At 39.1% G+C, this 144,179-nt stretch overlaps 1 protein-coding gene across 1 annotated transcript; it reads right to left on the minus strand.

Annotated features, from left to right (window-relative positions):
- Positions 1-32,474: 32,474 nt before the first annotated feature.
- Positions 32,475-105,705, minus strand: LOC127660067 (GDNF family receptor alpha-4-like). Its single transcript, XM_052150131.1, has 8 exons — positions 105,325-105,705; positions 58,491-58,766; positions 57,836-57,916; positions 50,304-50,649; positions 49,033-49,146; positions 36,502-36,632; positions 35,248-35,411; positions 32,475-34,820 (listed from the first exon to the last, which is right to left on the minus strand). Exons 1-8 carry the CDS (start codon positions 105,365-105,367, stop codon positions 34,686-34,688), a joined length of 1,290 nt encoding a protein of 429 aa, XP_052006091.1. The 5' UTR covers positions 105,368-105,705; the 3' UTR covers positions 32,475-34,685.
- Between the last annotated feature and the right edge of the window lie 38,474 nt (positions 105,706-144,179).

Below are 144,179 nucleotides of genomic sequence, written 5' to 3' on the forward strand. Positions count from 1 at the left end.
TCTTTTCCCATCCTGGAAACACCTCCAGAACATTTAGCTGGGTTTGATCCTTCCAGCTGGAATGCCCAGCACCAAAGATCTGACATCAGTTTTTGAACTGATTTTAATGACTACCAGACCACTCATTATTTTTTGTGAACTGAGCCAAAAAGACCTGGATAAGACTTTAGCTGAGAAATGCTTGGCAATTCAGACTGAACCAGACCAACACAAATGCAACATCCTTTTCCTTTACCTTGGTTACTACAGGCTGTTTGTAAGGGACTAGGAAAATACTGCAGACAGCTTTCAAAATGCCAGCAAATTTCCTCTCTGCTCAGCTTTTTCCACGTGGCCTCAGCAATTCTTGTGGTCCTGGAACCACGGCCATGGAGGCTGGCCTCTCCAGGTTCAGCCATACAGGGGCTTTGGTTTTTACACAACAGGGAAAGTGAAATATCACCCTCCAGTGCCATCAAGATCTAGATCTCCATGGTGTTTTAACTAAAGAAAAGTGCAATCAGCCAGAGAATCCTCATTCGAACCATGTTTTCTTCACCTACAATGGTAGCAAATTCACTGAGCATCTCCATATCTGAGTCTGGAGTCTACAAGTTGGGCCTCTATGGAAATACTTCCTTCAAGCAAGAATTCAGGTTGCAGTGTGATTATATCTTAAAGAATACATCAGTGAATAAGTGGCCTCCATTTCCAAACACATACAAAGCCTGGAAGCATTCTGTTTGAACTTGCACTGGGCTGCTCGAGACATTTTCCTGGGTGAGATTTCATATGCGTGTCCCAGGTGCAAAAGTGAGTGTGCAAGGAGAGCAGAGAACAGATCTTCATCTAAGTTAGAGCAGGGTGTGGGAAGGTGAGGTTTTTCCAAGTAGAGGGCCACAGCTCAAGCTCGCTGCCCGCTAAAGTGAGACCTCCAATGAGATGGACGTCCTGATGTCCTTTAGTGTGCTGGAGCCCAAAACTTTATGTGGGATATCCACATATGACTTTGAGTGCAACACAGCATAATTGTGTGAGTGGTTTCTCTCTAAAATGTCCTATTTGTTCGTAGAACATCTGGTTTGGATTTATGAGAAAAACATTGCTTGAAAAGACATTCACCTTTTGTTCTACAACATAACTTACACACAGAAAAAAACGAAATACCTCAAACATGAATTTTGAAGCTGCTGTGTTTTTAAGTTGCTACATAAGGGCTACAACAGTTGTCTGATTCGTCAAGCATGCAGACTCATTTGATTTGTGGGAGCTGTAGTCCTCATTTAGCAACATGTTAGCAACATAGAATTTTAAACACAATGTCTTCAAAATGCACTATTGAAGTAAGATATGTAATTTATGTTGGAGAACGAAACATGAACGTCTCGTCAATTAATGTTAACCACAACCCTTATTTCCTCATAAATTGAAAAACATAGTTAAAAAAAAAACATTGAAAACTCTAGAGGGAACCCACGTCTGGAAAATGCTAAATATCTTATCTATTCCCATGGGAGAGGGGATAGATAATAAGATATATTATAGATATATCTTATCTATAAATTTTAGGATCACCAACTGTACAGTCTAGGCTCTATACTGAAAGAATCAAAGGCTTTTGTGACTTCATTTTGTGGGACATTGTGTTTTCTTCATTGACAATCTCTCATCATTTATTCACCCTCATGCCATCCAAGATGTGTATGACTTTCTTTCTTTTGCTGAACACAAACAGATTTTTTAAAGAATATCTCAGCTCTGTAGGTCCTCAACATTGTGAATGGGTACCAAAACTTTAAAGCTCCAAAAGGACATAAAAGCAATCCATTAATCAGACTCCAGTAGTTAAAGCTATGTCTTCACAATCGATTTGATAGGTGTGGGTGAGAAACAGATCAATATTTAAGTCCTTTTTACTATCAGTCTACACTTTCACATTTGCTTTCACATTCTTCATTCATATTGCCACAAACTGGCAGGGAGGATAATTTATAGCAAAATAATAATTTAAATATTGATCTTCAATTCTAAAGATATGGATTAACACTTTAAGTAAGTATGGATTACTTTAATGCTGTCTTTATGTGCTTTTTGGAGCTTCAAAATGTTGGTACCAATTGACCTGCATGGTGACCTATAGAGCTGAAATATTCTTCTAAAAATCTTAATTTGTGTTCAGCAGATGAAAGAAAGTTTTTACACATCTGGAATGGCATTTGGGTCCTAAATGATGAGTGAATTGTTCTTTTGGTGTGAATTATACCTTTAATTGAGCACATGAACTTGAATGCACCTCGTGAACTTCTCTGCCTATGGTGTGATAAAAAGATCATGGCTTGAGCCTGTGCATAGTATCCTCTGTGAAGCTCTATGTTAAGCTTTTGCATAATTAGCCTGATTTAGACAGTCTCACACACTCTCTGGACAAGCTTATTTGCAAAATTCCTATCCAGGACGTCTAGGTTACTGTTGTAACCTCCGTTCCCTGATGGAGGGAACGAGACATTGTGTCGAGTGAAGCAACACTAGGGGACTGTCTTGAAGGCCTCGATTACCTCTGAACTTGAGAATAGGCCAATGAGAATTTGGTAGACAGAATTTGCATGTTCCTCCCACGGACATACGGTATAAAGGGAGGGAATCATGCCTCTGTTCATTCAGGTTTTGCAATGAGGAGCTGAGGATAAGGTTCGGCCATTGCAGTGGCTCGGTTCAGAGTTGTGGCCAGGGGGACACAACGTCTTCTTCCCTGCATCAGAGAACGGAGGTTACAACATCAACATAGATGTTCCCCGTCTGTTGCTCAATTTGACGTTGTGTCGAGTGAAGCGACACTAGGGGTCCCTATTCAGTCACGCCATGTGCTGAACCATGTACATGCACTGCTGATGCAGGTGTGGCAGGCAGTTGCGTGCCAAAGCAACAGACTGCATCAGACTGCTCGTACCCTTCCCTAACACCCCATAAAATTGGCATAAACTATTTAGGTTCCTGGTATCCCGAAGGGGGGAACAAACGACGTGCCGAGCATGGGAGCAGGCCGTGCCTTTTCTCTCTCTATGTTCTCACATAGAGCTAAAGCGACTGGGGCCATCTTAACACAATCACACGCATCAGGGAAGGCGTTCTTTTCCAACTCCTATTCTTTCAGGGGGAAAAGACCCCACGGAGACACCACCTGCCCAGGCTGGGGGGAGGTGAAGAGTGGCGAAATACGTCACATGTGTTTTCAGGCCACATGTGGAAATGGCGCGGTGGTAGATCGTACCTGCTGAGAGGGAGGAGTTGCTACAAGGGAAACGTGGGTCCTGAATCTCATAAAGGTATTGGATGTTGCCCAGCCCGCTGCTCTGCAGATGACTGCTAGGGACTTCTCGTCGAGTCTGCTCAAACCCGCAAGGGGACGTGCACGGCCTGGGTGTGATAGGCCAAAGCGATGGCATTAACAATCCAGTGGGAAAGCCTCTGTTTGGAGACAGCGTTCCCTTTCCGCTGTCCGATCGAGTCATAAAACATGAATAATATTGATCGCAGCATCCCTTACAAGAAGGAAATTGAAAAGTAGAAACCCAAGGGGTAATTTATTTCCCTTTACACCCCTGTGATCAGGACTATAAAATTATGAGTGTTCTGTAATACATGCTAATTTAATTGAAGCAAATAACCTCATCTTATTTAGTATATATACATATAAGCATATTCTGAGCTTGTCATTTTCTGGCATCACAAAATAAAATTAAAATACATAGTAACACATTTTCAGGAAAGGTCACTGTATATATAGAGGCATTTTCACAATATCAGTTCTAACACCATCCCACTTTTAACACAACTTTAGCTACCTTCTCAGATCTTCATAATCAGTGTTTAAGGAAGTTATGAAACCGCCCAAAGCATGAATATTAAACCTAATAGCTATTGGAACTTTAATATTTAAACATTCAAAGTTTCTGCTGATTTCAATTAATGGTAGAGCAAGCTATGAAATCTGGTAGGACAGTGTCAGAAATTTAATTTTTAAGTACTGCAGAAATAAATCCTTTTCCTGAGTTAGAATATGAGATTACAGATTAAGTCCTACATTTAATCTATTAGATTTAGGTAGATTACTATTAGGTGACTGTGCTGATTGTGTTCTGTCCTTGTTTAGAACCTCTCAGGGAGTGGACATTCAACTCCAGAGTTGGGTAGAGTATCAAGTAGAAGTTAAAGTACTGACATAAATAATTACTTGAGTAAGAGTAAGAAATGATCCAATTAAAGGAGTCCTATAGTAGTGAGTTCCTCGTTACTTTCACAAATTACTTAATGGACGTTAACTCCCTGTGGTGATGTGGGCATGGTCGTGTGTCTGTCTGCGGGAGAGAAGGAGTGGTGTGGCTCCTCAAGCTGGTTGACATGATTTCTAACAGCTGTATCTCATTACAGTGATAGTGGAGAGATGCCTTAAAACAACTGAACACACCAGAAGGGAGGGAGAGAAAAATGTGCAGCATTGCCATCTATGTATATTACGCATTGAAGCTATTGAGTTTTTGTGCCAAAGTTTATGTTTATGTTTATTTTTGAGAGTGAATTAATTAACTGAATGAAAAACCTGAAAAGGTGTGCATCTGCTGCACACGAAGACACAAGAATAAAAGCCTTACCTGAAGCTTGTCACTGCTCCCTGTCTCCTCCTTTTCCATATCCGAACCTGAAGGTTTGTTACACTCCCCTATATTCCATTACATAATACACATTTAACTTGAATAACATAATTATTATTGTTAGTAATGGAAATTTGGTCATCATTCACCATCATGTTGTTCCAAACCTATATTACTTTTTTTCTTCCATGCAACACAATAAGGAGATATTAGACAGAATGTGTAAACAGTCACTATTTACTTTCATTTAATTTTTTTTCTCCATATTTTGAAAGTGAATGGTGACCGAAACTGTCAGTCTCTAACATTCTGTCTAACATTTTTTGTGTTCCACAGATTACAGATTTTTTGAAGAATACTTCCTCTCTGTAGGTGAGTACAATGCAAGTGAATGGGTGCCAACATTTTGATGCTCCAAAAAGCACTAAGGCAGCATAAAAATAATCCATAAAACTCCAGAAGTTTAATCCATGTCTTCAGAAGATATATGATAGGTGTGGGTGAAAAACAGATCAATATTCTTCTCCCTGCCCAGCAACATTGTGAATCAACTAAAACACAAGAAGAAGAATGTGGAATTGGTCTGTTTCTCTGTTTCTCATCCACACTTATCACACTGCTTCTGATGTTATTGATTTAACCACTGGAGTCTTATGGATTACTTTTATGCTGCCTTATTTGATTATTTTTATTTATTTATTTTTTTAGCTTTAAAATGTTGGCACACATTCACTTCTAAAAGTGAAAGTCACACACATCTGTGATGGCATGCGGGTGAGTAAATGATGAGAGAATTTTCATTTTTGGGTGAACCATCTCTTTAAGGGCTCTTGTCAGATCTGGATGAATTTGTCCATAAGAAGAGAGGTTTGGAAACCTTTCTAGTCATTATTATGGTGAAAACATGAAATTGTCCCACAGGGACATTACATATAATGCTGAAAAACAAATCAAAGCAAGAGCATGCTTTATTAATGCCTACTTTCACCATTTCATAGCTTTTAAAGTCCTGTGTGTATTCTTTTAGATCATTAGTTCTGAACCAAACTACTGAACGGCACTCTCTATATGCAGAGTCTGCAGCCTGCGTAGGGTACCAACCCCAGTTGTGGAACAACCCCTTTCCACTATATAGTGCACTATTTCGGGTGTCTGCCATTTTGTAGGAGTGTCTGAATTCAGAGTGAGCCATTCGTTCCCTACTTTTGTTCACTCATTCTTACCCACAGTGCACTCTAATTTTGAGTGTATATTTGATGTACACTCGACGATGGTTAATTGCCCATAATCCACCACGGGGAAGACAGCCGAGCTGGGAGTTTACTGCTTCCTTCACTCCTGCAATGTTTTATTTCATGCTGAATGTATTAAATCACTTTTTGTCAAATCATTACTTGATTAAAATAACAAAATAACATATAGAGAGGCAAAACATATAGATACATTTTAAAATGTACTCTATTTATATTTATACAGAAGTTTGCCATTAAACTGAAGAATTCTTTACTAAATAATTCACTGAGCTGATATTCTTTTATTCTCCGCACAGTGGAAATCATAATTCTGTGGATGATTTAAATATTCGGTTATAACGTGTACAGGGTTGGGAGGGTTACTTTTGAAATGTATTCCACTACAGATTACAGAATACAGGCTGAAAAATATCATTTGTAATGTATTCTGTTAGATTACTCAAGGTCAGTAACGTATTCTAAATACTTTGGATTACTTCTTTGGCACTGGTAGATTTTTTTCACTTGTTTTGGCTATAAAAATCTGCCAGTACAGTAAGACAAAATTCATTCTCTGAAAAACCTTAATGCAGTGTTGTTTCTAAAACAAGAGGATTTTTAGATATTTATACAGGAAAACAATAAAAAATATTATCAAGAATATTATTTTTGCCCTAATATCAAAGGTCTTAATAGAAAAAAAGAAATTATGATCCAATGTGTATTTTCTTGATAAAAAATATGATCGTGCCTGGTAACATGTGCATGTAAAATGGATAGAAATAGCATTTTAGCTTAGCGTAAAGCTAACAATTTACACAAGGTTTATTTCTGTTTCTTCTGCTCCAAACTTACTTCAAACGTACTTCTCCGTCTGCTCATATGAATGTAACACATCATAAGAAAGTGTTTCTCTGCTGGTCAAATGCACTTTGTATCTTTATTATTTATATGTATAAATGTTTTCCATCTGAAAGGCCTAAATATTAAATGAAACAAATGACAATAATATGCAAAGTAATCTCTTCAGTAAATAGCAATTATTTAAAATGTTACTGTTGTGGAATACAGTTTGCTTTGGAGCACATTTATGTAACAGTATGTGCTTACTAGGGTTGTCTGGATGGTTGCTAGTGCATGTTATTCTGTTGTCAAGATGATCAGCTGTGTGTTTTAGCACATTGCTGCAGTATGTGGTTGCCAGGTTGTTACTGTGCTGTTGCTAAGTTGTTTTCTGTGTTTTTAGTAGGGTGGTGGGTCAAAACAGTGTTACTGTGAATGCAATTTTTAATACAGTGAAAAAGACACTCTATTAGCATAACATAAATATATATATAGTACATAAACATTTCCAACATTCTTTTGAATGTCCATGTTAGAAAATAAAATATTTGATGCCATGAGTGTACCTTCATTTACTATTACTATTATTTTGAATGGCCATGGAAAATGAAGCAATGTGATAACTATTTTACCTGGTAGCAAAAAGTAGTCCGAAATGATGATCTTTCACCTTTTGTTGACACTTCAAGCTTCACAGAGCTAATGTGTGCTTCAAAATCACTTGCACCTTTATTAGCAACTGACACATAAGTGCAGATTTACATGTCATACATTCTGCTTCCCACTGATCACGACCTGGACGAAAGCATGGGAATTTTTTGAGCAAATCTTCTGTAAATTTGCACTTTCGTTTGGACATTGTTTCCACTCATCTGTCATTTGCTGCTACTGTCAAGCAACTGTTTGATGCCGAACACAACAGCACTTTGTGTGTTTGCGGAGAGATTGACAGGAAGGAATTTAGCCAATAGTTGCTGCAAGCCTCTTATAATCAACCAATTGGTGTGCAAGAAGGCGGGACTTACAAAGAGGGGTTAAAGCAATGCAAATATGCGTGCACACACAATGAAGTATTAGGCCAGATGCACATCATAATGCAACTAAAGCCGAATCCCGGACATTTCTGATGGACAAATTTAGAGAGGACATGTCCGGGAAAGGACGTATGGTCACCCTATTTTTAGCACATTGCTGTGCAGTTGCCAGGGTGTTCTAGGTGGTTGTCAGGTTGTTGCCATGCTGTTGTTAAGTTGTTTGAACTCTGTTTTTAGCACATTGCTCTGCAGTTGCCAGGGTGTTCTAGGTGGTTGTCAGGTTGTTGCCATGCTGTTGTTAAGTTGTTTGAACTCTGTTTTTAGCACATTGCTCTGCAGTTGCCAGGGTGTTCTGGGTGGTTGTCAGGTTGTTGCCATGCTGTTGTTAAGTTGTTTGAACTCTGTTTTTAGCACATTGCTCTGCAGTTGCCAGGGTGTTCTGGGTGGTTGCTTATTGGCCCAAATGAAAAGAGCACATATCTGTTCTGGTAACTAATATGACTCAACTCTATTCTTCAGTGTTCCAATTTTTATGGACTGTGGTGTTCATTTACACTCTCATAAATATGATTATTCTGATGTAACTTGAATGTGCCATTAAAAGGATAGTTATTTTAAAAATGTTTTAATAATTCCCTTATAATTTACTCAACCTCATTTGATCCTAGATGTGTATAACTTTTTTTTTCTTCTGCAGAACACAAACAAAAAAAGATTTTCAGTAGAACATTGCTGTCTCCTTGGCGAACAGCATTTCAAGATCTATTACACTTCCTATAGTGCCACCAAGGGCTCTGCACATGCATCAAGCACTAGAAAGTGAAATCGAGCTTGAAATCTTGATCGTGCCTAGAGATTGCAATGGCAAGATAAACAGTGAAATTTTGTTACAATTTGGTTTGTTCCTACATAAAACTGACTGAATCACTTCAGAAGACATGGATTTAACCACTGTAGCAGTATGGATAACTTTATTCTCTCTTAATGTTTTGTAGCTTGAAATATCTGGCCAACATTTACTTGTATTGAATTGAACTATAGAGCTGAAATGTTCCTCTAAAATCTTTGTTTGAGTTCTGCAGATGAAAGAAAGTCATACACATCTGGGATGGCATGAGGGTGAGTAAATGATGAGCACCACTAATCAAATAATTTTCCATGAGTTTAATGAACTGTTCTGTAATTTATGCAGTTTACTTGCACTTTTGATACTTAGGTACATTTAAAATCAGTTATTTTAATACTTTTACTTAAAGTCATTTTTTCATGAGCTAATTTAACTTTTACTCGAGTCAGATTCCATGAAGGTATCTTTACTTTTACTCAAGTATGACAAATGGATACTTTATCCTGTTGATACGCAATCGCTCGCACTCTGGCGTGACGTCACTCTGTTTACATTTAATATATAATTTACTGTCTAAATATGTAATTAATGTTAACAAATGATACATCTTTTCAAAGGTCTAAGGATTCAACATTGATATCCAATCTCTGTTTCACGATAGCAATGCTCCAGAAACAGCAATTTAGTTATTTGTGCCAGGAGTACAAATGAAAACATGCAATATCAAAACGGGACTTCATACCTTTGTTATGAAGACGCGATCGCCATCCAGTTTGCCACACTTGGGTCAATTGTCCATGTCAAGCATTCATTTAAAAACATCCAATAGCACTTCTTGTCCAGAAAAGTGTTTTATTCAGAATAGCCGAGCAGTGTAGTTCAATTTTGTGTCGTTTTGAAAGGCAGAGCCTTGATTTTACTCTGTACACCGGCAGCAATTTTACAGAGAACAAAAGCTTGCAGTAACCTCATTTTTTGTTAGATCATCTTCAAATTTGAAATGTAACTTCTTTAGACTTGTGGCTTTGAGAATATTGTATTTCTGGGTTGTTTTGGCACTTTTATTATTGTTTTTTTAGATTATAAATACATGTTCAGCACAAAATATTTCAAAAACTATAAACTTCAGCTTCTCTAACTTTTAAAAATAGCAACATATATTCATTCTGAAATATTCTGGGAAATAAAGCCCAAAGTGTCTTCTTTCAAAAGATACTACAACTGTGTCCATACTCCAAAGGGTCCAGTAAATACAACCATTTAAGCTCAGGTATGTCATTTTCATGGTTTGTGCTCAAAAAGGGGGTGCGTATCAACAGGTTATTCAACATTGGATTTAGTGTATGAAATTCCCACAGACACATATACATATAATAAATTGGAGTGTCTTTTGTCACGTTTTTTCCTTCGTGAAACATACATATAACATAGACAATGACATAATTGTAACTTACAGCAGACTATCCAGATTCAAACAAGCCCAAACAAAACATAATATGATGAGTAGATCTTGAAATATTCCTCAAAGAGTGTACATGGAGTGTACAAAAACGATCCACAAAAGGGCGCTCAACACACGTGTGTGTGTGTGTGTGTGTGTGTGTGTGTGTGTGTGTGTGTGTGTGTGTGTATCACTTTTTGTAATTTATCACCAAATGTCCCCATAAGGATAGTAAAACCTGAAATCTTTGACCTTATGGGGACATTTTGTCTGTCCCCATGAGGAAAACAGCTTATAAATCATACTAAATTATGTTTTTTGAAAATGTAAAAAGTTTTCTGTGAGGGTTAGGTTTAGGGGGTAGGGTTAGGGGGTAGAATATATAGTTTGTACAGTATAAAAACCATTATGTCTATGGAAAGTCCGAATAAAACATGGAAACACAACGCGCGTGTGTGTGTGCGTGCGTGTGTGTGCGTGCGTGCACGTGCGCGTGTGTTTTCAGATACCATATGTCAACAAAGTCAAGGAATTTTTATTCCGATTGGATTAAGTAAAAAAAAAAAAAAAACTTTAGAAAATCAGGTCAAAATGACCGGAACACCACATATGGGTTAAATAGGATCAAATTAAATTTGATAATTCAAATCTGCATGTCCTAATTAATCATGATTACATTTTAATAGGTTATATGGAACTGTAAAAAATCAACCTATATTTTGCTTTAAGTGCAGTTACAATGTCTTTCTGTCCCTAATATGAGATGTTAGGCAAAGTGTTAATCTCAGTCACCATTCACTTTCATTGTATGGAAAAAAAATTTAATGAAAGTGAAAAGGGACTGAGGCTAATATTCTAATATCATCCTTTATGTTCCATGGAAGAAAGTTATACTGGTTTTTAACAACATAAGGCTGAGTAAATGATGCCAGAATTTTAATTTTGATCAAAATCACTTTATTTCACTATCGATGTGAGCTGAAGAGACTGGAGTGGTCTCGAATCTGAATATATGCAATTGTAGGAGCTACAAATTTGATTTACAAAACTCTCAGTTCCACCAAGCAGCAGTTGATACCAAAAAAGGACAAATTTATGTGAAAGATAAGTGCAATGTGTCTAATGGGCAGTAGGGGGCAGTATATGAATAGGACAGTAGAAGCTGGTTTTCCTGCACATAAACATCTTACATGCTTATAATATTCTCACAGACAAAACACACATATAGAGAATAGTGACATTGAACACATGTAACCGCATCCCTCACTGATAGATATTAAACAATGCTCACCAAAAGCACTTCACTTTCATTGTTATTTACATAAGTCATCACAGGAGAACCCCATCTTCAACCCCCATCACCTTGTACATTTGGTCTAAGAAAAATGTACATTTGCACTAGCTAGAAATAATATGCCACTTTATAGTGCTTCTGAAAATAATTGCATGGACAGTTTCTTAGATTGCACTACAATGGCTTGAGAATAATCTATAGTGTTACCTACGGTGTTCTTAAAAGACATAAGAATACTTATTAGCACCTTAATGACTAACATTGATTGAATTGATTCATTGAGCCTGATTGTGTCTGAAGCACTTGTCTGATTGCTTTTGCTCAGGGTCTGATTGCAGCCAACTGCAAAAGGTATGCAATAAGTTCACTATTACTTTCGTCTTTGATATCAAGCACCTGCGGAAATATTTAATAAAGCACGTCAATATCCGCATCAGAGGGGTTGTGTTGCATTTCACCATGTAAGTTTTGTGCCGGTTGAATAAACTAACAAAACCGTGATGTTTCAGAAAAATGTCAGCAGAGAAGGATCTGCAGTTTGCATTGCTCATTATTTGCTACTGACAGATGTGGCTCTTGCTGTAGTCTGAGCAAAGATTGGAGGGAGACGTGCACTTGAAATCCATCACGCAAAGCCAGGCCTCTCTTAAATGTGTGCCAGGGGCCTGGCTGGCTAGCCTGGGTCACCCATGATGGACAGCTGTTGACAGACATATGGCCGGACCACATGCACTGGATGATGATGATGATAATAGTTATGAATGGTGTAGTGAAGGAGAGAATGGGGAATTGAGTTCCTGAGATGATAGACTGAAATAAAGGGAGTGGCAGAGAATCAGAGTGAAAGAAATCAACCAGGGGAACCAGGAAGTTTCGATTGTATGGCAGCCTAGAACAGATATCAACATGTTCTGGAGTCCCTGTGCACTTTATTTAACACAGATTCCAGACATATGACATGACAAGTCCAACACCATGCTGAAAACATTGCATGGCTGGTCAACGGCATACAAGGGCATAGACTGGGCTTGAACATTGGGGGGTTGCAGCATGAAGCATTTAACTTTCCATTGAACGTGGTATAAATAAAGATGGTTGTTGGTTGTTTTACTTGCTTGTTTTGATTATCGAAGGTGTAACACCGGTATTACCCTATTCAAATAGATAGGAGCTGCGCTTGTAAGCCGCTTGTTTACATAGAAAAATAGTTGCCCGGTATGTTGAGTTATGATTCAGCTAGCGTTGCATTCAAAAGAAAAGAGTGGACGATAGAGATAAGACATCTTTAGCCCTTCTTGGCATATTTATTCTTTTAGCTGCAGACACATCAGTCTCACGGTCAGACAGATTTTTATTATTATTTTCGCCTACGGCGAAACAACAGGGACAAAGATAATGACGCAAACGCGTCCTCTATAGCTTGTACTTTAGTGCCCTCTTGTGACATAAACATGTGCATAACACAGAACAGTACAGCATTACACTACACAACATACAACTGAGGACATAGTGAACATACTTTAACACCCCCACTTGTACTCAGGTTGCTATACTTTAAGCAAAAAAAAAAAAACAAAAAAAAACAGAATGAATGTGGACCTTTGTCATACACATATCAAACTCCAAAAAGAGCACCTGCAAACCTCTTCAGTTTCAACTTATTCACAGGTTTGGTCATTACATCAGCAATCATGTTATCAGTAGAACAATACATCAAAGTCACTCTTCCCTCATTCACAGTAGACCTGATAAAGTGGTACTTTATGTCTATATGTTTACATTTCCGTCTGTTTACGGGGTTTTTGGCGAGAGCGATTGTTCCCTGATTGTCCTCATGTATTATAGTTTGTTTGTACTTGTAGTTATCTATACCTCCCAATAACTGCTCTAGGTATAGACACTCCTGTATGGTTGAAGCCAGTGCCATATATTCTGCCTCGCATGTTGACAACGCAACAGTAGGCTGCTTCCTAGTCTTCCACGAGACCAGGGAGCTGTCCTGACTAAGGCTCACACAGTATCCCGTGGTACTGCGTCTGCCACTGGTATCAGCCGCCCAGTCGGCATCACTGTAGGCCTGTATGCCTAGCTTTTCATTGTCGTTTCTCCTAAAACTTAACCCTTTCTCTGCTGTACCTTTGAGATACCGAAGTACGTGCTTCACAGTGACCCACTGCTCCTCTGTAGGCTCGGCAAAATACTGTGATAACCTGCTCACTACAAAGCTCAAATCTGGTCTGGTGCAAGTAGTCAGGTATATAAGACTTCCCACAGCCTCCCTGTACACCCTGTCATCCTCCATCTTTACTGCATCCTCAGTATACTCTAGCTTTTGCTCACAGGGTGTTTCTCTGGTCCTACAGTCTTGCATATTAAAACGCTGTAGTATCTTGTTAGTGTATCTTTCCTGTGACATCTTTACACATCCATCTGACTGACTGAAATCGATACCCAGAAAATGCTTGAGTTTGCCCAGATCCTTCATTTTAAACTTTTCTTCCAGCATCTCTTTCACCTTTTTCAGTCTCTCTTTATTGCTTGCTGCAATGATCAAGTCATCGACCCATATGATCATGATCACCTTCCCTTCTTTTGACTCTTTGGCATAAACACAGTGATCGGCTTGGTTTTGTGTGACCCCGTCCTCAGTTAGACAATCGTGCAAAACCCTATTCCAATTTCGCCCAGATTGCTTAAGGCCATAAAGTGATTTCTCTAACTTATAAACTATACCCTCTTTCTCTTGATAACCCTCTGGTGGATTGATGTAGATCTCACAGTCTATGGGTGCGTGCAAGTACGCTGTTTTCACGTCCATTTGGTGCAGGAGTAAACTCTCCTGTGCTGCTTTCTGTAACACCACCCTTACACTTGTCAAATCTGCCGTGGGTGAAAACGTCTCCCCATAGTCTACTCCCATTCTCTGGCTGTAACCCTTGGCCACAAACCGCGCTTTGTATTTGTCTTTTCCATCTACATCAGTCTTGATAGAATAAACCCATCTACCCCCCACTGTTTTCTTGCCTATTGGCAGTGTTGTCGGGGTAAAGGTTTTGTTCTCGTTTAAGGACTGAATTTCCTCATCCATGGCTTTTATCCATTCTTTTGAGTTAGCTGACCCCACTGCTCCCTCAAAAGTCTGTGGAATGCCACACACCGCTCTGCAGCAGTAGTCTACCGTGATATGAACCTCATCACTATCACTATCTTCAGTTACGAAATCATCTAAGTAGCTTGGTGTTTTTCTTTCTCTATTCGGATACCTCTTACTCTCGAGTTCATCACGTCACACTCGGTTGTGTTTGATTATGGTCACTAAACCTCGTTACTGCACTTGGACTACCACTATGTACACTTCTACTCCGTACACTTGGCTCTGAAGCATTTTCCGTACACCTACTCTCTGTGGTCTCACTAGTCCTGGGTCTCACACTGTCATAGTCATCGCTTGGATCAGGCTCACCTGTCTGTGTCTGTTTTTCCACAGCTGCCTTGCGCACAAACTTCACTAGCCTGTGTTTCTGTACTTTATTTGTATCTGGATGATACACCAGATACGCCGGGCTGTTCTTGTCGTAACCTACGAAACGCCCCATGTCACATCTGGAATCAAGTTTTCCCTTGTCTTGTTTGTACGTGTAGCATACAGACCCAAACTTGTGCATCCTAGATACATTAGGCTTCTTGTCAGATAGCAACTCATAAGGAGTTCGCCCTGTACGCCTGTTAAAGCACCTGTTGCGTACCATTGCTGCTGTTTGTACTGCGTACTGCCATAGCTGCTTTGGTAGTACACTTTCAACTATCATGCATCTACCCATCTCAAAAAGAGTACGCCAACCCCTCTCTGCAGTTCCGTTTTGGTGTGGGGAATACGGAGCTGACGTCTCGTGTCTGATTTTGTTTTTCCTTAATAGTGTTTGGAAATCACTGCACGTAAACTCTGTTCCGTTGTCGGATCTGATGCACCTCACTTTCCCGTAAGGGGATACATCTGCTAGGAACTTTTCCGTAGCCTGTACTGTGTCACTTTTCTTCTTTAGAAAATATACAAATACTGCGCTCGAGTGATCGTCAGTAAATGACTGCACATACTTGTAACCATCTATCGACTCTGTAGCTACTGGACCTGCTAGGTCTGTGTGTACCATCTGTAAGGGAGCCTTTGCTCTGGCGTCAGGGTCCCTATTTCTGGTTTGGGCAAACTTTCCCTGAATACACACCTCACACTCTTGTTCGGGTCTGCCTGTTTTGCCCTTGATCTGCATACCTTCAACAACATTCTGCAACTTAAGAACATCGTCATAGTTACAGTGGCCCAGTATCTCGTGCCATGTCTGTATGTCGTGACATGCATTACACTTATCATTAGACTCAGCTTCAGTATGCAAATAATACAGCCTACCATATACGTGAATGTTAAATCTAGTACCGTCTCTGGTTATCAGGGCGTCTTTATCTTCTTTAAAGACAACCGTAGCCCCACTTGTGGTCGCTGCCTTCACTGAGAAGATGCTCTGGGGGTACGACGGTACGAACAAAGCGTCTTTCAGCTCCGCCTTGCGTCGCTGTCCTCTGCTGTCGATGAGGGAAACTTCAGCATTTCCCCTTCGCTGAGCGATCCCGCTGCATCGGGTGCCGTCTGCCAGCTCAACACTGTGCGTTTCTGGCCTGAACGCGCTGTCGAAGCTCTTGAACATGGTTATGTCCGTGATGATATGAGAGGTAGCCCCCGTGTCCACCATCAGGCCCCTCTCCTGGATGCTACATGCCAGCTGCCGCTGGATACTGGTCTCTCCGTCTCTCATCTTGAACACGTAGTCCTCTGCTTCTTCTGAGGCTTTATTCGCACCATCCTTTTTGCCCTTATGCCTACATGTGGCGTCTTTGTGTGTGTCACTTCTGCAGAGACTACACCATGTTTTCTGTCGACATCCTTTCGCTCTGTGGCCTTTGGTGCCACACTTGAAGCACACCATCTCTGTGTCGTCCTTGATCCAGCCACGTGCGTTTGTCTTGGCGGGCCTCTGTCCGGCTTTCCATTGAGTCTTCATCACCCTGTCGCTCGACTCAGCTGCTTTTATCTTCTCTGTCTCTTCAAAATTACGTAGCTTAGTCTTGAATTCTGCAAAAGTGATTTTATCGTCTGTGTGAGCCACATGTATTGCGAATGGCTTAAAACTCTCAGGCAATCCCTTTAAGACCATAGCCACTAGCAGTCCATCTCCTAACGTTTCACCCGCGTTCCGCAGTGCTGTGATGGCGGTTTCTGCTCTGATTATATAGTCCATTACACTTTCATCGTTTGCCTTCAGAAGCGATGTCAGCGTGGTGTACAAGTTGATTATACAGGGCTTTCCCCTCCCTGCATAATACTCTCTCAATATTCCCAAAGCTTTTCTTCCATCGTTGGGCGCATCCCTCATAACTAACGAGAGGCTTTTGTCATCTAGTAGTAAAATTAATTCTGCATATGCGTCAGCGTTTTTCTCCGCATCTGCTGCTATCTCAGCTTCTGACTCCGGTTCTTTAAGCACCGTGTTCTTTAGCCCTGATAAATGAAAATGTCCCAACATTTTGGTCTCCCAAAGCTCATACTTAGTCTCATCTCCGTCGAACGTCAATCGAGGCAACCTGCCCATCCTTCGTTGTTCCGTCATGTTAGCTTACTATTTTTCTTAACCAGCAGTTCGTTAGCACGCAGTCCGTTGCGACTTTCTAAACGGTGGAAAATGACAAACTTATCTTCCGAACGACTCCTGGGCCCATAACCTGTTGAGTTATGATTCAGCTAGCGTTGCATTCAAAAGAAAAGAGTGGACGATAGAGATAAGACATCTTTAGCCCTTCTTGGCATATTTATTCTTTTAGCTGCAGACACATCAGTCTCAGGGTCAGACAGATTTTTATTATTATTTTCGCCTACGGCGAAACAACAGGGACAAAGATAATGACGCAAACGCGTCCTCTATAGCTTGTACTTTAGTGCCCTCTTGTGACATAAACATATGCATAACACAGAACAGTACAGCATTACACTACACAACATACAACTGAGGACATAGTGAACATACTTTAACACGGTAGAGTGCTAAACTGGCCGCTGAGTGAAATTACTTGCCAAAAAGATTTTGGTATTAACAAGCTCAGAAATTCATGTAGGTCAAAGCAGGCATGTTCAGCAGCTGCTATCACAATGTTTTTTTTCCCCACAATTTAATCTGGTATCCAGACACATTCAAATCAATTAGCCACATGACACAAAATGAGATATTAAATTGCTTGCACAGAAGAGAAAATGTTTTTAGACAACAGAGTATCGTCTGTATGCAGAGAAACTAAATAAACCCTTGCATTAATCATCTGACACAACTTAAAACAAGAGTCTCAATTTTCTGTGAGCAATCTGAATAGTTTTGCTCATCTTGAGTCTCAATCCAATTTTCCCTGCATTTACAGGCTACATGGCCCTTTTTCAGTTATCACGAGTGCTGTTGACATCTCTCAGACCTGTTTGTCTGTTCAAGTCGGTACCAGAGTGCATTCCAATTAGCAGTTATATAAAAAAAGAGAAAGGCACTACATGAAACACAATCATGAAATAAAGCACTTCTCGCAAAGGTGAGCAAAAACTATCTGCACATTCTATGCATTTGGGTGCTGAAATATTATTTGTCCAAATTCTGTTCCTATTTGTTCCATTTTTACCTGTGTTACCTCATATCTGCAGTTATTGAGCACAACGGCACATCTGACCTTGAGCTTACTAAACCCAACAGGTATTGCGGTGGAGTAAGTTGGCACAATCACTCCGTCTGCGATGTTTGTGAATGCCTTCGGAGCTTTCATTCACACTCAGGTATGGTTTAATTGAGCAGTACAGGCAGGGGCATGGATTCCAGGGGGGATGGGGGCTTGATTACAAACCACCCATAACAAAGAGATAGTTTATTCAAACGAAAATACTGCATTTTCAGCAAACCACTGTGGGAATAAATAGCCAGCATATATGGCAATATTATTATTATAGATATCATTCCCAAGGGCAGTAAAGAGTGTTAAAATATTTTCAAGGACTATCTTGTGCAAACAAAATTGCTGCTGGACAATATATCTCCTACTACATCAACATGTTACCTCAAAATTAAACAAAAATGAATAGAAATTGCTGTCCTCATTATTGTACAATGCTGATGTACATAGAAAACAAAAGATTATTCTAAAGCTGCAGCCAAAGTACAATCTTATAATGTAACCAATACCGTTTGATGCATAGTTAAATGTATAGTTCACCTAAACTATCGTTTTCTGGTCTCCGCTGCTTTCACTCTCATCAGCGTATATTTTTTGTGGATAATGTAATGTTTAGCATATAACATTTTTAATGTGATGTGGCTTCATAGTGAAAAGTAAATAAAAAAAAAAAAAAAGACACATTTAAATGTATTTATTTAATTAATGTTTAAAAATGTCATATATATATATATATATATATAACAATACAATTGTGCGTTATTAAATCTGATTTATTTAATGATTAAATTGTCATTAAACGTAGCAATAAATGAGTACATTAATGAGTCTTTTAAATGCACTTTGTAATGCACTTTAAAAGCACCTTTTAAATTGCATTTATAAAGGGTATTTGGCTATTTCTTTTCCTCACCTATTTGCCAATGACTTTTCTTTTTCATTTTGCTTTTCCTTTAACCAATTGAGAATCAAGTAAAAAAAATGGCATTGGACTGTTGACTTGTGAGAGAAACCAATTTACTTTCGACTCAGTTATAAGACACACCCCCTCCCGGTCAGGGTATATTCTGGCAAACCGTTTGCCAATCACGTCTAGCAATTGGCAAAGCAAAGTGTGGCACACGCCATTTACCAACAAGCGATGGGTAACTCGCAAAGCACGACCGTTTTCCCAGCACGATACCATAGAACGGCATAAAGTAAGAGGGGTGAGAAGTAAGAGGCGGGGCACCAGTTAAAACTTTTCAAAGTTAAAGTTCACGCAAACAGGTATTAATAGACAAGTTTTAGTCAATAAATATTGAACACTAACACAATAAATTCAATACCCAGATTAGGAGTGCTTCTGCAAAATTCTAAAAACTCATCATCTTCTCTCAGTTATTTTGACAGCTCCAGGTAATCGCAGCGCCGGGTGTAGCTACTTAAGCCCCCTGAACGAATACGTGGAAGTGACCGTACACTTTGGATGTATAATGTTCCAAATATAGCCAGCAGATTATTTGTGTTCTACTTTAACACTGGATTTAGCTATAAACAATCAATATTTATTGACTAAAACTTGTCTATTAATACCTGTTTGCGTGAACTTTAACTTTGAAATGTTTTAACTGGTGCCCCGCCTCTTACTTCTCACCCCTCTTACTTTATGCCGTTCTATGGTATCGTGCTTGGAAAACGGTCGTGCTTTGCGAGTTACCCATCGCTTGTTGGTAAATGGCGTGTGCCACATTTTGCTTTGCCGATTGCTAGACGTGATTGGCAAACGGTTTGCCAGAATATACCCTGACCCCTCTCCCACGTGCCACTCGAAGAGGATGTAAGATGGCCTGTCATTGGACGATGGTATGAGCAGTTTAAGTGATATTATTGGATCTGTGAATCCCGCGCACAAAAAATGGATGCAAAACATATCAGAAGTTATTGGCTGCTTGTTCATTGTTGCTGTGAAATACTGAGCATGGCACTACCTGTGCGTGCACAGTGATATGTGTCCAGGATGGGAGCTGGTAATCGTGATGCTGTGAACATAACCAGAATCCCGACCCGCGTCCCGAACTGAAACACATGATGGAGGTGAGCAAGGGCAACTGTCGAGTCGCAGGCGAAAGCCGAAAGACTTTCCAGAACTTGAAGAAAATGCACATACCCTTTCAGTGATGTCATATTCATTACAAAAAACACCGTATGATCATCTTTAAATATTTAGTTTTTATTAAAATAATTGCCTTTGATCGAGAAAAGGCGAATGCCGGTCAGCTGATACAGAGAAGGTAAGCGAGCACAAATTTGTGGAACAGATGGCAGTGTTTAAACTAATGTTGTGTATTACCTGTATATCATGTACGTGTCTTTTTCAAAAGAAAAAAAAAACCTGCTGTGTATATCTGTTTATAACGTCGCAAATAAAGTTTGTGCATAAGCTTTTGTTGTGCTCATCTTCATAAAGATATTATTGACTGACAGTAGCTATACAAACAGTAAATACACAATGTACGCATTCTTTTATCACATTCTTCTTTTACAATCGTACTCTGCGTCTTATGGATTTTGAATGAATTTACATTTTAATTGTACCTGAATCGATTTGACACAGATAATGGCAATTAACATGTCAAAGAGGTTTGAGGTAAAATGTCCAAGATTTAGGCCAGACATTTTCTGAGAGCAAAAAAAAGATAAATAAATTTTACTGGAAGAAGAAAAAAGACCTTCTGGTTGTTTAAAAGAAATATAACACTTATTTATTAAGCATTTATAACAGAAACAGTTTAGCAAAGTTTCATTGTATCCCAGTATTTATGATTGATGATCAACTGGAGCAAATGGATGAAGAAAAGTAATTGCTTTTTAAAACGCAATTTAAAAGGTGCATTTAAATATGATTTATTAATGCACAATTTTATTGTTAAATTTAATTACATTTTAAAACATGAAATAAATTAATTGGTTAATTTATTCACATTTAAATGTGTCTATTTATTTGTCCATTTTATAAATTGGTTTATTCACATTTATATTTTCAAATGAATAGATTGATAATTTATTCCTTCATTCTTTTGTACATTGAACGCCTAAACAAATGTGTACTCCAGCTAACACTTAAGGTGTGTTCACACTTCTTGTTCAGTTCTCTTGGTCCACTTGGTCTGGACCAAAAAAATCGCTTGGCGTTCACACTGGCATTTTTAACACCGAACCTAAAGATACGAAACAAAAGGCAACAAAAATAAAAAGTCAACATGATTGGACAGCTTTTATGATGTATATTTTGTGAATGAACTTGCCGAACATCCAAAACAATGCTGTCTGCCTGGCTAAATTTGCTCGTTGGATTTATATGTATACATGGTGGTATTTTTACCAGCTGAGAAAAACAAAGAGCTAATAAAATTGTGCACACAAACCTTATATATACTAAAAAGGATGGCTGACGGCAGTTCCGATGCCTGTACTCCTCGGATCTCTGGACGATTCCTCCCTAGCCCTCGTGGGTCCGCAGTTCAGCAGAGGAACTCGCTGATCCAATCCACTGCGGGTACTCAATCTACCCTGTATTGGAATAGGTGCTCCACAGGGTGAGGACTCCTACGCGGACTCCCCCGTGTGTATTTTCCGCGATACGGCCCCCTTACAGAAGTGGACCCGCATTTATCTTAGGCAGTCCCCGGCTGCCCTCCGGTCGCCGTGCTGTAGCAACTCCCCCTCCCTGAGGCTGGATCTACTACACTCCCACGTGTCGCCTAAAAACACGTGATATATTCACCACTTTTACCTCCCCTCCGGGCAGGTGTGGTCTCCGCAGGGTCTTTTCCCCCTGAAAGAATAGGAAATTGGGTAAGACCCCCTTCCCTCAATGCATGTAAGGGCCCTGGCCATCTATTGCTCTATGCAAGAAACATAGAGAGAAAAGAGGCACAGCCAGGCTTGGCCCGTTCCCAGATTGGCAAGCTTTGCCTTGTTCCCCTGTCTAGGTTAACCAGAAGGACTCCGACTTTTTTGGGGCATTGGGGAAGGGTACGTGCAGTCTGACACAGCTGGTCGTCTTGGCACGTAATATACCTGCCCGCTCCTGTGTCAGCAGAACACGTACACGGCTCAACGCGTGGCGTGATTTAAATTGGACCCCTAGTGTCGCTTCTCCGACACAACGTCTAAGAGAGCGACAGGCGGGGAACGTCTAGGTTATGTTATGTTCCCTGATGGAGGGAACGAGACATTGTGTCCTCCCGGCCACGTCGCTGAGCCGAGCCGCTGTAGTGGCTGGACCATTTCCGGCTCCTCAGAAAAATCATGAATGAACTCATAGTAGTTCCTCACCTTTATACCCGTATGTCCGGAGTGGGGTAATGCAAATACTGTCTACCAACTTCTCATTGGCCTTTTTTCATAGATCAGAGGTATATTTGGTGCTCAAGAGAGACCCCTAGTGTCGCTTCTCCGACACACCGTCTCGTTCCCTCCATCAGACGTTTTGGTTTTATGATGTCTTGAATTATAAATAAGCTTTTTATTTTTAAAGACATCGCATGAGCTATTTTTGTCTTCTTTGCAGTAAGTAGGCTATAAGGGCCATATAGTAAACACACTGATGCTCAGAGGTTGTTTTCCTTGTTTTCTTCTCCAGATTTGAAATAGGGTTAAATGGGGTCACTGTGTTTTTCTTTTCAAGTGGATTGGCAGAAGGATGTTTGCCTAGATGAGTCTGAGGTCTCAGGTGGAAGGGCTGATGACTAGCAGGACAGGGCTCTCAGGAGGACTGCAAGACAAAGGGGGACAGGCCCAATCCAGCAATCCAGTTAATCTCCTTTACTATTTAGAGTTAAGCTGAGTGGAAATTCATACAAACATTCTTAATCACTGGCATGAAAGTGCACAGACACACACACACACACACACACACACACACACACACACACACACACACACACACACACACACACACCAAAATTGTTTTGCTCTTGTTTGTACACATGAAATGTCTAAGAAATTAAGCATATATTTAGAACATTTGGTTCTAAAGGTTTGTTTCAGTCTGGTACACCTATTGGTTTTAATATTCGTAAGCCTTGCTGTGTCCAATAACACTGATTATTTACACTGCTGGGTGGTGAAATATAAAAGTCTGCAAACTCAGATGTGGTCACATTACATAAGAAGTCATCATCAGTATGTGCTAAGAGCCCTTTTAAAGATCCATCAATATTAATGTAGTGTGTAATTGCACATGTCTTTCTGTTTTTTTTCCCAGCCAGTGGTGTTTGAAAGCAGCATCCCTTTTATATGTGTTTGAGATTTGTGTGGCTTTAATCAGCAGCTCTAAAACGTACACAAACACCAGGTAATATCATAAATACTTCAAATATATTAGGGTGGACAGTTATGGGAAAGTGGGGTGAGATGAACCTTTGGGTAAGTTTACCCACCCCCTGTATCTAGGCAACCGTACCTATTTTTTGTTATGTGACCTTGTTAGCAAGAAGTATCCAACATTTCTAAATGGCTGTGAAGAGAAGCAAATGGGGAAGAGGTACGAATGTTTTTACCCCCAAATTTTTATAAATATTGATTTTTATAAAAAAAAAAGAATTGTTCATCTTACCCCTAGATGGATCATCTTACCCACTGAACTTGAGCTACTTACCCCTTACCTGGGGCAAGTTGAGCCAAGATCACTTTTTTTAAAGGCCATATGTTTGTGGCTTTCAAAAGATAGTTCTATTAATTTCTCTATTCATCTCCACTCTACTTTTTTCTTGGTTAGATTTAATTTGTCCCCATGGCATTTCATCACAACAAACAGAGTCATCAATAGACATTCATATAGACATACCATTACCGTGCACCTTGCAAAAGCTTAAGATAGGATTGCCAGACCAGCAAAATAGGATGGACATTTGCATTACCCATTTAAAAACTTAATGACTTAGGGAATATCCATTCATCCATCCATCTTCAACCGCTTATCCGAAGTCGGGTCGCGGGGGCAGCTGCTCCAGCAGGGGGCCCCAAACTTCCCTATCCCAAGCCACATTAACCAGCTCTGACTGGGGGACCCCGAGGCGTTCCCAGGCCAGTGTGGAGATGTAATCTCTCCACCTAGTCCTGGGTCTTCCCCGAGGCCTCCTCCCAGCTGGACGTGCCTGAAACACCTCCCTAGGGAGGCGGCCAGGGGGCATCCTTACCAGATGCCCAAACCACCTCAACTGGCTCCTTTTGATGCAAAGGAGCAGCGGCTCTACTCCGAGCTCCTCACCCTATCTCTAAGGGAGAAGCCCGCCACCCTTCTGAGGAAGCCCATTTCGGCCGCTTGTGCTTAGGGAACAAATTATACATATTTTTTGTAAATCAGGGTGGGCAGTACCATCGACCAGATGGCAACTGTTCAAACGAATAGGCAAGGGGATGCCATTTGTTACCCACAAGAAGATTTGACTTCTCACACCAATTTAGGAAGAGGTCAAGAACTGGCCTATGCTCATCCTCCCCATCATGTAAAAGGCTCACCAAGGCAGTATCATCTGCATGCTTAATAAAATGCCTATTTGTGAAGTATAAAATGAACAAAAATGGTGATAAAAATATCCCTGGGGGAGCCTATACAAGTGATAATTTTGTCAGAAAGTGACATACCAATTTTTACCTGCTGGATTCTACATCTAAGAAAATCAACCATATATATTGAATAGGAGACATCGTACATATAAAATTGGCTCATCTTACCCCACTCTTCCCTATTTGGCATATCCAGTTGAGCTTTAGAGCATGAACTGTTGTTTACCCTTAAAAAAAACAAGGAACATTACATGCAGCATGACATTGCTCTCTGTTTTGTCACAATGTTTACATCAGTGAGAAGAAAATCGATCATAATTCCTTCTTTGCCGAAGCTGGCTTTGGAAATAATGGAAGTTGTGTATTTGAGTTGCTCCACTGAATACAAACACGCCACTGGGCAAAAGATAGACAACATTCTTGGTAGACAGACAGCTATTCAGTATGCTGTGCTTATGGTAAAAGGTTTCAGAACCCTAGCAGCACACTGCTCAGTTGATTTTATTGATTGTGTGGGGATTTATAATCATAGTTTGGGATGGACTTTGAACAGAATGAGGGTGCTGCAGAGAGCATGCCATTTTGAACTTCAGGGGGGTTTGTTAGAGAAAAATGCAGCAGTATAAGTATTGAATTTCTAAATTTGAGAAAGAATAGGACATTGGAGTGTTGAGAGTAGAGCTGACATTTTTGAAAAAGTTATGAATATTGTTATATGTTTTTCATCCATCAGAACAATCTCTCCAAATGCGTAAGGCAGCATCTGGTCATCAAAATTAAATGTCAAATGTAAAGCCATGTGACTTACAAACACACAATAATACAGCTGCTTTCAAGTCCTCTTGGGATGCCTGCCGATTTATGAGCCTAGAAGTCATCCAAGTGATTTCGATAGAAAAACATGGACTCATTGGATAATTTTAAGCGATATCAACACCAAAATGTTTTAATTTGAAAAGGAATTTAGCTACGTTTACACCTCTCATCAGCACTAGAAGGGTGTTTTCCGTCACCAAAAATAGAGACTTTCAAAAACGCTCTTTATTACCACATGCTTTGGGAAATGATGACGTTAGGAAACTACAAACATTTTCAACACGTTTTCAAATTAAAAGGGATTAGTGTTCACTCCCTGTCTAAAGCCACGTCCACAGTAATCCATTAAAGTTTGAAAATTTTGGAGAGTTTCCATTGTCTGGATGAAAAGGCTGGCTGGCGGTTAGGTCGCTAGTGGTGTGTATGGAGAGACTAAACAGGACTGTTTCTTTACAATTAATATTATTATTAAAATATTAGGATTACTTGAGCTCTACCATCTTCTCTCTTATTGGCTGTTGTCCCGAATGTTGCTCTTCATTTGCATAAAGTTAAACATTTCTCAACTTTGTCGTGTTGATGGACAAGCCCACATCTGGTCGTCAAAGGTCACCTTCGCTCATGTTGCCAGAAGTCGCCAGCTCTCATTGAAAATTAATGAGATGAGGTTGATTTGTCACTGAGTGTTGCTGGCAGTGTGAACGCAGCTTAAGTGATGCTTCAGCTATGTTTCTTTACCCTTCTTGTGCACCAAAAGGGAATGATGGAAAATGTAGTTTTGTCACATGAGCAAAACTATATTAACATATAAAAACTTCCACAATTCAATTTAAAGTCTATGTATCCACCTCTGTTTTACTTCAGTGAAAACTAAATTTTCCAGGCTATTATAAGAATACCCAAGAATCTACACACAGTAGTAACAATTTTGAAAGTTAAAGGTATAGTTCACCCAAACATTTAAATGATCTCATCTTTTACTCACCCTCATGCCATCCCAGATGTGTATGACTTTCTTTCTTCTGCAGAACACAAGCAAAGATGAATATGTCAGCTCTGTGGGTCCATACAATGTGAATTGTGACCAAAATTTTCAAGCTCCAATAACCACATGAAGGTGGTTAAATCTATGTCTTTAGAAGTGATATGATTGGTTTGGGACAGACAGGAGATGTAAGAGCTTTGTAAGGACATCTTTAAGCTTTGGAAAACATTAGTTTTAAAACTCATATTTTGACATTATTTCTTTGAGATGAACATAACAGGTGCAGCCAATCTGCACAAGTACCCATATTCCACAATGTTAAGTAATATATGGAATTTAACAATAAAGGGTACAGGGATTTACACAATATTTAAAAGAATAAATGTCAGCTATATAACTTGTTACCCTGTGTCTCTGCTGAGCATATTTCGATCTAAAGGAGAGCATTAAGGGTAAAACTGTGCTGCATATATATGCATTTATAATACACACATATTACTGTATATAAGTGCAGACCATTTACTGTAAATTAAACCATGCATACTTCCTATTGTTTTCAAAATAGTAAGTAGGCATAAGCAGCGAGCATTACTCCACAATAAACGTTTTAAACAGTGGTATGGTACATTGTTGTCACATGACTTCATGTTGCATGTGAGTGGCATCCAATTAACATTTTAAAAATAAAATTATTTTGTATTTTAATTAAATCTTGTTCAGATATTGTGTGTTAAAATATTAGACTGAAAAGAGAGGTTTTCTTTTACTCCGTAAACTTGTAAATACTGTCCACAGCATGCCTAATATATATAGAAGAATTAATTAAAATAACATGTTATTGTGCTGTTCATTGCCTGGTTCACTTACACCCAGTGCTCATCTGGAACCTTCTTAAATACTTAATTTCAATTTGTATTCAGATAAATGTACTCCACAGTTACTTTTGTTGAAGATGTCAGTGGCATATTGAGATGGATCTTTGCATGATGCTGTGGGTCTACACACAGGCAGATCAATGAATGGCCTGGGGTGGAAAATGGAAGGATGAGTGCTGGAGAGGCTCTCGGCTGTATTATAGCACTGTGCCCTTTTGGGATAGGCCCTCTGGCTCTTTTTTTAATGAACCCCTTTTAACACGGCCCAGCAAATAGATTTAATTGATTTTTTCCCCTGCATCGTGATTATATGGGCTTTGTGTAAATATTTTGCAACCAGCCTAAATTGCGATGCAGCGAGCGGCATTGCAGCCATTTTTCAAATGTCAAAGAACCAAAATAGATCCTTGAGTGTACATTCAGCAGCACAGGCATGTGTGCCTTTAGTGTGAAAATAAAATTGTATTTAAAATATAAATATTTTTCAAAGAACATATTTTTTATATTTAAAAAGTAACACTAATTTCTAATTAACAGAGGCAATGAAGAGCAAAAGAAAAATAAATATCTTTGGATATATGCCTTTTTCCATTTATGAAATCCCTATTTGTGTCTGGGACCTAATCAATAAATATTGTTAAAAAGGACTGGAATGGCAAAGCTGCAATATAACTGTAAACATGTGCGCCCTGAAGATCTCAATATCCTGTGTAATTGAGTAACAAACCATGATTATAGTGGCTGACTAACACTTCTAAGAGACTTGAGTGTGACTGCTGTGTGCATTTTCATTTTCTTTTTGATTTGTAACTAGTAGCACCTAATAAACAAGCAAAAAAAATTATAAAATTGATGTCCACATATGTGGACAGTGGAAATAAATTGTGACATTTTAAATAATACTATGAAAAAAAGTCTGATTTTTATCAAATGTTCATATCATTATTTTTTCAGGAGTGTTGGTTATTGATGTTTTTGAGAAGTTACAAACATTACATCAGAAATTATCATAATTAATTCTTATTCAAAGTAATGGCCTACATTATCCAATCACTGCCACCCATGCATGTTAAAATAAAATTATACATTATAAATTCTGAATCTATGGACTTCCCATGTCTGCAATCATGATGAGTGGTCCAAACATCATCTGCAGCTGGAAACCGAACTTCTGATAGGAAGTTTGGATTGAATGCACTTCAATGTGCTGCATTGAGAGAAACAGGATGCCCCCTTGCTCCTTATTTAGTGAATGACTGAACTTCCAGTGTGCTGTCTGTCTGCACTGATCTCAGATCAGTTTGAAATGCAGCTTATTTTCATTCTAACTCCATATAAAGCCTCTGAAAACAAACATTTTCGGCTTTTGGATTAAACTCTTTGATGTTGTGATGTGTTCTCAATGTGAAAATGCACAATAAATATAGGAATACATTTACTTATGTTAATGAATAGAACCAAACTGATATTAAAATGAAGCAAAATGACCCACAAATGTGTAAATGTTGAAAGTTATTCAAGATAACTATCATGTCTTTTTCAACTTTTGAGGGAATAATGTCCACAAATCCACGTATGTGAAAAATCATGTTTAACAGCATGCTATCGAGCAAAAAATGTATGATTTTTTTTAGAAGCAGCATATAAAAAAAATTAGAGCTGATACTCTTTAAACCAAACCGGTTTCAATGAAAAACTTTTAGGTTTCTTACAGCTCTGCAGCCATAGAAGTGCTTCATGGAAGTCGACGTCATATTGTTGTGTCACGTGACTCAGAGAGCCAGAAGTTTAACCCTTAAATGAGAGTCTAAAGTCTTGTAAACAGTATTCAGTCTGTTTAAATTAATTTAAATGATGCTTTGCATATAATGAAGACAAAATACAACATCCATGTATGTGGACGTGGGGTTGCACAAGCTTATGTCCTTTTTTACTATAAATCTTATCATATTTTGAAAGTGAAAATGGATATTTATGGTAAAAAAGGACTTAAATATTGGTGAGGGTGAGTAAATGATGAGAGAATATTTTTTGGGGAGGGGCACATATCTAGCAGTGGTAATTTCTCAGGGCCATCCTCAATCACCTTTTTGCCTATGTATTTTTAATCGCTTTCCACTCCTAATTCATCTTTAAACATATAGAGAAAAACTAAAAGTTTATCCAGTCAGAATTTATTCATTGATGCTTACAAGCAAAGTGTGATAACTGTTTCACAAATCGCATGACCAAATCCGAAGTAGCACTTGAGTCAGAATTGAGTCAGTTCCACCCCCTCAGGCCTTCAAAATTTTCACAGAATCCCTCAACACTGCAAATGAATGAGCAACTAAAGTAATATTGTCAGATTAATCAGATTGATTTATTTGTTCTTGGTGGGTATGATCTTTAGGATATGTCCCAGTCGAGGCCTTCTAGCTGACCTTGAGTGACTCAATCACGCTTTAAGTGATGTACATAATTCAAGAGCGAAAATCGTAAGATCAAGCTGTTTGACAAGTCGACTATCATCACTGCTGGTATTGCCGTTGAGAAAGAGATCCTTATGGATTTAAAAACCTGAGATGTTCTGCATGACCGTGTGATTGCTTAATTTATCAATAAAGAAAAGGAGGACTAATTTTGACTTCAAGTAAATTGGTAAGGGCTTTTTGCATTGTTATAGCAACATCAGGTTGTTTTCAGGATGCAGGACGACCACAAAGTGTAAATTAGGCTGCTGGAGCATTCAGTGTCGGATCAAGTTTTGAAAAGTAGTGCTGCGTTCCATTCAACTCGGAAATTCGGATTTTACAACTTCCTACTAGAAAAAGTCTGATTTCACTGAGATGCAGGGGCATGATGTCACACAAACATGTTGACACTCAGGGAGATATACAAAGTAAGTGATAAACTTTATTTATCACTTTATTAAGTAATATCGATAAATGAGTTTGTTTCCACATTACATTATATTAATGCTTGTTTAACAAATGCCTGCAGAAAGTTCACTTGATTTACCTGACCATAAACTGCATAGGTTCTCTACTTTCTATGAATAACCATGTAACAAATAACTTAGTTCCAGGAAATGAGGAAGCAGAAGACAGTGTACTTCATTCCAATATAACAATAGTCTTTTATTTAACACAAAACTTTCTTTTGTCTGCCACCATCTCCTCCCCTTTTATCTCTGTGTCACAGCTTACTGGGAATACAAACAGGTGTTAGCACAGGTGTAAGTCCTTAACCACTCAGCTTTCCTGGACCTCACTCTCCACAGATCGGCACTCAATCACACCCCCACTTCCACATACCCGCACCGCCCGACTCAAGCCGAGGATCTGGCCTGATACTGACCACACCCCACCCCATTCCGAAAATCGGCCACAGCCCTGCGCCCTGGCCTGTGTACCACCTCAAATTTAAAGGGCTGAAATGCCCGATACCAACCCATTGGTAGCATTCATGCAGTGGAGCCATTGGAGCGGGGCATGATCCAAACAGACTGTGAAGGCCCTCCCAAGCAGGTAGTACCGGAGGGTGAGAACCGCCCATTTGATGGCCAGGCACTCTTTCTCTATTGTGCTGTACTTCGTCTCTCACACCGAGAGCTTCCTACTAATGTACTGTACAGCACGGGATGCTCCTCCCCCTCCACAACCTGGGATAATACAGCCCCCAACCCCCTGTCTGACATGTCTGTCTGTAATAAAAAAGGGAGGGAGAAGTCAGGGGAATGCAAGAGTGTTCTGCCACAGAGTGCAGCTTTCACTTGTGTAAATGGTTCTGTCCACTGGACTGGCTCTGGTGTTCCCTTTTTAGTGAGATCAGTCAGTGGGCTGGTGACATCTGAATATTTAGGTACAAACCTATGATAATAGCCAGCTAGCCCCAGGAACTGTCGCACCTTTATTTTGGTCTTAGGTCTTGGACAAGCTGCAATAGCTGCTGTTTTATCAATTTGGGGATGCACTTGCCCATGACCCAAGTGGAAACCCAGATACCGTACTTCCACCTGTTCAATTGCACACTTCCTCGGATTCGCTGTGAGTCCCGCCCGTCTCTGCAATCCTGGGCCTGGAGCTAATTCTCCTATGTTAATTGTCCCAATGTGTGGAGTTTTGGTCTCAGGTCCAGAATGTATTGAATTTCGTTCTTACTCTCTGAAGGTCCCTCCTCCCAATTTTCCCACAGAACATGGGTTTCTAGATTGCCCTCGGGGCTTGCTGCCGTAAAGTAATTCAAAGGTGGGAATCCCCCGTGGAGGCTTGTGGGACCTCTCGTACTGAAAATAACAGAGGTTCTAGCAACTTATCCCAATTTCACGTGTCTTCGTGTACAAACTTCCGAACCATATTTTTAAGGGTCTGATTAAATCGCTCGACCAGGCCATCCATCTGAGGGTGATACACACTGGTGCGGATTGAATTAATCCATGTATAGTGTACGTGACATAAACCAGGTGCCCTTATCAGTTAGGATCTCTTTCGGGAGGTAATTTTAAAGAGTGCCTCTGCAACACTGCATGCTGAAATGTTGTGCAGGGGCACTGCTTCAGGGTATCACTTTGCATAATTCACCATGACAAATACAAATTTATGCCCCCTGTGCCGTCCATTCTAATGGGCAGATAAGGTCCATGCCAATTCTTTCAAGGGGACCTCGATCAACAGAAGAGGGCGCAATGACGTTTATGGAGTGGCCGGTGGATTCACCAACTGACATTCGAGACATGCAGCACACCACCTGTGTACATCCCTCTGAATGCCCGGCCAATAAAAACGTGCCATGAGACGGTGCCATGAGACATCTTGCACTAAATGTCCCACCATCGGATTTTAATGAGAATTAACAACTAGGTTGAATCTGCTTTTGATTAAGCGTCCTGCGTCATTCGATACAACCTATCTTTAATAATTGAAAAGCAGGAATAGGAGAGCACAAAATCGGGTCTGAATATTTGGACCATCAATTATTCTCACTTTCTCAAAGGCATGCCTGAGAGACTTGTCTCTTATCTGCTCCACTGGGAAATCCCTCATGGGGATATGGCGATGGTTCCCATGCACACACCTCACCTTCACCTGGCGGGCTATACCTAAAGCCTCACCTTGAACCAAGCTTTGGTGAATTGAAGTCCCCCTTGGTTACTCACTGGTATACGGTATGTCCCTGCTCGATCGGGGACGGTTTATGATGTGTCGGGAACCCGGACCCATGGCCCCAAATCCATCACCAGGCATTGATCCTGGATGTGTCCCGGTTCCATGCAGTGCCAGCACACTGGCCCAGACCTTACCTCCACACCTGGGGCCCCGGATTTACCAACCTGATGGGGTGGGTTAACTGAAACAAAGGGGTTTGGAGCAATAGAAACCCCCCATTGCCGGGGGTAGGGACAGGAACAGTATGTGTTTGGGATGGGGATGGGGAAGAGGGAGAGAGAGAAAAGGATTTGCTGTCTCCTGGATGCACCGTCAATTGGTTCTCTTCCAGTAACACCGGATGCTAGCACTGGACCCACGCCGCCATTCTCTTCGGCAGACGGTCGACAAACTGCTCCAGCACCGTCAGGTTGATGATTCCATCTGTGCTGCGGAGCTGTTGGGTGAAGGCACGTGGGCAGCCGAACTCACCGAATGTCAGCGCCCGGAAGCGCTGATGGTGTTGCTCTGGATTATGGCCAACCCGCTGCAGGATGGCTCATTTCAGGTCCGAGTACTCCAGCAGAATCTTGATAGGTAGCTGATTTTTTTGCAAGCTGAGCCTCCCCCGACAACAGCGGCAACAGATGGACTGCCCATTGCGTGTGGGTCTCCCCACGGCATGCTCGAAAATGAAGGCTTTGTGGTCGTCCTGTGATCCCATTTTCACCAGCGTGATCGGAGGCACAGCAAGCGTGGTCGGGGTTGCTGCTGGAGTACCCCCTGTGGCAGCAAGCTCCAGATCACCTGTCAGCCCTCCACCTGGGCTTGCATCAGGCCTGGAACCGTTGTTCCTGTTCCGACCGCAGCTCCAGGAGGGCCTGTTGTTGCATTTGGTCGGCACTCCATCACACCCCCGCCTCCACAAAACGTTTCACCACACATTTGGCCCCAAGCATGTTTATGACAAAGACACACCCTGTGGAATTTCACCGGACAAACTTTTCCAAATTTGTATGCCAGTAAGTTCACATTTTCTTTTCTGAGTCACAATGGAACCACAACAGGCTTTAAATGAACCAGCATTTTTATTAGTGGCATATGATGAACTAAAGTATGTTCCATAATGAGATTCACAGCATTCCTTTAGAAATATCAAGGGCTTGTTTTCCAGGGGGTTGGTGCAGGACCTCTGCATATCCAAATGTCCATCTTACCCCATTCCTATGAAACTCGATTAATATTCATACCTATATTTGCATTTATTCCCTCATAGAGATACCATATTATACATAAAAACACTGGATTGCATTCACTTATAATTGCGTGTTCTTACTTATGTGTGCAGGAAACACACAACATTTCCGACAAACAGGTCACAACAGGTGTGTTGTATGCACATAAATTTGTTCTTACTCTCATTCTAATGTTGTTGAAATTATTCACACATACTGTAGGTTTTACACACAAATACATGCGTTCGCATGGTTAGTGAATGAGACCAACTGTTCTGGTATACAAGTGCTGTGATGTAGTCAAAATAGTAGTCAGAGTCTTGAATTAGTATCTGAAGTTTGGTCAAGTGAAACAGGGATAGCTTATGTCCCAGAAACACATTCTGCATTTGGAGTGTTGCTTTGGAAATATATTCTTTACTTTCACCAAAAGACATATTCCATTATTGATCAGAAATAGCCTGTGTCGTCTCCTCAGTCAAGCTGAACAGAGTGATATTAAATCCCTGTTTTGCGCAAGGGGATGACTAAATGGTTGAACAAATGCATGAGAAAATATAAAAGAATGAAAGAAAGAAAAAGCTTCCCCTGTCTTCTCTCCACATTTCATCAGAAATGCATTGCGGAGTGCTAGCAGGTAATTTGTACTTAAGAAACTCAGAGGATTCAGTCTTTTGAATTCCTCCCCTCCCAACCCAGCCCGAAAAAATGTGATTTTACACTGAAACTCTTCATGAGTTTTGACACTTTGTGACGATATGTACATATGTACAGGTACGCTTTCCACTGGCCTTTGTGTTTTTATAGACACATTCAATTCTACAAAAGTGCCTTGCAAATTGTACTCCATAGGTTTCACAGGCAGATCCACAGAAACAGAGATAACATGATGAATTCAATGTCAGAGAAATTAGGCCATTATGGCCGGTTTCTCAAGCTCTGCAGTTGAAGAAATGTTCCAGTTGGTCCAAAATCATGGGCCAGTAAGAATAAATGTCACAAACTTCATTCAGTCCACTTACTAACCGTAGCTGAGGAAGAAGTTAAGAAACACACAAATGCAGACAGGCAGCAACACTGCAGCAAATACATGAGCGGAGTTCTGGTGTGTGTCAAAGGACGCAGTGGAGTCAGACCAAATTCTCACCTTTAACTCCTGAGAAACAGAAAAAAAATTGAGGTTTGGAACACATTCTGAATTCATGTTAATTTAATAATAATTAATTTGCAACATTGCTTAGTAACAGTAGACAGCCCACAGTTAAGGCTAATTATCTTGGTTGAAGAATTGCTTAATCTGATTGTCATTACAGTAATAATACAGTATATTGAACTGCAATGGAACATGGGTATTTTTTACCATATTGATGTTGCGATGGCAAAATTACTATAATGCATGGCCTATTGTGGCTTATTGCTTTTATAAATTCACATACATAAAGTACAATGGCATTACTATTGTTTTTAACCATATCTTTAAATCTTACTGTAGCCAAATTATTGTGTGAGTCTTTTTGGAGCCACACTACAATCAAGGTAGTCACAATCCTATAACCAATCATTTCCCCATCTCTATCCCTCACCTGTGTGGGTTTGGCTGGGCTGAGAACATTCTGTTTAGTATCCATGGTAACAAATACAGGAGTCCTTCGCAATACCCCTCTGTCCGTCACAGAATTTAGCCGTGCCAGTTGGGTGGGAGTGGGTATGAAGTCCATTCCATTCCCAAATGTCTGGAACGCATTCCCTATACATGTAACAGACAAGAGGTCCACAGCTCTGAGTGAAGACATTCTGACTCAGCTAAAGAAGCATAATAAATACATGATTTCCATTCACCACTGGTTCTATTATCAGTTGCTTATTTGAATTTTGGTCTGAAAGAGCAGCTCGCCAGTTTCGATTTGCTTGATGTGAATACAGACTTTGAGTGCTCAGTATTCCAAGACGGGACTGGATATTACTCAAGAGATTCATGTTTGCTTGAGGCTCCTGAAATAAAGTAGAAAAACTATTTGCTTTGTATTTTTGAAAGCTCTTTAAATGAAAGAAAAGGTAACCAAAGGAAGGAAGGAAAAAAAGAAAGATAAAGGAAATGGAAGAATATTTCTACATTTTGTATACAGTACAATACTTGTATTCTACACATATAAATGCATACAATGACCCTGTTACTGAGACTTCAATCAGATTTAAAATATCCCTACTCAACCCACAGACAGATCATTTAAAAATGTGACACTAAAAATGCTTTTCAAAAAGTCTGCCCTGGTTCTGCTCAAAAGGAAATTCAAGACATAAGCCATGAGATATGGATGAGGTAATGTTTTAAGTTTTCTATCATTTGACAGAGGTGAACTGAATGTTTGAATTTTGGTGAATGCTGGGTTGATCTGACAGTATAACAGAGCAAGTATGATTAACACTGTAGCAAGAGCAGACTTAATATGCACTGTACTGTGCTGCTGTGTAGGACATCCAACATTAAAGTTTCTACCTTAAAGAATTACATGCTTTATAGGTTGCTGATAGTAATTATATTAATTCCAGAGTCTCCTGTTTAGAATACAGTATGTCGCCATATTTTCCCACCTTACCAACTGCAGTGGCCTTCATTTGCATGGATTTCTCAATAAACATGTCATGTTAAACAGTCTATGCTCAAAGCGGGCAAGATATTCATCAAAAGTGATTGTTCAGTCATAACTAACGTAAAACAATAAAATGTGAAGTCTCATCCTAGACTTCACACACAGTTTGTTCATTCACCAATCAGATGCTTATGACAGAGACATGACAACTTACAGAGAGGATGTACAGGAGCAGCTTTGACTTACTGAGACAAACGTTGTCTGTGAAATAGTCCAGGAACTCTGTGCACTGATCTCTCGGATTGCCACTGGAAGAACACGAGCACCAGGGAGCCACGCTGGATGTAGAGTTATCCACATAGTTTGGGGTGATTGGACTGCCTGCAATATCAAAAGGCCTGTGTGAGCATGCAGACATTTGGGATTTCCCACAACACAATCATCAATATGCGATATTGCTGTAATATTGCATACTGGATTCATTTAATTCAAACCTATAAAATATGTTTTAAACCTCTTGAACCTTTGATGGTGACTTTTTAAAAAGACTTTATGAAATGGAAGTGCATAGCTAATTAAAAGGGATATAATATAATGTAGTAAATATTATATAATGTAATATAATATAACACAGCATGTGAAGAGCTGTATCCGGACCATTAGACTCCTGTATAAACTGCAGAATTTCTGGCATATTCAGAAATCTACTGGCCCTGAATCTCAAAATCCACAGGTCCGTTTACATCCGATTATATACCATTTTGGATGTATAATGACTGACAATTTATTCCGTGTTATGGCCAGTTGTTGGCATGGTAAGTAATCCTCTTAAGTTGTCTGTCAGGCGACTTTTTCTCACCTGAGCCATATTTGCATTTCTCACATTTTGGATAAAACAGTCACCCCTATTAGTCATTTATCTCAAACTGCATTGGCTGCCCTTAAACTTAACCTAACCTTAAATCTTGACACCAGTGAACCATTGGGTCACTGCATACACTGGCTTTCATTTTATTGGTTACAATTTATTTAGCACACCCCTAAATATTGCCAGCTATTGGACACACCATAAAGCCTTGGCTGCAAAAAACTATGTTATTGCCCAGGAAAAAGATACACTTTGCAGCACACATTGACCTAACAGCATGTTGTTGAAAAGTTAACATAGTTACCAGAGGTGGGTAGAGTAGCCAAAAAGTGTACTCAAGTAAAAGTACAATTATTTAAAAATAATAATTACTCAAGTAGAAGTAAAAGTGCTAACATATATATATATATATATATATATATATATATATATATATATATATATATATAATTAATTGAATAAGAAAGTATCCAATTAAAAGAGTACTAAAGTAGTGAGTAACTTGTTACTTTCACAAATTACATAATGACCGTTAACTTCCATTAACTTCCATTATATAATACGCAATAAAAAGATGTATTACAGAATTATTATTATTAATGGAAACTATGTCATCATTCCACCAAAAAATACCACCAACACATCAGCTTCAACACACGAGGGAACCAGGTTTTGGACCATTGCTATTCTCCTTTCCGGGATGGCTACAAATCCCTCCCCTGCCCACCATTTGGAAAATCAGACCACTCTTCAGTTCTGCTTCTGCCCGCTTACAGGCAGAAACTGAAATGGGAAGCACCCACCCTCAGAGCGATCCAGTGCTGGTCGGACCAATCAGACTCTTCGCTACAAGACTGTTTTGATCATGCGGACTGGGAGATGTTCCGGTCCGCCTCTGATGACGACATCGAGGCTTAGGCTGATAGCGTAACGTGTTTCATCAGGAAGTGCGTAGAGGACGTTGTGCCAACCAAAACAATACGGATCTACCCCAACCAGAAACCATGGGTTAACGGTGATGTTCACGCGGCACTTAATGCGCTGACCTCCGCTTTAAATTCCAGGAACGCGGAGGAGCATAAACAAGCCAGTTATGCCCTCCATAACTCTATCAGTGCAGCCAAACGCCAGTACAGGCACAAAATTGAAGGACAGATCAACACCACTGACTCTAGAAGTATGTGGCAGGGAATTAACATCATCACGGACTAAAAAGGGAATAAAAACTCCGCTGTGAACACCGCTGCCTCTCGCCTTCATGAGCTTAATACATTTTATGCTCGTTTCGAGGACAATAACACCGCCCTCGTGGAGAGAGCACTCGCGGCTGACGCTACAGATGATGGTCCACTCTCCGTCTCTGTTGCGGATGTAACCCGATCCTTCTGACGGGTGAACATCTGTAAAGCCGTGGGTCCAGACGGACCTGATTAGTCGCATCATCAGAGCGTGCGCAAAATAATTGGCTGGTGTTTTTACGGACATTTTCAACCTATCCCTCTCCCTGTCTGTAGTCCCCACATGCTTCAAAACGTCAACCATTGTGCCTGTACCGAAGCAAGCCACAATCACTTGCTTAAATGACTGCCGTCCTGTTGCTCTGACCCCCATCATCAGCAATTGCTTTGAGAGGCTAATCAGAGATCACATCTGCTCTGTGCTGCCCACCTCTCTGGACCAATTGCAGTTTGCCTACCACAACAACCGCTCCACTGATGATGCCATTGCATCTACAATACACACTGCTCTCTCCCACCTGGAAAAAAGGAACACATATGTGAGAATGCTGTTTGTAGACTACAGCTCAGCATTCAACACCATAGTGCCCTCCAAGCTTGATGAGAAACTTCGGGCTCTGGGCTTAAACAGTTTGCTGTGCAGCTGGATCCTGGATTTCCTGTCAGGCAGATGTCAGGTGGTTAGAATGGGCAGCAACATCTCCTCATCACTGAACCTCAAAACTGGAGCCCCGCAGGGCTGTGTTCTCAGCCCACTCCTTTATTCCCTATACACACATGACTGTGTGGCAACACATAGCTCCAATACCATCATTAAGTTTGCTGATGATACAACGGTGGTAGGTCTGATCACTGACAATGATGAAACAGCCTACAGAGAGGAGGTGCACACTCTGACATGCTGGTGTTAGTAGCATAACCTCTCCCTCAACATCAGTAAGACCAAGGAGCTTGTAGTGGACTTCAGGAAGAAAGACAGAGAACACAGCCCATCACCATTAATGGAGCACCGGTGGAGAGAGCCAGCAGTTTCATGTTCCTTGGTGTCCACATCACTGAGGAACTCACATGGTCCATCCACACTGAGGCCTTTATGAAGAAGGCTCACCAGTACCTCTTCTTCTTGAGACGGCTGAGGAAGTTTGGAATGAACCACCACATCCTCACACGGTTCTACACCAACACTGTAGAGAGCATCCTGATACGGCAATAGCACCGCCCACAACCGCAAAGCCCTGCAAAGGGTGGTGCGAACTGCCACATCATTGGAGGTGAGCTTCCCACTCCAGCCACCCGAGTCATGGGCTGCTCTCACTGCTACCATCAGGCAGGCGGTATCGCAGCATCAGGACCCGCACCAGCCGATTACATGACAGCTTCTTCCCCCAAGCAATCAGACTTTTGAACACTTGATCTCTCACGGTCAACAATCAGCACTGCACTTTATTAATCTTCTTAATTAAATTATTAATTAAGAGATCTTATTATCTCACACTGGACTGTCAAATATATTCCCCTCAATACAACTGCATATATATATATATATATATATATATATATATATATATATATATATATATATATATATATATATATTTGATATACTCTTATTTTTTATTTTTTATTGTATGTGTATTCTATATTGTGTGTATTGTTTACTGTACATTGTATATTATATTGTGTTGTGTTGTGTAAGTATGTGTACATTTGATATGTAAATTGTGTTTTGTATATATGTTGTTATTGTAATTGGTATATGTCTCATCACTGTCATGACTGCTATGTTGCTCAGAATTGCACACAAGACTTTCACCTACTGTTGCACATGGTACATGGTAGTGTGACAGTAAAGTGATTTGATTTGATTGATTTGAATTGATTCAACATCATGTTGTTCCAAACTCATATGACTTTCTTACTTCCATGCAACACAATAAGGAGATTTTAGACAGAATGTTAGCCTTGTTCACTATTACTTTAAGTGAATGTTTTTCTCTATATTTTGAAAGTGAATGGTGACCGTAACATTCTATCTTAACGTATTTTGTGTTCCACAGAATACAAAGGGTCACACAGTATTGGAACAACATGAGGGTAGGGAAATGACAGAATATTAAATTATGGCTGAGCTATCACTTTAAAGGTTTAGTTCATGCAAAAATGAAAATTCAATAATTTACTCAACCTCATGCCATACCAGATGTGTATGACTTCCTTTCTTCTGCCGAACACAAATTATGACTTTTAGAAGAATATTTCAGCTCTGTAGGTCAGCACAATGCACGTGAATGGGTGCCAAGTAGGGACTCCAGTAGTTAAATCTTTATCCTCAGAAGTGATATGATAGCTGTGGCTGAGAAATAGATCAATACATTTTTTTTTGTTAGAAGTTCTTCTCCCTGCCCAGCAGGGGGTGAAATGCAGAGAAGAATTTGAATCATCAAAAACACTAGAAGAAGAATGTGAAAGTGATCTGTTTCTCATCCATAACTATCGCATTGCTTCTGAAGATATTGATTTAACCACTGGTGTCTTATGGATTACTTTTATGCTGACTTGTGTGATTTTTGTTTTTTAGCTTTAAAATGTTGGCACACATTCACTTGCATTGTATGGACCAAAAGAGCTGAAAAATTCTTCTAAAACCCTTCATTTATGTTCAGCAGATGAAAGAAAGTCATACTCATCTGGCTTAAGGTACAGTGAGTAAATGATGAGAGTATGTTCATTTTTGGGTGAACTATCCCTTTAAGTGCTATTGTCAGAGCTGTTTGAATTTGTCCATAAGAAGAGAGGTGTGGAAACCTTTATTAAGGTGAAAATTATATATAATGCTGAAATATAAACCAATGCAAGATCATGTTTTATTAATGGCTACTTTCTCTATTTCATATCTTTATGTTGTTAGTTCTGTGTAGTTACAGTTTTCAGTGTCAAAAGAATTTACATCATTAGTTCTGTGCACAGTAACATTGCTCCCTAAATGCAGAGTAAAACTGATGTCACAAGAGACCATATTTACAGAGTCACCCTGAAAACGACCATCACCATGTCACAGAAAAGGCCGTATTATCATTAGAGCCACAACACTATCTCAGCGTGCTGCCTTAAATTGGAGCTGCAATTTTAATCTTGAAATATCCGCTTGACTTGGTGTAAAATGGTATAGCATGACGAAACTATTATTTTTTTCAATGTGCAGAGCAAAGAAAGTGTTTCATTTTGAAGAGCTTGATGCTGCAGCTGTGACGGACTCGACTTGAGTGACAGTCTGTGACAGCGCACACAGCTGGGTGAACTTCCACTGTCATAAAATTCCCATTCAATAATCTCTCAACAAATTATGCATTCATTAAAATTAAACACAGTAATGTAATGACAGGAACGCAGCCAATTGTAAGGAAGTAAAAGTAAAAAGAATATTAATAAATATTAACTTGAGTGAGAGTAAAAAGTACCCACTTTTAAATCTACTCTAAAAGTAAAAAATTGTCAGAAAATGGTATTACTACTGATACCTTCTCTTTTGTCTGACTTAAATGCTCAGAGGAAGTACTAAGTACGCATCTGCCTGCAATACATTCCACAGGTAGAAACAAACTCCCCACAGGGCTCCCAAAAAATGTCTGTCTGGGTGAGGGTGCAACCATCAGAGGCGGGTAGTAACACACTACATTTACTCCATTACATTTACTTCAGTAACTTTTAGTGTGGTTGACATTTTCTGAACAAGTGATCATGGCCTTTGACCAAAGCTTTAGGCATATTAATAGGCAAATACATTTCTGCATTTTAAAATCATAGATAAAATCAAAACTGTCACATCATCTGCAGTCTCTTCTAGTGTAAATCTACTCTAAAAGTAAAAAATTGTCCCTAAAAGTTACTGAAGTAAATGTAATGGAGTAAATGTAGTGTGTTACTATCCGCCTCTGATGGTTGATGGTTTGTTTCTACCTGTGGAATGTATTGCAGGCAGATGGGTACTAAGTACTTCCTCTGAGTATTTAAGTCAGACAAAAGAGAAGGTATCAGTAGTAATACCACTGTGCACAATGGTTGAGATTTAGGCCTATTCCTAAAGTTTTCATATTATTGTTTTTTATGCAAACATCTGATTATTTTTTAACACCAGAAATTTTAGGTTAACTTATTTTATTCACTTCTTAATTTTAGTTTCCTTCTGTATTTTACAGTAACTGTTTTTAGTTGGGCAAATTTAATTGTTTGCATTACATTTCTTTAGTACAAGTATTAAAAAAAGAAATAAAAGTAAATAAACTATTATGTGATTTTCTGCAATACAGTCTGGTTGACATTTTCTGACCAAATGATCATGGCCTTTGACCAAATGCTTTAGGCAGTTGTAATGATCGATCCATTAGCCATTTAAATGAACTATTATGTCAGCACATAGTTAATAGGCAGATGCATTTCTGTAATATCTGTCAAAACTGTCACATCATCTGCAGTCTCTTCTCCTAGCCAGTTCACATGATCCTCATCCCCTGCATACTAGTCCCTCACTGGACTGCAACTCCCATCATACATTGCCTCCACCTTTTTCTCTCACACCTGTTCATTGTTGCTCGTTATCTGTGTATTTAAACCCTGTGGTTCTGTCATTCTGTGTGATGTGTTGCCAGTTCTTTCCTAATCTGCAATTCTGAACATTTATTCCTGTTTGCCTTTTTGGATTTTTGACCTGTGCCTGTTTATTGTGGATTTTGCCTCTGTGATCCCATTTTGGATTTGTTCGACTCTCTGGACTCTTTTCTGGTTCTGTGTTATATCTGATGTAGTTTAGTTGATGTTAATTGCATCATTTTAATTTCACATGTGTTACCCTGATGGTGTTTAGTGTTTGTCTCTCTTCATGTTTATTGGTCATTGCATCTGAAGGACCACTATTGATGAACTTCATGTCATCATGTGCTTTCTGTAATTACCACATTGATACATATGGTATACATTATAATGTGAAACGCAGATTTATTTATTTGTTTTATTTAATAATATAAAAGGTAATGCACTGTAAAATGTATAGGCATCAAAATTACATCCCCTAAAAACTGAAATGTGGTTACCGTTTTTTTTAACAGTGAATTTCTGGCAACCACAGCTGCCAGATTTTTTACTGTAAATTTAACAGGATTTCAGTGCATAATATGGTAGTTTAATTTCTACATTAGTCTTGGGATTTTGTTTGTCAGTAAATTAATACATAGATCAGCACTTTGATTAAGAACATGACTAATTGGTCTTGTGGTAAATTTTTGTTTTTAGAAGTTTTGGATTTCTAATTTGCCCAAACATAACTTTTTATTTTAATAAACCAAGATTGCATCTGTACATCAGTGGATGTGTGTTACACAAAAAAAATGCAATTACAGATGCAGGGAGATGAGAGTTTGACAGATCTGTAAATGAAAAAACAGCAATTCTGAAGTTCAGACAGCGACAACAACAAACTTTGGGCACCAGCAGTGAGAACCCGGAAAAAAGTTAATATGCACTGAGCGCCAGTGAACAAGATGACACCGATCATGAACAACCGTCTCCCATCAAAAAACCCAGCCATAAAACAATTTATATTGGGAGGAAACTAGTTGAGCACTAGTGTGCCCAATCAGCTCACCTGAGAGAGGAAGAGAAAGAGAAAAAGACCACAAACACTATATACACACAAACAATAAGGCTGAGAAGGCAATCACAATGGGGGACATGTAAAAGTGTGCATGCTGCGGAAATCTGCTGACAATAAATGACACCGATAACAGCCACTATAAACACTTATCATAACTTTCAAAATAACACATTCAGCACCGAATCGCCAGTTAAAATGCTCGAAGATGAAAAAGAAACTCCTACTCAAGAAATGGAGATGTTTCATCTGGATTATGCACATCTCAAAAATTGGTGAGGATATGTCTAACCCATCTCAACCCAAAACTGACAGTGATGTATCTAGTAATCGTTCAGTGAATACTTGGAATCAACTGATAACTTAATCTTTTACCTCTTTTTCCACATATTTGTCCATGTTGTTGAGGAAATAAGCTCATCAACCCATGAGAGCCCAAACACTGTACACGCACGGCAATAGTACGTATGTGATTTGTTGATGCTGTGATTGGCCGCTGCTATAAACAATTAAGGGATTGGTCGTTGCTGTAAGCAATCACACTGTGGGTCTGTAGTCATTTGTGCATCCGGTGAAAGTTTTGGCATTTTGACATGAACAAACCCCTACACGATGTCAACATCAACTATAATATGCTTACATTTATATTTAATACATTTGGATACCCCTGTAGTTGGCACACACTCTCTGATCCCCCTTTTTGAAGAGGGGAACCACCACCCCGTTCTGCCACTCCTTAGGCACTGTCCCAGATTTCCACGCAATGTTGAAGAGGCGTGTCATCCATGACACCCCCTCCACATCCAAAGCTTTCAGCATTTCTGGTCAGATCTCATCAATCCCCGGGGCTTTGCCACTGCGGAGTTGTTTGACTACCTCAGTGACCTCCCCCAGGGAAATAGAATCTGATCCCCCATCATCCTCCGGCGTGTTGGGATTTAGGAGTTCTTCAAAGTGTTCCTTCCACCGCCCAATAACCTCCTCGGTTGAGGTCAACAGTGTTTGCTGTATACAGCTTGAATGGTTCCCCGTTTCCCCCTCCTAAGGTGGCGGACGGTTTTCCAGAAGCACTTTGGTGCGGACCGAAAGTCCTTCTCCATGGCTTCTCTGAACTTTTCCCACACCCACTGCTTTGCCTCCCTCACGGCCAAGGCCGCAGCCCTTCAGGCCTGTCGGTACCTTGCAACTGCCTCCGGAGACCTCCGGGACAACAAATCCCGGAAGGCCTCTTTCTTCAGTCGGACGGCTTCCCTGACCACCAGTGTCCACCATGGTGTTCGAGGGTTACCACCCCTTGCGGCACCTAAAACCTTGAGGCCGCAGCTTTCCACCGCGGCTTCGGCAATGGAAGCTTTGAACATTGCCCACTCCGGTTCAATGTCCCCAACCTCCGCAGGGATGCCTGAAAAGCTCCGCCGGACTCCAGAGTCTTTCCCCACACCTGACCCAACTCACCACCAGATGGTGATAGGTTGACAGCTCTGCCCCTCTCTTTACCCGAGTGTCCAAAATATATGGCCTCAGATCCGACAACACCATTACAAAATCGATCGTCGACCTTCGGCCTAGGGTGCTCTGGTACCACGTACACTTATGAGCATCCTTATGTTCAAACATGGTGTTTGTTATAGATAATACATGACTAGCACAGAAGTTTGTAATAACAAACATCCACTTGAGTTCAGATCAGGAAGGCCGTTCCTCCCAATCACGCCTTTCCAGGTGTCCCTGTCATTTCCCACGTGTGCGTTGAAGTCACCCAGCATCACTATGGAGTCCCCTACTGGGGCCCTATTCAGGACTCCATTCAGGGTCTCCAAGAAGGCCGAATACTCTGAACTGCTGTTCGGTGCATATGCACAGACAACAGTCAGAGTTTTCCCCCCCACAACCCGTAGGCGTAGGGAGGCGACCCTCTCATCCACCGGGGTAAACTCCAATGTAGTGGCGCTCAGCCGGGGACTCGTGAGTATCCCCACACCTGCCCGTCGCCTCACACCCTGGGAAACTCCAGAGAAGAATAGAGTCCATCCCCTATCCAGGAGTACGGATCCAGAGCCAAAACTGTGCATCGATGTAAGCCCCACCAGATCCAACTGGTAACGCTCCACCTCCCTCACTAGTTCCGGCTCCTTCCCCCCCAGTGAGGTGACATTCCACGTCCCCAGAGCAAGCCTTTGCTGCCCGGGTCTGGTCCGTCGAGGCCCATGTGGCAGCGCACCCGACTCCTGCGGTTCCTCCAATGGGTGGTGGGCCCAAGAAATGTAGAGGGGGGTTCCACGTCGCTTCTTCGGGCTGTGCCCGGCCAGGCTCCGTGACAAGCCCGGCCACCAGGCGCTCGCCAACGAGCCCTCCATCTGGGCCTGGCTCCAGACGGGGGCCCCGGGCTTCCTCCGGGCAGGGTAACTCCTCCTCTTGCCATTTTATCCATGAGTCATTGTGAACCATTCTTAGACTGGCCCCTCACCTGAGACCACTTTGCCTTGGGAGACCCTACCAGGAGCACATGGCTCCAGACAACACAACCCTCAGGATCATAAGGGCACACAAACCTCTCCACCACGATAAGGTGCTGGTTCCCGGAGAGGCTCTCAGCCTCCCTGGTAAAGTTTACTCCAAGGTGCTGGAGAGGAGGGTTGTCGAACCTCGGATTGAAGAGGAACAATGCGGTTTTCGTCCTGGCCGTGGTACGACGGACCAGATCTTTACTCTCGCAAGGATCCTGGAGGGGGCCTGGGAGTATGCCCATCCGGTCTACATGTGTTTTGTGGATCTGGAGAAGGCGTATGACCGGGTCCCCCGGGAGAGACTGTGGGAGGTGCTGCGGGAGTACGGGGTGGGTTCCTTCTTAGGGCGATCCAATCCCTGTACGTCCAAAGCGAGAGCTGTGTCCGGGTCCTCGGCACGAAGTCGAGTTCATTCCATGTGGGGGTTGGTCTCCGCCAAGGCTGCGCTTTGTCACCAATCCTGTTTGTGATATTCATGGACAGGATATCGAGGCGTAGTCGGGGTGGGGAAGGTGTGCGGTTCGGTGGGCTGGGGATCTCATCGCTGCTTTTTGTAGATGATGTTGTCTTCATGTCATCATCGGTCCGTGACCTTCAGCTCTCACTGGATCGCTTGGCAGTCGAGTGTGAAGCAGCTGGGATGAGGATTAGCACCTCTAAATCTGAGGCCATGGTTCTCAGCAGGAAACCGATGGAGTGCGTACTCCAGGTAGGGAATGAGGTTTTGCCCCAAGTGAAGGAGTTCAAGTACCTGGGGGTCTTGTTCACGAGTGAGGGGACAATGGAGCGGGAGGTTGGCCGGAGAATCGGAGCAGCGGGGCGGTATTGCACTCGCTCTATCGCACCGTTGTCACGAAAAGAGAGCTGAGCCGAAAGGCAAAGCTCTCGATCTACCGGTCAATTTTTGTTCCTACCCTCACCTATGGTCATGAAGGTTGGGTCATGACCGAAAGAACTAGGTCGCGAGTACAAGCGGCCGAAATGGGCTTCCTCAGAAGGGTGGCGGGCTTCTCCCTTAGAGATAGGGTGAGGAGCTCAGTCATCCGTGAGGAGCTCGGAGTAGAGCCGCTGCTCCTTTGCGTTGAAAGGAGTCAGTTAAGGTGGTTTGGGCATCTGGTAAGGAATGCCCCCTGGCCGCCTCCCTAGGGAGGTGTTTCAGGCACGTCCAGCTGGGAGGAGGCCTCGGGGAAGACCCAGGACTAGGTGGAGAGATTACATCTCCACACTGGCCTGGGAACGCCTAGGGGTCCCCCAGTCAGAGTTGGTTAATGTGGCTCGGGATAGGGAAGTTTGGGGCCCCCTGCTGGAGCAGCTGCCCCCGTGACTCGACTTCGGATAAGCGGTTGAAGATGGATGGATGGATGGATGGATGGACATTTGGATACTTATGTTAGGGTGGCAAAGCTTATTTTAGGCTATCAGCTGCCACCCCATGCCACCCTTGTGGCAAAAACCCTGCCTCAGACCCATTTAAGTGGACCAAAATGTGAACTGAGTGAAAAAGGGGCCAGTTGACTTTGCATAAGGGCCTAAAAGGACTCCGATCTAATTTTGGCCTATTTTAGTTAACAGATCTCAGTCCACTTGCAAATAACAATATTGTTTTTGGAACGTTTCTTCAATCAAAACTATTATTTTATTATTAACACTAATGATGATGATGTACCATCATTATCTTTGTATGGTAACCTGTACTGGCAAATATATTTGGAATTACATGAATCTGAAAATAATGTGGACATGGTGCGCTTTGCGTTCAAAACGCAATATAAGTGAATCGCATCACAGCCATAAAGTGAACCATATACAGATCACCCCTCAAGATTGTCTGTGTTTGGTTTGCTTTAAAGGGGTCAGAGGGTTCAGATCATTCACAAGCCAAAATTGTCGCGAACCCCTCTCATGTCATGTCCACTCTAATATTGTAAATTTGTATTCGAAAATGCATTTTCAGGACCGTTCACACCAAACACGTCCTAACGCAAAAATAAATAAATAGGCACCATACCATGAGCAGAACCTTGTCTTGGCATGCATTTTCACAGTTCTTTTTAACTTGAAACGGCACCCAAAAATTTGCCATTCCTGGGAGAAACACTAAAAACAGCAAGATATGCTGCAACGGACGAATTTGTCTATCTAGTGCATGTTTACATTAAAATCTGTAAACATTTTAGTTTAGTTTAAAAATGACATGTTTGAACTATTGAAAAACAGTGCAAATGGACGCAAAAACGCATTTGATGTGAACAAATCAATTATGCCTCTTATCTAAACCAGAACTGTGTTTCCCTCGGCTGAAAACAGAGACTTACGAAACCGCTCTCTAGTACCGCAGTTTGGAAAATGATTTTCAAAGGTAAACATATTAGTGTGGTTGTGGCCTCAGAAGATGCTTTCATTTCTAGTTACTCCCCATAAGAGCACTTGTTTTCTGTTTCCTTATAAAAAATATTGCAGTCTAAGTATCTAAAGTCTTAGCAGTCTAAAACTTAAATATTATTTAAATGTAAAAAGAACTTGCCTATCAGTCCAGTGTAGGCAATAAGACATGCTGCATAGTTTCCCTGCTTGCATCCGGTGGCAGATTGCTCGTCTGGCTGGCAGTCGTACTGAAACTGGGCCAAACGGGACCTGGAGGACAAGCAGAACCATATATGTAATACATATTATGTATGGACAGTAGCCAAGTAGACAGCAGTGAGCGCCTGCGCCTGTAAACGACTCTCCTGATGAGCTAATACTTCATCATGATGATTACCGGCATTCAATGCCACCGGACATGAAAATGTCTTTGGTAAATAGTGATCTTCATGATAATACCATATTGATTGGATTAACTTTACTTGCCATTGTCTGTGTCACTTAATCACTTAATCAATTTAAGTAAAAAAAAGGTACTATACAACCAAATCATTTTTTGTTTTTGTTTTCAAAGCAGAACTGTATAGGTTCTCTTTCTATTTGTCTCTAACACCAATTAATCATCAACAGATGGTTTTCTCTACATTATTTCAAGTGAGAGACTGAACGCCAATATGTGTGACATACTGATTGTCATCTGAGGATCCAGAATGCTCTATCTAGTGTAAGCTGGGAGTAATTGTCTTGATGAAGCACCCCAATGAGGACTGAAGCCTGTTTTATTTAATGTGCACTGCTCAATATTTAATGCGGAACTGAGGTATTTTATCAGGGATGATTTTACCAGTTGGGCTTCTTAAACACATTTCAGGTTGTCATTGTTTAAAAGAATGGTTCACCCAAACATTACAATTTTGTTATAATTTATTCACCTCATGTCATTCCAAAACCATAAGAATTTTTTTCTTCTGTGGAACACTGAGGATAAATTTGGATAGTTGCATTGACCACATTTATTATACTTTTTTGTTGCTTCTTCATTATTTTTTAAGCTTGAAATTTCAGGTTGGTATTCATTGTAACCGCACAGAAAAGAGCAACCGGTACATTCTTTAAAATTTCTCTTTTTGTGTTCCACAGAAGAAAGAAAAAGTAATATACTGTATGTTTCGAAGGGCTGACTTGATGAACATTTTCAGATTTGTCTGTCCATTGCAAAGTTATCCAAATTCAGTATTACTAGAAAATGTGAAGAAAAGCTCTTTTCATAACAATCGCAATACCAAAATACTAACATATCTCCACAGAGCTTTAGAAAAGCCAAGACATTCTTTACCTAGAGAAGAGAGTGCATTAAGGGTGAGTTGTTGTTTATCCAGCCACCCACATGGTATGTGGCTGTCCAAGCTTGGACGTCAGAAACTGACCTGCAAACATAGTCAGCCCTGCAGATTTTCATCTGGGAGAGGCAGCTGGGTTTTTCTTCTTCCTCATAAGAGCAGCTGGGCACGATGGTCTGCCGGCGTCTCTCCGAGCAGGCCATGTCGCTGCAAGGGCAGAAGAGCAGCTTGTGGGTGTATTCTGGGGGAACTCGGTCGAAGAACCGTCGCAAGGCCTTGTTGCACCTTGAGCGATTGCACAGACCCGACTTGGTAAACGGCTTGATGCATGTTGACACGTAATCTGTGCGCAGTTTCTGGCACATGTCGTCGATGTTGCAAGCTTTGGCTGCATCCAGGCAATGGTTCGCTGTTGTCATACCAACCTCAGAATCTGCAGAGAGTTAAAAGTAAAGGCTCTTCAAAGCACATTATGTTCAGCAAATAACCCTCTTATTATTAAGATCCATTTTTGGCAGTATATGGTTCCCTCTCCAAAGACATGTCAGTAAACCCAATGTTAGCAGTCCTGAATCACAAGATGATTCATAGGTAGAGAGCCTTTCTGATTGCTAAGTTTTCTGATTGGCTAAAAAAGCCCAGGATGCTCTACGGACTCTCTTTTGCTTTACTAATCCTAGGGCTGTTGCAGAGACAGGTGTAGGGATGGGAATTGTACAGAATTTAACCATTTTGCTTCAGATACCTTAATGGTTCCATTAATTATTCTTTTTGTAGTTTTGAGGAAGAAATATTTGCTGATAAACAAATAAAATTCTTATTGGATTTACATTAACCCTATGGTAGGTGGCGCAAAGGACCTTTCAGCTGGTCGGCCCTTCGCCCATCATGGATGAGAAGAATAAAAATAAACAACCATTGAATCATAGTACGAAAGACAAGCAAGCGACATCTCTAGTGATAATTTAAAAAAATGCATCTCGCTACAAGCTGTAGCTGCGATGATGAGTGTGTTGTTGGTTTGTTGAATGAGTAACAATACATTCTAGACACTTTCACAAACTACTGCATTATACCTGCAATTAAGTTTACTGACAGAATTATCATGTAGACACAGTCTGAGTGGTGATTTGAAAGAATCGAGTTTAAAAATTATTTGAACAGTTATAGCATGTTATCAATCGGAACAATACTGATTATATGCCACTGCCACCCAAACTGTAAATATCTGTGCTATGTACATTTGTTTAATATCACTATGTAATGCACTCACATAATGTTCAAACAAATGTTGTCAATTAGAACAATACTGATTGTATCTTATTTACATGATAAATGTCTTTGAACAATAGCACAGGAATAACGATTATAATATTTTGTGAAGAAACCACCAAGTGCACACAGTGCACTGCAAATCACAGCAATATTATTAATATTTGGTGAAGAAAAACACTTAAGATCCATATAGTGATATTAAGGCAAATACTCTACAATATACATTATGAGATACAGAAAAATTCACGAACGATTAAATGTAAAAGCAAAAAATGCAGCAATATGGAATACATTATGAAGACAATTCACATAAGTTTAGAGAGTTTTTTTTAAAGAGGATGCAAGGCAGTGATGCAGCAATATAATACACATGTTAAGAGAACCCATATGAGGGGGCCTGGATAACTCAGCAAGTAAAGACACTGGCTACCACACCTGGAGTCGCAAATTCGAATGAGATTAAAGGGTAACTGGAGTGACTCCAGTTAGCCTTCCTAAGCAACCAATTAGCCTGGTTACTAGGGTGGGTCGAGTCATGTTGGGTTAACCTCCTCGTGGTCACTAAAATGTGGTTCTCGCTCTCGGTGGGGCGCGTGGTTAGTTGTGCATGGATGCCGCAGAGAATAGCGTGAAGCCTTCACACGTGCAAGGTCTCCGTGGTAAAGTGCCCAACAAGCCACGTGATAAGATGTGCGGATTGATGGTCTCAGACGCGGAGGCAACTGAGATTCGTCCTCTGCCACACGGATTGAGGCCACCACGAGGACTTAGAGCGAATTGGGAACTGGGCATTCCAAATTGGGAAAAAAGAAAAAAAAAAAGAGAACCCATATGAGAATTATTATTATTTTATTTATTTTATTTTGTTTTTCATTTTTTAAGGCATTTGATGCAAATGAAATATCCTCACTGCTCAGGATTTCTTCCTCGAGTTACTTCAGCGTTAATGTTAAAATTAACGCCATGAGTTGCACTAGTTTGGTAACTACAGCGGCTCTTTACACGTCATCCAAAGCCAATAGTTCATTGGTCAGGGCATTTCATTGCTGGGTGAAGAAAAAACTAATCGACACACTCACCATAAAATGTTTTTTTTTTTAAACTTGCTTTGTCAGCGAGCAAATTTTTCGCTCCAGTTGTGAATTGGCTTCATAGGAATTCATTGTTTTGATTCTAAAGGTTTTTGTGACGAGAAATCACGGCAAAAATTTACGTTTGGTGTGTAAGCACCTTAAGAGTCATTCAAATGGGAATCAGACTACAGTGGTTGCCATGTATGTTTCACACTTTAGATTTAAATGAACCGGCTTAAAATGTCATTTGTTTGATAATCTGACTGCACTGGTCGCACTGAACGTTTCATGCTTTAGATTCAAAAGAACTGACTCATAAGAGTAATATGTTCATGTATTACGCTATATGTTTTACGCTGTAGATTTAAATTAATTGGTTTAAAAAAATTATTCGCTTGGGAATCTGACTAGACTGGTCATGCTGTACATTTCACGCTGCTAATTTAGGTTTGCAGTGAGGCTGAGATGTAACAAGAAAACACTGAGTATTTTAAGACGGTGCCATTAACTACGAGGACAGTTGCATATCTCGAAGAACACGCCATCGACCAATCAACTTTCAGTAGCTTTTAGACTAGGTCAGCAAAGGCCAATCGGAACGAAACGCGGTGGGCATATTTAACTCTTGGTCCTAGAGGTCTGTGCAAAATGTAAAAAAAAAAGAAAAGTCCACTGGGAGGCACTATCGCATTTTACATGCATGTAAATCGTTGAATATTTGAAGGAGTGTCACACAGACACACATTAGACAAATCATATGATAGATCTCCACTTTCTGAACAACTTTGCCTCAAGGACCATTGGTGTAAAACAAAACATTCATTAAATATTTGAAAAAACCTACATTTCCAAAGTAATCCTAGGTTTTTTACGCGACAGCAACAAATCTTGTACAGGAAGAACCTATAGACAGCCTAGATCAATACTTATAAAAAAAATTATTTAACTTTTATTTGGCATGTCTATAACAGGGTAATTTAAACATGGGGTGTGACCTAGATTACGGAAAAACCAATAACTCCTAAACGAAAAGTCCTATTATCATGAAATTACACATATGCAAGATCGACCATACGATCGATTTAACGAAGCATGCAAAATTTGGTGGAGATCGGAAAATAGCTGGCACTATAAGCGTTATGAACATTTGTGCTATCACATTTTACATGTGTGTGAATGGTTGTACATTCTGAAATGTTTCACACAGACACACATTATTCATATCATATGATAGATCATATCATTCTGAACAACTTTGCCTCAAGAATCATAGGTGTCAATCACTTGCCTGACTCCTTAGCTTAATGTTTAAGGTTAAACTGAATGCTACCTGCAGGTATTTTCTTTTTTTTCTTTATATACCCATTCCACACATATGCCCTGATAAAATTGCAACCCTTTACCAATGACGTGCCACACACAAACACAAACTCAACAATCCTTTATGCCACAATACTGCTCATGCCCTGAACTACATAGACAATAAACTGCACTGCAGATACTCTTGTCTACATAAGTAAATTAGACCCTCTATTAGCCACTTAATCATTTTATTCCTAAGAAACCTTCCACCCCATTTTCATATGATTTCTGAGATTCTATATACAGTGAGGAAAATAAGTATTTGAACACCCTGCTATTTTGCAAGTTCTCCCACTTGGAAATCATGGAGGGGTCTGAAATTGTCATCGTAGATGCATGTCCACTGTGAGAGACATAATCTAAAAAAAAAAATCCAGAAATCACAATATAGGATTTTTTAACTATTTATTTGTATGATACAGCTGCAAATAAGTATTTGAACACCTGTCTATCAGCTAGAATTCTGACCCTCAAAGACCTGTTAGTCTGCCTTTAAAATGTCCACCTCCACTCCATTTATTATCCTAAATTAGATGCACCTGTTTGAGGTCGTTAGCTGCATAAAGACACCTGTCCACCCCATACAATCAGTAAGAATCCAACTACTAACATGGCCAAGACCAAAGAGCTGTCCAAAGACACTAGAGACAAAATTGTACACCTCCACAAGGCTGGAAAGGGCTACGGGAAATTGCCAAGCAGCTTTGTGAAAAAAGGTCCACTGTTGGAGCAATCATTCGAAAATGGAAGAAGCTAAACATGACTGTCAATCTCCCTCGGACTGGGGCTCCATGCAAGATCTCACCTCGTGGGGTCTCAATGATCCTAAGAAAGGTGAGAAATCAGCCCAGAACTACACGGGAGGAGCTGGTCAATGACCTGAAAAGAGCTGGGACCACCGTTTCCAAGGTTACTGTTGGTAATACACTAAGACGTCATGGTTTGAAATCATGCATGGCACGGAAGGTTCCCCTGCTTAAACCAGCACATGTCAAGGCCCGTCTTAAGTTTGCCAATGACCATTTGGATGATCCAGAGGAGTCATGGGAGAAAGTCATGTAGTCAGATGAGACCAAAATAGAACTTTTTGGTCATAATTCCACTAACCGTGTTTGGAGGAAGAAGAACCATGAGTACCATCCCAAGAACACCATCCCTACTGTGAAGCATGGGGGTGGTAGCATCATGCTTTGGGGGTGTTTTTCTGCACATGGGACAGGGCGACTGCACTGTATTAAGGAGAGGATGACCGGGGCCATGTATTGCGAGATTTTGGGGAACAACCTCCTTCCCTCAGTTAGAGGATTGAAGATGGGTCGAGGCTTGGTCTTCCAACATGACAATGACCCGAAGCACACAGCCAGGATAACCAAGGAGTGGCTCTATAAGAAGCATATCAAGGTTCTGGCGTGGCCTAGCCAGTCTCCAGACCTAAACCCAATAGAGAATCTTTGGAGGGAGCTCAAACTCCATGTTTCTCAGCGACAGCCCAGAAACCTGACTGATCTAGAGAAGATCTGTGTGGAGGAGTGGGCCAAAATCCCTCCTGCAGTGTGTGCAAACCTGGTGAAAAACTACAGGAAACGTTTGACCTCTGTAATTGCAAACAAAGGCTACTGTACCAAATATTAACATTGATTTTCTCAGGTGTTCAAATACTTATTTGCAGCTGTATCATACAAATAAATAGTTAAAAAATCATACATTGTGATTTCTGGATTTTTTTTTTTAGATTATGTCTCTCACAGTGGACATGCCCCTACGATGACAATTTCAGACCCCTCCATGATTTCTAAGTGGGAGAACTTGCAAAATAGCAGGGTGTTCAAATACTTATTTTCCTCACTGTATAGTCTTGTTGGCTATTACGGTCACATTACCTTAAAGTGAATCTTCCTGAAGAGCAACACATACTCTTCCTGCATTCACATTTACATTTACACTATCAAACTTATCCTTAGATCTCCTAGCACCATCCATTTTTGGTAGTCAATAAACACTTTCCTTTTCTCTGTAACCTCAGGTTCTTGCAATAACCATTTCCTAAATCCATACTGCCTTTTGGGGTGATCATTTTTTACCTTGCACTGAAATTCTCTGACATGTCTTTAACTCTTGCAAGCAGAGATTTATGCTGATGTCAAAAATGCTTAGGTTTTCCACATATGTTTTTTAATCCTCCATTCAACACATGAAACAACCAAATAATGATTTACCATACAACTGTTGTAAATACGTTGTGTTATCAATAAGCATCTCTCCGTATTTTGTTAGAACATGTGCATACCTCCACACAAAATGGAAAGTTATGACTTTACTTTTTACAAAGAGCAGCACCAAACAATTGTACACTGACAATATATATTTATCTGAAAATGCAGGATAGTCAACAAACGCTCAGTAAAAACCATAGGAGAGGTCTGGAAACATTTTTTAAAAAATTGGCCACCAGAAGATGCTATCACATTTCACATGCATGTAAATGTTTGTATATTCTATTGACCTGTTTCATGTGATGTCACTGTATGACCGTGCCGCCATGTTTGTGACCAAATTTCCATATACCTTCAATATACTGTGCTGTGGGATGTGGCAAAATCCGGCACAAATTTTGTTGTCATTTATAAATCTTGAAAAGATGATACTGCTGTTTAATTACTTCTTCACAAGTTAAAAGCAGCTCTTACATCCATACAGACGGGATCATCACAGATGTTTTAAATTTGGCAATCTTTGTGCTGACCTCAGACTTGTATATACCTTTCCTGAGACTTTGCATGAGATATTTTTCTTGAGATAGTTTTACGGGTGTTTTTCCATTCACCACCATTGTTTTCTCCCGCTGATTGTCACAAATATGGCGGCTGCGGTGGAAAAGTGATGTCACTGAAACAGGTCAATAGTTTTTCACAAAAACAACTTTTCCATATCATATGCCAGACCACTTCTTTAAACATATGGGTGTGGCCTCTTTAAAGAAACATTTTTTCATTACATTTAGTACGCATATGTGGAATATGCTTTTGAAAAAGCATGGAAAGTTTCATGAACATCAGGTAAATATTAAAAGCACTACATCTCTATGGTAGATTTTCCTGATTTTTATTCCTTTATTTACATTTTAGGTGCTTATTGGCTGTCTGAATAATGCTTCATATCTTGTAACACATGCACTCAAAGTTCCTATGCTGCTTGAATCCCATGAATTGCTGCATGCAGCTATATTTAAGTTTAATAATTGCAGAACAGCCAACGCCTGTTCATATCATTCACCAAACAGCTCTCAAGATTCTGAATTGAATACTCTTGAGCAAAAGCAGAGCTTCAACAACCAAACAGAAAGTCTACAACTAATTTCATGGGACAACTGAACAAAACCATGTGTATAACTAAAGGAGATGATAGTTTAAACAAGTTTTAGAGGAAATCTAATGCGCAATAGATGAATTTAATACCCAGAGACCAACAGTGGAGCACTATTTACACTTTAATGCGATGCTAATAAGGCATCGGGACACCATGACTTTACTGGAAATTAAGATTATTGTTCTATTTAATATATTTATTTTATTTGTAACTGTGCTTTTTTTTTTCCTTGTGAAATAATTTCTAAGCCCTGGGCTCCATTATAGTCAAACACAATTCAAGAAGGCTCTAGATAAAGCAATACACTGATATGAAATATCCAAGCTACATCTGGCCACATTTTTTTCCAAGCGTTTTTCTTCCTTGACATGTACGGCAAGTTGTAACAAATTAATTTTCTTCTCACAAAAGACTCTGTTTCATTCAAAAGCACATTTATATTTGATTGTCTCTGTTATAATATTATACCATTAATAAAGCATTGTTTGAAAGTATCAAGTCAAGGTTGAAGGCTGGCACAACACATTAAACAAATAGGCTTACCTGCAGTGATAGAAGCCAGACGGACATAGTCATAGCCTTTCCCCACTGTTTCATATGGATAGTTCTCAACCAGGTTAAGCCCTGCAAAAACAAACGTTATAATTTCAGCAATTAAATAGTAAATGTAATGATTTTTAAAGAACATTATAGACAACTTTAGCATAATATTTTTCCATGTTTTTATCCTAACCTCCGGTGACCGCAACAAGCAACAACAAAAGGACATTCTGTCAATTGTTCAGAAGCCCCGCAAACATCAAACATGTTCTTATTAGCAGTGATGTCATGCAGCTTTTTTTGCTGTTCCTTTAAGACTTCTACATGTAAATAGGTTTTATTTGTCATAATTTACTAATGTTTGTGACATCAGTATTGAGACTTTTCGAATTTCTGAATGGCTTGTTTTTGTAGCTTAATTTTCATAAATGCCCTTGGAGGATTGGGGAGAGAGCTTTGAGTTGTGAAAATTAGAGTATGTCTGCATAGTACATCCAACTGATGTGTCCCCTTTAAATATTCAGTGAGAAAAATCTAAGATTGTTAATTATTTGGCACTAAATATAAGAATGGGTTTATAATTTAAAGTGTATCATTTATTGTCTCAAGTGTGGCTTCAACAGTGTAACATATAATGTGAGATATGGGTGTTATTCACCATGTATGCCAGACTGATGTAGACTCCAGTATATGCTGAGACAGTTCTTTTCTCTTTTCATGCCTCGTCTGCACTGGCAGCCGTGCAGAGGGCTAGACAGCAGGGCTGAGATTGCGTTTGCACACTGACTGCGGGCTCCGGGGCCAAGTTTCATGCTGCCGTTACCCGCCACACACTGACGCAGTGTCCTGAGGCGCGGGCTGCAGATCTCATCACTGGAACATGTGTCACCAGCTATAAGACAGTCTCTCCCTGCAGACAGCAATACCTGCAAAGCTAGCGAACACAGGCTCAATTTAATATAGTCAATATAATCATCAATTTAATCAATTAGAAATTAGCTATAAGGATGAAATCACTATCATACTTGAACACTACCCTCCTGAAGTTTTTTGTCTTGTTTTCCAGTAAAAATAACTAAGCATCCTTAAAAAATTATACATTTTCTTGAGATGCAGAATTACGTAATAGATTTCTAAACTAATTTAATTTCAGAAAATAAATATGGGAATAACACATCAAACTTTGAGATTAAAAAAAGAGGTCTGAACAAAATGCTTCAAGATTCCCCGGTCTCCACTAACAAATGTACATCATTGTGATCTTTAAGAGAGAAAACATCCAGCAATACAATAATCCTGTTCTCTTGTTTAGGTGGCTTGTAAGTGGTACTGTAGCATCACAAACAGAAACCAGCAGACGCAAACATCTCCATTTCCAGGTAATAAGCAATCTGCAATATCAAATATCCATCAGATTTCACAGACCACACTCAAACACTTGCACTTCATTAAATACAATCATATCCCATCTGCTGTTCAAATGTAATTATTCAATTTAACTAACTACAGCATGCAGGTCTATGGTAGGTATTATCTGTTACCGGTGTATGCTGCTCTATATTTCTTTTACTACATCACAGTTCACAATTTCTATAAAGATCCCATGAAATCAAAATTAAGGTTTTGTGACTTTTAGTCCATGTTTGTTAACTTTGAGGCCATTTGTATGCTAGTCTATTGGCTATTTTTAGATAAAGGAATGAGCCATTTTATATGTCTTGTCCCATCTTTCAAAAGGAAATACATCAACAACATAGAGAGAAGAAATCTGCACTTGCCAAGCCATTTCATGTATTTTTTTTAAAGGGGTTATGTCATGAGGAATACAATTTTCCTTGATATTTTGACATTTATACTATAAAGACATACTGTAAAAAAAAAATCATTTATTAAAACCAATCTGCAAAAACACCTCATTCTCTTCTTCTACAACTTTTACATCAATACACCCTTGGCCCTACCCACTTGTGCTTCAATTTGTAAACGGATAGAGAAGGACGAACAAGACGTACTGTGGGCTAACTATTCCTGAACACCAAAGGGGAACCATCTGGAATTTTTCTGTTGAAACATGCACAGACAGACATCTTTGGCCACTTGATAAATATTTTGGGATGCTTTTAAAAGACACAGTGACAAATTACAAAGAGGAGAAGTAATTCTCTGTCATTCAACTGCTGCTTCTTGTTGTTTTGAGCACAAATGCATCATGGACGCCTTCTTTCACCCATCTGTGCTATTTTTAATTGTTGGTGTATGTGAATTTCAGTGCAGAATGCACTGAAAACCACTGAAAACTGGATGTGTCTCCTTTGGACTATGTATGTGTGACATGTGGATTTGTCTTCAGCGTATTTCAGCGTGGATTGCATGTTTATGTAGCTTTCAGTATGGATTGCTTGTGAACCAGTCAAAAAATCAATTCAAGCTTTGCAAAAGAACAGTTAAAGAAGGATGGAGCAGTTAAAAACACTTGGACCTGATGCAAAACTCATGAATATTTCAAAAGTCTTTATAATGTTGTGGAGCTTAGTTCATTCACTTCAGATAGAGTTTCAAATGTGGCTGAATTTGAGGGGCTGCACGAAGTTAGCCAATCAGAACAGTGGGCATTTACTTAGAAGTTTTAAGGAGATGCTTGTGCCAATACTGAGCGTTTCAGTCAGAGGGCCAGAGACAAGGTAGAAAATGATCATATATTGCAAAATTTAAAAAAAAAAACATTATTAACATTATCAGTGGACCTCAGGTAGGATAATGAAACTGTTGAAATATATATATATAAACATTTCATGACCCCTTTAAATGCCAAACTATGTCAATAAAATGTACTTGAGAAGCCTACATCTTAAGATCTTGGGGTGGCTGTGGCTCAGGTGTAAGAGCGGGTCGGCCACTAATCGCAGGTTTGGCAGTTCGATTCCGATGTGTGAATGGGTGATTGGGACACAGTGTAAAGCGCTTTGGTAACTGTTAAGGTTAAAAAGGCACTATATAAGTGCAGACCATTTACCATTTAAAAACAATCATCCTTTTTGTTGAACAAATTAACGGTTTGAATTCTAAAACCCATAGATTTAGGAAAGCATGGGATTCAACCAGTCACAGATCACATATTTATCAAAAGCAAACATATGCATTTATTCAAATAAAATACCAACTAAATAGGACACTCAAAATTACTTTCATATTTGTTGTCAGTGACATAATAAGTTTCTAAATATAAATATAATATAAATTAAATATAAATTTGCATTACAATGAGAGTCAGATTTACTGCATTTGCATTAAACTAAGAGTTGTTTTCTGAAGTTTGACAGATACATTAAATGAAAGTACAGGTTGCTATGCCATCTGTTCATCCACTGATTAAATTGCATGAGAAAAGGGCTCTGAACTGTATTCAAACAAAACAGGAAAATACATTATTTCAACATCTAACAGACTTATGTATGTTCTTGTGTTTTTAACTAAAGAAAAAGTTCAATTAAAACCACATTAAGGTCACATTTTTAGACCAAACCTATTTTAAAAGCTTACTGTTGAATAGCATCATTGCATGACTTTTACATGTCTTTTCATCCATTGGTGTGCTTGGTTGTGATAGCCTTATGTTTTTCCGCTACAGTCGGAAATAGAAGAACCTGTGGGCTGAAATGTTGTATCCAGTAAAACTCAAAGGTTCCTCTGACAGATGCAACCATATTCAAACAGTTTTGTGGAGGCCGGGAAGGCAATGTATCATGACTACAGACATGAGAATAAATCAAGATGACAGCAGGCAAAATTAGACTTTCTATATTTAATTGGAGCATTGTTCAACTTGTAGGATTAGGGCAGGAAAACTCTGATAAAAAAAAAGCAGCCCAGCCACACTCTGATCCAACCAAATGTGATGACAATTCATTATTTCAATTATACATTTATATTTTCCCTTTCTCACCAGGCTAAGATGCATATTAATGAGGAACGCCACTTTTACAGTTTTCACTTCTGATCCTAATGTGTCATTTCTTTTTTTTCTTTGTTAATTCAAGATTTACGCTAATGACTGGAAATTGTGGCCTTGACGAAGGCGTGTTTGAACTTATTCATATGGGAGAGATGTAAAAAATTGTTTGTTAAACCCTGAACAACTGGCCCTTGAGACTGGCTTCTGTAATGTGTGATGATCATTTCTGCTCTAATGACTAGAACTGCACACCGTGATGAATGTGATGTTTTTTCCTCATTACCCAAAGATCTTACACTCGTAGACACCACGTTTGGTAACTATAGTTACAGAACACAATTTGACATGGCTTTTAAAACAATAAAACAACATATTCCAAGTGAGATAATCTGTAAAATCATAATTAGAGTTATTTATTTAAATAACTGTATAACACTTATCTCATTATATAACATTTAAAGTTAACATGAATATAAAATGGACATTTTTAATACAAATAATTTAGTCTCATCTCTCAGTTTGTACAATTATTTTAAAAATCATGTTTGCAGTAATGCACTTACTATTTAATGGAAGTCTATGGGATATAAGGCAAGGCATTGCAATGATCCATTTAAGCTGTGAATGCTCTGCATACTCGAACCATTACAGAGAATGATAGCAGGGATTTTCTTATTAATTTTAATATAAATTCTCTTGTCATTTGTGGTGTAACATAAAGATTATGCACATAATAAAATGTTGGAAATATGTATGTCACTGTCATCAATTTATTCCAGTGTGAAGCGACAGCAGTTTTCTGCAATCTGTGTATTTTGTCTTACTGTACTGGCAGAGTTTTTATAGTCAAAACAGGTGAAAAAATTTACCAGTGCTGAAGAAGTAATCCAAAGTATTTAGAATACATTACTGACCTTGAGTAATCTAACGGAATACATTACAAATTAAATTTTACAGCATGTATTCTGTCATCTGTAGTGGAATACATTTAAAATGTAACCCTCCCAACCCTCAACATGTTAGGCACGTTACAAATCATAATGTAACAACGCTTTAAGCAGCAGCAGGTGGTAATTTCTATCTGATTTGAAATTGCTATACATAAAAAAAAAAAACAATGAAACATCATATAATGTGTAGATGTAGAGCTTTCAATATAGCAAAGGGTGAATATCATTTACCAATCACTCTTTTTTTTTTTTTATTAGCTTTTTTCAACTGTCCCAACTTTTTCGGAATTGAGGTTGCACAAATAAGGTAGGAAAATGGGCATACTTTTAAGGAGTTTGTCCTAAGGTAATGCACTTTGCCTGTATAGCGTATAGAGTTTGGTTACATCATGGATGCAGATATGAGGTGTCATTTGAAAGCTTAGAATTTGAATTTTTCATAGATAACACATCAAATATTATTTATGAATATTTGGGTGGTTCTCTGAAAAATTAAAAAAAAGATTTACAATTTTGTCAATAAATGAATAATGAGCTTTTAAATGTGAGTGTGAAAAATTGCGTGCAGAGTTTTGTTAAATTCTTGTAATCATATTACAGTTACTGACTTTCAATTAAAGTAATTACTTTTAATTACATTACTTGGGTTACAAATATTTAAAAAAATGTATAATTAAAAATGTGAATTCATATGATCATACTGTATGTATGTCTGTTTGCGTTTCTGTGACAGCTGTAAGGTGTGCGACAATGAACAAGAGAAAATAGAAATTATTTTGAATCTGTTGAGTGGAAAAACAAATATTTATGTGACACTTGTTTTACAAAGTAACTTAAAAATAAAGTAGTTAGTAATGCGATTACTTTTTCAATGTGGTAATCAGTAAAGTTATTATAATTCTAGAGAAGTAGTTATTAATTTGTAGTAGATAACTTTTTTAGTAATTTACCTAACACTGATAATATCCAATTATGTAAATCCAATAAACCCATAACTTTCATACGATACATGCAATGATACAAAGGGTCCATTTACATAGAAAAATCTAATTACATTGGAATCGTATAATCATAAGTTAATTTGCCTAGAAAGATTGAGTATGAGTGCTTCAACCAAAAATATGAGCTGCACATTTCTGCTTCTAAACCCCTGTCAAAGATGCTGTTGATAGGGTTTTGAACTTGTTTTTAACCCGAAACATTCCTCTAAGGACCTACATGTTCAAATAAAACAGAAAAACAATTCCAACAAAAAGATGTTTTCAAAAGAGGCTAATATTATGATTGAACATAGGGTGTGTTTCACTCAAAATATGTTCTTCAAACACCTGTAATCATGCAGGCCACAGTACTGTATGTCCAATACGCTTTCTCTGTTTAAAGGCACGTGTCTTTCGGGTTCCAGTGAATGCCTAGTCATCCAATCTCTTTTCAGCCACTCACTTAGAAAGGCAGTTTGCTTATGCAGGCGAGTGCAGAGAGATACGAGAAGGTGAAAATGTAATTTTAGCAGCCAATTCGTAAGATAATCTAATAATATTTGTTAGCTAAAGCGACAGTATTACCCAGACTTTTTTCCCTAAAATGGATGTTGAAGCCTTGAATGCAGAGAGCTTTGAATGTTCACAGCCAGCAAGCAGAATTTGCACCTGAAAACTGATGCTCTTTCCATTTTTCACTCTTAAAAACAAAATATCCAGCCAGTGAACCCATTTTATTTCCTCTGCATGACAAGATTGGTTGATATGTCCACCTTGAATTGGCCTTTGTTTCCTAAGGAAATAATGGAGGGGATTTGTTAATAGCAGAGAAATGTGTTACTGTGCGGTAGCTTTATTTTTTATGTTGTTATCCTGATTATACAACCTGGACAGTGGTGGCTCAGTGGTTGAGGCTCAGGGTTACTGACCAGAAGGTCGGGGGTTCAAGCCCCAGCACCACCAAAATGCCACTGTTGGGCCCTTGAGAAAGGCCCTTAACTCCAGGTTGCTCTGGGGGGATTGTCCCTGTAATAACTGCACTGTAAGTCGCTTTGGATAAAAGCGTCTGCCAAATGCATAAAAAAAAAAAAAAAAAAAAAAAATTATAATCATAATAGACTGTTTTTATTAAAGGGCCTTGTGACAGGGCAGAGGGCAGAGGGTGGGGCCAGGTCGTGATTCCACACACCCAGCCCCTAATCAGGCTAATCAAGCCTCAGAGAGGGATAAAGGCCGAGTGGAAGCTGCAGTGAGAGAGAGAGAGAGAGAGAGAGAGAGAGAGATTTACAGACAGCTGTCTGACACGTTATAATATCATTTATTTTGTCAAGCCAGTTCTCGCCTCCTTTCCATTAATCACTTTACACTGGTGCTGAATTCTGGGAAGGAGGAGGTATGCACCGTAGTGGAGTCCCCGCCACTACCATCCACCCCAACGGGGCAGCCGTGGCCATCCGCCGGAGGACGAAGGATGAACGGCCGCTGACCGCAAGGGGAGGAGGGGCTACCAACCAACCGCCTGGAGCGTTTACCGTCACCCAAAAACGTTCTGTCCGCCAGAGGTCGGAGGTCTGCCTCTGATCCGTCTGTGGAGGCGTGGCTGTCATCCATTAGAGGGTGGAGGAGTGGCCGAGGACCAAGCTACGGCGTGTCGGCCAGTAAGTGTTTTTTCTCTCTCTCTCTCACGGCGTGTAGGTGTATTGATTTTTTGTATCCTTCCCGTTGTCCCCTCCCTCATCCAGGTAGACGAGGATGACCTGCTGGCAGACAGTGCGGAAGGCACGCCCCTCACCAGGGAAAGAGGGTGGGGACATGTACGTCATGCCAGGGGCTCAGAGAGAGAACAAGGGAGGAATGTGACAGGGCGGGGCTGGGTTGGGGATTCTGCACACCCAGCCCCTAATAAGGCTAATCAAGCCTCAGAGAGGGATAAAGGCCAACTGGAAGCTGTAGTGAGAGAGAAAGAGAGAGACAGAGAGAGAGAGTGAGAGATTTACAGACAGCTGTCCGACACCTGTGTGTGTGTTTGTCTTTTTGGTTATGTTCATTATTAAATTATCATTTATATCTTCAAGCCGGTTCTCACCTCCTCCTTTCCATTAATCACTTTACAGGCCTGTTTATTGAGAACAAAATTCAGTATTAATTGTAACACAATTGAACATATATTCAAACTTGGCAAGTCTCTAAGGACATTAACGCCAAACACCATTGGTTCTTATATATTTCATAACTGATTATGACACGTTGAGTTTGAATACAGTATGAAGAAGCCGAATGAGATTTGAGCTAAGCCAACGTGTCTTAAAATCTGTGACAAAATCTGAATGAGCGTTAGGCACACCCCTCCTTTATACCCGTATGTTCGGGGGAGTGGCATGCAAATACCACTCGCCAATTCCCATTGGCCTTTTATAAAAGATCAGAAGGTGTCTTGGGCTTCCAAGAGTGACACCTAGTGTCACTTCATTGACACAACGTTGATTGACAGATAGGGAACAAAAAATATTTTTTTCGAGTGTAATCAGGTTCCTCTATAGTCAAATTTTATAGTTGTCAAATACAACACAACTAGCCAAATCAAAGCTTGACTTGGCATTCAACAAGCAAAACAATACGGGTAGCTTTTTCCTTCTATACTTAAGTGCATACACACACTCACAAACACAGTCTATTTCAGGTGGCTGGTGCCCTGTTCATTTTAGAAACTGAGAAGCAAAATTGCTCAGCAAGAGTTCTATTGATCCAAAAAATGACAAGCTTTTTATCTGAGAGGACCTTAAGTGGGTCTATAATTGTTAAGATGAATGGTACAGTTGTATAGTCTACGTCCTCTTCACTCCTGATTATTATTGTCCCAAATCAGCATGGGCTCACGATTCTACATGGTCTGACCAATATCACATCCAAGCTAACTAGTGAATTATTGGTCAGGTCTGATTTCAGAGTTACCACAAACAAATCAGATTCACAGTGTTGCAAAGACTATGGAAAACATTTACTATTTTGGCATATTCATTTATGGCTAGTACAAGAGATAACTGGACCATGCTAACCTTGACCCATTGAAAAAATCGAATGAAAATGTGTCCATAAACTTTTCTCCACAAACAAGCCTCTTTGAAAAACAGATGGTAAGTCCCAAGATTGCAAGGGTAGTGTGAAGCCCCTGCCCCTCTCCGTAGATCTCCAAGTGAGTCAGCTAATGCTGCATTGGCAGAAGCCAGAATAGACACCATACATCATGAATGCAAATTAAGTGCTTGATTTGACATTTCCAATAAGCCTGTCTCAGTGTACCAGTGGGTTTAGCCAATTAACCATGTCAGTAATCAATTCCTTCAGAGCCCTGTGCTAAGTCCTCACTTCTCCTTGCACATAAATCAAAGACAGATTAGCCGATCAGTTACCCAGATGCACCAAACTAATGACCCACTTTAGAAAGGATAAGGGTAGAAATGAAAGTTAATGGACTCTGGTAGGATGACAGCAACAGAGCTCCTTTTTAACTTCACAGAAAGCTCCTTTTGAGCAAAGAAAATGATGTTGTTCTGCAGGTTTGAATGTCAGTTTAATTAAAACCAGAGAGAGAATGTGTTAAACAGGTTAACAGTAAATGTTGTATAAAAGAGTTTCATTCTTTTGTAAACATAACATTGATTAATTGTTTTGGATGGGAACATCAGGGTTTCCACTTTGAAAATGTTCTGTAACCTTGAGTATCATTATCGATTTTACTTTTTAGGTCCAGTTTGGTACACTTTGAAGGTTTTAGTGAGGGTTTAAGTTTGGAAAATGTGAAAGTTTATTTGAATTTAACAACTTAAACTAAAATTTTCTAGATAGTTAAAAAGGTCAATGACATGATGCACATTTTTGTGTCCAGATCTATAATGTAAATTATTCAAAAACAGATTAAAATGCAATTCACACAATTACTTTGGTACCCCTCTTCTTTGATGAACAAGTTTTCAATTACTGAGTTCAAAGGCATTTTTATATTTCCCAAGTTTTCTGGTTTGTATCACCATGGAACAACCTTATTTTGGTATTTGGGGGGGGGGGGGGACACATTATAAAACTTATCAGTTCGGATCATGAATATTCATTAGGTTACATTACATTTGCATGGTAGCCCTTGCTGATTTGCTGAAAGGCAGGTAAATTTCCGTTAGCCATAGTATGATAACCGCTTACTAGTAGTGTGTTCGTTTAGTTCACAGCCACAGAAAACCTCATTAAGTGACATAACATTCCGCCAATAGTCCTAGATTATTTGTTGAATGGTGGCAGGTAAATCTATACTCTAGCCATAGGATTACCGCTTATACCGCTTATGCGCTCATTCAGTCCACAACTAACAAGATTTCTGCTTGGTTACATTATATAGTTGTTTTAGGGTTGTTTTATTTTATTAAACTCATAAAATTTAATAATCATTCCAAAACAAACCTGACAAGGAAGAACATAAATTGGGGATGCAAGATAAAGCATCTAAAAGCTTGAGCAATAATTAAAGGTGCACACAGTAATTATTGTTTTTATGTGATCTTGGACTTACACTGACACCTAGTGTTGTGGATGCTGCATCATTCAAACATAGTTTTCAGTTACCAATGCCATTGTAGAAATTCACAATTCACAGTCGGCTATGATTAACGTAATCCATGAGTTAAATTGTCCAATAACAGAGCGGTTACTGAGATTAAGAGATAAATACTTTGCATCCTAACATGGCAGCCCCCGTGAGGAGACCATTTCCTTGTAGAATAAAACAGCTTTTGTAAGGTTACTGATATGACTAGAGTCTTCATCTCATGTGATTTTATACATATGTTTCAAAGTTACTATAAATTTTTTTTAGGAGTTTTGTTTTAAAATTAATTACTGGAGGAAATAATTACTGAGTGCAACTTTAATCTGTTTGGCAAATTGTTGTCAGCATCATAAGAATGAGACGCTTTATGCATGTGGCTGCCTGCTGCATGTTAATGGTATTTGTTAAACCTTAAAGACAGCATGAATCTTGAATAAGTTTGGATTCAAAGCTCATCTCTGAGGTCGTGGCTAATGAAGGCCAAACCGCACATCCCTGAACTTTACGTCAAGCACAGAGAATCAACATGACACATTTTTTTATGTCAGTGAGAAAATATTTTAACCAACACAAAAAAAGTTTCATTATACACAAAGCCAAAAGAAATTATATTAAATTTGGAACACCCAATCAAAAGTTTCAGGGCTTTAAACATGAACAAGTGAAAATACAAGACGTCATGCGCAAGCAGAAAAACCAGCGCAGACACAATTACTCAATTGGCCACAAAAAACACTTACTAACATCAAAGGGAAATAAATTGCTCTTAGAAAATTGAAACAGCACAACATTTTAAGATGTTTCCAAAAATGTAGGAATCACAACTATACCAATCTGTATGCAGCACATCAAACATATTTTTTTGTATACCAGAGATACAGCCCAGAGCAAAGACAGATTTGCTTGTACAATGTTTTGATAGAGAAGCAATTTCCAAAAGTCAGTTCCTGGGGAAATACGTCCTCGTCTTCCTCTGCAATGCAGCTTTAGGAGAGAAAATAAGAGATTTTATATCTGCTGTTCAATGTAGTGAAAAAGTTTCATAGTTAATAACTTTTTTAACCTCTTTACTTGTACTCCTACATACCTGCTTAAAAGAAACCTGACTTTGATTGAGCATGGCACTGTTTAAAAAAAAAAAAACTTGTAATCTCCAATATGTCACTTTCCTCATTTATAACCAATGCTCAAATGAATAATCTGTGAAAAATCATAATTAATGGGGTGCAATATTATTCATGGTTATAACATTGTGCCCTTAGCGCTAAATGAAAATTGGCTGCATATCAAGGCTGATCCAATATAATCAAGCAAAAAAACTTTTTTTCATTTGTTCAGAAGTTGACAAAAATGATCTTTCTCCCAAGTAACATAAAAATTATCTTTCTCCCAAGTAGCATAACAGAGAAGCAAGTTGCATTTTATCTTGAAAACTTTGCTGTTGAATGGAAACAACATTAAGGCCACCTAATGTCTTCGAACAGTCTGCATTGAATAGACCTTGAATCTCGTAAATGCCATGGCAATATAACGCTGATCGCTCTGAAAAGCAAATGCTAATCAGTCTGTCCTTTTGCATTGAACACAGTGGCTTTCCTTTAATCATGTACTTTGCCTGTGATAGATGCCTGTTCCCCACGGCTCACTTCTATCAACAAAACATTGGCTGGTGATTTATCTGCTAACATCGCATGAGCCGTGTTATTCTCATAATCTCACATAAAAACAGGCAGGCATGCAGTTCCCTACAGAAACACAAAATCACCTGGTGCAAACACAAACATTTATTAATTCCTGTTTCCGCAGCTACCTGATTTGATCAGATAAGATTCATTGCACCTGATTGAGGATTTGTTAGTGCATGTTAACGAATGCCTACATGTGTTGTGTTGCTCAAAATACTTTTGAGGGTAAACACTTGAGACTAATCCTGGGTGGTATGACAGTATATGCTACACAATGGTAGAAATGTGTCATATTCTGCTAGCTCCACCATTTATTTTGTGATGTATCCACAGAGCTTCTGGCACAATGCACAAGAACTCATAAGAAAATCTGATCACAGATGAGACATCAAGCCAGTAAAACTAAGATATTCTAATTTGACAAGGAATTATTTTTCTTATTGCTAAAAATTAACATTCTGCATTGGTTAGTGTTTTTACATAGACTACAGCAGTGCTCAGTGCATTAAATCATTAACCAGATGAACTATCTATCAATGTACAACATTTACATATCAAACTCAATCAGACAGCCAACCATTTCTATAAACATCATTCTAATTTGACAAAAATCTGGGGATGACTGCAGGCACAGCTCCGCCGGGTACGCCCCCTGAGACCGCAAATGCCGTTCTCACGGCACTCTGCCGCCAGATCTCAACAGTGTGTCCGCAGACCCCCCGCCTTCAGCCCTACACCGGACCTCCTCCTCAGTCGCTAACCCGCCCCCTGCCGGGTGTGCGGAGCAAGGTAAGTGCTTTGAGTCTCTTCATAGCACTAGAGCCTCGGGACGCACCCTTGCCTCCCAACGCCATACTACCTGCCCCACTGCGAAGCCCCACCGGGTACGTCAAAAATACCACGGAGATTGGATGCGTGGCTTTCACTTCCCAACCTGTCACACTGGCTGGCCCGGACCATTCGACTCGGTTACGCAATTCAGTTTGCCAAGCCCCCGCCCCCCCTTCGCGGGCGTCCGCTTTACTGCAGTACAGGGCAAACATGCCAAATCCCTGCGCACGGAAATCGCTACTCTTTTACTCAAAGACGCGATAGAACCTGTCCCTCCAACTGAAATGAAGAAGGGTTTCTACAGCCCTTACTTCATTGTACCCAAGAAAGGTGGCGGCTTACGACCGATCTTGGACTTGAGAGTTTTCAACCGGACTTTGCTCAAACTCCCATTCAAAATTGCTCACGCAAAAACACATCTTAACTTGCGTCTGGCATCTAGATTGGTTCGCAGCGGTAGACCTGAAGGACGCGTGCTTCCACGTTTCAATTCTGCCTCGACACCAACCCTTTCTATGGTTCGCGTTCGACGGCCAGGCATATTAGTACAAAGTCCTCCCCTTCGGCATGTCTCTGTCCCCTCGCGTCTTCACGAAAGTCGCAGAGGCAGCTCTTGCCCCGCTCCGAGAAGCCGGCATCCGCATAGTCAATTACCTCGACGACTGGTTCATTCTGGCCCACTTACGAGAGTTACTATGCGCTCACAGAGACCAGGTGCTCAGGCACCTCAGCCGCCTGGGGCTTCAGGTCAACTGGGAATAGAGCAAGCTCGCCCCGGTTCAGAGCATCTCTTTTTTCTGAATGTCAGCACGCCTCACCAATGAGCGTGCGCAGTCGGTGCTGAGATGTCGCGCCGCTAGGGTTGATGCATATGAGACCGCTTCAGCACTGGCTTCAGACTCGAGTCCCGAGACGAGCATGGTGCCGCGGCACACACCGGGTAACGATCACCCCCACCTGCCGCCAGACATTCAAACCTTGGACAGACCTCTGACAGGAGTACCCTTGCAGCAGGTGTCCCGACACGTCTTGGTCACGACCGACGCCTCCAGATTGGGTTGGGGCGCCGTATGCAACGGGCTCGCAGCTGCGGGCCGTTGCAGACCATTTCCGGCTCCTCCGAAAAATCCTGAATGAACTCGATGTATTTCCTCGCCTTTATACCTGTATGTCTGGCGACGGGGTATGCAAATACTGTCTGCCAACTTCTCATGGCCTTTTTTCATAGATCAGAGGCATATTTGGCACTCAAGAGAGACCCCTAGTGTCGCTTCTCCGACACAACGTCTCGTTCCCTCCATCAGGCACATGAGGCATGAAGGACGGGATTATTAATATTATGGTCTTGCCCAAACCCCTTATCTAAACCGATCAGTGTGTAAACATGATAGGAAGCTGTTGTGTGTGACTTAAGTAATTGTATTGTATTAGATGGAAACGATGTCCAGCAATGTCATTGCTGTAGTGAAAGTCGTACAAATTCAAACAATCCTACGATTTTATACGAATAGCCAAATTTAGAAAAGTTGCATTAGTCCTTACGATTTCACATTGAGAGTGTGTAGCAAATACTATATGTCTGGTATTAGTGCAAAAACAGCTGGATAGTTGGATAATTCACCCGAATTTGCTCATTATTTACTCACCTCATGCTATTTCAGATGTGTTTGTCATTCTTTCTTCTGCAGAACACAAACAGTGATTTTCAGATGAATATCCCTTCTCTGTAGGTCCATACAATGCAAGTGAATGGTGACCAGATCTTTCAAGCTCAAAAACTCACATAAAGGCAGCATAAAAGTAATACATACAACTTTAGCTTAAATATATGTCTTCAGAAACTATATGATATGTGTGGGTGAGAAATAGATGTTTAAGATATTTGTATGAATAATATTTAGGTCCTTTTTTACTTTAAATATAAATTTTTACTTTCACTTTCGCATTCTGAAACTGAAAGTGGAGATTTATTGTAAAAAAAGGATTGAAATATTAAAGCACTGGAGTCGTATGAATTCATTTTAAGATGCCTTTTTGTGATTTTTGGAGCTTGCGAGGTCTGGTCACCATTCACATGCATTGTATGGACCAACAGAGCTGAGATATTCTTCTAAAAATCTTTGTTTGTGTTCTGCTGAAGTCATACCCATCTGGGATGGAATGAGGTTGAGTAAATGACGAGAGAATTGTCATATTTGGGTGAATTATCCCTTTAAAGGAATAGTTCTACCAAAAATGAAATTCTCTCATTATTCACTTCCAGATTTTTTTTCTTTCCTCAGCAGAACACAAAAGAAGATTATTAGAAGAAGATAGACCTCTGTCAGGTCCTTATAATAGAAGTACACGGGTGCCAGCACAGCAATAAATTAATCGATATGTTTGTGTAAAAAAAAAAAATTGATAATTCAAACGTTCCTATCAAACGGTTTGTAATATAAAACTTTGGTTACGTTTCCAGCAAAAATAACTATATAGTGACATTATAGTAACTATATATTATCATTATTGTGTTATAAAATGATTCATAATGTGATTCTAAATTTCATACCACCCACCCTTACTTCAGGTTATGTAAGGGTGGGTCGCTTGCCAAACTAGCAGCACAAGACGTAGGACAACAGGCAAATGCACCCAATAATACTTCAAATCACTGCATTCTTATTTAATGATCACAAAGAACCTGAAAACGGTCTTGTGGAGGAGGAACGGCGAAAGATCGCAATTAGTTACACACAGTTTACTTCCTCTAAAGATGAAAAGAAACATTCCAGCCATTTAGCCAAGATACAGTAATAGGTGTCATGAACCCCGCTCCTCTGCTTCTCCCCGCATCGTCTAGCACACACACGCACACTCCCTCACTCCGCCCCCTCGAGCTTTTCACGCTCTTTTTGCTCGCTCGAGCCCTCACGCCCACTTTGCTCCTTCTCGCTTACATGCTCGTAGGCAATCTCCCTTCCTCGAGTTTCTCACGCGCTTCCAATCCTCCTGCACATTAGTTTCACCTGCACTCGTCTCAATCACCCCTTTATTCGTTACACCTGCACCGCTCGTTAGTTCCCCTATTTATATCACAGCACATTCGTTTCACACCCGTTGGTTATTGTATTTAGATTCCCGTGTCTTTGCCCCCCGCTAGTCTCATCTAGTTTTGACCCCCCTGTGATTCGTTACCCCTTAGCTTGCCAGCTCTCTTGTTCCCCTAGCTCCCCTGTTTAGTCCTTCCCGATACTCACTTTGATTCCCCGGCTTTTGACCCTACGCTTCCCTCGATGACGATTCTCCCTCTGGATTTGCCCTTTGTACTTTTGCCTACTTTGCTTTTATTTAATAAAGCAGTTTTTTCCCGACATTGTGACTGTCTCAACTTGTGTTCGCTACAATAGGTGGGTGGTTGAACTCTGACAGTGAGCATTTATCCCTGTTGCAGGAACAAAAATGCGATAATATGAGTCTTTTGTCCATACTGCTACTGCTCTCTTAATGCAAGGCCAAGATTGAGCAGACTGCATTAAAGGGATAGTTCACCCATAATTCAAAATCCTCAACAAAAATAATAAAATCTCATGAAAATTTGCCATTTACCCTTTCCAGGCCACCTTTATGGCTTGAATGGAGTAAAACCAGCACTAACACAAAGATTGAGACGTATATGTTTGGAAGTTAAAATTGATAATTAAAATGTTAATGAATAATAGAACAAACTCTTGTTATGCATGCATTTCCACTCTTATCCATTCTGTTGTAATTGCCACCTTTACGGTTCCCTCACAATCATTTTACTAGACTGACAAAACATATCCTCAGGATATATAAAATGTGGGGGCACCTACATACATTTGTATTCAGAAGAGACTGTGTTCTGAGTGAATGAGTGTTTAATTTGAGCCATTCTGCCATTTTATAAAACAAGCATTAATAACAAAATATATATTAAAATCAGGTGTAGACTTCGTTACAAATACTGACGGATCGTCAAGTTCATGCTCAACACTCACCGACAGCAGACTTTTATATTTAGACAGGTTATAGTGACATTTCTGTAGCATCAGAACCTGTTGGTTCATAATAACAATTAACTTATCGCCACAATGTCCTTCACTGTGCACAGGAGAAAGAAAAAGCGTGACTCATAAAATTGTTGCGGTTGTTGTGTGGCAGAGAGACTAATGTTATTTAAAACCGCCCGGGCAGCATCAGGCCTCTAATGAGTAATTGTGCTCAGCAGTCAGCCTCTTTATTATGCAATTATTCTCATGAGTAATCAGCAGTCCACTTATGAACATTTTATAGGCTTCGTAAATTTTTTGGACTAAATAGCCAAAAATGTACTGTAAATGTTGAATGCTTTCAAATGTACAGTACTGTATATGACGATATAATTATATTACTGTAATCTGTTACTGTGATACATTGTTACAAAGGCTTTGTTTACATGGGTTATAATAATCTGACTATAACCTTACATTAAATTCACAATAAATATTTCAACAGTTTACATTTTTACAATTTATAAAGAAAATGTGAGTAGTGCTTCTCCATGCAAAAGTCAGCTATTGATGCTAGTGTGTTCTGGTGGTTGCTAGATGGTTGCTAACTGGCCCAGGTCCCTACATTATTTATGTAGTTTTAGTTTTTTTGCCCATTTTATCTCCTGGCCAAAGTTATGGCTTTGTTCAAAACAGAAAGTTGCACCAATTACTTATGATTAACTCTTATACATAAGTATTTACTATTATTAGAAGAAATGTCAGCCCCTTCAAGAGCTAAGGTGAAATGTTTAACTCTGAGATCTCCAAACAGAGCGGAAACTCCATAAGAGGCAGAGTAACTCCAAAAGGGGGCAGGGTTACACAAGAAGGGGCAGACACTTCCACATATGGTTAGGGGCTCTGTATATCTTTGATGGTGGTTTGGAGCTCCCGCCCCTTTTTGGAGCTTGCCCAACAACTATATTATAAGGTAGTTGAGCAATGCATTAGCAATGCAAATAAAAGCTGAAAACACAACGGAAATAAACACAGCACAGGAAAAATAAGTCAAAACACAATTAATTAGGCCACAACACAGCAAGAAATAACAGAAAATACATATTTTTTAAGCACTGAGAGATCATTTGGCTGCCTTGAAAATGCAGAGAGCTGTTTGTCCCACTGGAAGTCAGTACAAGAGTTCCCCAGTCAACGTGTCATAAGAGAGTGTTAACAGGGGAACTGAGCATTTCCCCTTAGTGCTTTTGCATCTAAGCGGAAGCTACAGTCCATTTTTGCGGAAGCAGGACACCTTATAAGAGCTGCTGGTACACAAGAATAGCTGAAGGAACAGTGACGTTATTTTTGCATTATTGCCCAGTAAGTTTTCGAGCAAATGTTGACGTTATGTGTGTGTTTGTCTTTTTGGCTCAGATTTAAATAAAAAATTTACATCATCAAGCCGGTTCTCTGATACACCGTAGCTTGGTCCTCGGCCACTCCTCCAACTCCTCCAATGGACGACCCCGGGCGGATCGGAGGCAGTCTTTCGGCCCCTGGCGGATGGAATGGTTCTCGGGAAACAGCAGGGGTCTCCCCCGGTCCTGGCACCTATTCTCCTGCTCCAGGCGGTCGGCCGGATATATTTTATATTTAATATTTAGCGGCTTGTAGGGGTCTCCCCCTGCCCCTGGCAGTGGCCTTGACCGCTCCAGGCGGTCGGCTAGGAGCCCCTTCTCCCTTCGCGGTCAGAGGCCATTCGTCCGCACTCAGGCGGCCGGGCCCTTCCATCCCCCGGCAGATGGCTGCGGCTGCTCTGTTGGGGTGGATGGTAGTGGCAAGGACTCTACTACACCGCATCCCTACTCCTTCCCGGGTTTCAGCACCAGTATAAAGGGATTAATGGAAAGGAGGAGGCGAGAACCAGCTTGACAATATAAATAATAGTTTAATATAAAACTGAAACAAAAAGATAAACACACAAAGGTGTCAGACAGCTGTCCGTAAATCTCTTTCTCCATCCCACTGCAGTCTCCAGTCTGCCTTTATCCCTCTCTGAGGCTTGATTTGCCTGATTAGGGACCGGGTGTGTGGAATCACGACCCGACCTCGCCCTCCGCCCTGCCACAAATGCATATTTTATTAACCATATGACCTAACCCAAACCCCAGCTCTAAACCTAACCATCAGTGGAGTAAAAATGTTATTTTATAGAGAAAATGTCATTTCGGAATCACGCTCATCATAACTCACCGTTTGTGCTAAATCAGTAGTGTGAATATAATAAATATATTCACGACTAAATTGATGCAAACATGCCTGATGGTGTATGGCACTTGTCAGTAATTCGGCTGAATAGGGTTGATTTTAGGGTGCATGAACTTTCCGAAGCACAAGCTGATTTCCTGTGTGATGATGTTGGAAAACAATTAAGCTAATATAAAAATTTGTTTACATAGTGATTAGCTTGAATTTTAATAACATGGACCTTGATTTATGTGTTTATATGCAATTTACCCTTGATATTGCTTTTCACTTCCAAACTGTCATGAGTGGTGCTCTATAAGAGAGAGCTAACAGGCTGCCATGCTGAATAATGCAGCTGGTGTGAATCTGAAGCAGGCTGACAGACTTCATCACAGGCTCTCTGTCACAGAGGGCAATTGTAGCAGCAGAGGGCAGGCCTGTGTATGGCAAGTATTCCATCAGTAAGAGAGATGAGTGCTCTGTTTGATGAGACTCTTAGAGGTCTGTCACAAATTGATCTCTGTCATCCTCCGCGCTGCTCGGCAGGCTGCATAAAACATTACCAACCCAAAACATCACAAATCAGCTGCAGAAAACTGGCTTGCAGATAATTGTTTCATAGTTGTTTATTAGAGGCTGCACAAATTACTGATGGCTGATCCCAGATCTTCACCTGAACTAACTTAAAGGGATAGTTCACCCCAAAACAAAAATTCTGTCATTTTTACTCACCCTTGTGTGGTTCCAAACCTGTATGCTGTACTTTTTTCTGTGGAACTCCAGATCATTTTAATCTGTCAAGCTCCAAAATGGACAAAAAAAAAAAGTAGTCCATATGACTTGTGCGCTATATTCCAAGTCTTCTGAAGTCATATGATAGCTTTGTGTGAGGACCAGGCTGATATATAAGTTGTGATTAATCCCAAATCTTCTAAAAAAATATATAAAAATATTATTCGTAATATTCAGTTCTGAAAAACGAAATAACCAACCGCTGTTGACATGAATGACATCAAACCTGTTGCAGCGCTTCAATGTACCTTTTTTTTTTTTTTTGTCTAAACGCAAATAGGATTTCAGAGCATCAACAGAGGCGTAAATGTGAATAATGTCTGTTCTTCAAATAAAGGTAACGTGTGGCTTCAGAAGACTTGGAATACCAAGCAAAAGTCGTATGGACCACTTACAGGGTGCTTTCTTTTTATTTTGCACAATATGTTGTAGGGAAAAGTGCTGCATGAAGATTTAAAAAATTCTCCTATTGTGTATTCTGGAGAGAAAAAAAACAGCATACAGGTTTGGAACAACATGAGGATTAGTAAACAATGACAATTGTAATTTTTGGGTGAACAATCCCTTTAAATTTGCCAGGGCCAAATGGAAGCACGTTTATTAAATAACATTGATATTTAGAAGAAAATAAAAACACTGATATAATTTGTCCTGTTTTTCTGAAATCTGCTTCTCCTCTGGCCAGCAAGGTGTTGAAAATACATACAGCATTTTATTTAATTATTTATTTCTCTGATATATAATAAAATCTCATGAGTTTTCTCATGGTGACAACCAATTGTAAAAGAACTACACCAAAACAAATTACAGATATAAATAGAGCAGAAACGACAAGAATATGAGCCAATCGCAGCAACTATAAGGTCATCCGACAGAGGGCACGGAGATGTTTTGGAGCGCATTATCCGTCACAGGTCCCCTGAGATTGCGCGGCATTCCACATGGCTTCAATTACACACATTTCTCAGGTTTTATCACAACTTGCTGCATTACAGCACTCGGCTGATCCAACAGCCATCAGAAATTAGCAACATGAAAACACATGTGAGTGGAGGGACATGGTGTAGAAGCACTTATCTGAGCTGTTTTATCACTTTAATTAACAACTTAAGATCTTCAAATTTTCACTCGCTGAAAATACAGATTGTACCATGTTGTAATAAAAAATAGATAAATGAGAGGATGTAGCAATCAATGCCAGGTCAGAAAGCAGGAATAGGTTTTTAATCAATGTCCTAGTGGACAATTATGGGAAAGAATCATTTCCTAATCATAAAGTTAATAAAAAAAATGTTTTTAAAAACGACTGAGAGAGGGTGGAAAGGAAATGCTATTGAATAATTGTTTCTCTTTTCTTCTTGCTCTCTCTCTCTCTCTCTCTCGATTCCTAGAATAAAACAGTTGGCACAAACAAGGGGCCACTTTAACAGTCAACGGCTGAAATAGGTGCATAGGTGTTGGGGATGTTTTTCTCCATAATAAGAATAAGAAACCAGCTTTTATATTTCACATACAGCATCCAATCATCTGCTAACATCTCACCATGTACAGTAGGTGAGCTAATATTATTCTGTAATGAACACTTCAGAGGAAATAAACTTTATAGCAAAGGCTTGTTGGGGTCAGATATCCTCCAGGAGTGACACCATGACTGTCCAAAAGCTAAAAAAAAAAAGAATATTGCCTAAGCTGTCACAAAAAAAATCTGATTTTTAACTCTCATCTGACAGATCGGATATTGTTGCAGACGTGTAACACATTATTTTCAGACATTATTGTATGCTGAAACAATTTTTCTTTATGTCTGTACATATAACAATGCTATTCTGGAGGAACAACATGCCAATCAATTATGAAATGTCAAGCACTCATTTTACAGCAAAGAGGCAAACATTAGTCTTCAAACATAATGATACATACAAAAAATGTCCATTAAGGTTATCATAAAAAGCTTAATGATACAATTGAGGCTCCTTTTGTGCACACGCACACACATTTTAACAATGTAGAGGACATCAATGGTAATTATTTGGTTGAATTACATTGCATTACAGATTTAGCAAAATGCAGTGCAATAAAAGGCAAGAGCGAGCCTCTCCAGTATTTTAAGAAGGGAATAGCGGTAAAAGAACGAGGATATTTTATCTGTAATGTGTACAGGAATATTGATTCTGAATAGACGTACACTTTATGGAACTTCTTTTTGGATTAAAAGCTTAGCCAGAATAATTACATTCATCTGTGTGGTCTGTATAAATGTGGTCAAATTTATGTGACAAAAAACATGGTTACTACAATATTACTATAGTAAAACCATGGTTAATTTTACCCAGAGCCAAAACTCTCTACTCCCTGACATCACTGTGAGGCAATCAATCTTTCTATTTATTTTTATTTATTATTATAAGTTGTATTAAAAGGAAATATTAAGAGGGAGAAGTGGGGCAAAGGAGGGAATCTAACCCAGGACGTCTGTTTGACCAAAAAAAAAAACATCCACACTGTCTAAACACACACTACTCCATTGCAGCAACACGGTTTGCCTTTAATTAGATTGTAATAAGCATTGTAGTAACTACATATTTGCTTGGTTTTTTCTATAGGTCACTTGAATTTGTTTTAAATCATTTGGCATGACGTTATGGTGCCTTGAACACTGTTTCCTTAAGAGGTCACAAAGTCTTTGCCTGACTGCGCAGTGCCGCAGAAAGACAGCTGCCTTCGAATTTTGAACATAGAAATCAGGTCCAAATATGGTAAAATACTGTAGCTTCATTGATAATGAAAACATTCTTGTAAAATTAGAATGGATAATTCAATGGAAATGGGAGAATAAACAGTCCATCAGAAGGTCTGGATTGATTTTCCCTCTGATTCATTGCTTTAGGATTTCAGGCATGTCTGTATAAATATGCACTGATCAAAAGAGTTGATTCATCCATTGTGTTCAGGAAATAGTTGTATCATTACTTTCAAAAGTGGCTTAATTTATATGCACGTGGCAAGTTGTTAATTGCAGTGATGTTGACTTGCATTACCTCACCAATATGGTCTTCTTTAAGGGCTAAAATTTAAAGCACTCAGCCATCTTCACCATCAAGGGGCTTGTAATGATATTTCAGAAAGTTTAACTTAATTTATAAAAACGACACTTCTGCATTTATAAAGTTTGAGATAGCTCAGCTAGTTTTGCAAGCTAGCAACCAAACTACCAGTTTAGCTCCCAACTCTGCCTAGAAACCAACACTCTGCTGATTCTGAGACCTTTTTGTCTAAAGCCGTTTCGTCAGAGGCCATTTTGCCTGATGTTGGATAATGAAAATCCATAGACTTCCTTGACAGAGGTTTTCTTGATGTGTAATGTGTAATATAGAAGAATGCCAATGTGCAAGAAAGTTTTCTCCGGTTTTATTATTTGCATACAGTGTTTGCTTTTTATGCCATAAAACATGTTGAGAATGTTCATGTACAGTATGTTCAAGATACTAAAATATTTTCATAAATATTAATATCTCTACATGTTTACCTTTCCCAGTACTTGTTACAGTAGGATTGGTGTTGCACAATTCTTGCATGCCACAGGCTTTCAAGAAGAAGAAGAAAAAAAAGGGAAAAAAAGCGATACAAGTAATTGGGGGGCCTGTGGGATTTGTGTAGCGACGCCCCTGCCATCACTGAAAAACATAAAACAAGTATTCAATAATGACAGCGATAAAATACTTTATTAATCGTAAAAATAATATGCTTAAGTATGCAATATAACAATTACAAGAAGTCAATTTCAGAAGTCATACATATTAAACATGTCACACTAACTTCACCAGACAATGTAGATACATCTTGATCAGTTAACACATAAGTAATGTTCGATTCATACAAGCTTGACCAGCAATATTAGCTTCAGTAACCCTACCAGAAAACACATCCAAGCATTATAGCAGGTAAACAACTTCGCCAAACAGATAACCGATAAACATCCATCTAGACTGCAACAATGCTGTCCTGAACTGTGCTTGTGTGACTGAACAGCATAATTAGTTAGAACATGAGATAGCTGGCACTTCTTTCTGTGTGTGCGGACATGACGTAATGATGCAAGGATGAATGTCATAAGCCAGTGATTTTGCATCAAATCGTAAATAAATAATAAGTAATCCCAACTGCTCAAAATACTAATAATTTTTATATGTTTAACATAGTGAATTGGGGTAAGGTAAGGACATTGTTTTGATTGTTGATCAATAATGGCAATTTGTCCATTTTTAACAAAAAAAATCTTACAAAGTGCAGCTTTAATTTTGAAAAATAAATGGATTCAGAGCACTTTGGTTATGTTTTTACGAAGGTTGTAGCGAGACATCCAACAACAGCTATTCAAGCTAATTATAGAGTAGCAATGTGCCACTGTGCGAACGTGGTTTGTGTGGCATTAAAAATATGACAAGTATTATGAACAGTGTGCAGCCTGTCAGCAGGCACTTGATAGCTCCCTCATTAATGGCTCTTTTGTCTGATCTGCACAAAGTGTATCGGGTCATCTGTAGGTCACTTTGAATGTGTTTCACTGAAGAAAAAAAGATTTTTAGATTATTAGGTGATGGGCAAAGTCGGTCAAGTCTGACCTCGGTGTCTCTTTAGAGAGAATTTGGGGCATATGAACATCATAACTATACATCTAATCTCAATCTGTACAACTCTAGTGTCACTTTGTAGCAGTAAGAGCCTAAAATGTACATTTACATTTATGCATTTGGCAGACGCTTTTATCCAAAGCGACTTACAGTGCAATTATTATAGGGACAATCCCCCCGGAACAACCTGGAGTTAAGTGCCTTGCTCAAGGACACAATGGTGCTGGCCGTGGGGTTTGAACCAGCAACCTTCTGATTAACAGCCCTGTGCTTTAGCCATTACGCCACCACCACACCAAACTCTAAAACTGCATACTTATTACTGCATACTAATGTTTTTCCAAAACCTAGTAAACTAGCTTACCATTTGGGCTAGGTAAAACTATAGTTTTTCAGATTAATCACGGTCTTTATTTGAATGACCCAGATAGTGATTCCCAAAATCGATCTTTTACTCTAGGACCAACTCTCTAAAATGAAAGTAAATCACTAACATATGCTTCTACCTTTCACGCTATGCAACTAAAATTGTCTGTAATTAGCCACTGTCTTGTACATGTTTGGTTTGACTCCGATTCAGTGAAAACACAGATAGCTGGAAACAAGTCATGGGTAAGTATTTTGAATTGGACTAAACTGAAAAATTAGCTATCATCAAACGAGTGATGATCTTCGTGTGTGACTTTTTAAAATATTTATCTGTATAATTTCTCAACATCTGAAGTACATTATTTTGTTGTGGATGTCCCAATGTGTATAAAGTGAGCTGAATAATAAAATTATATTTTGTTTGCATTTGATTGTGTAAAATAGAGCACATAATATCGGAATATTGATCGCAGACAATATTCCACAGGGCCAACAACAGTGAATCGTAACATTACCAGTAACGTGAATCATGATACAAGTACCATGGTAAAGATTAAAGTTCTATGGTATTACCACCCGATACCTTCACTGTACCACTTTTGTAATCGTACTACTTCTTAATGGTACCTTGACTGTAGTTTAACTACTTTAAAATTAAGAGTAGCTTTCAAAGTAGCTTCCTAACCCTGTTTTATTGTAAAATAGCTTCAATGTTCTTCATCTGTCTCTGGCTGGGCTTTAATTTATGGCTATTGTAATGATTTAAGTGGTGGTAATTTCATGGTGTCTCGTCATGAGGACCACCAAGGCCATCTCATTTTTCTCATGATGACAAAAGTATACCGGTGCTCGGCCTTGTTGTGCTTATGGCTGTGTAAATCTGCTGAAAGCTGAGCATATGTGAGAAAGTCATGCCATTTTAGACTGTCGGTGTGGTATGACTCCCTCTTTACATTATCTGAACAGAATTGCTCATTACATAGGAATATACTGAAAAACTTGAGTACTATATGGATAGTAAAGTACTAAATACCTGCATGTGAAGAGTCCAGACTTCAAAACAGAGACTGTCTTTGGTTTACCCAAATATTGGCAGACCTGTGGGCAGTTCTTGGCTGTGCCATGGTACACTAAGAACAACACACTCTATTATATTAGGTCTAGATTGAATACTCATCTGTTCAGTAGGACAAATAGTTAATTTCCCTTAGGTGTTCTTTTATTTTTTATTATGGCAATTCAAGCATGCAGGTTAGTTCTTTCAATATACATGTAATTATTGCATTGGAGTCAAGCTTTTTCAAATAATAACTGGATGTTTAAAAAATATATAATTAAATCTCCAAACTGACTGTCTAAAATAGAAGCTCATTGTTTGCGTTTAACCTGCACTAGTTCGATATGCTGGGAATCACCACTTTAGTTTCACACTATTTGTGGTGCTTGCAAAAATTACGTTCAGAAAACACAAACATCTAGTTTCTTTTACTTGTCTTGATTTTTTATATACAGTAATATAATTTAAATTTCCTTGACTAGACTCAATATCTCATGTGAGTTTCCATAATTTAAGTACATTGAGAACTATATCGCTCATCTCTTGATGATAAAATCAATTTGCTGAATACATGTCATACAGTATACAGTATGCTGTAAGAAAAGAGGGCGGGCATGGTTGCTAAAAAATGTAACTGTCATTTCAGAAATCTGATTCACTATCTACACATTTACCTGCCAACTTTCTAATTAGTAACAGAGAGACTAGTTCCAAAAGAGTTGACAGTATTTAACTCTAGAAGAAAACAATGATTCTATTGCCCGGAAAAGTAAGACTGGTAGCCAAAGCAGACAAAATGATTCCACAGTCCTCTCGCAGTGTGATGGAAACACTGCAACATATGTTGACTTTCAACCCAGCTGAACATCTACTTCTGTGCCACTTCACATCAGATGCACACAGATCATCTGTATTTCTCTGACACAGCAGGTAATTTGCAGTAGCAGCTGCATATGTTACATTCCAAAATGCCTCCGTAGCTCTTTGAAACATATGGCACTGGCATCACTCCTCTGCAGCTGTACGTGCTATACTGAAGATAGAGTTTTCATGCATTTCATATGCATTTTTCAGCGCGGAGACGCCAAGTTGACTGCCAATGAGTCTCATCACCCTCCAAACGATGGTCTCTTCTAGTCTGCCAAAGGATTAGCAAACATGAGAAGTTTTTAGACTTATTAGGTGTGACATGTACTGAGATGTACACCACAGCTATATGTATATTCCTCAAATTATTTGTCATGATAAATGATTAATTGAAATGGTAAACATTTGCACATTTTCCTGTAATGTGATTCCTGTTATATTTGACCTAGATGAAGATGATGATAACAGATTAATCTGCAAAACTTAATTAGCAGTAAAGTCAACATAAAATGGCATTTGCAATGTATTTCACTTGTGTATTGTAATATTTCCAAGTGAAACAGAATATTCAGCAAATGATGTTGGGCGTGACTATATTTGATTTGATCATGAAGTGCTAAGCTGGTGCTAAGGCTATCCCGCACCACCTGTTCTATTGACATGAAAACCTAGTCTCGTTGAATCACAGTACTGTACCAACATTTTTGCTAAATTATTTTTACGTGGCTCATTATAGGTATCGCGGAACTTTCCTGGTGAAATGAACACTAGAGGCGCTATAAAGACTTTGATTCTTTTTGACAAAAATCACAAGTAAAACAGCAGCCTATCAATTCACAAACACTTACTTTTCATCCTATTCCTCACACAATTTTATTGACAATATTTTATGACATCAAAACACTTTTATATAAACAGCGCATGACTGGAAAGGCGATACATTTTAACGTTTGCAACCACATTTACAAGGTTGTTAGAGCTCGATCAAATATCAAGAAGTGGAGAAATGTATTATCATATATCCATCCATCCATAAAAAAAAATATTTCTAGATTAACATGCACTGATCATGTACAATATGGCCAGGGACATAATAAATAGGGTGAGTTTTGATTTTATGTTGTCTTAAAGATCAGCTGTATTGTAAATTAAGATAGAGCAAAAGGGCTCTAGTTTAATTTGACTGTTTAACTTAAAGTTAAGCTTAATTCCTATTGACTCTGAGTGAGAGAGTGTGTGTAAATAGGTCTAATATGAAGCGAATGCCCTCCAGACGCAGATCCTTGGCTCTGTGCCACTAGCCTTAAACAATATTCAGACAGAGCTGTCAAATGCTTACTGACATTCTCTTTCTCCAGCAAATTTAGCTCTAACAAGCCATGCTAAGGATGAGAGGTGGGGGTCTAAAATGACAACAGATACGAAACTATTATGCATGAGTACAGTTATATTGTGACAGAAACACAATAATAAACACACAAATCTGTGTAATGAATATACACTTCAAAAGGTATGAAACCCCTTGATTTTATCTTAAGTACTCATAGAGCATGGCAGAGAAAAAAAGTCTATAGGACACATATTTAGAGATAGATGATGCAATTTTAATTACTGATCCCATACATTTTATTTAGATAAAATCGAATTATATTAATAACTTCTGGAATAGGAATTCTACAGTGCATGCCATGTCTTTGAAGTACTTAAATAAAATAAAATAGTTGTTTAACTTGGAGTGTGATTTAAAAAAGAAGTATTATATTCAGTGGTTAAATTGGCTTTTGTAGGGAGGGGGAGCCCTTATTTATGGTGAATGGTCATCATTCAAAATCCCGCCGTAAAATGACTTGATGTGTTTTTACACCAAAGAGGCTCTGTTTCCAGTATTGATGTGTAAGGTAGGGTTGAGTAGTTATTCAAACAAAGACAAATACTTTACAATTCACTTACTTTATTATAATTTTTTACCTTGAATGTTAACAGGCAGGCAACGGATTTCACCCTCGGAAAATGTATGAAATGAACATGTTTGAAAATATTGGTTGGCAAATATGTAAACATCTTTTTATACAAAAAAAATATGTTGATTTAAAGTGCTCATATTATGCTTTTTGGCTTTTTCCCTTTCCTTTATTGTGTTATATATCTTTTTTGTGCACGTTATAGGTTTACAAAGTCCAGCCCAAAGGGACTTACTATCTCCAACAGAAAACACTGTTCACAAACTGCTCCAAACAGCTCTCTTGTAGTCCAGCCTTTACTTCCGTGACCAACGTGCGTCACTTTGTAACACACGTTATAATGCTCACCTAGCTGCTAGCATGGCATGCCCTCATACTCTGCAACTGACTAGCTAGCAGTGCTTACCTAGCTACTGAGCATGTGCGACTCCCAACAAAGATGGAACAGAAGTGGGATGCCTCACTCGGTCGCTAAAACAGAGCAACTAAACAAGATTTTTTGCTTAGTGTCGTGCTCTCATCTATCAGGATGGACACTTTGGGCCTTGTATACCTGATGCTGGTCATCAGGGCATGTTTCATTTCTTTTGAGATGAAATTAACAATCTCTGTGCATGTAACATTAGTGTGCAAAATTCTCCCCATATTAAGACCATTCATGCGCTGTAGGTCGATAAGCGAAGGGTGATCTGTGTAGGGGCGATTTCTTTTGGCAATGTGATATGCTGTCCTAAACACCTACTCAGTGGTGCACAGCTGTTTCTTTTGAGCTTTTAGGAAGCTGGCATCTAATGTACTTTCTTCTTTTTTTTCATAGATCGACTTGGCTAATTTGTGGCTAGGCGATGTTACATGCTCGAATATTTTTTTCCGTAACGATCTCATCTGCTTGCCTTTAGTATCCCCATATGGTTTAACTCTGCCATATTGCCACTCTGATGAAAAAGTGTATTTGTTTGAACCAGATCTTAGCACACCTGGTGACCCTGCATCTCTGCATATTTCACATCCCAGTGCATTATTAGATGGGAATATGAACGAGTATTTGGTTTTGAAGTGTTCATATTGGGCCAGAGTCCAACAAATTGGCAAACTGAGTGCTGAAGCTGGGCTGCTGCTGCTACCACTGCCATTGCTGAGAGCTGGGTTGCTGGTTGTGCCTTTCTTAAGTGCTTTTCTACTAAATGCATAGTTCCATACATCAAAATTACTGATTCTGCACACTTCTGGGCTTACATCTTCAATCTCTATCATTCTTTTGATATGGCAATTGCAGCATTAACTTATCCCCCAAAAAATTATTCAGCGTCTGAATGAACACAATCAGCTTATGTTTAATCTTTTTTTTTTAAACTACCAACAGAGATAGATTTATAGTATTTTTTTACATAAAAAATATTTATAAAATCAAGGGTGGATTTTTTGAAAAAAGAAGCTTTGTGTTATGTGTAAGGCAGTTAGCTGAGTTCACCAAATGTGTTTTGACAAGGGTAGGTCAAAAGGTTAAGCTATATAATAGATTTTTCGAATGTGTCGAATATCCAACGTCCAATATAAAACCAACTTTACCATGGCGGATCTTGTGGTGGTTTTGCGTCAATGTCAACTAACGTGGCTAACGTTAGCTAATGTTACTGAGCCCGCTAACATTAACGTTATCTCAATTGAACGGTTAAACTTACAGACAGCTAACATTTCTTTCAGCTCAAACTTTTTTTACCTAGTTTTATTGTTTTCCTATCACTTACCGGAGCAATGGAGATGCACCATCTGTCCAGAAGAGGCAGACAGAGGTTCGAGACTGTGAACAGAGGACTTCAGTGGTAGCTGCTCGATCGCTCTAGCCGTTAGCAGGTTTCCATGGTAACGTCACTTTTATGCTTAGAATTGTGACAGTTTACCCTTGATGGCTGTGGGCGGGGTGCTGAACCAGCAATTAATGCATTTATGACATCTGATAATTCCATGTAGCCTGGGTGTCTCTGTGTAGTCTTGCTAATTATTCAGTCTCATTGCCAGGAGTCAGGAGAAAAATAATTCAAGTGGAATAACAATATTTGGTGCTGAAGGAGACGGATCTGAGCTCCGGCAGAGTGTGTTGTGGACCTGAGGAGGCAGAGCTGCGCTCCGATGCACTCAGGCCCAATTTAACCTCTGAGTATATTGTAATAAAGAGTTAACAGAATCGCTGTGTACATTGCGTTAACTAGCACTGCAGTGTTGGGAAGCTACTTTGAAACTGTAGCTTGCCCAACTAAACGTTGCCTACTCTAAACTAGAGTTTCACAAAGAGGGTGTGTAGGGTACAATGGGGCAAAAGGCTCTGCGGGGTAAAAGGCTCCTTTGATTTTGTTTTCTCCCAAAACACTAAATAGCATCAAAAAGTACCTCAGTACTTTCCTAAACACCTGTTTGTCACTATGTATCATACATTTTTATATTTATATGTTTAATATTTGTTTAAATATTGTAAATTGATGTAGGTAATAAATATCCCGTAAATTATCACATTTTCACACTACTGAAAGTAGTAAGTTGGCTACTACCGGTCACTACTTTTAGTTCTTTACTTTTCAACATGGGAGCACAGTTTTTCTATTACAGCTAGATGCATTATTAATTATTAATCATGACTGAAGCACAAAGGTGGCAGACTTGCCTGACTCAATGATGTTGTAAATCCAGCTCTCAGGCCCTCTAACCGGTTCCTGTCTACTGCACTGGTAATATTTTGTTTCCATTCTGAGAACAGTGGAAAATAAACCCGCACCCACTTATTCAGAACTTTATCATCACTATGAGGTAATATGAGGTACTATGGCACTTCCATTGAACCAAAGATGTTTAAATGTCTCTTTCTCAAAAAGCATTGGTATCCGGTGTACAAAGTGTTGTAACTATGAGTAAAACCAAAGGGAGCTTTGGGGTCAAACATATAGTGTGTAAAATATGTGTAGTGCCCATAGAGGTCTCTGAAACCATGATGCCTCTGGATATTGGATTCATCTAGCAGTTGAGACAAGAACTCTCCAAAGGTATTTTTTCTCAACATTCATGGACATATTGATTAGTAAATAATCCTTTAGTTTCCATTTTTATACCAAGTGAGTTAAGTGGTAAGTGCTTAATAAGTACCTTAATACAGGGATGATTCCTCTGAAGTAACTTGGGTTTAAATGTCTTGATCAAGGGCACAGTGGTGGGTGATCATGGATAGGATTGGGAATCAAGAACCAGTTCTTAAACCTAATTTATACAATGGAGGAAGCCAAACTTTTGTCCCCTGAAAAAATCTTAAGCACTCTATGCGAACAAAGCACTATCATTTTAAAATGTGTTTTTTGAGGGGCAGATGACACATCAGTTGGTATGCCTATCATCAGCACTCTTCAACTATAGCCTTCTTCTAGGTAAGGAATATCATGTGCACAAAAAGGAGGAATATCACCAAACTAACACCTAAGCCAAACAAAAACTTATAATGATAGAATAATTTTCAGGCACACAAAAAGAAGTCCAGTACATATACAGTAAATAACCCTTCATTCAGAACTTGTTCAATTGAATCAAAAATACTTGAAGCAAGTTGCTTTCATGACATCTTAGGGCAAACTAATCCATTATTGTTTGAGAACTCCGTTTTTAGTTTCCTAATGTCGTCATTTTCCAAAATATGTGGTAATGAAGAGGATTTTCTAAATGCTCCTGTTTTGGTGGAGGAAAGCACCATTATAATGCGGACGTGAGTCATAAATTTTGCAAAATCAATGGTTTTGGTTTAACAATGCATTCATTTAACTATGGTCACACCTCTTATACACACTAGAACAGTGTTTTTCTCCTTCAAAAACGAGCTCCATAACCGCATACTTTTGAAAATCTTAATTTAACTTAAATCAAACTTAAACAGATTAGTCTGGACGTGGCCTTAGATGGTTCTTGAACATCAACATTTTTCTGCCTGTTCAGACGAAGCCCCATATTGAAATACTCTTGATTCCTGCATGGCTAATATAAAAATACTTTGGATTTGTTTAGTTTTTTGTGTGTTTTATTAATTTTTTTATTGTAGTTTCAGAAATAGGACCAATTATCGGGGCAATGCTTTCTCAGAAGTACAAAAAGAATCATTCATTTGGAATGAGAACTTAAATCATTTAATTCCTTTCAATGCCCTTCCATATTCATAGATAAATATGTGGAGTTTCTGGGTTGTTACACTGCACCACACCACCCTGATTGACAAGCTCATTAAATTGATTAATTAAAATGCCCGCCAACATAACCTTCATGTAACATTTAAACTATATCATAGTGGAAAAGCACGCTGTATTTACCTGCACTTGGTGATAAGCTGTTTCTTGTAATTTACATCTCAACAAATATGGGTGTATATCTGAGTAGCCTGTTGTAATTAAATGCCATAGGTATTGAACAAGAATTTATGTTTATGAAATTAAGTGATTAAAAGAAAAATAATGTAAGTGTAGCATGTGAAATCCAAGAGCTGTTCAGCACAAGGAGCTGTCATAAACATTGTGTTGCAACAACGAGACAAGACAATCACATCCATCACTGTTCTGCCAGTGACATCCTTATAGTTCCTCATCCTTACTCTAAAATTCAGCTCACTTGCTCTTTTACAGAGTTTGAACCTACCCCTTCTGAATATGGCCAACCCTTATTGGAATGCATGTCTTGCATTGATAAATAAATCTAAGGATGTGAATAATTCCTGCATTTTGTATTGCTTTCAAGTTACAATGTGTTGAAAAGTCTAGACAGTATCAATGCAGGCAGCTATCTCCAGGGAAGCCCAAAAGACAACAGCTCTTCATGAGAAAAACTAAAAGACATGAATCAGTCAACAGATCTAACCTGCAAACACAAAACACACACACATACACACACACCAAAAAAAAACAACCAAAAAATCGACTGGGTTCTTGTTGAGAAAATGATCTGACATCTAATTTAAGAGATTATTTCCCACAGGAACCAGCCAAAGAAAGAACCACCACTTGCTGGTCAATGGTTGACAAAATAAGCCCTGTCCATGGAGGTCGACCTTGAGGAGTGGTTCACCTTGTAGCAGGGTTCATTGCAAATAAAGGGACACAAATTTTTCAAGACCAAAAATCCCAATACTGTGGCTATCGGCAGAAAAACTTGCCTTGAATCAGCACTTGAAACTTAGTAGGAACCCAAATATCCAGCTGAGGTCCTGGAAAAAATACATGAGCCCCCCGGTGTTCACCACACTGTCAGACTCTACAGCTCACTTCAGCTTTGTTTGTCTATTCCTCTTACACTGGCACAGCTAAAGCCCTCTATTTTAAATTGTGTTATGTAGATACCAGCTATGCTTTCTTGGAATACACTACTCTGACTGTGTGCCTTCTTCTAAACAAGGCTATATTCTAACTGAGGTCTGTTCCTATTTCAGCTATTCCAGTTGACAACTGTAAAGCAATGACTGGGTCATATTTCTCCTCAAAAGCAAAATAATAAAAAAAGATTTTTTTTTTATATATGAAGAAACTAAAGTCTTTTTTAGGGCCATTGTTTGCATTGTTACATTATTTAATGTAAATTAAGCATATTTCTTCCCAGATACCCCCCAACTGTCATTAACCAGTAACATTACTGTAATGCAAAAAATATATAAATTAAGTACTATATTTATAAAGTATTAGAGGTCGACCGATCTTGCCGATACCAATAACTAAGGTGGTGGAAAAGTCAGAAATTAATAAAGTCCCAGATTCAGTTTATTGTGGAACCAAATCTACACAAGATGTCAATGATTGTTTGTATTTCACCTCTAAAGGCTTATGTTATACAGTAGAACTGTCAAACTGTCTTCTGTCTAAGTGAATCCTCTGGAGGAGCAACACAGAAGAATACAAAAATATCTGCAATTATTGTCATAATCTTTTAAGACAACAAAATTGATTCAGCAGTTAAGAACGATGCAGTGGGAGAGATATGGCATTGTAAATGTGGCTTTTCACATAACAAGCAAAGGGAAAACAACATGAGCAGTGAAATGGTCCTTATTATCGTTTATGGCGGCAGCTTCTCAGTCTCCGCCAGGCATAGGCATTTCAGTTTTTAGTCCAAAATCATGTGCTCTTTCTCCGTTTTTCTTTCATCCCTTACCCTCATGAGAGAGCATGTTCCCTTTATTAAAGTTCAAGCAGCATCAAGTGAAAAATAAACTATTAATACAATCAACTAAATGAAAAGGTAGAGAAGAGATTTTTTAATATAATAATAATTTATACAATATCAAGATAACACACAAAAAAATATTAAATATAATGCAATTTTTTTTTTTTATAAAATAAGGAATAATAATTATATTTATTAATGACAATGAATCAATAACAAAAAATGTCACAGTTTAATTGCACCTATGGGTTATCAGTTTACCTTCAGTTCGACACAAAGGTTTATTTTTGTATCTATTTAATATAGAGAATATTTAATTAGCCTATACTTTATTTAAAGTATTTAAAAAAAAAGCTTTTTTTAATAAGCCTTTTAAACTTAGTAATATTATATTAATAGTGGCCTTGTGCAGAAAACTTGCATATAGCCATTTACGACAGAGATCTTGATAAAAGGCTTAATAGTCATATTTTAATTTTACAAAATGTAATTTTTTATTTATATTTTTGATTTAAAACATTCAACTCCTAAAAATATTTGGTCCAAAATGGCATAAAATGCTATTTTTCGGTTTTAGGCTAAAACAGATAAAGGCCAAAAACATAGCCGAAATTTGAACAGCAAAAGAATTCACTCACATGGAGAAAAAGCATTGTTTATGTTGCAAATTAAAGTCCACATTTCCAGAAATAAAGAGATTTCTCTCTTGGCATTTCCAGTGCTCCAATGTTGTGTGTTATTGTGTGTCATGTTTGTTACTGTCAAGCTACAATATTCCATTTAAAAAGCATAAAATTACCATTGAAGTATTTTACTCATGACTCATGCATTATATTTAAAGTCTCTTGAAGCCATAGACCTTAATTACAGCAGCGCCATCTTTGATTTTGGATGAGAGAGGGACAGACATACAGTCACTTCAATGAGTTGTACTGCCGTTTAAAATGTTTTTGGATTGTTCCACAGAAAAAACACTGAAAAAAAAAAAACATATTTTCAAGAACATAGTAGACGTTAAACTTTTATACAACATGAGTTGTGGACAATCAGATGTAGTCTAGGAGCTTTTTACAGCTTTATACTGTTTGTGCCATTGAAGAGATGTAAGTCTATCCCTCACAGACTTGTTGTCATTCCCATTAAAAATCAAAGATGGCGCTAGTGTGAATAAGGTCTGTTACTGTTCACCAGCTTGTGTTGTGTTTTGGGTGCTGGTCCTTCAGCATTGAATGCTGTTGTGCTGGCGTCACTATCAGGCTTTTAAACTAACTTAACCAGCTTCATCAAAAAGATGATGCTGCTCATCAAGCTTCACCAGCAAGGTGAAAACATGAAGTTGAAGGGTCCTTCGAAGCTGTTATTAATGAGCACTTCGGTTTGGATTATTATAATTACTTTCAACAATAATAATATTTTTCAAATTGACTGAGCTATGTGATATCCTATCACAACTAAAATTAACACCAAAAAGATCCACTAAGTCCACAATGTGAAAAAAAATAAATGTGCCAAAAGAACTGGATTTATGTTGTTTTCAAAATGTACTGAAATTACTGTTAATGTTAAAACTGTTAATAAAGGTTTTCTTATTAGGCTACATATTTTTATGTAATTCTTTTTAAAGGTGTGAATCTTCACTGGCCTCGCGATTCGATTCAATTACGATTCAAAGGGTAATTATTCAATTATAAAATGATCCTCGATGCATCACGATGCATCTTATCCTTCAATATCTTTCTTAGTCAGTTTTTAAAAAATAATTTTTTACTCTCTATTTTTTCCCTTTCAGCTTTTTATTTAACAGCTGTTTTAAAAATAAGAATGAGTCACGTTACATAAACTGGCCTTTTACTTTCAGTATGAGCTGTGAACAAAACATCCACAAGATTAAATAATTGGTTCTATAGTTTAAAAGAGTATCTCTGTTTTTCCGTTTCTTTCTTTAGAACCTTATGAAAAATCTCTTAAAACACACAAAAACTGATTATATTATTATTTTTATTTTTGTTTAAGCATTGTAACTCATTTACTAGTATTTCATTATTATTTAAAATGAATCTATGCCGTGCTATTCATTTTAATTTTGAAGCACAAATGGAAGTTGCTGGTCCAGGATGAGAGAGATATCTGCTTCTATGAGAGTACAGCAGTCAGCTTCTCCTCTCCTCACCTGCACAGGTGATAGTAAAGCGGTTTAAATAGCACAGTTGTTGCTTCAGAAATGTATCAAGTGTCCCGTATGCACTGTTCTATCTGTTTGCTCTGCGAGTAGAAGATAAAACCTTTATCATCAGGTGTGCACACTGTCCTAACAAACGAATGACCGCCAATGACAAAAGCCAATGAAATGGAGAGTGCGCAATAGTAGAGAAAGTAATCGGGGGGAGGGGGACAAACATTATTAAACGATAACATCACCAACATCTCCCGAACCACTGCCTCGTCATTATTTTCTTCTGTGTTTTCCCCCGTTGTGTGCAAATCAGTGCAATTATAGGTGCGAGCGCGTCTTTCATGTTGTTTGTTGGCTTCTTATCACGGATAAACTCTCCCGTTGCTATCTGCGTGAGTTTGTGAAAGAATTTTGGGATTGTAGTTTCATTCGGGCACAAATGGTCATGTGTTTGATACAGCTGGTCTTTAAACAGTCGTGTTTGTGCACTTGACTTTAGTGTACGCACTTAACTCGTGTCTTTGTTTCCACGTGCTCTGCCGTGATTTAAACTGAACTCAGAATCAATTCTGATTCTTTTGAGAATCGATTCAGAATTGTTTGAGTATGAATCGCGATGCATCGCTGAAAGATTTTTTCCAACAGCTCTAATTCTTTTCTGTCTACTCTATTTTATAATGAAATGTTTGGTTATAGAAAATGTGGTTTTGGTTTATCCCTAATAATAACATTTAGAATTTGTTCAATTATTCAAAACAAAGTCTCTAAAACAATAATTTTCGGTTTGGGTTTTCAGCCCAGTGTGTCCAAAATTAGTGGTGCACTGATCAGGAATTTTGAGGCCTATACCGATCTCCACATTTTTTAAACACAAAGATCGCTCATACCGATTTTTTCTTAAAGTGCCCTTTGCCACACTTATGCATGTTATATGCTGTAGTTATATGTTTATGCCCCACACAGAAGAATTACGGTAACACTTTACAAAAATGTTCCATTTTTTAATATTATTTAACAACATTAATTTAGTTAGCATGAACTAATGAACTTAATGTTTGTTACAACATATACTAATAAATTTTTCAAATCAAAAGTTGTATTAGTTAATGCGCATTAATGCCCAATGAACTAACATAAACTAACAATTAACAATTGTATTTTTTAACTATCATTATGATTAATAAATGCTGTACTAACATTTATTTGTATTGAAAACAATTATGAATAGTTCTGTTGTCAATATCAAAAGGTCATTGTGACATACTGGAAACCAAAAACAATGAGATCATCACTCACAGAGATACTTTCAAATATAAGAAAAATATATCCATTACAAGCTCTAAAACTGCTCCAGTGAGAAATCATTAATAACTATGATTTGTTTAGTGTCTTTGGTGTCTTGTTGTAACACAAATCACTAATTATTAAGCAAATGCTTGAAGACAAGGTGCCGTTAAAAAGTTACATCTGTTATTAGTTGTATTGTGAACATTAATCTGATTTAAATTGGGATCCACACAAAATAGCACTGAGATGACTGACTTGAGTAGATACTGCGAGCACCCGGAGAACACACGTTTGATTGACACCGAGAGCGCTCATGTTAAAGAGAGCTAAAATATAAAGCTAGAAGCGCTCATGATTGCTCAAACATTCTCTATCGCTCCACACAACGTCTGATTGTCACATTAACTCAGATTGTATTTGCATGTTTATTTGTTGTTTAATTCTTTTTACACCCATTTTCAGCTACCTTATCCTTCTCCTGCTCACTGTGGAACAAGTCAGAATAACTATAGTGTTGACTCTAGAAAATGGGCAACTTAATATTCACACACTGGCGGCCAAAAGTTTTAAATAATGTACAGATTTTGCTCTTATGGAAAGAAATTAGTACTCAACTGATCACAATGTATAGTAAGGACATTAATAACATTAATAACATGAAAAATTACAATTACAATTTGAAAAATAAAAAACATTCAGAACTTCTTAAACTACTTCAAAGAGTTCTCATCAAACAATCTACCACGTGCAACAATGACAGCTTTACAGATCCTTGGCATTCTAGCTGTCAGTTTGTCCTGATCCTCAGGTGACATTTCACCCCACACTTCCTGTAGCACTTGCCATAGATGTGACTGTCTTGTCGGGCACTTCTCACGCTCCTTACAGTCTAGCTGATCCCACAAAAGCTCAATGGGGTTAAGATCCAAAACACTCTTTTTCAATTATCTTTTGTCCAATGTCTGTGTTTCTTTGCCCACTCTAACCTTTTCTTTTTGATCTTCTGTTTCAAAAGTGGCTTTTTCTTGGCAATTCTTCCCACAAGGCCTGCACCCCTGAGTCTTCTCTTACTGTTGTACATGAAACTGGTGTTTAGCGGGTAGAATTCAATGAAGCTGTCAGCTGAGGACATGTGAGGTGTCTATTTCTCAAACTAGAGTCTCTGATGTACTTATCCTCTTGTTTAGTTGTACATCTCTTCCACATCTCTTTCTGTCCTTGTTAGAGCCAGTTGTCCTTTGTCTTTGAAGACTGTAATGTACACATTTGTCTCTTTTTTGACATTTTTGTCCTAATATTGACCTTAAGACATGCCAGTCTATTGCATACTGTGGCAACTCAAAAACAAATACAAACACAATGTTAAGCTTAATTTAACGAACCAAATAGCTTTCAACTATGTTTGATATAATGGCAAGCAATTTTCTAGTACCAAATTAGCAATTTAGCATGATTACTCAAGGATAAGGTGTTGGAGTTATGGCTGCTGGAAATTTGGTCTGTCTAGATTTGATCAAAAATGACTTTTTTCAAATAGTGATGGAGCTGTTTTTTACATCAGTAATGTCCTGACTATACATTGTGATCAGTTGAATGCCACTTTGGTGATTAAAGTACCAATTTCCTTCCGAAACAGCAAAATCTGTTAATTAATCCAAACTCGTGGCCGCCAGTGTACACATGTAATTCTTACACATTTTTAAAAACGTCATGTCTGAATGTTTGAATTCGTAAATGCATAGAATTGCCAATAACTCACCCTCCAAAGGCCACTCAGTCATACTTCAAGGGCAGAACAAGTGATCATTCATTAGAGGAGCAGTGTATGTTTGATTCCCTGCGTGCTGCAAAAAGATCAGCCTGATTCTAGGCACGATCGGCCGATTGCCGATCACAGATTTAAAGAGGCCCTATTATACCTTTCCTTTAGTGTGTAATATAGCTGTTTGTATATGTAAAAGGTCTGCAAAGTTAAAAAGCACAAAATCCATGCCAAAAGGAGTTCCAATCTCCCACAGAAAACACTGCTCCTGAACTGCCTGAACACCTGGTGTGCAGTCCAGCCATTCATTCCGTGACAAAGCTACGTCACTTTGTAACACTTTTGCATAATGCCCTCAGGATTGCACTGCTCAGGAAGCCTCTGGAGCTGTTATGGTAAGGAGCGTTATATTTCCGACACACACTCAAAGTGGTTGACCAATCACAACAGGCTAGGCCAGCTGACCAATCAGAGCAGACTGTGCTTTTCGGAAAGGGGGACTTTAAAGAGACAGGAGCAACAACAGAGTGTTTCAGGCAGAGGGTGAAAAGAGGTGCTGCAGCAGTATATAGTATGAGAAAAATAATGTGTTTTTTGAACATTAAAGCATGTAAACCTATTTTAGTAGACGACCCCCCACCCCCACCCCAAACTAAAATTACAAACCTGTAAAAGAGCATAATATGGGCTCTTTAAGTCAAATATCTGCCTATTTCAATCAGCGGCCGATCGATAGGTGCACCCCTATCCAAAAAGATGGTTTCGGCCAAGAATTTTCATTTTGGTGCATCACTAATATCCATTGCAGTTATTGGCATCAAAGAAGGTAAAGCCTGAACTATAAAATGCTTTAATTGCTTTATGTGCCTTAAAATGGCACAAAAACCTCACAGTCTTTTCTTTTCTTTTCTTCACATTTCTTCAATACTGCAACTAAAATCTAAATACTCCTTGTCTTAATTTATTGCTTTTACAAATATGATTTGATATAATTTTTCAGGTTAATGTAATCGGACAATGCTGTTTATATATACAAATTTAGTTTGCATATTGTCTTAATGGTGCCAACTGTTAGTTATTGCAGTTGACACACACATAGCCATCATATATGTCCGGCAGGAGAGATCTCTATCTGTCAGTCTCTCTACACCAGACTAACTGTCAAAATTACTCAACTAATGAGCCTCTGTTTGGCCATTAGAGGACAGCATAGTCATCTAACCCTGGGGCCATCTCCTGAATATCTTAACAGGACTGGTAGGAAAAGTGATCTTACCATTTATTCCAAAGCAAATATCCCACTACACACAGTGTTTCAGGCTGGGGGCTAATTTCCATTCCACTGCTTAGTACCATTTTAAATGACCTGCCACTAAGATTAATCCTAACCAGGGAACATTATATTTCTCAACTGTGCCTCCATTTGACTCCCTATATAATGTACTGTTTGGAGCTATTACGGTTTAATATTGTAGGCAGATGATAATGTGAGGAATTGAACAATGTCAGCATGAAAGGTCGAAACAATCAAACTGACTGACATTAGATGAACGTCAGAGACGCAGCTTAACTGTGGGGTCTAGAGCATCTATAATTAAACATAAGAACAGTTTTAAAGGCTCTGCATATAATAGCAGAATAGAGGTGGCAGCGTAGGTGTAGCCCACATTACAACTCATTCTGCCTCTGTGACTTTTAACACTCCTGTCTGCCAGTGCAAATGATCCGGGGGTACTCAGTTAAATCTGAAAGCCACCCCTGCTGCTTAAAGACTTAAATGTGTTCAGCCCAGAAAGAGAAAAGGAATTATGAAAGCAGATGATTCATTCCAAGCAAGTCTGATAACTACCATAATCAATTTGCTATTTGGACATCACTCGGTATGAGAAGTAAATGCCCAACGATAAAAACACAATCGATTATAACGAGATGAGATACATATTACATTGTATGATACAAATGACTGTTGAATGTATAGATCTTAAGTACTGGGTTTTGGCCCATACACACATATAAGTAGGGCTGTGTAATATATTCTTTCAGCAAATAAATAGAGACAGTAATGTTGTCTGTAATGGCCATATTATCAATCTTATACCATTAAATTGTCATCAGTTCACAATGTGACATTTGTCAAGAGACATTATTATTGATATTGCTGATATTACTTTTTCTTTCATTGTACTATTTATTACATATATAGGGGAGACCTAGTTGTCCCCCTTTTTCATTCCAATAAATATTGCACAGTGTAGGTTTATTTTTGAAAGTACATTTTTTTTGTACAGGCATATACCTTAAAGTCCTGGCTACCAATAGTAGGGCATGTTGTCACAGTGAGAAAATGTTGCTTTTTTTAAACCTTAAAGCAATTCTGAAACACAAACCAATGTAAAAGTAGCGTACAAAAACATTAAACAATTGTTTAAGCCAACAAAAACTATAATTAATAAATTCCAGACAATTACTACATATATAACGTGAAAAATGTCCCCAATAAAAATATGACAGCTTGCCCCGAAGTGACATTTGTAAAAAAAAAAATAAAAAAAATAATATATATATATATAAAAAAGAAATTTTTGATTTAAAATCAATATGCGGACCCTGCCTTAATGCCAGTGTGTTTTTTGGAGTTCACTTGTTTACGCAACAGCTATTACAAAAATATTATGAAATTTTGATTGGAAGATAGAATTCATTAAAGTAATACAAATAATTATGCTAACGAGCATTTAAAAAAGTAAAAAGAAATGTATATGTAATATTCATCTTTACTACTTTACTCCGCTAGTCTGTCACATTGAACAACCTAGACATTTGTCATATAGATAAAATCAATAATAAAATGCTAAAAATCAATGCCCCCAATACCCTCTCTACCATGACTGCTAATTCAATTCTATTAATTTGCAACAGCGGTATTACATTATCCCCTTACACTTGAACACTACTTTCATTCATGTTGCAGCAACCATCCAAGGGCTTCAGTTCAGATATTTTATGTTGAACATGTTAGTTATTAAGGTAGATGTTCAGGCTTTTAGTTTGTGAGGACACATTAGTGTTGGGGAGCAACTAATAACCAAATTACATTTACATTCTGCAGCAAGACATACTTTCAAAATAGTCAGCATTGTAACAGTTTTAAGGGGTTTGTCTGTTAGAGCTCTGCACACTTTGCTAGTTTTAATACTGTTTATGGCATAAACCAGTGAGATTCTATACACTCTGTTCCATAACTGTTTTAGGATGACAAAATGTCAAAGAATACAAAATACTCAGGCTCTAGAGACATTAAAAGAATGTTAATGTCTCTTGTTTCAGAACAATTGTGTTCCAGAAGTACTGTATAAATGCCATTCAAAATCTCCACAGCGAAACTTTTCAGAATTTTAGTGGTAATGTACATCTTTAAAGGGATAGTTCACCAAAAAATGTAAATTCTCTCGTCATTTACTAACCCTCATGCCATTCCAGACGTGTATGACTTTTTTTCTTCTTCTGAACACAAGTGAAGATTTTAGAAGAATATTTCAGCTCTGTAGGTCCATACAATGCAAGTGAATGGTGACCAGACCTTTCAAGCTCCAAAAAATCACATAAAGGCACCATACATGTATTCATTATGACTCCATTAATTTAATCTATGTCTTAAGAAGCAATATGATAGGTGTGGGTGAGAAACAAATCAATATTAAGTCATGTTTACTATAACTCTACTTTCTGAAGTAATAATAATGTGTTTCTCACCCAAAGCCACTGCATTGCTTCAGAAGACATATATTAATCCATTGCAGTCATATTGATTACTTTTATGCTGCATTTATGTGCTTTTTGTAGCTTCAAAGTTTTGGTCAATATTCACTTGTATTGTATGGACCTACAGAGCTGAAATATTCCTCTAAAAATCTTTGTTTGTTTTCTACAGAAGAAAGAAAGTCATATATCTCTGGGATGACATGAGCGTGAGTAAATGATGAGAGAAATTAAATTATTTGGTGAACTGTCCCTTTAAGGAGTGTTCACATTTACCTTTACACAGTGAAATTCTGTGGGAATAAGTAATCACAAGGCAAACCAGATGATCGTGAATTAGAGATCGTGAAATTGGAAGTTGCTTAGTTTGCCAGTGACCTCTGTCTGTAAGGTGCTTTGTACACAGCAACTGAATTTTCACAATGGACAAGGATATCATTTTAGAGGTTACATTCGTTTTAACTTCACTCTCCCAGAGTATAAAATGCAACATTAAAAAGAGGCTGCTTGGCAATTTGATTTTTGCAGGTCTTACAGGCGCTCAACATCCGCGCATGCCTTCTTTATTCACAGAATTTCGCAGAGCAAAGGTAAATGTGACTGTGCCTTTAAAGGGATAGTTTACCACAACAACAAAAAAAGAAAAGTATTCTGTCCATATTGACTCACTCTTATGTTGATCCAAACCTGTATCATGTTCTTTCTTCCATGGAACACAAAAGGAGATGTTAGGCAGAATGCTAGCTTCAGTCATCATTCACTTTCATTGCATCTTTTTTTTCATACAATAAAAGTGGATGGTGACTCAGGCTAACATTCTGTTTAACATCTCCTTTTGTGTTTCACAGAGAAAAGAAAGTCATTCAAGATTATGCATGTCCTGTCAGATTCTGAGGAGAGAGTAACTGTTGACTGTCGAGCGCATTTGAGCCTTGAGTGAGAAACATTGAGTCAGTAGGTACAGCAAGAGGGGCTGATCATCAAGCTGTCGGCAAGTATTCTGCCGTATGAGTGTGGCTTTGAAATGCATATTTCAACTGCTGCCCGAGCTATTAAGTATAATGCTCTAAAAACATGAACAATTAATTGTAGCATTGTTTCATGTAATAATGATAATTATATTATTAACCTGTTAACGACAAGGTCAGAATTAACATATGTCAGTCATGGCTTTGGCTAAAGGACATTGATAGAGTTTCTAATTTACAGGCTCTCTGAGCATGAATCGATCTTTACCTTGGCTAATCACTGACAAACTGTCTGGTTTTCAGTACCCTTAAGTGACAGTGGGATTGGCTATGGAATTGACGTGAAGGTCTATATGTTTAATATGTGGTTTGTTAAAATGGTAGACAGGTCTTGCTTTATGTTCATAATTGAGGGGATAGGGTTTGAGACTTGACTCAAGTTCTGGAAGAATTGGGTTCTGGACATAAAAATCCCAATCGTTTTCACAATGGAGAAATTTATTTTTAAGCCTTTCTAGAGACACCTGCCACTGAGGTTAAAGTCAGCATGGAATCAAAACTCTGTTTGCTTTCATAATGCACATTCCTGTTCTTGCTTGCTCCACCTCTGAAATGAATTTCCTTTTCAGATGATGTCACCAATCTCTCTTATTTATTTTTTTTAATCCCTCCCCTTCAAACAAATAAAGAAAGCTATCATTAGCATTCCCATTTATCTCAAAGGCAGTGACTCCGCTGGCACAGGCACCCCTGGAAGTATGTGACCTACTGCCATTGTTGCTCATGGGCACTTAGTTCCAAAGGCAGGTCCTTTTAAGCCAGTCACCTGAGCCATAAATCACAGAAGTTGCTGTTTCACAGGTCTCAATAGTGACCGGCCGCTCCCACAAAGCAACGAGTCTGTCTCCCTAAACTCGTAAGCAACTTATATATTTGTTAATATTTTGGGAATATTTTGCACTATTTGCAATAGACTGCATTTTATACATATAGGTCACATCCACAATAATCCATTTGTGTTTAAAAAAAAGTTTTCAGTTTCCTAGCATTATCGCTTTGCAAAAAATGTGGTTATGGAGAGCGGTTTTGAAAGTCGCCATTTTCAGTGAAGTAAAAGGACACTGAAGTGTGGACGAGAGGCATAAATATAGCAAAATCAAATCATTTTCAAACAAAAGCATGATTGTGTGGATGTGGGCATATTCCATGACTTATAAAACCAAGGTCTGTCAAAGTGGGCAGTCACTGTTGCGCTCTGCGTCATTGTGATTGGTGGAATGATTTTAACACACTGCTTTAGAACATTTCAAAGGAACTCCATTTTGGTGATCGTTAACTATACTGATTATCCTATAAAGCAACAATAACTTGGCATGTTTTTCCTGTTCTAGAATTTACTCTTTACAGAAGAATATTTGATTGCTTGAAATTACAGATGGTTAGGCAAACTGTTGGTTCATAATAAATGCTCTACATGGAATGATGATTAATACTATTTAAATAAATGCTATCTTATATATTCTCTCTCTCTCTCTCTCTCTCTCTCTCTCTCTCTCTCTATATATATATATATATATATATATATATATATATATGAAAAGGATGAGCAATCAAGCTGACAGCTCTTAGTCCAGTGAGAAACACCCCCATGTTAAGAAAGCCGGTGATGACTTAAGTATCTGCACTGCCTTTTTAATGGATAACATTGTAATCCTATCATATCATATGAACAGGATTTCAGGAAAATTAGTGCTTCTTGTTTCATTTGTGAATCAATTTTCAAAGCTTTCATCTGTGAATTTATTTTTCAAAACATGCAAATACACTTGTTATAATGCCACACATAGCTACATATTCTGATTATACACACACACACACAAATGACAGTCCTGAAAATCTCATTATATTAGCAGAATTTCAGGGACATCGTTTGCACAAATCCAATCAGCTAAAACACACTGTATATTCAATCAACTAAGGTTACAAATGTCAGGTCAGTGATCTATCATATGTGTATTTTCTATATGCGAGTGTTGTAGCATATATATATATATATATATATATATATATATATATATATATATATATATATATATATATATACATACACACACACACACACACACACACAACAAATGCAAAGAAAAACAGTTCAAACTTTAACTGTGTTTCTGGTTAAATCCCAGTTGCAACCTTTCACACCAAAGTAAGCAAGTCATCAGTTGTCTAATAATGCATAACAGATGTAGGCCTATTCATAAAGTCATTAATCAAATGAAATGAAAGTGAGATATCGTGTTCACATTTGTCATAGTTTGATTAATTCATATGAATCAATCAAATTCCTGTCACCGTCATGACTACAACAGAGAGCTGATCTAGTGCAAATCAAAAATGAATAAGAAACTATTCGTGTTGTGTCAGCGCCCTCGGAGGAGAAACTTTGATGAAAGCTCGCGAGGAGCATGTTACCTACCGGCAAAGGTGATGTGAAGCAGGTAGATCCCCATAAGATCCATTTCTTCGCTTTTAGGATGATATCTGATTGCAAATATCACGTAATTGTTTCTTTTATGTCTGCGTTTAACGTAAAATAAATGTAGTCCTCTCACCGGTAGACCACATATCAATTAATATTGTTAAAGATTCTAAAAAATTGCAAAAATAAATAAATAAATTAGATTAATGTCCATTGAACGTCAAGAGCAGCCGCGCGCGCCGCACCGCGAATTGTCAAACTGTCAATCAGGATGTAAATGAAACCTTGAACGCGTTAGTGAAAGTTATTTCCATTATTTCGTACCGTAAGCTCGAATTGACATTTGTTCTCTCTGAGGGCAAGAACACGAGTGAATGAAAAGGCAGATTTCAATGAGTGAAGATCAAACTGAGCGGAGAGAGAGGCGCGCTAAATGAGCTCGGAGCGAAAAGCACTGGCTGTGTCTCAAAACATCTGTGTCCTGCCTAACTAGACAGCGTTTTTGGGCATCAGAGGCGCGCTCTGAGTCAGCTGGGCACAGCTATAATGCCCAAAACGCTGCCTAGCGAGTCACTGCCTACCTAGACAGCAGAAACACTGGCTGAATTCGGAATGGCATACTACATACCATACATGGTAGGCTACAAACAGGGAGACTTTGTCTCAAAACTTGTGCGGTGTATACCTAGACAGCAGAAACACTGACTGTGTCTCAATGCTACCTAGTGAGCTGTGTACCAAGACAAGACAGCATTTGTTGGGTAGCATAGATGCATTTCGAGTCAGCTGAGCAGAGTGTGAGCTGAGCATGACTATAATGCCAAAATATTGTCTAGGCAGACAGCTCTGTCTCAAAACCTAGTAAGCTGACTACAGACAACATTTTTGGACATCATAAGCACATTTCGAGTTAGCTCAGCTGAGTGTGTGCATTTGATTTGAGTAAATATATAATATAGCATATAATGCCCAAACATTCTGTCTAGGTATGCACCCATTGAGTCAGAGATGCTACTTATCAAGCTGTCTTCAACAGTTCTGCTATATTAAAGGTGCAGTATGTAAGATTCAGAAACCCTTATTATCAATGACACATGTGGCCGTTTAGTGAACTGCAGCCAGCTCCCTGTTACTCATGCTCGCGCACGTGCACACACTCCATAGGGACGCGAGCGAGCGAGCGAGCATCGGCCAAAACCATGAGGTAACGTACAAAGAGCCTGAACGTGATACGCATAATTAAAATTACACAGTTATGATTGTTTTACTACAAACTTTGAGACTAAACTAAATCTACTTATCAACTAACATAGCATACTGATACACACATACAGCTACATACTACTGAACTACACCAGACAGGTTACTGTTGCACTGCACAGTTATGTTGCACTATTGTATGTTTTGTATGTAATATGTTGTACTACACTCAAGAAACCAGCGTGTTTGCTTAATTGTATCTGTATATACCTGACATTTAGTAGAAAGACAAGATCGATGAAATGATTTGAAAGTTACGAAGCAAGGTAGCTTGTAATTCGTCAGCGTTAGCAGGCAAGATCAAGTTAGATAAAATTACACAGATCAATCTTTATGGCACTATATTTCACATGATTTGAAGTTATGTAAGCTTACCTGTCCAATAAGAAGAACGACTCGGTTACTAACGTAACCTCGGTTCCCTGAGAGGAGGGAACGAGTATTGCGTAAGTAGCTTACGCTATGGGAAAACTCTGTTTCTCGAGAAATATTGAAGTCTTTTTGTAAAACGCATTGCAGCTGCACAGCAGACAGCAATGAGCGAGGCAGCTCGGTCATTGGCTGTGCTGCGCAACTTGCTCGAACCAATGACGGGCGACTCTGAACGCCGCGACCAATGAGCGCTTCACGCCAGGCTCTCAGAGCCCACCAAGATTGGCGTGGCTAAGGCTATATATTAGGCCCGTCATGAGAGTTCTTTAGGTTCAATCAACTGAAGCGACTGACCAAGCTACAAGCACGGCAGCTTACGCAATACTCATTCCCTCCTCTCAGGGAACCGAGGTTACGTTAGTAACCGAAGTCGTTCCTCTCGAGAGGTCTCTCCTATTGCGTAAGTAGCTTACGCTATGGGAACACCATGCAAAACGCTGTGCGTGCTGACTTCAGCTCTATAAAGCCAGAGGCAGATGCCTGAGCCTTAAAGCAAAGTGATTATTCAACGAGCCGCCAACGGCGAGCTATATAATGGGATAATACAGAGCGCATTTGCCCCAAGGTGGCCCATGGTGGGCGCTCATTGTAAAAACACACCCACATATCTTATGTACTGATTTTTCTTTTTACTGATATGCATAAAAACTCCCTAAGTCAGTCAGAGACGGACCTTATAAGGGAGGAGATAATGCTCAGCATATATGTACTCCAGTCCATACTACAGTCAGGCTGATAGAATGTTGGAATGCAATGAGGGGACCTGTAGGTTATAAAACCTGATAAATGTCGAAGGCGAGGCCCAGCCTGCCGACGACAAATATCCTCGATGGGTATCCCACTCGACCACACCCACGAGCAGGCCATGCTCCTCGTAGAGTGAGCTCTGACGCCTAAGGGGCATTGAAGGCCCTTGGCTTCATAAGCCAGCTTATAGCATCTACTATCCAGCCGATATTCTTTGCTTTGAAACTGCGAGACCTTTAGTGCGGCCGCCAAAGCATACGTAATAATTGTTCCATCTGTCTGAACGGGCAGAACGCTCCAAGTATACTCTGAGCGCCTGACCAGGCAGAGTAAATTAGCGTCGCTTGCCTGCTGAAGACGATAGCTGCCAGAGATATCACCTGTACTCTGAAGGGTGTGGAGAGCACTTTAGGAATATACCCGTGCTTTGGCCTAAGGACAACTCTGCAGTCGTTAGGTCCAAATTCCAGGCAAGCAGCGCTTGATGACAGCGCGTGCAGGTCGCCCACTCTCTTGACTTTTCTCTTGGCTTTTGAGCGAGAGCTGTTTAAGGTGCACGGTTCGGAGAGGTTCAAACGGGGCACTCTTGAGTGCATCCAGGACCGTGGCCAGGTCCCAGATCGGTACCGAGGGGGGCAAGGAGGGTTCATCCTCCTAGCGCCTCTTAGGAAACGAATGATTAGGTCGCTTTTCCCTAATGAGCGCCCTTTATCAGGATTGTGTGACGCGCTATGGCAGCCACATAGACTTTGAGCGTGGAGGGTGTGCGCCCGCCTCCAGCAGCTCTTGCAAAAGGCGAGTACGCTTGGTATCTCGCGACGATTTGGGGTTCAAGCTCTTGGTATCACACCAGTCACTGAACACTTTCCACTTTTGGGCATATAAGCGCCTCGTCTGCTTCGCCCAAGGTTTGCCATAACCACTGGACAGTCAGGGGGTGGAGAGACCATTCTCCTGGGAGAACCTTGTCTCTGGACAGCATGTCCGCTCCCTGGTTCAGGATGCCTGGCACATGCGCTGCTCTCAGCGAGCGCAGGTTGTGCTGTGACCATAAGATGAGCTCCCTGGCCATAGAGTGCAGGGAGCTCGACCTGAGTCCACCCTGGCGATTTATATACGACACTACCGTCATGTTGTCCGTTCGGACCAGGACGTGTTCATTTTTCAGGTACGGAAGCAGGGCTCTGAGAGCCAAGGCGACCGCTTTCATTTCCAGACAGTTTATATGTAGGCTTTTCCGGTTTGACCAAAAACCGAGACAGGCCTGCCCTCGTAAAGGGCCCCCATCCTATTTTGGAGGCATCTGTCGTGATCATTTTTCTCCGCGTGTTTACGCTCAGACTCACACCGGTTTGATACCAGTCGATGGCCTTCCAGGGCGCCAGGGCTTTTATACAGCCGTGATTCGCTCTGATTAAAAAGTGGCCCGAGCGCCACGCCGCGAGTGGGGACACGGCTCTTGAGCCAGCGTTGGAGAGGACGCATGTGCAACAATCCTAGCTGGAGTACAGCTGATGCCGAGGCCATGAGACCGAGCATCCTTTGAAATCGCTTTGACGGGCGCGCGCTACCGCTCTGAATGATGTTGCAAGGCGCCGAATAGCAAGCGCGCGCTCTGATGAGAGGCGCGCCGTCATCTGCACTGAGACTAGCACTATTCCCAGAAAAGAGATATTCTGGCTGGGGGATAGCATGCTCTTTGCTAAATTGATTCTCAGACCCAGACATTCTAGATGACTGATAATCCAAGATCTGTGCGTCGTTAACTGACTCTCTGATTGTGCTAGGATTAGCCAATCGTCGAGGTAATTCAGTATTCGCACTTCCCGCTGTCTCAGGGGGGAAAGTGCTGCGTCCATACATTTCATGAATCTCAGAAATGGCCTGTGATGAGGCGCTATCGGAATGTGAAAGTAAGTGTCTTTCAAATCCACTGATAGAAACCAATCCCCGGGGCGAACTTGCGCGAGGATATGTTTGGTCGTTAACATTCTGAACGAACGAATCATTAAAGCTTTGTTCAGATGTCTGAGATCTAGGATGGGGCGGAGGCCACCGTCCTTTTTCGGAACGAGAAAGTAGCGGCTGTAAAAACTTGCCTCGCTCATAGAGGGAGGAACAGTTTCTATAGCGCTCTTCTCTATCAGTTTGAGCACCTCGGTGCGTAGAACATGTGAAACATCTTTCCTCACTTTCGTCTCAACCACCGCTGAAAAGCGGGGTGGTCTGCGAGCGAATTGAAGCGAGTAACCGTGTCTTATTATGTTCAAAACCCATTTCGGCATGTCGGGATTTTTTCCCCGGCTTTTGCTCGCACAGATATGGGCTGAATGCTGGCTGGGGGCGTGTCGCAGTGACATATGGACCCTGCCGGCGAATTGCCTTGTGCTAACACTGAGCTTACAGCTCTCAGAGGCGCGGGAGCGTGCTGAGCAGCTTTGTTGAGTGCCGAGTGCAGTGGTGCGTGTGAGATTACAGGCACGCACGCTATCTCCGTAATGCTCGCAGCATGAGCTGGAGAAATGTTTGAAACTGTATAGACAGTGTTTACGGGTGGGGGTGCATACATTGTGATAGGCACGCGCGGCACTTTCATAAAGCTTCCCGTTCTTAGCGGGGAGTTTCTTGGCTCTCTCGCGCCGCATCTGTGATGCTCGCGGCATGAGCTGGAGAAATGTTTGAAACTGTATGGGCAGCGCTTATGGGTGGGGGTGCATATACCGTAGTAGCCACGCGCGCCATTTTCATAAAGGGTGTATGGGCAGCGCTTATGGGTGGGGGTGCATATACCGTAGTAGCGAGACACGCACTCTCTCTCTTTCTTCCTATGGCTAGGAAGTCTTACGAGGCTCCGGGTTCAGCACGATCTTGGGCCGAGGTCCCCGTCGCTCAGGCGGCTGCTTTCGGTTAGCGGAATGCGAGCGGCATCGAGCGTCCGTTTCAGGTCTGGGCTGGGAGACGGGAGGCGCCGCCCTGGCTCGCTGCTGCAGCTGAGGCGGTCTCTGGCGTCTCTGTGACGAGCTGGAGCGCTTAGGCAGGAAGTGACGCATAGCCTGCGAATTCTTCTGGGCTTCAGTGAAGCGTTCAGCGAACTCTTTTACCGCCGGTCCGAACAGGCCGCTTGGGGCTGATAGGCTGCCGAGGAATGGCGCCTTATCCGCGTCCTTCATTTCTGTTAGCGTCAGCCACAGATGGTGCTCAAGGACAGTCAGGTTAGCCATGGCCCAGCCGATGGATTGGGCGGTGGCCTTTGTGGCTCGCAGGGCTACATCAGTGGTGCTGCGCAGGTCCTTGAAAGCCTCAGGTTCAGGTCCAGATCGTCCATGGTGCGGAGAAGTTTGGCCTGACAGACCTGCAGAACAGCCATGGAATGAAGCGCTGACGCAGCTTGGCCGGCGGCGGCATATGCGCGACCGGCGAGAGCTGAGGTAGATCTGCAGGGCTTCGAGGGATGAGAAGCTTTGGCTTTCCATCCAGCGGTGGAGGGTGGGCACAGATGGTTGGCCATAGCCTCCTCGAGGGGCGGGTTCCTCAGTAGCCTCTTTCTCTCGCCCGTCCACCGAGGAGAGCGAGGAAGAGAAAGAAGGCTTCAGGCGAGCAGAGTGCAGGGCTTTCCACGACTTTGTGAGTTCGTTGTGAACTTCGGGAAGAAAGGGGAGGGTCTCTGTCGAGGGCCTGCCGGCGCTCTTGCAGGAACCACTCGCCCAGCCGGATGCGGGCGGGTTCTTCCTGAGAAGACCAGTCGAGCCCGAGGTCTTCCACGGCTTTGGACAGTATGCGGACGATTTCTGAGTCCATGCTGGTGCCCCTGCTCGTGTCCGCTAGTGTCGACGGCGCGGGGTCGAAGGCCGAGCCCGGCCAGTCGCCGGATGCAGCGTCAATGGAAAGGCTGTCATCCTTTTCACCGTCGTCCCCTGACGCGCCGAACGAGACGAGACCCAGCGCTCCGGAGGGGTGCTGGTCTGCCTGCGTGAATAGAACTGGCGGCAGGTAGTCCTCGGGTGGTGGTGAAGCATGTGGAGACTGGCCCGGCGTGACGTCACTGAAGTCCGCGTGCTCTGGCGGCCTCCGTGAGCAGCGCTTTTTCTTACGCGGCTTGAACAGAGGGGATGGCAGCACGGTGGAAGGAGGCTCGTTCGCGGCTAAGGCGGCAAAGCGAGCGCGCAGCTCGGTGAGTCCCAGGGAGTCACATTCGGGGCATCCGCCTCGAGTGAGAGCAGCTTCTGCGTGGTCAGGTCCCAGGCAGCGAACGCAGATAATGTGACGGTCCCCGTCAGGAAGAGGGCCTCTGCACGAGGCGCAGGTCGAAGGCATTTTAAACAACGCCTCGAATTTGCTCTTTACTAAGGACAAAAAATCGTCGCAGAGGCGAACACTTGAAAAGTTATTGCTTAGTAAAGATATAAGGTGATGCGCGCCGGATGGCGTAGCAGAAGGCTCTGAAGGCGGCTGAAGGCGCCGGCGTCCTCGTAGCAGTCCTGCTGTAGGCTTGTAGACGGCGGGCGAAAAGACTCCAATAATCCAGATGATCCAGCGAAGAGAAGGTCTTTGCTGAAGGAGATTAAATCTAAAGAACTCTCATGACGGGGCGCCTAATATATAGCCTTAGCCACGCCAATCTTGGCGGGCTCTGAGCGCGCGGGCGTGAAGCGCGCTCATTGGTCGCGCGTTCAGAGTCGCCCCTTCATTGGTTCGAGCAAGTTGCCACAGCACAGCCAATGACCAAGCTGCCTCGCTCATTGCTGTCTGCTGTGCAGCTGCAATGCGTTTTACATAAAGACTTCAATATTTCTCGAGAAACTGAGTTTTCCCATAGCGTAAGCTACTTACGCAATAGGAGAGACCTCTCGAGAGGGAACGCCAATTCAGGGTCAGTTTTGATCCCCAAAACCAAACGAAGGTCCCTCCAGGAATCAAATGCCCTGCCAATGTTCACTCTAGTTTTCGCTCGACTACGATCACGTTCCTGCTTAGCCAGATGGGATTCTTTTTTAAATGCAAATATTACATGAAAATTGTTACATACTGCATGTTTAATATAGCTTTGAACTGTGAATTTCAGCAGCTAAGAGACAAACTAGTTGCAAAAATATAGACTGTATGACAAATACTCTTCATGCATGTTCTTTTCTCTCTCTGCCTTCTGTTTAGTAGCCCAGACACAATGTGCAGTGAATGTGTAGAATTGAATCCCACGTACTGGCCTTAGAATTGTACTGAAAGCCAGAGAAAGTCATTATTATGATGAGTTGAAACATTTCATGGCCGCAAATGCTTCAAATGTTTAAGAGAATTGATTAGATTAACAATGTAAAACTGAATAATTTTAAATGGGATGGCAATATATATATATATATATATATATATATATATATATATATATATATATATATATATATATATATATATATTTAATTTAATTATTTATCATCATATTTATTTTGCTGTCCTAACTATGCATAATTATTGTCTATGGTTAGCTGCATTCTTTTATTTGAATTTAGCATTGTTCTTTTTTTCTCTGCTGTGATTGACCCAATCAGAATAGAACTTCGGCCAATTTTTGGGTCGTGACACATCTGTTGAGAACCACTGGTCAAAAAGACTAAGCTTTTTTCTTTCTGAAATATAGTATTTTGAGATCATATTGCCAATCAATGTCGGTCAAAGTTATGCTGCCATGGAGAACTGCTAACCTTCTTTACAAGATTGTACCAACAGCATAAACCATGGCCTCCTTTCTTAATAAATGCATACTAGTGTCAGCATAAGCACTGTAAAGCTCAATAAAATGTTATGACTTTCTGTAAAATCACAATTGTGCATAGCATTTTGATCCATGTTACACAACTTGTCACACTTAATTGCAGTTCTTACACAAACATACACAAAAGTGGAATCATTAACTCTCCTGTGCTACATATTTGCATAATACGAAGAACCATAGTGATGCAAAATGAAAAAGGTGTGACTGAGCAGTTCATTGGTCAGAAGGGGGCTGCATAATCAATTCATACATGTCATTTATTGCGGTCCATTCATTGACACACACACTGATGAAAGACCTGACTCCAGCTGTGAGCTTTCACCATGGGTCTCTGGAATGAGAGTGTGGTATACTGTTTAAAGTAGAGCTCTTTCAGGAGTGAGCAAGATATGTATTGTGACATGGATGACCATGACGAGGGTGTTTTTGAAAAGAGAGAATGCACTGACAAATGCAAAAAAAATTATGTGTTTCAAGGTTAACATGAAAGCAAATATGGCTTTGCATTGCCAGAGGAGGGAAGAAAATAAAAAACAAAAAACAAAACATTTATTGGTAATTGACCCTTAACTAAAGCTTGCCTAAAAGCATTTCTGATCAATCCTATCTTAGCAACTTTTGCCATATGCCATTTCTCTGACAAACGTTTACTTTTTCCAACAACAGTCTATATAGGAGTAATGTGTGTTTGAGTAGTTTGAAGCAGAATTTTCTGCTTAAAGTTATAGAAATTATCCAAATATATTTTAAAAACTTTGTTGCTGGGCCACTTTTAATAGTGACACGAGGTACCTAGAGTACACACCGTGTTTTTTCTTTCTTTTAAAAACATCTTTAAAGAAATTTCGAGAAGATCATGCTATTGATTAAACTGAGTAAGCCCTCATTCCCAAATGTCATTTTTGTAAATTGTGTATAAAAATAAATAATTAAATAAATAATAATGTATTTAGAACCCCAGTGAGCAAGCCGAATGCGACTGTGGCAAGGAACACAAAACTCCATAAGATGTTTGTTAATGGAGAAAAATAACCTTGGGAGAAACAAGACTCACTGTGGGGGCCAGTTCCCCTCTGGCTAAACAGCATGAATATACTGTCAATATTAGTTATTTATGTGCAGTGCAAGTCATGGTTTAAAATTAGTAAAATAAGTGTTAACATTATAACATTAGCAAGGACACCTATTTGCTACAAGGTAAATGAAAGATAATAACTTAGCATTAATTCGTTTATGAATTAATTCAGGTCATATTAGAGGCAAAAGTAAATACGAGTTTGCATTTATTTTGTTCACTTGTCCTTCTTCGTCAAGGATACATGTGATGCTGCCTTAGAATTTGGCCAAAATGAGGTATCTTAGGATCATAATTAAGATGCTTATTGTACCTTTTAGAACAGCCTCTGGGAGTGTGCCTGTGATGTGTTATATGCAGATCATTGGACTGCAAATATTGTAATATTCATAGCAAACAAGGGTAAACATTCAAACTCTGAACTGGACACAATATAGTTAGTGATGTAGGTGAAATGCTCAATGTAAAAGGCATACTTCATGAGAACACAAATTTGCAATTATATATTTGTGTGGTTATGTGTTTGACTTGGTTATTTAAATGCACAGTTAAACATTACAAGAAAGCATAAATCTGCTTCAAAGGCAGAAGGTATTTTGGAGGATCTGTTTTATTTAGACTGGAGGATCACGTGTGTCCTTTGTCTTGTTCCTCTCCAAGCTTTGACTTGCTCTGACCCGTGTCAGGTCCACTAAGGGTACCACAAAGGAAAGAATAAACATATGAATGCCATTCTAAGCATCACACGGCCTGATAAGAGATGCTCTGTCTGGAGAGCTTTCTACTTAGTGATAGATAATTAATCCTCGACACCTCTCTGAAGGGGGCTTGGTGCTCCTTTTTTAGACAGGACAGAGATGAAAGGAGAATCAGTCTTGGATAGTGAAAATTATATAATGACATCTAACTCTTCTAATTTTGTCTTCAACTTCTGCTTTTAAAATGAAATGCCCAATCAAAGATTTGTATAGAACAACATGGTGAAATACTAGAGCTGGCAATATACACTCACTGAGAACTTTATTAGGAGCACTATAGTCCTTGTTGTCTTCTGCTGTTGTAGCCCATCTGCCTCAATGTTTGACGTGTTGCTATTCTGCTCACTACAATTGTACAGAGTGGTTATCTGAGTTACCCTAGCCTTTCTGTCATCTCAAATCAGTCTGGCTATTCTCCGTTGGCCTCTCTCATCAACAAGGCGTTTCCATGCCCAGAACTGCCGCTGACTGGATGTTTTTTTGTTTTTGCCACCATTCTGAGTAAACTCTAGAAACTATTGTGCTTGACAATTCCAGAAGATCAGCAGTTACAGAAATACTCAAATCATGCCATGGTCGAAATCACTGAGTTCCCATTTTTTCCTCATTCTGATGGTTGATGTGAACATTAACTGAAGCCCCTGACCCATATCTGCATGATTTTATGCATTGCACTGCTGCCACACGATTGGCTGATTAGATGATTGCATGAATAAGTAGGAGTGCAGAAATGGTCTGAAATTAACACCTGCCAAGTGCCAAACGTGGGTAAATTTTCAATTTCACGGTGTCATACGCCACTCTGGCATGCATTTTTTCTGTCTGTTTGTGTCAGCTTGTAAAATAATGTAACATGTTCCAGTTTTGTCATTAAGTGGGCTCTGTAGGTCTTCAGTCAGTAAGAGTTTACATCAGATGGCTCTCACTAGTTAGTCCTGCTGCTCATCGAAAGTCTCAGTTAACAGTAGAGATATCATGCTCATGTACTTGTATTCGTGATCATAAAAACTCTCAGATACCATCTGATGTTCATTCCATAAAAATTAAGTACAGAAATTAAAATCACGCGATCTCCTATTGTGATTATTAAACCACAAATAATGAGTGTTAATATATAGTTTGCATGTGAAGTGTCTGTGTGCTTCACACTTGCATGCTCTGTTTGCAGTGGCTTTTCCAGAGGGGAAAACTTCAGTTAAAACACACAAAAACTAAAATGGCTTCAAAATAAAAGCTCAATTTTAATAGAAAAAAATAGCTCCTCCGCTTCCTGGTGGACAGCAGTGGCTCCTTCATCTCCTGGCAGATGGCAGTGGACTCCTCCACCTTGTTGCAAACCGCTTCAGTACCACCGGACCATACCTCCTCAGCGTCACGACCCTCCATCAGTGGAGAAGGTTCTCCGACAGAGCATCCCTCCTCCCTCCCGGGTTTAGGCACCAATGGTTTACTAGATGGGCTAGGAGCAGGCGGGAACCGGCTGAGCAGTCAACGTAAACTTTTAATGCCACAAATGTAAATGTAAGAACAATGTTCCCCAAAGACAAATTGGAAGGATTTGGGGCATTTCACCCTATACAGTGCATAATATAGTTAAAAGATTCAAGGAATATGGTCCAATCGCGATCCGTAAAGGGCCAGACAAAAAGCACTTCTGAATGCACGTGATCTCTGATCCCTCAAACATCACTGTCTTAAAAAACATCATTCATCTGTAATGGATATCATGAACATGAACATGGGCTTGGGATTACTTTAGTAAACCTTTGTTAGTCAACACAATTTGCCACCGCATCCACAGATGCAAGTTTAAACTTTACTATGCAAAGTGGAAGCCATACATCAACACTGTCCAGAAGCGCTGCTGACTTCTCTGGGCTCTGTCTCATCTTAGTTAATCTCAAACTCATCTCAAATCATTTTTGAAAAACACAGCCATCATGTTCTCAGGACAAAGAGGAAAAGGACCATCCAAGCTGTTATCAGCATCAGGTCCAAAAGCCAGAGTCTGTATGGGCCAAGGGGTGTATCAGTGCCCATGGCATGGGTAACTCGCACATCTGTGAGGGCACCATTAATGCAGACAGATATGTACAAATTTTGGAGCAGCATATACTGCCATCCATAGGTGTTCCTAATAAAGTGCCATCTTCTCCAGGGACGTCCCGGCATTTTCAGCAGGACACCTTCAAATCACATAGAGTGCTTACAGTCCTGACCATCTCCAATTAATAATGTGTGGTGCATTATGGACAGACATTATGCATTATTGCATGATGGATGAATGGGGGGGAAATCCACTTTTTAAACTTAACAAACTTGTGTCTTCAGTGCCTAAATGCTTAATAAGTGTTGTTAGAAGAAATGCTGATGTTTCACAGTGGTAAACACTCAACTTGTTTGGAGTATGTTGCAATCATCTGATTTGCAATTACTGTACATTTTCAAAAAAACAACAAACAATGAAATCACAAGGTAAAACATCAATGTTTAGTTGTAGTGCTTTCAATATAGCAAAGGGTGAAAATAATTTACAAATCACTCCTTTTTGTTTTTATTAACATTTTTTATACTGTCCCAACTTTTTCAGAATTGGGGTTGTAAAAAATTGCCGGTAAGAAATCAGACTGGCTTGTAATTTTTTTCATCTACCAGCCACCTTGGCTGATGGGATAAAAAGTGCATTTTGGACCCTGTTTACAGGTGTTCCTAATAAAGTTCTCATTGAATATATTAACAATAGGTGTATTCCAAATGGCATTTTTATACTCAAGTACTAACTATCAAAAGGAATTTGCCCAATATAACTATTCCAAACCAATCATATAGTTAAAATTTTAATACAAACGAAATGTTGCTGTGAATACATATGTTTCAGAACCTCACATAATCCATTCATTGACCTTGTTTGACAAGGTCTGCAGCTAATATTTCTCTACACTCACGATGGTGTCATTGCAGTGGATTATTAAAACCCACAGTGGGACTTGCTCCCTCAAAACTCTCCACAATGGAGCCACTGATTTTCAAGATTGGGCATAATCAGTATGCACTTCTTGAACCCAGGGCCGTAGCAAGGTAATCCAGGCCCCCTGACTGTATATTGCTCTGGGCCCTTTTCCTATTAAAGCTTACAGTTTACAATTGGTTGTGGGGCCCCCTGGACCTTTGGGCCCCTTGAATCATTACCACCTTTCACCCCACTAGCTACGGCCCTGCCCTACTTTTATCATGTTCCAAAAACAAATGTCATTTACTTGATGCCGTTACATTCAGCACCATCACTGAGCTTGTAAAAGTGCCTTTAAGGGAAAACTCTGAGCGATTGTTTCCCACATCCTCCACTTTAGCTGTAAAGCCATGAGATTTATTTCAGAGGTGGGATTGCCATATACGTAATCAACCTCTCACTTCCAGGACAACAGATGGTGGATGTCATACTCACTACCTGGCTAGAATAGGTTATGATGTATATGTTCTGTCTGTCCTAAATATAGCCTGCCCTGCATGCACTCACATGCACACACAGTTAAATATATCACTGTAATATAACTACTGTTCTGAAGATGCAGTTAAAAAAGTATGGGCAACAAGGGCAAAAGGAAAATCCTAGTGAAGAGACATAATTTTCTAATATGAAGAATTATAAGTGGTAATCCAACATTGCAGGCAAAAACAGTGCATTGCAAAGTCTGACACCACATTGAAAGTCTTTGATATAATTTTTTTTATTTAAACCTGAAAAAATAATAATAATGGTTTTAGAGTTTTGAAAAAATTATAACAAAGGAAAGTTATGATATTTACAATTCTGCACTATTTCTTGGTCACTAATCAAATGTAAGCAAATTTGAGGAGAGCACTAACTAGAGTCAATCCACGCAAGGCCGCTGGACAAGACAACATATCTGGTCATGTGCTCAAGGAATGTGCTGACCAACTAGCGAATGTCCTAACTGGCATCTTTAACAACTCCCTGAGTAAAGCTGTCATTTCTGTCTGCTACAAAACCACCACCATCATTCTGGTTCCGAAGAATTCAAGTGTATCATGCCTCAATGACTACCGTCCCGATGCACCAACACCGATCACAATGAAGTGTTTGAGAAAGTAGTCATGAACAATATCAAGTCCTCATTGCCCCCTACCTCGACCCTTTCCAATTTGCATATCGCCCCAACCGCTCAACTGACAATGACATGTCCATCGCCCGTCATCTGGCCTCAACAACTGGAACAGAAAAACAGTCAAGCCAGAATGCTGTTCGTGGACTTTAGCTCAGCATTCAATATGATCATTCCTCAGAACCTTACAGAGAAACTGAGCTCACTCAACATCAGCACCTCCCTCTGTAAATGGATTCTGGACTTCCTGACTGGGAGACATCAGGTAGTCCAGATAGGCTGCAACCAGTGCAGCACCATCATACTGAGCACCAGATACCCACAAGACTGGGTGCTCAGCCCACTGCTGTTCACCCTGCTGACCCACAACTGTACTGCTATACACAGCACAAACCACATCATCAAGTTTGCAGATGATACCCCGGTAGTGGGCCTCATCAGCAATGATGACAATTCACCATACAGAGACAAGGTGAAGCGTCTAGTGGTTTGGTGCGAGAACAACAACCTGTCTCTGAATGTTGAAAAAACAAAAGAAAGTAATCATTACAGGAAGCCAGTGATTGCTGTTTATAAAGTTATAAATATGGATATTTTCCTTACAAAAATGCATTGCTTCGCTTCGCTTCAGAAGTCCTTTATTAACCCCCTGGAGCCATATGGATTACTTTTTTGATGGATGGGCTTTTTTGGGCTTCAAAATGTAAGGTACAATTCATTCTGATTATAAAGCTTGGAAGAGCCAGGATATTTTTTTTATATAACTCAGATTGTGTTTGGCTGAAATAAGAAAGTCATATACAACTAGGATGGCTTGAGGGTGAGTAAATTATGGAACAATTTTCATTTTTGGGTGAACTAGGTCATTGTTTTTATGTTAGTAACATTTGTTATGTAATTTAAAACATTTCCTAGATCCGGACACAGAAATGAGCCTCACGTTATATTAATATGTGGACCCCAGTGTATTAATGCCTCATGGACCTCTCACATGGTGTTCCTCTGAAGCTGTTCTTGGCTCTGATGACTCCTAAAATGTCACCCATTATCACCCCTTTAATGAAAGATTAGTCACGTCCCAGTGAAATACCAGATGGATCGGGTTCCCATCCCAGTGCCGAGTGATAGATTCATAAAATCGTTTGGTTTTATAATGGGGCCCACACTGTCTCTTTGGCTCTTTACTGGGGGTGAAAAGGTTGCTTTCTAACATTTATCACCGATCTTGCTATCACCCCTGGTGGCCAAAAACAATCAGATGGCACCTGAGTCAACAGCCAAGGATTGTAGGTCTATAAGTTATCAGATGTGTTTCATCAGCATGTGGGAAACGGCGGGGGCAAGACCCTGATCTCAGCCATAGCCCGTCCAGTATGGTAAAATTGCTTGTGCTGTTTCTTGAAATATGGGCTGACTGCAGGACATCTCCTTGGATTCTGTGGCAGTCACTATGAAATGACCGACCTGACCTGACTTGGTTCACAGCTGTGAGGGGGGATTGGAGGCTTTCTACTAGGTGCACTAATTACATGAATTAGGGGAAACCAGTTTGCAAAGCAGAAGGTCGGGGGGTTGGTAGGGAAGGGTTGAATGCTTAACTAAAAAGCCTTGGGTGCAAAGCAAACACTGAAACAATAACACTGGAACAGTTTGTTTTCTTGGTGAGTTTACTGAAATGGAAAAATCTGCTGGAAGAGTTTTGTGGATTTTCAAATCAACAAATATTGGCATAACTCCATGTTCTCTGCTCTGCTTCATAATACAAAGCTGAATTATGTTTTTAGAAATGCTTACTCCTATTCTGTCTATTTATAAGACATTTGCAGTCATTTCAGAGCATAAATCTCTCCTTTCTACATTAAAAATTGCAATTTTTAATAGACTTGATAACAAGCAAAACACCTTTTCGCTGATGTTGGTTTAAGAAGATAACATTTGCATTTTATAATGAGTCTGCCTTCCTGGAGTGTGACAAAGTGACCAAACGCTCAGCTTGTCAGCTTCAAGAACCCTCTTCGCACAAAGCATTCATACAACAATCTTTAAGAGGTTTACAAAATTCATTTAAACACTGTATTATCAAATATTTAGCATAACTTGTATGGTCATATTCATGGATACACACCACCATCGGGGTTTACTTTACCTTGAAGCCAGAGGGCATCAAACCTGAATAATGTATCATTCTCACTATTTCATGGGCAGTTTTTGCACTCCAATATTCGTTTTATCATTCCGAATGCGTATATTTATCCTTGCCATGGCTGGCCTGTTAAAAATCAAGGCAGCCATTAAAATGTCTGTGTGGCTTCGGAGATAGATGGCTAGCAATGAACGGATGTAAGTTTAAGTGAAGCCTCTTAAGCACAGGAGGAATAAGCACTGTCCACAATATTTGTTAATGGAGTTTTGGTTTTCAAGAGAAAACCAAAGCTGCAATGACAGTATGCGCAGGTGAGTCAATATCAAAAGAGACTGAGGCAGGACAGCAATTGGATGGTTTCTTGTATGTGTTGAGTTTGTGCTGCTGTGCCATGAAAAATCACATTGTAAACTATGAGACATTATAAATAATGAGTAATTATTCACCCTCACCTCTTCAATATCAGAAAACGTACCAGTCTCTAGAACACCACAGCTGCACAGAGAGTTCTGATCACCGTATACTAATTATTTGCTCTGTCTATAAATGGAATAATACCATAATACCTAATTCATTCACTAATGTTAACAAATAGAGCCTTATTGTGGAAGTATACATTTTCAGTTCAAACTCGGTCAAATTGTCATGTTAATCATATAATTTATAAGACTAATGTTATATATAATGAGAAAAATGCTAAATAGAATATTTGTATTAGTGGTCTCACACTTTGGAAATCTACTACACATGTAAAGGATTGAAAAGGGTGTAAAATGGGTTTCATAAACACCACATTTTGACTGTTTTTAAAGGTCTCACATTTTATTAAACATACAGTATAAAAGCTATTTTAATGTTAACACCCTGCTATAATGTGGATTAACCAAAGTTACTACAGAATTCAACCAATTAAACTTTATAAATGTAAGCTTGCTACACTCTCTTAGACCAAAGGTCTGTAAAGAATAACTCTCATGTTATGATTATGGATTTTACATTAGTTTAAAATTACCCTCATTAAACTATTGAGATTGGATGAGCCACAACATTTAGGATAATATAATTACATTTTTAAAATAGATTAAATTGTGAATGTGCCTCACTTCAGCTTTTAGCTCTGAATATTAGCTCATCTTTCGTAAATACAAAGACTCTAACACCACCCACATGATATCTCTTTGCATGATGTAAACGTCTGTGTGTCAATGGCATGTGGTTAAGTGTCTGATGTGTCAAGAGTTACTTTGATCTATTATGCCAAGTATCCATAGCAAAAATAAAAGACCCAGACAAAACCTACAGAAAACATGGAAAAACCAGTTCCTCCATTCTAGCGTTAAGCATTTCAGATGAGGTTTCTTTTAAACCACAGAGAGCCTTTTCATTCAACAGAGTCATTGGAAGTGTTTGTGCAGCTTTTCAAAGGCTTACTAGTGTCTTTTTATTTCCCTGTAAAACATGATCACGGTCTCACGCAGATGGGAATAGATTGGAGATATACACATCTGGTCCCTGTATCCTGTGGGCCTTGAACCCTTCAGAGAAAGAGAGAGGATTGAATCGAGGGGATGATTTTCTTAAGGGAATTATATTATAATTATTAACTCACCTTTGTGTCATTCCAAACTTGTATGACTTTTCTCTTTCTTCTGGAACACAAGAGGTGAGTTTTTTGAAGAATATGCACTATTTTCCATACAATGAAGGTAAATGAGTCTAGGGCTGTCAAGCTGCATAGTCAAATAGAAAAAGCACCATAAAAGTGGTTCTTATGACTTGTGCAGTATATTTCAAGTCAAGTAAAGTTATTTTTATTTATATAGCGCCTTTCACAACACACATCGTTTTAAAGATTTCCAAGATTTCCAAGTCTCCTGAAGCCATACAATAGGCTTCAGTTCACTGACAATATAGATATCCACCCTTTTTGATTCATGAGAGAAGCATGTTTGCTTTGTGGCAGATTCAATCTTTTGAATCAGATGTTTTTAATGAATTGGTTGTTCCAGTTCACAAAATCAATCTGAATGATTGCTTCACAAACTGGACTGATCCAGTTCTTATGTTCTTACTGACTCAATGACCTCGTTTCCACCTGGTATTAAGATACGTTTGGGGTGATCCGATCACAAGACCAAAATACAGGTCTAAACGAGGTCTAAAAGATTTGTTTGCATACGAATCTGGTAAAAAAAATGCATGTGTCCACATCAGGGGCCTGAGTAACTCTGCGGAAAAAGACGATGACTACCACCCCTGAAGTTCGCGAATTCCAATACAGGGAGTGCTGAATGACTCCAGCCAGGTCTCCTAAGCAACCAAATTGGCCCAGTTGCTAGTGAGGGTAGAGTCACATAGGCTAACCTCCTCAGTAGGGTGTGTTGTGAGTTGTGCGTGGATGCCGTGGAGAATAGCATGAAGCCTCCACGTGCGCTATGTCTCGGGTTATGCGCCCAACAAGCCATGTGATAAGATGCATGGATTGACGGTCTCAGATGCGGAGGCAACTGAGATTCGTCCTCTGCCACCCGGATTGAAGCGAGTCACTATGCGGCGCTAAAACAAGAGTTTAAACTTTGCCGTTTATGAGTGGCTTTAAAACCGTCCAATCAAAATATTAAAAAAAGCAGATACATACACAATCACAAGATCTACACAGATCCTCTTCAGTGTGTCTGATATCAACACAGATGAGAAGCACGAACACCTGAAGCTCCTTTAATATAGGTTATTCACTAAAATAATGGATAATTCTGCTTGACATGTTGTGTTTGTGCTTAGATTACATTTCTATTTCTCCCAGAAACATTTCTAGCAAAAATGTACTTAAAATGTATCTGTTTCTTACCCAAACCTATCATACCACTTCAGAATTCATGGATTTAAACACTGGAGTCACATGGATTAGGATACTTTTATGCTGCCATTATGTGCCTTTTGAAGTGTAAAAATGTTGCATCCATTCACTTGTATTGTATGGACCAGAGCTGAAATATTCTTCTGAAAATCATAATTTGTGTTCTGAAGAAAGAAAGTCATACACATCTGGGATGGTATTAGGGTGAGTAAATTATAAGAGAATTTTCTTTTTTTTTTTTGTGAACTATTTCTTTAAGTACCACATGAGGGGCCACATTGTCCTCCTTTTGAGATACAATGTTCAAAATTGATTTAGTTCTTTTATATTTTAAGCCCAGAAATAGTTGTGTTCTCATTCTAATACATGATGCACAATTTTCTGAAGTTTGTGACTGGTGGAATGTTCTGCTGAAGTATTGCTCTGCAAATGTTGATACTTTTGGCTAAGCATAATTATACATTATTTTATCATCTTTACTTTCCTGGTAATTTATTGTACTAATGAACACAATCTCTACATCAGGGGTCGTATTCTAAAACAAAAACTAACAATATTATTAAAAAATATTATTATTAAATGTATTCTATTACATTAATACTTTTAAAGCTACTCAAGTTATTGTCAAAAGCAGAGAGTTATTTTCTCATTCCTTTGTTATTTGATAATAGTCTTTATATGACATTTGATCTTTAGGCATGAACCTGCATTAGAGCACAAACATTATTGCCTGTCAATCAAACAGCACGCAGCGACGGACGTCAGGAAATACAAATTTAATCTTTTACATTTTATCTAGATCAACCAACCAGTGGCATGCGATTGATGTAATGAACACCCCTGTTCTAGATGTAGAATATAGGCTAAGTACAGAAAATTACTCAAAAGTTTAACATCAATATCGTGGACATCTCTCTTTTTTTTCAGATAAACATCAAGATTGTTTTATTGGCCAGCCCTATTGATAACATTTTATTCATCTCTCACAGCAGCCCGATAATATCAGTGATATATAGTTAAATAAATGCTACATTATAGACACACAAAATCAAGTAAGTTATGAAAGTTACCTTGATATGTTTCTTCAAATTAGAGGCAGGATTAATGCTGATATCTGGCTTGAGCAAGTTAAACTCACATGACACGATGATGCAATTGGCCTTTTTCACTTGCTAAAATCCCTTCCAGGTGTTAAACTGTGCTTGAGGCATCCATAACAGATGGCGCCACGCAGCGAACACAGACGGTGGGAAAATTAAAAGTACAGTTACAGCACTTAAAATGAACGTAAAAGTAAAAGTATACAATATTTAAACTGCTTAAAAAAGTACAATTCTTGGGAAAAAGTAGTTAATTACACTAACGTGAGTATTTGTTACTTTACACCACTGATTACATGATATTTAAGCTTGTTTAACAAACATTAGCAAAGTATCAGGTGTTCAAAACATGGTCAATGATACTATACACCTGTAGCACAAATGCCAGTGTTGCAGATTGTTTTTGAATTGGGTTGTAGGAGACATCTCTGGTGACAGTCAAACACCTGCTCAGCTAACGGTAGCGTTGCAGTTTTTTTCCTTTAATGTCATCTTCCATGCATCTGGCATTGGAATGCCTTTAGTCGGAGATCGGATATATCATATGGAATATCCCACATCCGATTTGATTGAAACGTAGCATCTGTACCTAAACTCATCTTCACCCCTCATCCAAAGAGATTTAGTGAGTTTTAGCTATACATATTAGCTACTTATGTATTTACAGTTCTTTAGGACGCTAGTTTCAGTTGCTTGCCAGCTATTTGCCATCTAGCTAGATGCACAAGCTACCTAATTTAGTTAACATATATTGAGGGATGTAGCTACAGGGCATGTAGTGGCAAATTGTGGTTCCCAAGTTACGTTTTTGCTTGTGATAAACAATGGCGAGCCAGGCCTCATAAAGTTATGTAGCAAATGTATATAAAGTTACATTACATCAACGTTAGCTAATGTCAGCTCAGACATAAATGCTACACACCGCAGTAACACTCCCTCACTTGGGTGAGAGAGCTTGAGATGTGACAGCAGAGAGTGGAGACAGAGTAATGCGCATCCACTTATATGACAAATTTACATTTTTTATAATGTAGGCTGCTTTGCTTATGTTTGGCATTCTTTGTTCTTTTTTTCTAGATTTAGCTATGTGGTTAGCAAATTGCACACATTTATACAAGGCTTGTTGTTGGATCAAAAACAACAAAAAACTCACCATATTGTTTAAGAAAGACAGAGAAAAGTGAAGACTTATGTATTGAATAATTATACAGTACACACACATACAGTATATGGCAATAAAAGAGGTGAATGATTCACATTTGGCAGTGTGGGACTCGCACTGGTCTGGTCTTGGTCTTGACTTGGTCTCAACCCTTCAAAGTCTTGATCTTGTCTCGGTCTCGATACACTCTGGTCTTGGTCTTGACTTGGTCTGGGTTTAGGTGGTCTTGACTACAACACTGCAAACTGATGCTACCTCATCCAGGTAGTCTCAGACCGATTGTTTTGGTCCGGATACGCATGTGATTGCCATGTTCACTTAAGCCTAAACAAACCAAACTGTGGGAGGAAACTAATTCTGAACAAGTTCTGAAAAAAATGCTCCAAACAAGCCAGGTGTAAAATGGTCTTACATTTTGGAATGTATGACATGAAATACAGTACATATATAGTCATATGGACAACTTAAATTATAATTTTATGGTGCTTTTATTGGCACTTTGAAGCTTTACATGCCCAGTCCTCATTCACTTTCATTATTTGTATAAGATTGGCCAAAATGTTATTCAAAAAATACTTTTTATGTTCTTTGGAAAAAAGGTCATAAGGGTTTGAACCGACAGGAGAGTAAGTACAGTAAATGATAACAGAATTTTCATTTTGGGTCTCTTATAATTATTTGAAAATTACCTGGTCTGCTGAACAGATATTAGGCTTCTCGCAGTGGCACAAAAACAAACCGAATGGGAAATTCAAGGCTTATCGATTTTTCCACACGTCTAATTAAAAGCCTTTTTTAAGAAAATCTGTGACTACATTTGTAGATGCACTCGGTGGGTCTCAGGGAATTATGTTAATTGTTAATTTATGAATATAGCTGTGCTCATATAATGCTCAATTAAACATGTAATCATGCAAAGCTCAACATCCATGCTGAAGAAATTACAGGGAATCAGACCTAATCTATCCACGTTTGTGTCTCAGGCCATTTGTATTAGCTTGTTTTTGTTTGTTTTTGTTTTTCATTTTACAACAGTGGCCAGTCATTACTCCAAAATGACTTGTGCTACAAAGGAACCCTGCCTTTAGCCTGGCTAATTGATTAGGTCAAAGGTCTGCGTGACAGTGTGGGGAATGCATTTCCTGTTTCTGCATCTGTAATTCAGTGGTTTCCTCCTGAGTGTTTGCACTGCAGTAAGCTTGAGAAGTGACACAAGCTGTGCAATACACAATTCTGCCAACAAGCACCACAGAGCCATGGCTTTGAAGGCCTTCTGGATCTACACTGCATCCTACAACATCCCAAGACTCAGATGTTCAAATATTCGGATGCCCTACAAGTTCAGGCTGTTTTTTTTTTTTCTTCTTCTCCTCTTGGATGGTTCAGTGGTCAGGTTGAAAGGAAAACAAAAACCTCTAAAATATTTTCTTGGACTCAGCTGGTGATGATGGAAATATTAACCAGTGACGCCAATTTAGCTTTCACGCTTCATGTGTCACATCGTGATCCGTCACAAGACATGCAAGAACCAATGATGTTTGGGGTCATTCAATTGTATGAACCACACCTTTTGTCTTTCACAGAAATCATACAGGTCTGGAACAACATAAGGGCGAGTAAATGATGTAAGTAATTTTTGGGTGGACTATCCCTTAAAGTGAGCTATATTTTGTATGCCCAAATCCACGACAACCCGATCTCATGAGAAGTCATAAGAATAGTACGAGATTGCGAAATATGAAGAAATCGTATGAGTTGGATTGTAAGACATCTACTGTTGTGTACCACATAAAAAAATTTACTTTAACTATATATAAGTAATATTTACATTATATCCATGACGTTAGCCAGAGGGGAACTGGCCCCCACAATGAGTCTGGTTTCCCCCAAGGTTATTTTTCTCCATTAATCAACATCTTATGGAGTTTTGTGTTCCTTGCGATTTACAGCTTTAAAAATATGCATTCCTCTTAACCTTATAACAGCCTGTACATCTGAAAACAAATTGCTTTTGGCTCTCTGTGGACATTACACGCAGAAAATGGAGCTCACATGTGCCCATACACCCTTTAACACTTACCGCTTTGGCCACTGGGGGTAGGTTTTGAATTTCGGTTGGCAAAGACCAATTTCACCTAAAGAAAATTCAACCTACTATTTCCAAATTCACTGTGAGATCAGTCAGATTTTGAAGTAGCATTCTGACAATTTATCATAAGTTTAACCCCTAACCCAAACCCTAAACATAACAAAATTACAGTTTGGAAGGAGATGAGGGAGATGTATTATTACATACATCAGTCTTTTTATTGCAAAATAAGTAACAAAATGTATTCACAGACACTTCATCTGTTAAAAGAAAGTGTTGTATAGGAGGTTAGTAAAAATTTGATGCATTTATTAGATTGATTTGAAATTGCATTTTTTGATTGGTTGTGAGTATGTGAATACATTTGTTTTGGTACAATTTCACCTTGTCATACGAATGATTAAGAATTTCCAATGACAAACACAAGTGACAGTTGTACTTAATTCAGTGTTGACCCCCAATGTCAACACTACATAAAGGCCACATATGGGCAATTTAAGGTTCCCAATCTAAAGAGTCCATATGGCCCTAAATTGGTTGGAAAAGTGACCTGCACAGAATCCATTTGTCCCTGAGGGGCTGTTCAACCAGCAGAAACCAACCAGTCACTATTTCCTCAGTCAGTAGAGCATGCAGCTGCTTACAAACCACAGCTTGCTAAGTAATGGGGTTTAGCTTATATCTTCTCACTGGTGAAAGAGGAAGTATTTCACAAGGAGAAGAAAATGTCATCATGGTTGGGGTTGCAGCAAATGCAGGATTTAAAACGGCCGTGAGCGACAAACCCCACAAAGTGTCCAAGAACTTGTGCTGAATTAAACAGAAGCATCTGTCACTTAAGCTGCATTATCCAGTGTCACACTAAACAGGTTTATGTGAAATAAACGCTAGATGTTTCCTGAGGTATTTGCCTGTTCATGGAGTGCTGTGTGGGATTTCCTGATTGGCTGTCTCTGAGACCACAGACAGCTGCTTTTATCCCATCTCTAGCTCTCATCTGTGCCAGATTCCTGCAAGATCTGAGCCTCTCTATAGATCATATGGTTGATTTTTGGGAATGTTTTAAAAACATTTTCAGAGAGAGATGTAATATAAATCTTCTGACATTAACACCTGAGTCAAAACACAGATGTACTGCTGTGCCAAGAGAGTTAGACTTGGCAGATCTCAAGCGCCTGCGAACTCTTCAAAGAAGAAATTTTGTTTCAACATATAAGAATCAAAACTGATATTGGCTTATGGCTCTTAAATTTTCTTATTTCACTTACAGCTTTTCACAGTTCTTGTATCATATGGGGAAGACAGAAGTAGTAGTTCTCACACTTTGTAGTCCAGAGAATATTTCTCAGGGTGGTCAATTTCTGTATAGGTAAGTCTTTCCACCATTATTTAGTGTTAGAAATAAAAGGTTGAAAATTGTATAACATCGGTTTGCTTTTATGTACATTGCCTTTTACATTTGTGCTGTTTTAAGAATTGTGTTTCATAATCATTTTACTGTTTAAATTTTGCCAGAATAAGCTTTTTAATGGCAGGTTCCATTGGGACAATTTACCCCATATAGTGGGTGGCAATAGGAGGGCACGTTGACACAAAAACGTCAATACAGTATGTTTGCAATGAGCTGTATCTTTTTTTCTTGGCCTACTCCAGTGGAAATATTATAATTTTTATAGCCAAGTCAATAAGGTATATGGTAATAAAACTTTTTACTTTAAATAATAAACTTAGTCTACCCTGAAAAATATTGAGTAAAGTGTGACAACTAATCCCCGTTACAGATCAGTACATTGATATAAACTTGATATACTAACTTTTCTGGAACTATAAAAGTCTGCTTTTCACTTAAAAATTTTTATTTTTTTAACACAGTAACTACAAAAGACCACATGATGATTTAAAGGTGCACTTAGTAAGTAAGTCGATGTATGGTTTACACTGACACCTATAATGCCATTGCAGAAATTCACTCTACACAGTAAACCAGGATTTATTCAATCCATGTATGAAAGTGTCCATTAACAGGACAGTTACTGAGATTGGCAACAGATGTTAAAGAATGCGAAAGCATTTGTAGCATAATGTTGATTACCACAAAACAATATTTGAATTCCTTTTCTTTAAAAAACTAATAAAGCAAAAATTACAGTGAGGCACTTACAATGGAAGTAAATGGGTCCAATTTTTGGATGGTATTATAAGCAGAAATGTGAAGCTTGTAATTTTATAAAAGCACTTTAAAATCATGTATTATTTGAGGGTTTTAGTTTTGGGTGACATTACATCATCATGGCAACGAAAATGTCAAATTGTATATAACATTACAAAGAAAACGTAAGAAAGCAATTTTATTACATTAAAATCATGCTAATACATATATTGTTTACTGCTTATGGTTAACATTTTTAAAACAGTGACTATTTTGACATTTACGGATTGGCCCCATCCACTTCCACTGTAAGTGCCTCATAGTAACTCAGGGGGCAACATTACGCCACAAATGCTGTCGATTGAGCTTATCTTGTATTAAACCCTGAATATTCCATTAAGGTAAGTACCATTAACCACTGAACCTTTTTCAACTGTAGCATTTTTACATTCTTTTACCATAAAAATTACAGAAATGCACAGTGTTGACTTGATAAGAATTCTTATAAATAACATAAACATTTGATCACTTTTGGCAGTTTTCTCTATAATCTCTCGTATGTGTCTGTTTGTGTGTGAGTTTAGTACACAGAGCATGTATAACAGGCATTGCACTCAAAATCAATAGCCTCAAGTGATTGGATAATTGAATGTGTAATTCTGTATGTTTGTGGTGTGTATGATACTGTTTAGAATGGGAATATGCTTCAAGCAACACAGTCCAAATATCAGTCATCTCATTTGTTTAACAATCCTAAAGGATTTGTCATGAAAACTGGAGAGAGAGAAAACTATGTTCCTTGCCATTTTGGTTCAGCAAATATTTTAGCAAAATAGATGGCTTGTGAAAGCTGATCCACTATGTGGCATGTTTTGATGTATAATAAAAAAATGTAAATTGAGGGGAAGTGTGGTTCAAAGCTGTAATGTAATGATGTGGTGAGTATATCTGGAGGGCAGAGCCAATCTGTACCAGAAATGCAGCAGCCCCCTCTGAAAATATTTGAATGAGATATCTGTTTCTCTTCCTAATAAATACAAGTAGAGCCTTTCCATTGATCTTAAACACCCCAAGGGCATCTCAGGTCTCCCAATGGTATCTCCATTATTAGTGAGACAGGAATTCCTGTGTTTCCTGTCCCAAGTATGACAAAATGCTTTGCAAGTAGACTAGGGGCAAGGGGAGTCTTTTGAGTCATGCACATGATAAACTCTGAATACAAAGTGGCCCATAAATAACATTTCTGGCAATGGTGAAATCAAACTACATATGATTAATGGCTGTTTTGTCTAGACTATCAACAGAAATCACCAGGTTTGTGCACCATTTCGAATTTAAACGATAATGCCTTTTAAATTCCAATTCAAGTTCTGAATATAAATTTAGGAATTAAAATAGAATACTATTGAAAGAAATTCTTATAACTGCTGAAAGTGCCGTTAGTATGCATTAAGCATAGGTATGTCATCATACACAACAAATGGAGTATTTCCAGAAAAATTTGACATTTTTTAAAACATTTTGTGGATCAGGGTGGCAGAACACTTCATTTCACATGCCATTAACTGTGTTGAATGTCTTTGAATAGCAATTCAGGAAATTCCTATCATTGTCGTTCCAAATCAATTAGAATTACAACTCTTGAGCTGAAAGGGAGCCAATTCTGGAATTCAGATATACGCCAAAAGCTAATACTGTTACAGTTTACAAATCATAAAAGTCCTTTGCTTAGCCCTGTAATCAATATCAGGTGCAATGTATTCACTGTTATTGACTGCTACACTTGCTCTTAAAACACAACTATGGCTTTGTCCATTATCGGCTCCCACATCAATCAATATTCAACGTTAACCAGAGCACACTTTTCCAGAGCAAAGGCATATAATGAATGTGCCTTTACGTTAATGAGCCCTAAAGCTTCTAAAAATATCTCAAACCTTTTAATTCAGCAGATTAAATTTATCAGGTGCCCTTATAGTCTCGGTGGCTAGCTCTATTCACAGGATGTCACTGAGCTCAAAGCATTCCTAATTAAGGTGACTTCATAGGTAAGTGTCGTCGCATTTTGTCGAAGTGAGCTCAGATCATATAAGAGTAATTAATCAGCAGAAACTAGGCATGGCTTACAAAGATCTCCATTTAAAAGAGAAACATCCACTTTGTGTTATTATGAAGCTGGACTTTAATCTTATTCCTATTACCAAAGAGCAATTTTCTTTAATGAGCATAAGTAGTTTTATTCTATATACAGGCAACTGGGCTCATATAGGGCGACTATTCTTTGCCCATGCTGTCCAGAAACTAATGCAATATTAATGATGGTTAACAACTTGTACCAACTTTCAACAACTACACATGGCCCATTATTGGTGTTTGCCAATGTGATTTTTCAAAACCTAACCTAACCATAAGTATTAAACTTCAATGTGTAAATTGTCCCGACAGTTTTTGCTAGGGACATGAATGATAGCTTAAAACATTTGGCTTATTGAGGAGAGACGTGCTTTTACTTTTCCAAATGATCTGACCATTTTCACCTGGCAGACCATAAAACAGGTGGAAAAAATCTCATCGACTTGCATTGAAGTTCGACCCCAGCAATATCTAGGGACCAAAATATCACAGAGACTTGGGCAGTGGGCTCTTTTGACTTGGTCCAATAAGAAACATTTATAAAACAACCTAGTGTTATGGCGGCAAGTTTTGCACGGGCAAGCATATTTTCTTTAGAAAATGTCAAAATGTAGTCTAGTGTCGGGGATTTGTTAATAGCCACAGATGAAGGGAGTATTGAGTTCATAAAGTTACTAACATCAGCTTATTGTTCATCAGTCAAGAGTGACATCTACTGAACTGCTCATGCCATTTCCATTGGCTCCTTCTTGTCCAAGAAAGTCAAAATTGAAAGAAATCAAAGAATTGTTGCATTTGGAGATCCATGTTAATTCTGTGGTGGACCAAACATTTCTGAAATCATTGCTTTATGAATGACCTTTTGTGCAACATAAAACCCAGCAAATGGCTCGCCCGAGGACAAGAAGGAAGTTATATCTTATCTTTGTAGACTATATCACCGACCTACTAAATAGACTCCCAGAATCGGTAATTGTTCAGTGTCACTCCATTTTTCATCGCCCGACTTTAAAATGCCAAGCTAAAATAAAGTCTAGCTTAATTTAACAAGGAACCTGTTGTACTGAATTAGAAACCCAGATAAGAAGATAGACCACTGAATGACTGACATGTCTTCAATGCCTTTTTACACTACATGAGTCAAACCACATTTTTTGGTCTCAGAGGGACAGCTGTGGCCTGTGCAGATGAAATCATCTGTGTGGGCACACTCCAGTTCTTTTGGAGAAACTAGGCTTTATTTTGTTTTTCTATGATTCAAAATTGGATAGGGTTGGACAACTTCAGCAAATGTCAACATATTCCAAAGGTTTCAAGCCACTGTTGAGAAAGCAGAATAATGAATGAGAGGGAAACCAACAATGCATTTACTGAGATGAAAAAAATCCAAAATGATGAAAATGGAAAATAATTGCCTCTTAACCTCCTCCTTGGCTTTCTATTCAGAAGAAGAAAAAACACACAGTTAGGTGCAAATATACACTTGTTACACTCTAAAAATACAAAATTGTGTAATTTACCTACCCTCATGTTTTTACAAGCTTCAAACAAGAACAAAATAGCGCCAAGAAAATAGTCCACATGACTTGTGTGCTATTTTCCAAGTCTTCTGAAGACATGCAATAACTTTGTGTGAGGGACAAACTGAAATTTAAGATGTTACTTACTGATAATCTTGCCCTCATTCAGACTTCTGCATACTCAAACATGGAGAACCAATGGTGATCGACATTATTAATGTGAAACGCAGGGCAAGAGCTATGGCAGAGGGGAAGATTAGCAGTGAATAACAACTTAAAGGGACAGTTCACCCAAAAAAAAATATTCTCTCATTAATGCCATCCCAAATGTGTATGACTTCTTTCTTTTGCAGAACAAAAACAAAGATATTTAGAAGAATTTCTCAGCTCTGTAGGTTAATACAATGCCGTAAATGGTGACCAGAAATTTAAAGCTCCAAAAATCACATAAAGGGCACATAAAAGTATTCTACGAGACTCAATATGCAATAAGTTTTCTGAAGCAACACTTTGGGTGTGAAACAGATCAACATTTTAATCCTTTTTTACTATATATCTCCACATTCACTTTCAAAATGTGAACGAATGTGAAGGTGAAACTGGAGATTTACAGTAAAAAATTACTTATATATTGATCTGTTTCTCACCCACACATATCATATCTCTTCTATAGATATAGATTTAACCACTGGAGTCTTATGGGCTACTTTGTGTGATTTTTGGAGCTTCAAAGGTCTGGTCACCATCCACTGACATTGTATAGCGCTACAGAAAATCTGTGTTTGTGTTCTGCAAAAGAAAGAAAGTCATACACTTCTGGGATGGCATAAGGGTGGGTAAATGAACAGAGAATTTTTCTTTTTGGGTGAACTATACTTTTGAATTTCTGCCAGTTTAGCACACTTTAGGGTGCTTTTTGATCCTTTTTGGAGCTTTGAAGTAAAAATAACAACCCACTTTCATCATATGGAAAATTCAGCTCGAACATTCTTCAAAATATATCCTTTGATGTTTAACGAAACACAGAAAGTCGTATGGGTTTGGAACGACATGAGGTCAGAAAAGTCAGAAAGTCAAAAGACGGATCTCCCACCTGGAAGTTTTTTGACAAACGTCCACAATTTCAAGAACCTTCCAGAAATATTTTGTTTCAAGCAAATTAATCCATCCAGAACAAACGTGAAACTGTGTCTCAATTGCAAGACATTCGTACTCCAATTCTATTGCACTAGTCTGAGTGTTTATTTCATAGGAGTCTGGGTAGTTGTACAAATTAGCTATCCATCAGCTCGGCAGGACAGGAGCAGTCAGTCACTCTACTTTACAATCTCCCTTCTGAGCGCTCATGGCTTTCACAGCGCTAACGGATTTGGACAGCTCACTTCTGATGGTTTCCATGTGCTTCATTCTTCAACTTAAGAAACTATTCCAAGCAAAGCAGCTCCATATTTAGTTTATCATTGTGCAGTGTCTGCAGAATCATGTACATATGTAAAAAAATAACCTCTGCAATAATGCATACTAAGCATGTCTTACCAAGTGGCCGAGCACAGAGGTTAAAGAGACAGATGTCTAATTTAACAACCAAAACAATGTATGCTAATTTACAGACTGATATTAACAGCACTTGCAAGGCAGCACAGTATTGACATTCCTCAGACATTCTGGCAAGAGATTGTTCTAACCCTTATTATTAAAGGTTTAGTTCACACAAAAAAAATTATAATTCTATTATTTATGTCGTTCTATAAAACTTTCTGATTTTTGTGGAACACAAAAGGTGTTTTGTGGAACACAAAAGGTTAGGTATGACAGCTTCAGTTACCCTTCACTATCATTGTATGAAAAAGATGTGCAATGAAACATAATGGTGTCTGTGGAAAACATTGTGGCTATGATTTCCTTTTGTGTTCCACAGAAGAAAGAGAATCATATAGGGTTAGAGCAATCTATTAAAATTCTGCAATTAATTCAGACTCTATACAAATATATTTTTTTAGATGTTTTGGCCTATTTCTGTTTATGTAAACCTTATACTTTTTAAGAAATGTAAGATTAAAGTTTGAGAATATTTTATTTAACATGAAATAGAATAAAGAAATAAGCCTGAACTCCAAGGTTGTTAATCGATTTCATGATTTCATTATTTCATTATTATTATTATTATTATTATTATTATAATTATTATTATTATTATTATTTCAACTTTATATTTAAAAATGGGTTTTAATATTATAATTTCTGGTGAAGAACTACAGTATGAACAAATCCTAAGGAGAGACATCCAATAATAAGAGAATCACTGTAAACAAACCGTGGCAAGAAAATCTCTTCAGCGATTGCCCACTCCAAATAGTTTCAATAGTTTTATATATTTCCATAATTTTTTAAGTATATTGCATCATTCTATTGACATATTGCGTAGAATCCCTAATAAAATACATTAATTGCACAGTCTTGTACATAATTCTTTTTGTCCGTTTTTTGCTTCAAATCAAAGTTTGTAATGTTGTGTTTAACCTCAGAGTTGGTTGGTTTGGTTCACGGCTTCTTACGTTTTTATGAAGGATAAATACAAGATAGCGCCATTGATGGCAGCTCTTGGTGTGGAGCTCTCCAATTCTTTTGTTGTTCTTTGTCCTGTGTTTAGTAATTTCCAATTAGTTTCAACAGGGATAAACCACTGAACATTTGGTAGCACATACCAGACAATCTTTTTTGACTATATGGATGTTTTGCTTGTGCTGCTGAGAATTCATCTAGCGAATCTCCACTCTCTTCCTAACAAAATCTCCTCACCCGTACAAACAAGGACTTTAAAACTCTGCTGCACTGTACTTCACAGAAACCACAGCGTGTTACATCTGCCGGGCTTCCAGCTGTTCAGAGCGGATCACAATGGGGAAAACGAGATGTGGTGGAACATGCTTTTACATCAATGAAAGCTGGTGTATAGATGTAACGTGGTTAAAGAACATGTGTTGTCCTAATTTGGAAGCACACTTTATCAACTGTAATCCTTTCCACTCGCTGCGGGAGTTTTCCTTGTTTATTCTGGTGAGTGTTTATATTCCTCCACAAGTGTGTGTGAGTGCAGCTCTGCCACAGCTGGTTGATAAGATCACAGACATGGAACAACAATACCCAGACTCACTTAATATTACTCTCTGCGATTTTAACATAGCCAACCCGTGAACTGCCAAAATACAGACAGCACATTACATGCCCCACCAGAGACAGAAATACAATGGATCACTGCTCCACAACATTAACACCTCATGCAACCCCTCTCCTACCCCCTCCTGCTACACAACCTGCACTTAAGGTCTGTGAAGAGGATGTGTGCCGGTTCTTAAGGAAACAAAAGACAAGGAAAGCGCAGGCCCAGACGGAGTTTCACCAACATGTCTAAAATCTAGTGCTGACCAGCTGGCCCCCATCTTCACACAGATGTTCAACAGATCACTGGAGCAGTGTGAAGTTCCCTGCTGCTTTAAATGCTCCACCATCATCCCTGTCAAAAAGAAACCCAAAATCCTGGGACTTAATGACTGTAGACCCATCACCCTGACGTCTGTGTTCATGAAGTCATTTGAGAGACTGGTGTTGGCCCACCTGAAGGACATCACTAGACCCTTTCTGGATCCCCTTCAATTTGCTTATCGAGCAAAGAGGTCTTGGGATTGCATCATATCCTGCAACATCTGACAAGACCAGAAACATATGCAAGGATCCTTTTTGTGGACATTAGTTCAGCTTTCATTACTCTGGATTAATTTAACCAAATCTCTGTAACGTATTCTATTAGATTACTCAAGGTAAGTAACGTATTCTAAATACTTTGGATTACTTCTTCAGCACTGGTAGATTTTTTCACTTGTTTTGACTATAAAAACACTGCTAGTACAGTAAGACAAAATACACATGTTAAAAATACATTCTCTGAAAAACCTAAATATCTTATGCTGTGTTGTTTCTAAAACAAGATAAATCAAATTGATTTTGTTTTAGGGATTTTTAAATATTTTTACGAGAAAACAATACAACATTTTTTTTATCAAGAATATGATTTTTGCCCTAATAGAAAATAGGTCTTACTAGAAAATAGAAATTATGATCTAACATGAATTTTCTTGATAAAAAAACATGATCGTTCCTGGTAACGTGCATGAAAATGCCTAGAAATAGCCTTTTAGCTTGGTGTAAAGCTGAAAATTTACACAAGATTTATTTCTATTTCTTCTGCTCCAATCTTACATCAAACTTACTTCTCTGTCTGCTCGTATGAATGTAACACATCGTAAGAAAGTGTTTCACATCTGTTCAAATGCACTTTGGATTGCATCATTAATATGTTTTCCATCTGAAAGGACTAAATATTAAATGAAACAAATGTAATCTCTTCAGTAATCAAAATACTTTTGAATGTAACTGTATTTTAATTACCAATGATTTCAATTGTAACTGTATTGGAATACAGTTACTAATATTTTGTATTTTAAATACGTAATCCTGTTACATGTATTCCGTTACTCCCCAACCCTGTATATATATATATATATATATATATATATATATATATATATATATATATATATTATTATCTCTGTCTTGTATTGTCTTTGCACTGGAAGCTTCTGTCACCAAGACAAATTCTGTGTATATGTAAGCACACTTGGCAATAAAGCTCATTCTGTTTCTGATTCTGGAATCCTTATGAAATAAAATTTATTGGAAAAAACCAAGATGGCTGAAAAAGTGGATAGTTCTTAATTTTTAGTTAAGAACAATCCATTTTATAATATTCACCATTCAAAATGTAACAACAGTAAAGGCGTCATCTTAATATTTGGATACCTAATTGTGACAGCTCGTCTTCCTTGCATATATTTAGCCAAAGCTGCCTTTACACTGCACAGTGACTGTGTGAATTCTTGCAAGCAGCTGACTTTTATTAAAATTAGTGTGCTTAGTATTCCACAAAGGTGTATTTAGTAACTTTTGTCTTTGTGTCATCTTGGACTTACACTCACACCTAGCGGTTTGGATTCAGCATCATTTAAAATCAATAGTTTTCAGTTTCAGATGCCATTGTAGAAATATAGTTTTCACAGTTAGCCATGATTAATTAAATCAATTAATGAAAGTGTCAAATAACAGGGCGGTTACTGAGATTAAGCAAGTAGTATTCGGCTGGTCATGTGATTCTAAAATGGCAGCCCCCATGTGCAGTCTCTCACCATGTAGAATAAATCAGCTTTTATAACGTTACTGATATGACTGATACTGATTTGTGGTCTTCATTTTAAAGTGAGTGGTCATGATTTCCCATATACATTGCAAATTGCAATTCATGTCTTTAGAAGTTACACTTTTTTAATGAGGACAAATTACACCTTTAAAAAGTTCTGTAAAAAATGAAAAAGCTATTAGAAAGTACAGCAAGATTTTCTGATTCAACCAAATTACTTATTAATAGATGCAAACATGGCATCCACACATTTTCTTATATACCTTTACAAGCAACCATTGACGACCAAACTCTCCTATCTTCTGTGCACTATAAATACTGGTGATATAAGACACAAAGTTCTGCATATTTTTGTCGCACGAGCACAGGGATTTGTTTTAATGCACTGAACTGTAAATAATGTGTGCAAATAAGAACATGCTGAATGCAAGTCAGTTACGCACCAAAAAAGGGAGAGCATATATATTCATTAGTTACAGCAAATACAGATAAGTCCCTGGCCTGGGTATATTTTCAAATATATCCAATTTGATTTTAATCGCACAATGTAAATTGTGTTATTTCAGCATCTCCACTTGAGTTGGAAGTGATCATAATGTGCTAGCTATTGACTCCTTTCAAATCACTTTCTAAAATGTATATTCTATCCTTTTGGCCTGGGGGTTTGTCAGAATAAAGGCTACTTTCTTTCTGTAGTCATAATTATCTTTCATTTGAGAGTTGCCCTACTCCACTCCCGCAACTTTACATCTACATCAGCCTGTTCCTCCAGGGGTATGCTCCCTGACCCCTCTTGCTCTGTGAAGAAGGAAGTCTACTAGTTGTGTGGCATTATTCACAGTGGGTCATTCTGGAAGAATATTTCAATGTAGACTCGAACATGCTCTTGTGGTGCTGCTGGCCAGAGCTGTCGGGACCCAGCTGGCTTTGTGCTGCCAGTTACATCCAGCAGTAATCTCTCAAGGCATAACCCCAGATGTCTTTCCCTTCTGCCCTGTAATTCCCCTCTTTTTTCCTCACAGGATGTCCAACTTGTATTATAGCCTCATTCAATGAAACAACATCCAAAGGGAGCAGAGGCAGACACAGGTTCAGAACAGAGACGCACAAACAGAGATTGTTTGCAGATGAGTTTTCAAGGCCTCCAAAAACAAAAGAAACATTATTATTTTAGCTCTATTTGGCATTTAGTGAATGTGCATTTAAAAAATCATCCCAAATAATGATTCATTGGCAATTAAAGAAAAAATTATCTAACCTATTATCATATAAAGGAGTGGAGCAGAGAGAATTGTGCAAACAGTGTACGCAAAAAAAAAATGACCAGTTTCCTAATATAAACTTCATTAAATAACACAGCAGGATTTGAACTATTTTTTTTTTCACGTTTTCACAAGAAAATGCAATTTGCGCCTTTTCGGTGCAAAACTCACTACCGCAATGGAAGGGAGGTTAAAGGCGTTGCTCATGGTGTTTTTTAAGTGTGTTGCTATGCAGTTTCTGGGGTGTTCTAGGGTCAAAAAAGTCAAAAGAGTCCTCAAAAGTCTCCATGATGTTATGATCCACCTTCAATGGAGGTCTATGGCAGTTTTGTAGTACTCAAGACCAGACTCGAGTCAGCGTCCAAGACCATATTTTAATATACTTGGTCTTTTCATGGACTCGTGAGCAATTTGACTCAGTCTTGAGTCAGGCTTGAACAAGTGTGGACTTGAACTTAACCCCAGGTCCAATCGAGTCCCTTTTCTAAATACACAGTGAAAGCTTTGACTTATTAGACAAACATTTTTGACTGACAATATCAGAGATCTTCACGTTTGTGCTGCATTTTAATCTGCTGTGTAGAATCAGAACTAGTGATGCCCAGTTCACAAATAAATCATTCTATTGACTTGGTACTTTTCAGTGAAATGGCCAAACAGGTTAGCAAAAAGGTCTGAATTGATTAGCTATTCAGTCTGATTAGTTTGATCTACTATCTCACTAAATAATTTACAACAGTTTCTCACTCATTAAAACAGCATCGGATATTTTAGAAAACGTAAAACAAACATCTTGTTAATAAGGGGCTGTTCGCACCAAACGCTGTGTTGCATCCATCCATCCATGCTTTTTTCAGTTGTTTTTCTATGTGAACATGCTAAACGGATGTCTTTGACCACTGCATTATGAACTGCTGTGTTTTTGGTGTATAGTGCAGAGGTGCCACAAATTTTTTAAGCTCTTTGGTCAAGATAAAAAGAATATAATTTGTTAAAAACATGACTCAAGACACCTGTATTATACTCTTCTCTGATAGCACACGTACTATACCCAGATGTCTATTTGATGTGTGTTTAAATCTGAAAGACATCTATTTTACATTGTTTCCTCTTCTGCAAAACGTCTATAGCACGTATGTCAATAAGTATGTCTCGGATGTCAATCAGACATTTCACAAATGTCTTTGAGACGTTTATGATTTAGAATGATTGTAAATCTGCACATCTTTAAGATGTTTATCAGATGTTAGATACTTTCCAGATGAAAAGATCTAAAACAAACTTCTCGGAGAAGTACATGTGCTTTCTGGGTTTGTTGCACTGCGTTGGTCTGAACGGCCTCTAGTCTTTTAGAAATACTTTAGCCATTAGTTACATGAATGCTACACATACTGAAGAAAATGTAAAAAAAATACTTCTCTCAGTGTAATCAGAACCGAATGGTTTCTGAAAAAAATCAAACGATTTCTGTGAGTACCAGAAGTGCTTTCTTCACTTTCAATGAATGAAATGTAGTAGTGCAAATGAGGAAATTGTTAACAAATTGAATGCAAATGTTTATATTCACTTTCTGCGTAAACATTGTCATATTTAATACATTATTTTTTGGCTTTCAGGCCCATTTTAGTTATAGTACAGTAATACTTTATTTTGTAATGCAGAAATGTTTACTTGACTTAAATTAAGCTGGTAGTTTGTATCGCCATGCTAAGCCATATAAGCACTTTGAACATTTTATTTGAGTTTTTCACTGACATTTTGTTCACACAGACATGTCGTAATTGTAATACCAATTTGTTCACTTAACCTACAATGTGTCATTTATTTAATTCAATGTATTTTATTCTCAACTGGTAATATTGTTTAGCCAATATAAGTTTAAGAAAATAATAAATGAGGTTTATTTGATTTTTTGCACCTAGAGTCAATAGTTCTTTGAACAATACATTCATTAAAAAAAAACTCTTATCTTAGACTCGACCCTCTTCTGGTCTCGGTCTTGACTCAAACACAACCTACTCTATTCTTGGACTGGACTTGGACTCGGATGAGCTGGTCTCGACTACAATACTGGTGTAATTAATTTTTTGGTCTATTTTGTCGTCCACCAGATGAAAATCTAGTCACTTAAAAAGTAAAAGCACACCTCCTCTCAACAAGTCACATTATTTGAGGTATCATTCTTGTCTATAGCAGAAAGATGGGTGCTGTACTCATCGAAGATTTAAGTAAAAAAAACAAAATCAGTCATAGTTTACTGATCCTCATGACATTCCAAACCTGTATTACTTGAGAGAAGTTTGTTCATAGTGACTTGTATGTTCAGGTGTTGTTTAAAATGCTAAACAATGCAATTTCTGGTTTGAACAAGCAAACCACTGTGAACAAGCTTCTCTAAAAGTGCTCATGAACCTGCAATGGCTGTCAAGATTTTCACACAAAAATGACAAAAATTTTTGGTTGTTTCTCACAAACCCTATAGCTTGTAATATCACACACGACTCGGATAGACTACTTTTATGGTACTTTTGGGCTCTGCCTTTAAAGTGAGAAACTATCCTGCACTGCAACACATAATATAATTTTAAGAAATATAAAGATTTTGTGTTCTGAAGATGAAAGTGGGTTTGGAAAGTCATAAAGGTGACTACATTTCTGGGTGCACTACTCCTTAGAGCTTGAGTAACTGTTAAGCACCACTTAAAAATACAGCAGTAGATTGTCAAAAAAAAAGGAACATTTGAAATCTTAAAAACTAGAAGACTCTGTCATTATGCTTAGTTTTGCTTTGAGAAGGTACCCGATTATGCTTTATTTAGTGTCTTCTCCACTAAATGTTTAATTATGTTGGCAGATGTGACTGATGAGGAAGACATGTATAAATTGTCAATAACATCATCCGTGAAAAGAACAGCAAGAGTGAGTGCTGCGCAATGAATTTCATAAACCGCGGCTGAGAGTATTAAATGCTGGAGGATTATGACAAGATGTATAAAATGGGATTGCCAGGATTTTCATACTTT

The sequence above is a fragment of the Xyrauchen texanus genome, chromosome 19 (genome assembly GCF_025860055.1).
Source record: "Xyrauchen texanus isolate HMW12.3.18 chromosome 19, RBS_HiC_50CHRs, whole genome shotgun sequence".
Classification (NCBI taxonomy): domain Eukaryota; kingdom Metazoa; phylum Chordata; class Actinopteri; order Cypriniformes; family Catostomidae; genus Xyrauchen; species Xyrauchen texanus.

Excerpts from the sequence above, each read along its gene's own strand:
- LOC127660067 (XM_052150131.1), bottom strand. The coding sequence starts at position 105,367 with ATGGATCTTATGGGGATCTACCTGCTTCACATCACCTTTGCCG. Across the intron at positions 58,767-105,324 it reads GCTTCACATCACCTTTGCCG|CTTTGCAGGTATTGCTGTCT; the intron begins GTAGGTAACATG and ends TGTGTTCGCTAG. Across the intron at positions 49,147-50,303 it reads AGGGCTGACTATGTTTGCAG|GTCCCGTTTGGCCCAGTTTC; the intron begins GTCAGTTTCTGA and ends CTTGTCCTCCAG.